General features: G+C 40.7%; 4 protein-coding genes across 6 annotated transcripts; 2 read left to right on the top strand and 2 right to left on the bottom strand.

The window, feature by feature from the left end:
• The first annotated feature begins 30,648 nt into the window (after window positions 1-30,648).
• Window positions 30,649-37,658, top strand: si:ch211-199f5.1 (protocadherin-8). The gene is made up of 3 exons (XM_067410237.1): window positions 30,649-33,045; window positions 35,021-35,216; window positions 37,315-37,658. The coding sequence occupies exons 1-3, from the start codon at window positions 30,649-30,651 to the stop codon at window positions 37,656-37,658; spliced, it is 2,937 nt and encodes a 978-aa protein (XP_067266338.1).
• Window positions 37,659-39,308: 1,650 nt separating this feature from the next.
• On the top strand, window positions 39,309-57,746 carry cnmd (chondromodulin). The gene is made up of 7 exons (XM_067410501.1): window positions 39,309-39,341; window positions 39,435-39,575; window positions 40,483-40,584; window positions 40,669-40,743; window positions 56,641-56,794; window positions 57,122-57,264; window positions 57,522-57,746. The coding sequence occupies exons 1-7, from the start codon at window positions 39,309-39,311 to the stop codon at window positions 57,744-57,746; spliced, it is 873 nt and encodes a 290-aa protein (XP_067266602.1).
• A 17,106-nt stretch (window positions 57,747-74,852) lies between these two features.
• Window positions 74,853-97,536, bottom strand: ednrbb (endothelin receptor type Bb). Of its 3 annotated transcripts, none has more exons than XM_067408753.1 (8): window positions 93,827-94,112; window positions 93,381-93,746; window positions 93,193-93,305; window positions 92,684-92,888; window positions 92,020-92,166; window positions 91,290-91,423; window positions 90,854-90,962; window positions 74,853-75,284 (listed from the first exon to the last, which is right to left on the bottom strand). In XM_067408753.1, exons 1-8 carry the CDS (start codon window positions 93,980-93,982, stop codon window positions 75,222-75,224), a joined length of 1,293 nt encoding a protein of 430 aa, XP_067264854.1. In that variant the 5' UTR covers window positions 93,983-94,112; the 3' UTR covers window positions 74,853-75,221. The 3 variants fall into 3 exon arrangements, with proteins under 3 accessions (XP_067264854.1, XP_067264855.1, XP_067264853.1); XM_067408754.1 differs by lacking the exons at window positions 74,853-75,284; window positions 93,827-94,112 and adding exons at window positions 88,669-88,953; window positions 97,418-97,536; XM_067408752.1 differs by lacking the exon at window positions 74,853-75,284 and adding an exon at window positions 88,669-88,953.
• Window positions 97,537-108,448: 10,912 nt separating this feature from the next.
• Window positions 108,449-119,902, bottom strand: LOC137036203 (uncharacterized). Its single transcript, XM_067410236.1, has 9 exons — window positions 119,806-119,902; window positions 118,908-118,946; window positions 117,219-117,471; window positions 116,993-117,138; window positions 116,459-116,738; window positions 116,223-116,362; window positions 116,020-116,111; window positions 108,578-108,674; window positions 108,449-108,471 (listed from the first exon to the last, which is right to left on the bottom strand). Exons 1-9 carry the CDS (start codon window positions 119,900-119,902, stop codon window positions 108,449-108,451), a joined length of 1,167 nt encoding a protein of 388 aa, XP_067266337.1.
• Window positions 119,903-144,179: the final 24,277 nt, after the last annotated feature.

Below are 144,179 nucleotides of genomic sequence, written 5' to 3'. Positions count from 1 at the left end.
GCTCAAATGTCTCAGCCGTGCTAACTGGATTTTCTCAGGCTGAAACAAATGCAGACCATTTGACACCGGTTCTGTCTGGCATCACTTGATCACAGCAATAGCGCTGTCTGAGAATATAATCTGGCTGTTTGCTCAGGCTAATATGTCTGAAGCATATGGAGTCTGAAGTGTTGATATCAGATGAGTGTGACACAGAAGGAAGAGTGTAATCTGAGTTAAGCAGTGTCTGATCTCTGCAGTAAACAGCAGCATGACTCTGTGACATCATCAGGTAATCTTAGCTTACTTTTCATTTTGTACATTTATGATAACATATACATGGTGTAAATTGTGCAACTTACACTCTTAAAAATGCTGGGTTAAAAACAACCCAAGCTGGGTTAAAAGTGGACAAACCCAGTGATTGGGTTAAATGTTTGCCACACCTTTTATTTAACTCAATTATTGTTTAAAAATTATTGTATTGTTTCTTAAAACAAATGTTTATTAATAAGTTTAAAGAATAATAATTAAACAATAAACATGTATTGAATTGCTTATTAATAAATGTTCACCTTTTGATTATTATTGTTTCCTCTAGTAATCATGTGTCTGATTTTTAATTTCCAACATATTTTGGGTTCATTTTAAGCCAGACATTTAGTCATTTTTAACCCAATTGCTTGTCCATATTTAACCCAAGTTGGGTTGTTTTTAAACAAGTATTTTTTAAGAGTGTATTTATAATCATCCATCCCTTCATTTATCCATCCATCCATTTTGTCCATCCATCCATGCATCATGCCGTCCTATCCATCCATCCATCATGCCGTCCTATCTATCTATCTATCTATCTATCTATCTATCTATCTATCTATCTATCTATCTATCTATCTATCTATCTATCTATCTATCTATCCATCCATCCATCCATCATGCCGTCCTATCTATCTATCTATCTATCTATCTATCTATCTATCTATCTATCTATCTATCTATCTATCTATCTATCTATCTATCTATCTATCTATCTATCTATCCATCCATCCATCCATCATGCCGTCCTATCTATCTATCTATCTATCTATCTATCTATCTATCTATCTATCTATCTATCTATCTATCTATCTATCTATCTATCTATCTATCTATCCATCCATCCATCCATCATGCCGTCCTATCTATCTATCTATCTATCTATCTATCTATCTATCTATCTATCTATCTATCTATCTATCTATCTATCTATCTATCTATCTATCTATCTATCTATCTATCCATCCATCCATCCATCATGCCGTCCTATCTATCTATCTATCCATCCATCCATCCATCCATCCATCCATCCATCCATCCATCCATCCATCCATCATGCTGTCCTATCTATCGATCCATCCATCTATTGTTTTGTACATCCATCCATCCATCCATCCATCCATCCATCCATCCATCCATCCATCGTTTTGTCCATCCATCCATCATGCCGTCCTATCTATCTATCTATCTATCTATCTATCTATCTATCTATCTATCTATCTATCTATCTATCATTTTGTCTGCGTTGTTTCAACCCAAATTTGGGTCAAATATTGACAAACCCAACCGGGTTAAAATTAATTAAAAAATGTAACCCAACAGCTGGGTCCATATTTGACCCAAATTTGGGTTGAAATAACCCAGTATTTGTCTGTCTATACATTCAGCTTTCACTGCATCGAATGAAGGACAATTATCAGATCTTGTTTCTCATTTGTTTGCGACTGCCGTTACACACGACTTCCCCCGAGACGACTCAGAACTTAACACCTAACGGGGAAGGCCGGGTGTCTAAATCCTGGATTCGACGCCGTTTGACATTTCACGTGAGCCAATTACAGAAAATTAGTTGTTTGCTGCAAAGAGGCTTATAAAATTCCTCTGCTGCTCATCTCAGACGCATCTGTCACCTGCATGTGTGTTGGGTTCAACTAAACTAAAAAGAGGATAAAAATGTAAAGTTGAAATACACTGATGTCTGCAGTGACTGATCTCAGTTAGAGACGCTGTCTGTGTTCAAGAAAGTCATTACCGCTAATGGTTATTGTTCTTGTTTTTAATGTGTCTTATGACAGCTCCAGACAGCACTCATTCTCAGGATTAGACTGATAGTGTTTGCCAGTAAGAAGTGTGATTAAAGAAAGATCACAGCTTGATTAAGACGTGTTTGGTGAGCATAAGAGTATTACCGGGTGCTAACAAGCCAGGCCATCTGTTGTGCTATTAAGATGTTTAACTGTAATCAAGAGAAGAAACTGTTTGGCAGGAGATGCTTCGGCTCCACTTGCTTTTGCAATATGCCTTATAGTTTCAAGGTCTTGCCTGATATATTTGCATACGTACAGAGTGCATACTAAAATAAGACTGCATGCTGGGCCTTGAACAAAGAAAAGAGGAAAAGACATTCAATGTGCCGTCAACAATTCAGCTTTTGTGGAAAGTCAGAAGTTCTGCATAGTCCCATCATGCTTGATTATAATTTGATTCACAGCCTGTGGATATTCAGTGTCCAAACGCTGCATTTCTTGCTGTGGTTTCAGTGTTTTCACCATGTGCTGCTCTTGAAAGCATTTGTACACACACCAGCAAATGGAAACATGCTTTCAGACACAAAATGCATTCAGAGGCCATGTTTGGTTTGTTGTGATAAGGCTTATGCCAGTCTATGATCCAAACTGTAGAGAGCAAATGGGTGTGTGTGAGGTGTGTGAGGTGTGGAGCAGCTGTAGGGGTGTGAGAGACGATCGGTGTTTGTATTGACACCTTCAGCACTGCAGACACACACACACACACACACACACACACACACACACACACACACACACACACACACACACACACACACACACACACACACACACACACACACACACACACCAGACTGCTTTAACAAGCTTTAGGAGTTTAGTACCATGTGAAGCAATACTTAAAAAAGAAAACTCTTGTATTATTTTCTTAATTTAAATCAAGACCCCTCATGTGTTCATGGCTCAGTGACCAATCAGTTTTCTGGCATTTAAAAGTGGTTTGAATTGGTCATTCCATGTCAAATCAACTTCATAAACGTCCCCAGCTCAAATTTTTGATTTTGTTACTATTTTTTCTGTAGAAAGACAAACATAAATAGTGATGAAAGCCAAAATATTAAATGTCACAGATGTATATTTACTGACTAATCCACTGTTTTGTAGAGGAGGGTCTCATTTTCACCTGAGATTTGGAGCCAGTTTTGAGGAGTGTAAAAATGACCTTAGAGAGATGGAAGCATCATTATTTTATTTTTACACAGAGATTGGTAGATCTATTAGTAAAAGCTGTTGACTTAAGCAATCTTTGTTTCATTATATGCCAACGGTAACCATTCAAAAATGACAGAAAAGCACTTCTTGTGTTTTTTTCCTCAAGTTTGCATGTCTGTAATTCAAGAAGTATTAAAGATATCTTAATATCCTTTTAGATTCTGGTTCTTAACAAACTTTCCTTTTGGCGTCTTCAATTTAAAGGCCCTCAATGGTTCAATCCCAGAGATATGGAGATCTTAATGTGGCTTCATGAGTAAATTATACACATTTTCAGGGGTCAAAAACCAAATGTGGGTCACTTTGCACACAGATGATACTTCTTTTTTCAAAGAGGAATATCTGAAGAACAAATAATGTTGAAACTAGCAACACAATCGCATTCCTGTCTGAGTGCCATAAATATTCCTTTTCCAAAGTTTACATGCCTGTAAATCTAAAAGAATTAAAGATATCTTAATATTCTTCTAGATTCTCATTATTAATAAACTTTCCTTTTGAAATCTTAATTTTTAAGGCCCTTTATAGTTCAGTCCCATATATATGGGGATCTCAAAGCGGCTCCATGATCAAATTGTTGAATTTTACCCATTTTCAGTGACTGAAAACCAAAGTGGGTCACTTTGCACACAGCTGATACTTACTGCATTTAAAAAGGATTGTCTGAAGAATAAATCATGTTTAATAACAACTAATAATGGTTCTGTTGAGGCACATTAACTTGCTCTCAAACATGTATTTATAAAAATCTATATTTCAATCAGTTTGTGATATTTGGAGGATGGGATTTTGTTTATTTTAACAGCTTCTGAAGCTACAAAGTGTTCAAATACGCAGTCTCATAACTACAAGTTGCTGCACTGACATCCCTATATCCATGAGATTGAACCATCGAGGGTCTTAAAAATGAAGATACCAAAAGGAAAGTTTGTTAAGAACCAGAATCTAAAAGGATATTAAGATATCTTTAACACTTCTTGAGTTACAGGCATGCAAAATTGAGGCAAAAATAAATAAATAAAAAACACAAAGTGCTTTTTGCCATTTTTGAACGGTCACTGTTGTCATATAATGACAAATAAAGTCAACAGATTTCACTAACAAACCTACCAATCTCTGTGTAAAAATAAAATAACTATGCTGCCATCTTTCTAAAGTCATTTTTACACCCTTGAAATTTGACTCCAGATCTCAGGGGAAAAAGGTCATTTTGACCCCTCTACAAAATAGTGTATTACTCAGTAAATATAAACTGATTAAAACCCCTTAAGTTGAATTTCATTTTTTATAACTTGATGTTCATTTCTTACAGTATAATTTTTCTAGTAATATTCTCATTTCATAAAAATATTTCATATCAATGTTGAAAACAGTTGTGCTGCTTATTTAAATTAATACTTTTATTCATCAAGGATGCATTAAATTGATCAAAAGTGACAGTAAAGACATTTATAATGTTACAAAAGATTCTATTTCAAATAAATGCTGAACTTTCTATTCATCAGAGAATCCTGAAAAATTAAATGTATGACGGTTTCCACAAAAATCTGAAGCAGTGAGATATAATTATAGGAGTGCCATTTCATTAACTCTCAAACTCTAATTTCACTTTGACAACAAGTAAACAAGTGTTAGACTCGCCAATTGATCTGTGAAACAGGCTAATTGAGCTTGTCTTTAGAATTCAGACAATTATTGAACAATGTTAAAGTCACAATTGCGAGATATAAAGTCAGAATTACGAGATATAAAGTCAGAATTGAGAGTTATAAAGTCAGAATTACGAGATATAAAGTCAGAATTACGAGATATAAAGTCAGAATTACGAGATATAAAGTCAGAATTGCGAGATATAAAGTCAGAATTGAGAGTTATAAAGTCAGAATTACGAGATATAAAGTCAGAATTGCGAGATATAAAGTCAGAATTGAGAGTTATAAAGTCAGAATTACGAGATATAAAGTCAGAATTGAGAGTTATAAAGTCAGAATTACGAGATATAAAGTCAGAATTGAGAGTTATAAAGTCAGAATTACGAGATATAAAGTCAGAATTACGAGATATAAAGTCAGAATTGCGAGATATAAAGTCAGAATTGAGAGTTATAAAGTCAGAATTACGAGATATAAAGTCAGAATTACGAGATATAAAGTCAGAATTGCGAGATATAAAGTCAGAATTACGAGATATAAAGTCAGAATTACGAGATATAAAGTCAGAATTGCGAGATATAAAGTCAGAATTACGAGATATAAAGTCAGAATTACGAGATATAAAGTCAGAATTGCGAGATATAAAGTCAGAATTGAGAGTTATAAAGTCAGAATTACGAGATATAAAGTCAGAATTGCGAGATATAAAGTCAGAATTGAGAGTTATAAAGTCAGAATTACGAGATATAAAGTCAGAATTGAGAGTTATAAAGTCAGAATTACGAGATATAAAGTCAGAATTACGAGATATAAAGTCAGAATTGCGAGATATAAAGTCAGAATTGCGAGATATAAAGTCAGAATTGCGAGATATAAAGTCAGAATTGCGAGATATAAAGTCAGAATTGCGAGATATAAAGTCAGAATTGAGAGTTATAAAGTCAGAATTGCGAGATATAAAGTCAGAATTGAGAGTTATAAAGTCAGAATTGCGAGATATAAAGTCAGAATTGCGAGATATAAAGTCAGAATTGCGAGATATAAAGTCAGAATTGCGAGATATAAAGTCAGAATTGCGAGATATAAAGTCAGAATTGCGAGATATAAAGTCAGAATTGCGAGATATAAAGTCAGAATTGCGAGATATAAAGTCAGAATTGTGAGATATAAAGTCAGAATTGCGAGATATAAAGTCAGAATTGAGAGTTATAAAGTCAGAATTGCGAGATATAAAGTCAGAATTGCGAGATATAAAGTCAGAATTGCGAGATATAAAGTCAGAATTGCGAGATATAAAGTCAGAATTGCGAGATATAAAGTCAGAATTGCGAGATATAAAGTCAGAATTACGAGATATAAAGTCAGAATTGCGAGATATAAAGTCAGAATTGCGAGATATAAAGTCAGAATTGCGAGATATAAAGTCAGAATTGCGAGATATAAAGTCAGAATTGAGAGTTATAAAGTCAGAATTGTGAGATATAAAGTCAGAATTGCGAGATATAAAGTCAGAATTGAGAGTTATAAAGTCAGAATTACGAGATATAAAGTCAGAATTGAGAGTTATAAAGTCAGAACTGTGAGATAAAAAGTTATTACCTTTTTTATTTTTTATTTCATAGTGGAAAATAGCTTCCATAGTTTTGATTTCTGAAGGATCATGTGACACTGAAGACTGGAGTAATGATGCTGAAAATTCAGCTTTGATCACAGGAATAAATTACACTTTACTGTATATTCACATAGAAAACAGCTGATTTACACTGGAATAATATTTCACATTTTTTACAGTTTCTGTAAAATGAATCCTGCTTGTGCTTCTGTCAGTAAAGTGTCTCAAAGTAGAACTGATCTTAATTATAAGCTTGTTTACAACATCGAGAATGTAGCAGATATTTAATGGCTTTCTATAATGATGTGTCTGAGATGTTCTTTAGAAACATTGTTCAATAATTGTCTGAATTCTAAAGACAAGCTCATTTAGCCTGTTTCACAGATCAATTGGCGAGTCTAACACTTGTTTACTTGTTGTCAAAGTGAAATTAGAGTTTGAGAGTTAATGAAATGGCACTCCTTCAATTATTATAGGGCTGAATTCTTCCTGTGGGACGTGGGGATGTTTTTCTTCTCTTTTTGGCTCTCTCTTCTTCAAACCAACGGCAAGAACAGAATATCAGGACGTCGCATATGCTGAGGAATTTGGAATATCAGATCTCTGGCTTGTCACACACTGTCAGCAAGAGAAAGTAGGAAAAGATTTGCTAAGCAAAGACCAATTACAGTAATGAAATGCATGACATATTTTTTTCATCATTTAATGCAAAATTAATTAGTCTATTAGGATACACTTGAATTATACACACATTCTCTGTAATTGGCTCTCGATGGAATTATAACCGCAAAAGCAGATGTAGGCCAGCTGAATACAGATGTATAATGCGATATCGCTCAAAGCCCTGATTGCATTATGGAACTGAGACTGCCATCAATTTTGTATTGAATATTTAGAGCGCAGGAACAAATTAAAAGAGACTTTTTCATATGGGGGATTTTTGAGTTTGCTCTACACCCCTCCACACGCTCTGTCCCATTTTCTGTCACGTATCTCCTGTTGTGTACTGTATAACCACATCGACATCAGCTCTCGTCAGCTCAGACCGACTGAACGGGCCGCAGAGAATGCACAAATGAGAGAGAATAAAAGATACAAAAGAGACATGATAAATTCATGTTTGTCCTTCAAGGATCATGCATATATTAACATATAAATTCATCAAGTCTTTCAAAAGACCTCCTCATAGTGCATTGGGTGAGTCTAATGAAAACTGTCAAGAACAGTTTCATATTTCACCCTAAAAGTGCTAATAAGAAATTTTATTTTGCATAAAGAAAGCCTATTTTGGGAGCATCAATTTTTTAATGACAATTAAGTATAGTTGCTATAAAATTCTCATTACTATAATGCAATGCAAACGAAAAACAAAATTAAGAATTTTCAACTCACTTTTCAGTCATTTTTCATAAACAAGACTTAGGCCCAATCCCAATTCTATTTTATTTTGATGTACATTGTCTGTACAAGGTCATTTATATAATATATATATATATATATATATATATATATATATATATATATATATATCATATTATACAAAAAAGGGGGAGCAGAGCAAAGAGAAACACGGCCACGAAATGTCCGATGGTTTCTCTAGATGAGACTCTTATTCCTCGTCTGGGATCATGTAGAGCTCTTTGAAGCTGCACTGAAACTGACATTTGGACCCGTTGAACCCCAGTGAAGTCCACTATATGGAGAAAAATCCTGCAATGTTTTTATCAAAAACCTTCAATTCGTCCTCTTGGATGACATGGGGGTGAGTAAATTTTCAAATTTTAATTTTGAAGTGAACTAATCTTTTAATTTTAATTTATCTTCAGTCATTTCTCTTCTCCAGTAAATGTATCTTGATTTAACAATGTTTAGATATTTGTGCTGGAAAACAAGACTGGATTTTGTTGCAGTGTATGATGATTTTCATTACTGTATTGCTGTAAGTTGTCAACACAATGCAGAACATCTTAGTGGTCTTAATTATTTTTTATTTCTTGTTTTTGTTTTGATTTTGGGATACATTGCTCATTTTCTCTTTGACAGTTGCCTTATTCTGCATGATTGTGAATGTACACCGCACAAGAGAAGAGCGCCATCTATATGTCAGTTCCGCTGTCACTTCCGTACGCACTGCTGAGATTTCCATCATTTCATTATTTCTGAAAGCGCAGAGGAAACCGTTTCCCGGAACATGTGAATTCAGCTCTCAGTGAACGTTCAACATGACCAATATGCTGGCAACCGGTCTTAATAAAAGTGTAAGTCAAATTGTCATGTCACAAATTACTTCCGACTTACTGAAGAAATTTGAATAATCCAATGTTCCTTATGAATATGTAAATGCAGGCTGCTTTGAAACCCGAAACCCAGTCGCAAAACATCTGACTGAACGCTTTAATCCTATTATGCAGGCTAGATTTCATGCCTTAAAATTGCCTTTCACCACCTAAAGGTAAAGAAACAGAATCTTTCACAAACACTTGCAATTGACAAAAATGCGTCTATTGCTACTGAACTGCTACAGGCCACAGTTATATATACATCCAGAAGTTTGAGAGCACAATGAAAATCTGGGATAATAGTTTTATGATTTTGGGAAAATATGCATGTCGCTGGCAAACCTTAAAGCGAAAGCTTTTAATTTCTTGGAATACATTGATTTTACAGCCGTGTTTACTAACCCAGCCCATACGAGACGGCTGCACGCACGCGTAAATGCCTTTTCCAAATAACAGACTGCTATCAGACCATCTGAGTGTTTACAGAAGGAAGGCGATCACAATGTGAGGAAATGGTTGTGGCATTTAGCAGTATGTGCTCTGCATTACAACAGCTCCTGTCTGAATGATGTCATTACAGGAAGACTCCAGGGAGCTCCAGTAGATGGCAATAGAAACAGAGGGAAACGTCTCCTCTTTTGTCTGGAGTCTGAGATGAGACAGTGTTGAAGGACAAGTGAGATTTCTTGCTTTGTTTCCATTTCATGTGCAATACATACTGTTTCAGTTGTCATATGATCTTTATGTACATTGTGTATCTTGTTTATACTAATGTTCTGTATATACTGTAATATGTGTGGCACATTATGTGTCATCTATCTATCTATGTATATCTAATGTACTTTACATAGAGTTGTATAATTAAACCTGGTGTGTTTATAATTAAGATGATCTATTATGATCTAAGGTATTAAAGGGGTCAAGAACTGTATTCTTTTATTGTTTTATAATGTTTGCTGGGGTGCACTTATAACGTTAGTATGTTTTTTACGTCAAAAATTGTCATCATTTAGAAATAAAATGCATTTTTCCTGCCCTGATTTTAGCCTCTGATTTGAACGCTCTGTTTTAAGGGGCGTGTCTCTGTGAGACTTCAGTGTAAACGCCCACTGCTGTGATTAAAAGCAATGATACATAGATATATATGATAGATAGATAATTTTAATCTGCATAATTGCTTGAATATCAAACTGTTAATAGTAACACGCTTTCATCCATCTAGAAATGTGTTCAGATTTCTAATGAAAGCGTCTGAGCGAGTGGACAGAGGTTAATAACATGCGCTGTAATCAAAAGCAGGTGTTCAAAGGGATCCGTCAAAGAACTGATCTCCGTTCCTGTATAGAACGGCTCTATCGGCAATGGGAACACATATACTTACCAGAATACATAAAAGACTGAATACTGGAAAGCACTGTAAATGTCCATGTAAAGATCATTCCTACTATACAGTTCATTCTCATGTCGTAATATACTGTATAAAGTTACACACTGCAAAAAAACAATGTTCTTCCTCAGTGTTTCTGTCTTGTTTTCCAGCACAAATATCTAAACATTCCTAAATCAAGATCATTTACTGGAGAAGAGAAATTACTGAAGATATTGTTTACTGAAAAAATGCTCAAAATGAAGTGAGTTTGTGCTAAAAATGAGAACAAATATCTGCCAATGGAGTCAGAAAAATAGACTTAATTCAAAGGAAAAACAAGATTATTTTTCAGACTCCGCTGGCAGATATTTGTTCTCGTTTTAAGCAAACTTCATTCTCACTTCATTTTTCACACTTCATTTAGTAATTTTGCTTCTCTTCTTGAATTGAATCATTTTTGTAGTTCAGAGCTATGGCGTAAAAAGAATTATACATAAAAATATGATGCTTTCCGGTCGGGAGGATCCGTCTATACGCAACGGCTGCCGCTGAACAGCTTTACATGTCAAATGAACGCTATCAGATTGAATGTTCTTCAAACTCCCTTGTGCTCATTTTGGCACTTGTTTTTCAGTGACTTGATTTGGAAAGAATAGACATATTTTCACATCACTCGGGACAGTTTTGGTGGAACGCAGTAGAGTAGAAAGAGAGAAGTGACACGGCAAATATTTCATTTCCACATCAGATCGGGAACAACAGTTGGACTAAAGACGCTCCACCATAATCAGAGCCGTCATGACAGCGTTTCGCCCCACAGCGCTCGTCCCAGCTGTCGCCCACATTTCGCCACAGGAACCCAGCTCATAACTCATCATCAAAAGACCGTATTCATCCCCCCTCCGTTGTTTTGCAGGAAATAAGGTTGAACTGCTGCTCTCCAGAAACTGTTATGTGATATTTGGAGTTGGCCTGAATGCTTATTCACAGAACCTCGGCAAGCCAAGGCAGAAATTCACTTTCAAAAGCAACCAAATGCTGAGCTGCAGGACTGTGGGTTTAACGGGAGCCATCTGTGAATGAATCGCAGCGATCGCTGGCCATTTGTGAGGCTCGTTTGGGCCGGAGACAGACCTCTTCCAAAGGAAACTCTTTACTTTTCTGCATTTGTTCTAATCTAGTCCATACTTGTAACTTGGCATTGTGTACTGCACATTTTGTTGGCTTTTATGATAAATTGGTTGCAATGTTTGCTCATTTTTGAGTTGCTTTGAATCGAAGCTCCTGCTAAATTACATTATTTTATTTATTTTTGTTAAACTGTCCACATGATGCACAGAAAATACAAAACTATTACAACTTTCCTGGCTCAAAATCTATAATACAGTTATAATAATAATAATAATAATAATAATGTGTACAAAAATGAAAATGCATAAGTAAGAAATAAATAATTAAACTGTAGTTTAATTAATTTTCTTATCAGTACAGTATCTGTTCTTGTTTATAATATAAACATATATATATATATATATATATATATATGATAATTGTATAAAGGTCCATATCTTATTAAATACATCTACTATTCCTCTAATTCTATTTGTCAGAAACACCTTTTCACTCTTAGTCACTGCATTATGAATCTTATTATTACACTTTATATTTACACATTACATGTACACTTATTATATATGCAAAACAGATCTAAATTCTATATACAATTTATTTTTTCCAGCACTATATGCAAATATAACAATGTTCAATGTTATTTTAGTATCACTGATATACCTACTTTTATATTTTTGTTATTATTCGGAATTCTATTTTCTATTTTCATTTTCATTTTAGTTAAAGTTTTAGTAATTTTGTTGTGTGTTTTTTTCATAATTTTTATTAGAGCTGCACGATTAATCATTAAAACATTGCGATCTCGATTGTGTTGTCATGTATAGGTAAGTACGGACATGACATGCAGGAAAAAAATAGTAGGCTAAGTCGTGCGCACAATTTACTAAAACGTACAGATTTTTTTCTTGCATGTCCTGTGTGGGGCTCCATAGGTAAGAAACAGCTTCACAAACAATCTTTTCAACCACACAGTTTCATTATTTCTGCCTTATAATAATTCAGATTGTCACAGAAGTACTGGATAAACGTTTATAGTTCAGATATAAACACTGATGTCTACAGTAGTGATCAAAATAGAGCAAATCACCTTTTGAAAGTAATGTGATGCTTCAAATAACGATTGGATCAATTACAGCATTACACCAGTAGGTGGCGACAAGTGACTGTTAAAAACATGAATTTGCCATTGAATCATTGAATCAAGAGATTCAAAAACACTGATTCATCCAGTAATGAAACAAGTGAAGTCTTTATGAGCGAGTCATTGAATCATTCATTCAACACGATTTTTAATAAATAATTCATTCAAATTAATTAAACATTTTTAAATAGACTGCAGCAATTAACATTTTGTCAGAACCCTAGTAAATTACATGTTGTTTTGTTTAACTGTCTGTTCAGAGTTATGGGAGAATCGTGATATCTGTTTGAAACAAAAACTCTAGTTTTTAAGTTTTAGTTTATGTACTACTTCAACTTGAACTAAATAAAAATGAGAAAAGTTGCCTCAGCAACTAGCAGCAATAAAAAAAAGTTTAACCCTCTGGTGGTCTTCGATAATTTTTGACCGAAACATTTTAATATTTAAAAAAAAATTTAGTTCATCGGAATGGTATGAAACTTGGTAAAGGTTTTGGCACTTGCTATGTGAACATACAAAAAAATCATGGACATGAATAGTCACACTTGTGCGCCTCATGGTCAAAAATGAGTGCATTGCAAATGAATGGGAGATGAATTTCATCTAGTGGAAGTGTTTGGTACTGCACCCAAACAAAATTTGACTGAAAGCTCACTTTTTGAGATATCAATCTCAAATTTCGAACACAACTTGTTTAGATTTATAGCTTTGATTTTTAGTTTTTTTTACAGATTTAAAGTAAAATGTGTTTTGTAAAATATATATTTCATATAAAAATTGTAAATAGTATTTTTGTGCATTTTTCATAACAATAAATGTAAAATTCTGTAACTTTTTTTAAGTTAACTTTTTAAGACTTTTTCACTTCAGCAATAATTTGCCAAGTGTCGTCTTTGAAAAGAGAGCAAAAATTAAGTCTAAAGCATTTAAAATGTATGACAGTTTAAATTGGAAATTTCATTTTCAGGTCTATGAAAATTAATAAATGGATTATAACTAAAGCGTACATATAATTTAGTACCATAAAATCCCCTGAAAATACAAAATATTAAATAAAAAACATTATCAAACTAAAATATAGTACATTGATTTCATTGAAATAAAAAAAAATTGGTAATTTTTGGTCCGACACGTGAAGAGCACCAGAGTGTTAAGTAAGTTTTCTGCATTTTATTTTATTTCAATTAATGTTTATTTCAAGTAAAATGTTTACGGTTTAATTTTAGTTTGAAGGACATTTACAACTGGTCTTTTCATGACTGGATAAAAAGTAAAAACACATGAAGTGATCAAAACTCTACAGAAACATAAACGCAAAAGACTGGCGAACGAGGATAAGCCCAGTTCAGTCTGTCCCTGACTGTAAAATGTGCGATGACGCCGCAGGTGACTCTATTCGTCTCAGCTGAAGGCTATAGAGGCCACCAACACTCATTTCTTTCTTCACTCTATCATTTATAAATGGAGGGACTTTTTATACACCTGCTTATCAGAACAGCGCCATCATCTGAGGAAGTTATGAATATATTGAACAGCAGAGTGTGGGGACTCCAGTGCTTCCCACACATAGACTTTACTTGGGCGGGCCGCCCCTGTATAATAACGGCCGCCCAAGTATATTTGGAGACACATTTTTGCTTTTATTATTTTTATCCTCTTTTATACTTTTATATCAGCGCAAGATAATGAAACCATCCGTGATCAATAAACTAGTCGTTTCGTACCTGCTCGTTATGTGTGCGCCAGAACTGTTTACTCCCGCTAACATTTTGCAAATTCACTTTTCTTTTTCTTTTGGGCATTATTGGTATTTTGGTTACACAATAAATTGTATTTAATTTGATTTCCATTTAATTCATAGTAAATTATTGTAGTCTCCCCCACAGGAAGAAAAGACTAAGAACATTATTTGACACATATATTATTCATTTTATAAATTTTACTGAGAGAGACGCTATATGACAGCAAGGAGAACACAGGAAAAGGTGAACCATTTAAATGCTGTAATTTTGCATAATTTACAATGCATAATAATGCATAATATTAGTATGTAATTAAATGCGTTATTTAATTAAAACTAATTTCAATAAATAAAAATACTGTTAAAAATCACACATTATTTGTTTGTCACATGTAGTAGGCCATTTTTGTGCCGTGGGTAATAGGAGGATTTTTCGCCCGGCTACCACCGCAAGTATTTCAAACCTGTGGGAAGCACTGGACTCTGATATTTATGTTTGGAGTGCTGCAGAAACTGTTTTTTAATGTTTTAACCGGCTTGCTGTGCCAGTGTCCTCTGTAAAAGACCACATCTTTTCAATTCACACTTAAACAGCTAGTGACCCATCACAATTCACAACCCACTGTGGAGATCTCGGTCTGGCTGCTTCAGGAGTTCACAGAGTTCGTCGCCCCCTAGCGGCGAACCATTGAAATGTCAAAACAGTTATGACGTAATCAAACCTCGTTTCCTGAAACCACGTGACTTTGGCAGTTTGATTCACTGATTCGAAACAAACGATTCGCGAGAATTTCGAAGTCCAGAGTGAACATGAGTAAAATGTATTCATTATAAAATGTATATAAACATTATATAAAATAAATATAAAATTATAAAATGTATTTAGCCCAATCACTATATACTGTTGCAGATTACAATACTCAAACTATAACAAAGCTTATAAGAACACAAAATACACAGACGTGGACATTTTCAATTGTCAATAAAATCATAAAACATCTACAAACAACAACACCTGGGATATCTACACTCGTCCGCCCTCCACATACAAAATAACACACACACAAAGAGATATGATTTGCAAAAGAAAACGACTAACCTGTTACAGAACGAGCCGGATTGGAAAAGTACCTCAGAGATGATTGACAGGTTCTTTCCCGATAGTTTTTTAATATATATATTATATTATAATAAATATATATTAAACATAATTTTGCTTAATCATCGTTGTTTTTGTAATATTTTCTAACACAAAACTGCAAATTACGGACTCACAGGCGCGAAATGCATGAGACGCAGCTAATTGGATAACACAGATGTCAATCAAACTAATCAAGCATTATCCGAAAGCACGTTTTATTTATTTTGAGATTTGATGTGTTGTAATCATGTTTGTAATTGTATTAGAATCAATGAAACAAAAATAATTTAATAAATAATATATTTGTATAATAACTGGATGGGCCTATTCATCATAGTGGGCGGGGCCTATTCCCATCATGCCCGTCCATTGGCTGCGCGCTGGTTTCAAATCTTCACAAATCAGTCACTTTTCACAGACTGTGATGACGCGTTTTAACGGTCATCGATATCGTAAATCCTGCAAAGTTTTTTATATTTTCATTTTTTTAAAAACGTATGTATATTTATAACACTATACTTAGTATTATATTTATTACTCCTGTGAGGGTGTTTCTCGATCTCTTCTTGACGGCCGTTATCAATCACTCTTCATTTTTTTCCTCTTTTTGAAAGTTGTGAAAACACTATTGTGGAGTTTTTCTTTTGCTGTTTGAGCAAATGGAAACACAAAAAATATATTTAATGTATAGAATTTTACCCAACTATGACGACTTCCGCTTCTGAGAAACCCGGAAATGTGAAAAGGGTCTATTCGGAACCGTGTACCAACATTGTACTCTTAATATTTTTGCCATTTTTTCCAAACAAAGCTTTGGGAACAGAGCTAATATGTTTCCAGAGAGTTATGTAGCCTAATTCACTCTCTTTCCATCATCGCTGTGACCTCTAGTGTCGGAGAGGTCGTTCTGAGAGAGATGTTGTTGTGTCAAGCTTCATCACTCCCTGCGTTCACTCACAATCTCTCTCTCTCGGTCCCATTCTGTCTGTGGCTCTCGTTTTCTCTCCATTTTCACCTTTTTGTTCATTCAGCACTTGCTCTGTCTGTAGACATCCACTAGACACGTTTCTGAGAGTGATTATATTTTCAATCTGCCCAAAGTGAGCTCAACTCTCCGCATGAGCGCTCTGGTCATTCCCAGCAGAACAAAGCTTTCTTTCTGATATTCATGCTTCCCATGTGTGATCTTAGCCACTCTCCAAGAAATACAGTAACATGAGAGAGACTTCTGTGTTCAGATTGGAATTCTTGCCAACTGCACTGCATACTAACTACTATTTTCTTAAAATTGGCAATCAAAACAGTACATTATTCTGTTTCAACAGTACAAGATCTCACAACATCTCGTCATATCACATTTAATTCAATGCATGACAGAGTGGAAAATACAACTTTTGCAAGTCTTAAAAATGCATTAACATTTGGTAATTGGTTCAAATGAAGTTCAAGAAATGCTAAACATTGTGGCTGATGTTTCTTCCCTTTATTTATCACAATGGACAATGATTGTCATGTGATTGTCACACACACACACACACACAGATATATTTATAAATATAGCTGCGAGCAGCAATTATTGGGGTTCAAGCGCTATAAGGCCTTTAAGCACATGCGTAAAAAGGTATAATGTTTTAATCAGCAAGCCTTTATCCATCTTGATCATAGATGGTAAAGGAAATATGAGTCAAACAGGCCCAGCGAGTTTCGTTCCGATCGACCTCCGTTGACCTTGTCTGATAGCCGCTCAAACTTGATTGGCTGATGGCGGACATGTTTTTCGAAATACATCAATGTCCTCACAGACAATCATGGCACCTCGGACGAAGACACTACATGCCAATTTTTAAGTTATTCAGAGTAACGTTGAAGCAGTTATGGCCATTTTCATGTTTTTTTCATGTTATAGCGCCACCAAGTGGCCAGTCGAGGAATCCTTTTTCATGTGACCACACAATGAGTTCTTACATAGGTGTGCTGAGTTTGATGAAAATATCTCATTCTGTTCACGAGTTACAGACATTTTAGTAAAAGTGGCTCCGCCCACTTTGAATGTTTTGTCGTCCCTTAGCATTCGTGAATCAAAATTTCAACTTTTTTTTGATAATTATTGACAATCAGACTCTGGAGAATCTCACTGCACTGGTTTGGTTCCGACAGGCCAAAGACAAAGGACTAGTTTGCAAAAGTAGGTTTTTCAAAATATCGAAAATTTCACCAAAGCGAATCCGAGGCGTGTATCTGTCCATCTTGAGCCAACGATTCCAATGATATAAGACAGTTTATTAACAGTCTAGGAGTTATGAGCCCTTTCTATCTTTTGACCGCTGTAGCGCCCCCGTCAGGCCGATCAGGGTGAGTCTTGCTGACGTTGTAGACGGTGTGAGCACTACCAGCCCTCAAAGATTCAAGCCTCTACGACTTACGGATTCGTCTGTCTGATCACTTTTAGAGGAGAATGACGATCTTTGGAAAATTGAACAATTATAGTAGGGTTTCAGCACTTGAACCTCTAAATAATGAATGAAATTAAAGCCATTTCCTTGACCAATTTCATTCACTAGCATCAGAAGTCATTTGAAGCCTGTCTCTGCCGCTCTAATAGACTCTGTTCAGCAAGCTTCTCGGCTCCTGGTGAGATCTCAAATAAATTCTTCATCGGCCTGTCATTTTGCTTCTGATCTTCTATCAGGATTGAGAAAGGGGCCATGGTGATCCCCCTAAAACTGCTGCATCGCATGAAGCACACTCCCAGTGCTGTTTTCCGCACGGATGCTGTGAATTCTTCATGTGGATCGTCAGATGAAGCCCAGCAGCATCTGAATAGCGTCTGAAGAGGCGTGACCTGCACAGGTTTGACATTCGAGAGATGAACAAATCGACCGACTCACGGCCTATAGTGAAACATAGACATCTTCACTCTTTATTCAAATACTATTATTAGAGATTTTGTAGTCATATTGTGTAGTTGTGCTTGGAGTCGATTGCTTTATTTGTGATAATAACGCAGGAAAATATGACAAATTTTGCTGACATCATTTTTGTCAAAGAAATTAAAGAGAGAACCAACTGAATATTAATAAGTGTTTATGTTGTAGTCAATGTTTGCTTTTTCCTCTCAGCTTTTTGTTTTATATGCATTTTTTTGCATAGTAAAATAAAATTTGTAGTTTTTGCCAAATAATTTTGTCAGATAATACCTTAAACCTTAAGTTTAGAGTTTTGTTCTTCCCTCATATTTAAAAAATATAACATTTTCCTTATATTTTGATGGTTTATGGTCATTAAAAGCACTTTACGCTATGCCGTTTTCCTTGATAGTCTGTTACTGATTACAAATTACATAAAATAACATATCATATTACACATTGTCTTACTTTTTGGTTACTAACTCGTCTATCGTATAGATTTGATTATTTTGTTTGAAATTCATATGAGAAAATATATTCTATATAAAACTATACATAAAAAATACAGTAGACAAATACATTTACATATTATGTACTTAATAAAAATACCTTCCAATTGACCCTTCGCAGGGAGTTTGATTGACAGGCGATCTAACCAATCATAACACAGAATCCGCCACAAAGGAGTCAGAGGAGTTAGCAGATTGACGTAGGTGGACTTGAACTTGAAAAATACTGACATCTTTCCGCGATTAAAACAACATTCCTTCTGATGTTCATTCACGTTTATGTGATGCTATAAATGAACTAGTAGGAAGAGATGATCGGTTCACGAGCTGCTTGAGCTGAGGCGCTACAGCAATCTGTCACGACACATTAAAGAGCCAAAAAACGCTTTTTATTGTTTAAATTTCTTTAAAGATGACAAAATTTGAACTTTGTTTCATATCAAAAGTAACCTGCTGTGTTTTGTCTGTCGACGCATTGTCAGCGTCCTCTTTGCTCCGCGATGTATTTTTCACCGTGTGAGAACATGATGTGCGGCGTGAGATCAGCATGGCTTGTCGGACGTAGCAATAAAGGGGGCGGGTCTTTACGAATGGTCAATTGTCTAAACTGGAAGCACTTCAGGAAGCATCGGAGCATAATGAATCAGTGTGTCGAATCATGATTCGGATCACGTGTCAAAGCGCCAAACTCCTGAAATCACGTGACTTTGGCACTCCGAACCGCTGATTCGACACACTGATTCATAACGCTCCGAAGCTTCCTGAAGCAGTGTTTTGAAATCGGCCATCACTATATAAGTTGTTATTTTGTTTTTTTGGCGCACCGAAAATATTCTCGTGGCTTTATAATATTAATATTGAACCACTGTACTCACATGAACTGATTTAAATATGTTTTTAGTACATTTATGGATCTTGAGAGAGGAAATGTCATTGCTGGCTATGAAATCCAAGCCATCGGATTTCATCAAAAATATCTTAATTTGTGTTCCAAAGATGAACGAAGGTCTTACGGGTGTAGAACAGCATGAGGGTGAGTAATTAATGACATTATTTTTATTTTTGGGTGAACTAACCCTTTAAGACTGCTAAACTGGAACAACTAATTTTGTACTTAATGCACTTTAATTGTGCAGAAGTAGTCCTGAGGTCCAACTGAAGATATACTGAAGTAGATTTAGGTACACTTTAAATATCTTGCATTTATTCAAAGATCATACAATCCTTATCAATAGTGACATTAAAACACATTTTAGGCTATCAATAATGTCAGTAAGTCTCAAGCGATATGTCAGTAAAAATTTAAACTATACTTAGTATGAAATATAAATATATTACTTTATTAGGTCCATCTTTCTATATATAAAGTCTGAATTTGTTGATCTGGCATCGGCCCACTAACTAACAACACAATATTAAACAAAATAATTAAACTGAACTTTTGGGAATTGAATGAAGTATATTTGACATTTCATTTGCTTTGTTCATCATTATAAGGTTGATTTCTCTATGCTTTTAGAACAAATAACGTATCACTTCTTTGAACAGCATCTATTTGCACTTAATGTTATTTGAAACAGAATCTCCCACTATTTATACTCCACATCAACCTTTATTACACTGAAAATAAATGTGACCTTTTTAAACGTCCTTCGTAGATGTTCATGCTATGACAATAATAAATAATAAAGAAAGGAAAAAATCTGAATTCTGAAACTATACCAAACCCATTTGTATGGCAGAGTCGTCACGTAGCAGATGATTTGAGCACAAGCGGAGGCCCGTGCCGGATTTAATTGACCTGGCGCAAGATGGAAGGAAATGGGCTCAATCCTGCTCAAGAAGAAAATAGGCACATTTGCTGCATGTCAGAAATGACAGACACAAGATTGCTGGCATTATTCTGAGGCACATCCTGATTGGCTGTTTCTGAGCCCAATTCAGGCATTAGGAACAAGGATTCTGAAAAGAAATCTCAAGGGTCCAAATTACAGGGCATGAACACAAACCAGCGCCGGAGTCTCTCTCACACACACACACACACTCTCGCACAATACCGCTGATGAACTGGGGAGAGAGATGTAGTTTTGCCAAGCAGATTTCCTTCATATTCTTGAGTGAGCGGCTGCTTCTTAATTTCCTCTCCCTCAGTAAGAGTCACATCTGCTCTGGCGTACAGGATCTCCGGACCACCGGCGGCTTCTGAATGAGAAATGACCTGCTGACGCTTCCTGGTTTCAGGAGCTGAACTGCGACGTTTGGCCCTGTGACGTGACGATCGAGTGTTCTACATATAATGGTGCAGGAATACTGAGAACTGCTGCAAAAATTATGTTCTTCCTCAGTGTTTCTGTCAAACATCGAAACTTTGTTTTTCGAATACTATGAATTCAGACATTGTGCTGTTATTTGCGCAGTATTCGATCTCATGAGGCCACGGGAGAGGATTTGTGAATGGAGTTGAAGATGCTAGAAACAGGCAACCAGCGTGCGTGTGCTAAAACTTGCTAGCTTCATGATAAAACATGCTAGCTTCATGTTAAAGCTTGCTAGCTTCACGTTAAAACATGTTAGCTTCATGCTAAAACATGTTAGCTTAATGGTAAAACTTCCTAGCTTCATGATAAAAAATGTTAAAACATTAGCTTAATGTTAAAACATGTTACCTTAATGTTAAAACTTGTTAGCTTTGTGCTAAAACTTGCTAGCTTCATGATAAAATATGCTAGCTCCATGTTAAAGCTTGCTAGCTTCATGCTACAACATGTTAAAAATGCTAAAATGCTAGCTTCGTGTTAAAGCTTGTTAGCCTCATGCTAAAACATGTCAGCTTCATGCTAAAACATGTTAGCTTAATGGTAAAACTTCTTAGCTTCATGATAAAAAATGTTAAAACATTAGCTTAATGTTAAAACATGTTACCTTAATGTTAAAACATGTTACCTTAATGTTAAAACTTGTTAGCGTTGTGTTAAAACTTGCTAGCTTCATGATAAAATATGCTAGCTCCATGTTAAAGTTTGCTAGCTTCATGCTACAACATGTTAAAAATGCCAAAATGCTAGCTTCATGTTAAAGCTTGTTAGCTTCATGTTAGCTTCATGTTAAAACATGTTAGCGTAATGCTAAAACATGTTAGCTTAATGGTAAAACTTCCTAGCTTCATGATAAAAAATGGTAAAACATTAGCTTAATGCTAAAACATGTTACCCTAATGTTAGAACTTGTTAGCTTTGTGCTAAAACTTGCTAGCTTCATGATAAAATATGCAAGCTCCATGTTAAAGCTTGCTAGCTTCATGCTACAACATGGTAAACATGCTAAAATGCTAGCGTCATGTTAAAGCTTGCTAGCTTAATGCTAAAACATATTAGCTTCATGATAAAACATGTTAGCTTAATGGTAAAACTTCCTAGCTTCATGATAAAAAAAAAATGCTAAAACGTTAGCTTAATGTTAAAACATGTTACCTTAATGTTAAAACTTGTTATCTTTGTGCTAAAACATGCTAGCTTCATGTTAAAGCTTGTTAGCTTAATGCTTAAACTTGTTAAAAAATGCTAAAATGATAGCTTTGTGTTAAAACATTAGCTTAATGTTAAAACTTGTTAGCTTTGTGTTAAAACTTGCTAGCTTCATGATAAAACATGTTAAAAAACGCTAAAACATGCTAGCTTCAAACTAAAACATGCTAACTTCGTGTTAAAACTTGTTAGTTCCTTGTTAAAATATGTTAAAACATGTTAGCTTCATGATAAAACATGTTAGCTTAATGGTAAAACTTCCTAGCTTCATGATAAAAAAATGCTAAAACGTTAGCTTAATGTTAAAACATGTTACCTTAATGTTAAAACTTGTTAGCTTTGTGCTAAAACTTGCTAGCTTCATGATAAAATATGCTAGCCCCATGTTAAAGCTTGCTAGCTTCATGTTACAACATGTTAAAAATGCTAAAATGCTACCTTCATGTTAAAACATTTTTAAAAAAGCTAAAACGTTAACATAATGATTAAACATGCTAGCTTCATGATAAAACATGTAAAAAAATGCTAAAACATGCTAGCTTCAAACTAAAACATGCTAGCTTCGTGTTAAAACTTGTTAGTTCCTTGTTAAAATATGCTAAAACATGCTAGCTTCATGTTAAAACATTGTAAAACATACTAGCTTAATGTTAAAACCTGCTAGCTTCATGTTAAAACATGCTAGCTATGTGATAATATGTGCTAGCAATCTGATAATACGTACTAGCAAACACACCTTAGCAACAACATAACACCCTAGCAACCACATAGCAACATCCTAACAACCACCCAGAATGCTCTAACAACTGCATAGCAACACCTTAGCAACCACCCTGAGTACCCTAGCAACCAAACCAAGTACTACTACGTATCGATCACTGGCAAAGCCAACTTAAAGGGTTCACCCAAAAATGAAAATTCTATCAGCATTTGCTCACCCTCATGTTGTTCCAAACCTGTATAGATTTCTTTGTTCTGCACACATTTGGAGGAATGTTTGTAACCAATCATAGTATTTTCCCCCCTATATGGCAGTCAATGGGGGTCGAGATCTGATTGGTTACAAACATTCTTCCAAATGTCTTCCTTTGTGTACAACAGAACAAAGAAATCTGACAAGTGATGACAAAATATAAATTTTTGTGTGAACTCTCCCTTTACAGAGAGTCGTGGCGTGTTCTGTGTAGGGATTGGAACACAGCCGGGTTTTCAAACAAGCACAGAATCTCTAAAATCTCAGAGCCTTTGGAATATAAATAGTGTCTTTCTAATATCAGTCTTTCTAAGAGCCAAATGTTTACATGTAAAAAATAACCGCAGACTAATATATGTCTCCAGCGATGTGACGTCCTGCATAAACCACTGTACGTTTTATCTGACCAGCCTTTAAAGAGAAAATGTCAGGTTGACTTAATGTTTGGCTGAATTTTATTGGATTTCACTGTTTACCACTTTGAATGTTAAAAAACCCAAAGCAACTCATTTATATTCTGTGTATGTTGTGCCGAATGATAAAGAGGGCTGTTTTCTTCCGCCATGCAAAAATTATTAAATGGGAAAATATAGTATTTGTCTCTGTGTTTGATTTATTGTGGGGGTTTTTTGTCAAGTTTCCAGAGAGCCAAAGGCTTGTCTTTCATTAATATTCACTAACGCAGCTCCTTTGATGCATATTTAGAGTCATATTCATCCTCTGTCTGTGTGCTTTCTGATTATTAATCCATATTTAATCATTTCGTCTCAGATTTGGATTCATGCTTCATGACTGATGTCTAGCGGTTTGAAACAGCAGTCTGTACTTTCCAATATGTTCTGTGAATCTTGACAGATAACACTGGGACTCGGTTTGATTTCCATATCCCCCTTTCGTTTTTGCTCTCAGATCTGTCAGGAACAGTGAATGAATACCATGAAATGTTTAATAGTGTAAGTGCGAGTCTGTCGGTGCGCTAGTGAAGCACAGAGAGAATGTCTAAAACAGAGCGAGAGCGCGGCACAGGAATTGTTTCCCACAGTTCAAAGGTTTTGGGAGGATGGGAAGGATTTCTGTTCCAGCCGAAGCGAATCGTGCGCTTCAACCTGCTCGGTCCTGATGAATGAAGTTTGGAAAAGCATCTTTCTCCAGTGAAAAAGACACAAATTAAATTGAAGTTGGACGTGCCACATAAATCAACTGGTTTGTCCGTGGGAGCCACATTTTCCCATGGTCATTAAGCAGCGACCCCAATTTTTAGGAATTTGAACCAAGTATTTGTTAATTACACTAGTAGTAGTCAGTGAGTTTCAGTGAGTTTCCTGTGTGAGGAAATAATTAACAGAATTAACAGTTCTAATGATCGTTATAATATCTTGATGATTCTATAAAATTCCCACTGAGACCAATATACACACTGTTATTCAAAAGATTATAAGAATCTTTTAATGTCTACTGCTCACCAACACTGCATTTAATTCATCAAAAATACAGTAAAACAGTGAAATATTATTCCAGTGTAAATCAGCTGTTTTCTATGTGAATATATAGTAAAGTGTAATTTATTCCTGTGATCAAAGCTGAATTTTCAGCATCATTACTCCAGTCTTCAGTGTCACATGATCCTTCAGAAATCAAAACTATGGAAGCTATTTTCCGCTATGAAATAAAAAATAAAAAAGGTAATAACTTTTTATCTCGCAATTCCGACTTTATATCTCACAATTCCGACTTTATATCTCACAATTCCGACTTTATATCTCGCAATTGACTTTATATCTCACAATTGACTTTATATCTCGCAATTATGACTTTATATCTCGCAATTATGACTTTATATCTCGCAATTATGACTTTATATCTCGCAATTATGACTTTATATCTCGCAATTATGACTTTATAACTCGCAATTATGACTTTATATCTCGCAATTCTGACTTTATATCTCGCAATTGACTTTATATCTCGCAATTCCGACTTTATATCTCACAATTCTGACTTTATATCTCACAATTCCGACTTTATATCTCGCAATTCTGACTTTATATCTCGCAATTGACTTTATATCTCGCAATTCTGACTTTATATCTCGCAATTCTGACTTTATATCTCGCAATTCTGACTTTATATCTCGCAATTGACTTTATTTCTCGCAATTGACTTTATATCTCGCAATACAGACTATATTTCGCAATTGACTTTATATCTCGCAATTCTGACTTTATATCTCGCAATTCTGACTTTATATCTCGCAATTCTGACTTTATATCTCGCAATTGACTTTATATCTCGCAATTGACTTTATATCTCGCAATTCAGACTTTATATCTCGCAATTCTGACTTTATATCTCGCAATTCTGACTTTATATCTCGCAATTGACTTTATTTCTCGCAATTGACTTTATATCTCGCAATACAGACTTTATATTTCGCAATTGACTTTATATCTCGCAATTCTGACTTTATATCTTGCAATTCAGACTTTATATCTCGCAATTTTGACTTTATATCTCGCAATTCTGACTTTAAATCTCGCAATTCAGACTTTATATCTCGCAATTCAGACTTTATATCTCAAAATTTTGACTTTATATCTCACAATTTTGACTTTATATCTCGCAATTCTGACTTTATATCTCGCAATTCAGACCTTATATCTCACAATTCAGACTTTATATCTCGCAGTTCAGACTTTATATCTTGCAATTCAGACTTTATATCTCGCAATACAGACTTTATATCTCACAATTCAGACTTTATATCTCACAATTCAGACTTTATATCTCAAAATTTTGACTTTATATCTCACAATTCAGACTTTATATCTCGCAATTCTGACTTTATATCTCGCAATTCAGACTTTATATCTCGCAATTCAGACTTTATATCTCGCAATTCAGACTTTATATCTCAAAATTTTGACTTTATATCTCACAATTCAGACTTTATATCTCGCAATTCAGACTTTATATCTCACAATTCAGACTTTATATCTCGCAATTCAGACTTTATATCTCACAATTTTGAGAAAAACGTCACTTTACTATATATTCACATTGAAAACAACTGTTTTACATTGGAATAATGTTTTACTATTTTTACTGTATTTTTGATCAAATAAATGAGCCTTTAAAATGGTAGTGTATGGCAACGCCTCCAAGTATCCTGTATAATATGCCATGGCGTGATTAATCTGTGTCAGAATCCATAGTGACGGGCAAATCCATGTGAATCTCCTCAGATCGTTCATCTTTCCTGACAACAGAAGAGCCCTTCACTAGGACACCTTGGGCTCTATCAAATAACCGTAGGGTTGGAGAACAAGAGGTTCAAGTGAAATATTCAGCGTCTTTATTGTCTCCAATAAATTATCATGCTGGTTCCTCGTGAGATTTAACCTGTGCAGCAGCCTTTGAAACTTCTACACACCGATTTTTTTTCTCTTCACACACAACAGAGGATTGATTCACTTTGATCTTTCTTTTAATAAGCAGAGACTTCCAGCTCAGCGTACGAGAGGAAGGCTTGACGCCGCACCTGAGACTGACGCACACCTGGGATCGAGCGAATGTTTTCTGAGAGACGTCTCCAGTCGAGGTTCAAGAATTCCTCAAGTCTGAGAGAAAAGCCCCTGCTGAGCTCGAAAAGCCTGAACATCTATGATCATCTCTAAATCAAACCTACAGTCTAGTTAGTATCCTGCAGATTTCATCTGTATAAATATTTATTCAGTGCTACAAAAAGGATAAATCTAAACTGGAAGAGTCAGAAACCATAATAAAACTGTGATACGCTGCCTTTAAAAAGTTTGGGGCAATTCATTTTTTAATCAAAAGTGACATGAAAAACATTTATAATGTTAAAAAAAGTTTCTATTACCAAGGAATCCTAAAAAAATAAAACATATGACAGTTTCCACAAAAATATGAAATGTTTTCAACATCAAATCATCATATCAGAATGATTTCTGAAGGATCATGTGACACTGAAGACTGGAGTAATGATGCTGAAAATCACAGGAATAAATTACACTTTACTATATATTCACATAGAAAACAGCTGATTTACACTGGAATAATATTTCACAATTTTTACTGTATTTTTGATCAAATAAATGCAGCTTTAGTGAGCAGAAGAGACTTATCGGAAAACATTCAATTTGTAATTATTCCAAACCTTTGACTGCTAGTGTATATCAGGTTGTTTGGTCAGATTTAGTTTAATTTCATTTTTTTCTTGAGGTTTTGTGTCTGTTTTTCCAGTTCTTTGTACAGCCTGTATTGGATGACAGCGAGTGCTAATGAAAGACGGCCAAACAAAGAAAGAGTGCCTGCAGGAAAATAATCAGAAATGAAGCATTGTGGGAAGCCGGTGACTGCTTGAAGTATGAACGATCAACAGAATATGTCAGCATGACACAAAATAGTCTAATAAATCCTAAATAGACTGTAAAATTTGAGAGATAACTGTTCCATCAGGAGAAAAGGCAGCGTGCGTCCGGATCCGCACACGGGTTATTATGAGAAAATGCATGAATTTAAGTATGGAATGTCATTAAACAAAATGGGATGTTTCATAAAGCGAAGGTCTGGTGTACACAATTCCCCCAAATGTTGCAAATCTTAACGCAGCTCAGGAAAAGTCCAGAAGGAATCTTAAAATCACTAACTGCGGGCATCTGTGCCGTATAATTTGATTTCGATTTCAAACCTTTATGAAGCCCATCACCAGCTTTATGTGTCGACTTGTGTGCCATTTCTTGAAGCATGTCATAGACGGATGTGATTAGCAAACTTGAAAATGCAAAAAGATATCCCCTGAAACCAAATGCATTTAGAATCCTATTAAAAATGGAATGATGTCTGTGAGCGGACTGTAAATTTGGAATCCCTATCTTCTCCCAAACAGTTGCACTGCATCCCCCCCCCCCTACAAAAACCTCTTTTCAGCTCCTCGGGTTCACAATAGATCGCCCCGAAATTTCCAAGGAAATGCTTTCTGTGAAATATAATCTGGAATGTTTGGAATAAATTTGATAGGTAAACTGTAAATTCATGAAATATTTAAAGCACTTCACAGATCTGAGTGCAGTGGGCTAAAATGAGACTGTCTGGAGCGTTTTACCCAGTGGCCGAGATTTGGATTAGATTAAAGATGAGCGCATTAGAGTCGTGATTTGAGAGATCCGCGATGATGAGGCAGGCAGATAAGAACGTTCAAAATCGTATTTAGATTGATATTTTGATCACTTCTAAACAACTTTTCACTTTCAGTGGCCCTGCAGTGTGATGAATTCATTTTATAAAGCACATATTCCCTGTAGTCTCTCAAATAATGAGGCCATGAAAACTGAATACACATAAATAATAATAAGACAATCTGAAAATGCTGTTGAGTAGTTTTTGATGCCGTTTTGAGGGATTCGGGAATTGAGTAGGCAGAACTTTCCCTCTTCTTAACTTATGAAATCTGTCCTGATGAGCCATATTTAGAAAGTTAAAGGATTAGTTCACTTCTGAATGAAAATGTCCTGATAATTTACTCTCCTCCATGTCATCCAAGATGTTTGTCTTTCTTCAGAAATGAAGGTTTTTGATGAAAACATTCCAGGATTTTTCTCCATATTGTGGACTTCACTGGGGTTCAACGGGTTGAAGGTCCAAATGTCAGTTTCAGTGCAGCTTCAAAGAGCTCTACATGATCCCAGACGAGGAATAAGAGTCTGATCTAGAGAAACCATCAGACATTTTCTAAAATAAATAAACATTATATACGTTTTAACCACAAATGCTCGTCTTGCACTGCTCTGTGATGCTCCACGCATGACGTAATCATGTTGGAAAGGTCACTTGTGACGCAGGTGGAAGTCAAAGACGAAGTCAAACAACCTTTACAAAAATAGGTAAAACAACGATGTCGGACGATTTTGAAGTTTTTCCACTCTTCCGCCTGCGTCACGCGTGACCTTTCCAACATGATTACGTCATGCGTGGAGCGTCACAGAGCAGTGCAAGACGAGCATTTGTGGTTAAAACGTATATAATGTTTATTTTTTTAGAAAATGTCAGATGGTTTCTCTAGATAAGACTCTTATTCCTCGTCTGGGATCATGTAGAGCTCTTTGAAGCTGCACTGAAACTGACATTTGGACCTTCAACCCGTTGAACCCCAGTGAAGTCCACTATATGGAGAAAAATCCTGGAATGTTTTCCTAAAAAAACCTTCATTTCTGAAGAAAGAAAGACATGAATATCTTGGATGACATGGAGGAGAGTAAATTATCAGGATATTGTAATTCTGAACTAAACTAAACCTTTAATCCACAAGACTCAGTAAATGCTGACAATATTGTACATTACAGCCTTTTTTTACTATAAAATGCATTAATTTTAATGCATTGTATGATATCATAACTAGTTTTAACACATTATAATGCTTTTCTATTCATTGAACACACCTTTAGAAAGTATAATGCATTAAAACTCATGACAAATAACCAATTTCAGACGAGTCTGCAAATATTATAATGCATTTTAACAAACAATGTGAATACCTTTATAATGCATTAGACATAAACGCTTTAAGTAAAGAGTGTTAATGTATATTAATGTGAAATGTAAGACCAACATATTAAAATAGCATTTCTATCCGCATACTCCAAATGAAGAGTTCTGAGTATGCACAGCGCATGACAAAACTGATAAAAATCAACACTCTTCTTCTTTGAGGATAGAAAAGTCACGCCACCCTTCTTATTCTCACACAATTCAGCGCACATTTGGAGGTCAAATTATATGCGCTCTCAAAAATAAAGGCATCGATGGTTCTATGAAGACCACAAAAGCTTCTTTATGGTTCTTTGAAGAACTGATCACTGAAAGATTCTTTAGGGAAACAAAAAAAGGTTCTTCTACGGCATCACTGACGAAAAAACCTTATTTTTAAGGTTACATGCAAGTCATTTAAAAATAAACTCGTTGACATCATGCATTTGCATTTATATATAATGTTTAAGTAGCATCTCCGTGCACAATAATGACAGTCACACAGAAAGTCCAGCCAAATGATGAAAATGCAGGAGAAAGAAAGCGAAAGGTCTTTGTCCTGACACCCTCCCCGTGCGCGCGCAACGCCAGAGTCCTGCTGAATATTCTCTTCAGTTCCATTATAACGCACTGGACACTGCGCTCGTTCCCACGCGGATCAGAGCCGTGAGAAGGTGTATTGGTCATTCTCGCGAACTGTAAATGTCATTGGTGTGTGCGTCTGTCGCGGGAGGGGTCAGAGAAGAAGCTGCACGCAGAACAAGTGACTCGCGCTTCAGAACCTGATGAACAGCGGGACGCGCGGCGAAGATGGAGCTCGCGCGGATACTTGGAGTTACGCAGCTGCTCATCTGCATCCCGGTGGCTGTGTGTGAGGAGCGGACGGTGAGGTATAAGATACACGAGGAGGTTCGGCCGCCGATGGTCATCGGAACTCTAGCCAGCAATGTGACCTGGACCCCGGACAAAACGCGCAGGACTTTCCCCGGAATCAGGTTCAAGCTCATGAGTCCGTCCACCGGCTCCTTCATCCGATTCAGGGAAAGCGACGGGAGGCTGACGGTCGAGGAGCGCGTCGACCGCGAGCGTATCTGCAAGCGCAACCCGCGGTGCGTAATCACTTTCGACGTCGCCTTCGTGTCCGCCGAGCAGTTCGAGCTTTTCCACGTCGAGGTGGAAGTGCTGGATGTCAACGACAACTCACCGGAGTTCCCGCGCGCCGAGTGCACCGTAGAGATCTCCGAGAGCGCGGCGCTGGGGACGCGCATCGCGCTGGACGCCGCGGAGGACGCGGATGTGGGCTCGAACTCTATCCAAAGCTACCACTTGAGTGAAAACACTCACTTCAGCATCGATATCATAACGCGAGTGGATGGGGTTAAATATGCGGAGCTGGTGCTCGTCAAAGAGCTGGACCGAGAATCCCGCGCTTTTTTCGCGCTCAAACTTGTGGCGGCAGACGGCGGGAATCCGCCGAAAAGCGGCGCGACTAATGTCACCGTCAAAGTGAAGGACTCTAATGACAACAGCCCGCTGTTCGAGCACAGCCATTACTCTGTGGATGTGCCGGAGGACACCCCTGCCGAATCCCTCCTGCTGGATCTCAACGCCGTCGATCCGGATGAGGGTCCGAACGGGCAGGTTGTGTACGAATTCAGCAAACAAGTAACTACAAAGATTAGACAACTGTTTAAACTGGATTATAAGGCTGGATATTTGACATTGCAAAGCCCTGTGGACTACGAAGACGAGACTGCGTATGAAATCGACGTGCAAGCTAGTGATTTGGGGCACAATCCGGTTCCCTCGGTGTGCAAGATTATCATCAACATCAGAGACGTGAACGACAACCCTCCTGAGATCATCATCACGTCCATCGCGTCGGTGACCGACGGTGTCGCGCATGTTAGCGAAGCTACGGGTCCGGACATCCTGGTGGCTCTGATCAGCATTAAAGACAAGGACACCGGGGCCAACGGACAGGTGAGCTGCACTCTGAACGGCGGACACGGCAACTTCAGGCTGAAGAGAGCGTACGAGGGCAGCTACACCATCGTCACCATGGCACCTCTGGATCGAGAGAAGATTGCGGAGTATAATTTGACCGTGGTGGCGGAGGATTTCGGCGTTCCGCCGTTACGCACGGTGACTCATTACATCGTACGGCTCACCGACGTCAACGATAACGCCCCGGCGTTCAGCGCCAAGATCTACGAAGGGTTCATTGAGGAGAATCAGTTACCAGGTACATACATCACCACGATCTTAGCCAGCGATCAAGACTCGGGATTGAACGGGGAAATAACCTACGAGCTTTTTGATTCGGACACGAACAGCGTCTCCAGGTTTGCCATCATGAACCAAGCGGGAAACGTTTACGCGCTGCAAAGCTTCAATTACGAAGTGACGAAGAGGCTGGATCTGCGCGTCCAGGCCAGCGACAGAGGATGGCCGCAGCTTCACAACAACGCCGTTCTCGTCGTCAATGTAGTCGATCAGAACGACAACGCCCCCTTTATAACTCACCCGCCGCTCAACAACGGATCCGCCGAAATCCAGCTTCCCAGAGACGCCCCGCCCGGGTACATCGTGACCCGGATAACGGCTAAAGATCCGGACGCCGGTCTGAACGCCGAGCTCACTTACAAGCTTTACGACGACTCCGGCTTCGCCATCGATCCGAATACGGGAGAAATATACATCAATCGGAAAATCGCGTACGACGAGAACGACATGTGGAAAGTCTTAGTGACGGTCAACGACAACGGACACCCGTCGCAGACCTCCACGGCCACCATTCATTTCACTCTAACCGAGTCGGCGCCCTCAAACGGAAACTTCTACGACGAAAGAGAGGAGGATGAACCTAAACAATGGACGCTCATCTTAATCTTGGCCCTGACCAGTTCCTCGCTGATGTTTTTGGCTATTTTATCATACATACTATGCAAAAGTCGCAAAAGCGGTCCGAAGAGATGCGCTGACCTCCCTGACCCGGTGGATATTCCGTACTCGAACGAGAAGAACGTCGTCTCCGTGATCTCCAACCAGAGCGCCAATGTGTTCGACACGCACGCCTTTCACTCCAGCAGCGTCATCGGCGCTCCTGAGGAGCTGCACAGCAGCGTTCAAGCGACCGCTGAAGTCTTCAACGAAACGCCTCACACCTTCAAGAGCAAATACAGGAGTGTGGCGGGGGAGATAGATGTAAGTGTGTGTGTGTGTGTGTGTGTGTGTGTGTGTGAGGGGCCGTTCACACTGGACACATACATTAGACGGAGCACAGATGAACCGAACACAGGGCTCAAAATGCAATGATGATGACACAAGACGTGACGTCCATCTGATGCACAGGCCAAAACAAAAGAGTGAAGATGGAATGCAAAAGCATGGGACAAAACCCTTTTTTTTTTAAATTTGACTTTAAATTTAAGAAAATTATAACAATAAAACTAAAGATGCAATGCAGTGATCGAAAACCTGCATCTCACATGCACTATCAGTCAAAAGTTTGGGGTTGGTAAGATTTTCTAAAGAAGTCTCTTCTGCTCACCAAAGCTGCATTAATTTGATCAAAAATACAGTAAAATAGTGAAATATTATTCCAGTGTAAATCAGCTGTTTTCTATGTGAATATATAGTAAAGTGTAATTTATTCCTGTGATCAAAGCTGAATTTTCAGCATCAATGTTGAAAACAGTGTGACATTATCAATGATCAATTTAATGCATCCTTGCTGAATAGAAGTATTAATTTACATTTTTTTTTCAAAATCTCACTGACCTCAAACTTTTGAACATAGTGTATGTGTACGAACAAAAATAATTTTATAAGATATGTATAGACAGAATGGATCAAAAGAGAAGAATTGTTAAAATTTGACACACCGTCTTAAAAACAGAGTTCTCGGCAGAAAAACAGCGAGATGCAATGCAATTCGTTTGCAAAAACAAGTAGAATGGAGCAAAAACCAGTGCAGACAGAGCAAACATTTTTTTAAACTGAACTGCTTATCTTGACACACTGTTAAAAATGCAATGCTCACACTGTAAAATGCAAAAAACAACAACAAAAACAGCAAAAACGTGATGCAACAGTCAAAAACGTCTGTCTGATGCAGACCAAGAATTTAAAAAATGATGCAGACAGAATGCACAGAACAGAACGTGGATCAAACTGTTTTGAACTTGACACGTTGTCATAAAAACGTAACACTCATGGTGCGAAACACTGAAACACAGCGAGATGTGATGCAGTGACCAAAGGGGGGGCGCACACACACACACACACACACACACACACTGCAAAAAATGCTTTTCTTATTTAGTATTTTTGTCTTGTTTCTAGTCTAAATATCTACATTTTTTTACATCCACATACTTTTACAAGTAAAGTAAAATGACATTTTTTCTTGTTTTCTGGGAAAATAAATAAATAAAATGAAGTGAATAAAAACAAGGAAAATTATCTGTCAACGAGGTAAGAAAAATAATCTAATTTCTGTTCAAAATCTTGTTTCTTGTTACTGTCCCAAACACACCATTAGCAGATCATTTAGTTTGTTGTAAGCAAAAACTTTTTTATAGAATTTTTTGATATTTGGACTGGAAACGGGACAAAAATACTAAGTAAGAGAAGCATTTTTTGCAGTGTAGAGGTAGTGCAATGGAATGGAACCGAATGCACACGTTTGTTTTTTAAAACATAGAAAAAATGTTTACATGACATGTTTTTAAAAATGCAACACGAGGCTCTGAAAGTGCAGTGAGATGTGACTAAATGGCCAAGAACTATTTGTAAACAGACCAACAATAAAAAACAGCACACAGCAATGGGACGGATCACAGGGGTCACGAGATGCAAAAAAATGCAATGTCACTGACAAAAAAAGAGAGATCCAGTGCAGTGGCCAGAAGGGGGCGTATGCATGTGTGTGCTACAAAACAGCTGCAAGGGTGCAGTGGGACGAGTATCTAAAGGTGTAACTGTTTTAATTTGTCTTAAGCTGTCTTTAAAAGAAAAAGGTTCACGGCATGGGACGCAAAATTAAAACGAGTGCAACAGTCTTCTGTGTGATGCATGTGTATATACAAACACAGTGCAGACATACACAGAAGCGTGTGAACGGAAGAACAGTTCATCAAGAAAATGAAAAGTCTCGCTTGTTCTCGTGTCTTCACAGGGATATTCTACTTTGCCTGGTTATGGCAAAGACAACGCTCGACCCATCACAGTGTGGAAAGGAAACTCCATGATGACCATCGCGGTCAGAGACCCACAGATCAGCGGAAAAGACAGTGGAAAAGGAGACAGTGATGTTAATGACAGCGACTCTGACATCAGTGAAGGCCTCAAGAAGGACTACACCTCATATAAAGGTCAGAATCAACTCATCCGATGCACTCACATGCATGGAACCATAACATATATATATGATGATTTGTCAGGCAAACTTTGAGTTGTTTTGCAGTTACGGTACAGAGATGCTCAGATTAATGAGCTGTTGATTGGATTGGTTCACGTCAAGGTCAGTGTTGATTCATTTCTACTGCAACCTTGTTAAACGCTAATCCTGAGCAAATCACACTGCACTAACACAGCTGGATCGTGTGCATGTGCGGCGTCACGCAAACCTGAGAACAGTCGTTTGTTACAGGATTTGATGTCCCAGATGTGTGGAAGCTTGTTTCTGCCACTAAAAAAAATAAATAAATAGGTAATTGCAACTTTTTATCTCACAATTCTGACCTTTTTTCCTGGGAAATCTGAGTTTATTTGTCACAATTTTGACTTTTTTTTATTGGAATTCTGAGTTTATGTCTTGCAATTTAGAAATTTTTATCGAAATTCTGAGTTTACTTCTCACAATTTTGACATTTTGAAATTCTTATCACAATTTTGCCATTTTTTATTGGAATTCTAAGTTTACTTCTTGCAATTTTTTAAGTTTTATTGAAATTCTGAGTTTACTTCTCACAATTTTGGCATTTTTCTTGGAATTCTGAGTTTATGTCTCGCAATTTTTACATTTTTCTTGGAATTCTAAGTTTACGTCTGACAAATTTTACTATTTTTTATTGGAATTCTGAGTTTACTTCTCACAATTTCGACATTTTGAAATTTTTATCGTAATTTTGGCATTTTTTTATTGGAATTCTTAGTTTACTTCTCGCAATTTTTTATTTTTTATCGGAATTCTGAGTTTATTTCTATCAATTTTGAGTTTTTTTATTGTAATTCTGAGTTTATTTCTGGCAATTTTGACATTTTTATCGGAATTCTGAGGTTATTTCTCGCAATTTTGCCTTTTATTATTGGAATTCTGAGTTTACTTCCCACAATTTCGACATTTTGAAATTTTTATCGCAATTTTGGCATTTTTTTATTGGAATTCTTAGTTTACTTCTCGCAATTTTTAAATTTTTATTGAAATTCTGAGTTTATTTCTATCAATTTTGAGTTTTTTTATTGGAATTCTGAGTTTATTTCTATCAATTTTGAGTTTTTTTATTGTAATTCTGAGTTTATTTCTGGCAATTTTGACATTTTTATCGGAATTCTGAGGTTATTTCTCGCAATTTTGACTTTTTTTATTGGAATTCTGAGTTTATTTCTCACAATTTCGAATTTTTGACATTTTTATCGCAATTTTGGCATTTTTTTATTGGAATTCTTAGTTTACTTCTCGCAATTTTTAAATTTTTATCGAAATTCTGAGTTTATTTCTCGCAATTTTTTATTTTTTATCGGAATTCTGAGTTTACTTCTCTCAATTTTGGCACTTTTCTCGGAATTCTGAGTTCACGTCTCACAGTTTAGACAGTTTTCTTGTGATGTAGAGTTAGCACGATGTGTAAATTTAATGTGTCTGTGTTTTTAGAACTGAATGAATGATTTGGGAAATTGTGCCAGCTGAATCAGTTATAGTGTGTTAGCAAACGAGAAAAACTGTAATCATGCAGCGTGGATTTTGGATCAATGTGGACGAATGCCAAGCTGAAAGATACAGATTTTATTCCAGGAAAAAGTTACAATTGTGAGATATAAACTCAGAATTGCAGGAAAAAAGTCAGAATCGTGAGATATATACCAGAATTCTGGGGAAAAAACTCCAAATTGTGAGATGTTAACAATTCTTTTCTCGCAATTGCAATATTTAAAAGTGCAATTCTGAGAAGAGTTGTGAGAAAAAGGTCGCAATTACCTTTTTTATTCTGTGGCACAAACGAGCTTCCGTACAGACGGCGGTTCATCCTGAGCTGAATAATGACTCTATGTCTTCTGTAGAGCTGCTTCACAGCTGAATCTGAATTCATCTCATATCTGATGAAGTTTGCTTCATTGATTCTGTTATTTTCCAGTTTATCCCTGTGAAGCTGCTTTGAAACAATCTGTATTGAATAAAGCACTATAGAAATAAAGCTGACTTGACTTGACTAGATGTGTACTAATCCGTACCGAATGGTGTTTTCCCAGGTCTGTGGGCTTGTACCAGTGAATGCAGGATCCTGGGCCACTCAGACAGATGTTGGAGCCCATCTGTAAGCAGAACCAGCGGGAGCATTAACACCAGACATCTCTCGACCTTCTCAAGGACGAGGCCGTCCTCACAGGCCGCAGGGCTTCAGAGGAGCAGCTACGACACACAGACGCCCAGAAGCGTGGCCTTGCACAGCCTCTCAGAAGATCAGCAGAGTCAATACGATTACATTCACGTCTGCTCTCCACAGTCACAGAGGAGACGAGACACTGAGGACAGAGACGGCACAGTGTTCACGCACTCCACAGACAGTCCCGGGAGGTTCACAGACACAGCCTGAGACAGTTCCTCATCGTGATGTTGCTGTACATACTTTTATCTTTGACTGCATTGATGTTTTGTATATGCAAAATATATTTTTTAACAATATTACCTGTTTTCTCATAGCATGTTTCGGATGATTATAATGTGATTGTGTTTGTCACTTTGGTCACACTGTTACACACACAAAATGTCTTTTTTAAAGCTACAAATGTTGCCACTTTTATAACATTTACTTACACGAGTTGTTTCTTTCTAAGAAATAAAAACGTGAGAAATAAAATAAGTTATTGATCAAATCTGCAGTGTTTTGTATCCTTGATGAAACCAGTGAAAAGTATAAACACAATTTATGATCAAATTTCATTTGCACAATTGCTTAAATGACGTTCTTCCTCAGTGTTTCTGTCTTGTTTTTTCACTACAAATATCAAAACATTCTTAAATCAAGATAGAAAATGACTGAAGATATTAACCCTCTGGTGCTCTTCACATGTCTGCAAAGTCAGGATTGTGAGATATAAACTCAGAAATCTGGACATTTTTCTAGGAATTCTGGAGTTTAGAATTCTGGGAAAAAGTCAAAATTGCACTCTGGTGACTGCATTTTTTTATTGAATGAAATGAATGTACTATATTTTAATTTGATAAGGTTTTTTATTTATTATTTTGTATTTTTAGGGGATTTTATGGTACTAAATTATATGTACGCTGTAGTTATAATCTATTTATTCACTTTTCGAGCATAGACCTGAAAATGAAATTTCCAATTTAAACTGTCATAAATTTTGAATGCTTTAGAGACTTAATTTTGGTCTCTTTTCAAAGATAACACTTGGGAAATTATTGCTGATGTGAAAAAAGTTTAAAAAGAAGTTAACTTAAAAAAGTTACAGAATTTTACGTTTATTATGAAAAAATGCACAAAAATACTATTTTCAATTTTTATATGAAATACGTATTTTCAAAAACACATTTTACTCTAAAACTACAAGAAAATCAAAGCCTACATCTAAACAAGTTGTGTTCCAAATTTGAGGTTGATATCTCAAAAAAACGAGCTTTCAGTCAGATTTTGTCTGGCCGCAGTACCAAACGCTTCCACTAGATGAAATTCATCTCCCATTCATTTAACCTTTTCGAATCATGTCCATTTTTTGTTTGTTCACATAGCAAGTGCCAAAACCTTTACCAAGTTTCATACCATTCAGATGAAGTCAAAAATTCTAAAAAAACAAGAGCACAAGAGGGTTAAGTCTTGTTTACAGAAAAAAAATGTGAGTTTGTGCTTAAAACGAGAACAAATATCTGCCAGTGGGGTCAGAAAAATAAACTTCATTCAAAAGGAAAATAAGATTATTTTTCCAAGCCCACTGGCAGAAAAATTGCCCTTTCAAAAGCTTCCCATGGATTTACAGCAGGACCAATAGAGCGAATTCAGGCCTCTTTTTGGAACATGAATTCATTTAAAATGTGCGAGAATCGTCTGTCTCAGCCGTATGTTTTCTCAGGCCACAGAAAATCCCTGGAGAGGAATTCCAGTCTTGAGTTTCTCCGGGATCTTGTTTATTTTCCCTGAATTTTTTCTTCTCTCTCACCTACATGACAGAAACTTGAGAGAAGCTGCACAAAGTCACAAAGCTTTGCTTTCAGTAGACGCAAGAACACCATGGAGGAAACATCAGAAAAAGCTCCTGTTGAGGTAGATGACGTTCACTTTTATCTCTAAACATGACATTGCTTCACATTATAACTCTATCATACTTGATCTATGTCTATATATGTTCTGAATAAGGCTTACAGTAGCGTGAGCTTGAAGCCCAGAGGGTTTATGCGTCTCAGGAGGACGGCGGTCGTCGCCTTCATCGCCGGAGCCGTACTGCTGCTGTTTGGAGGCATTGGAGCTTTTTACTTGTGGAAAGTCACTGAAAAAGAAGTAGGTAGTGTCTCTTACACCGGGACAGCATTCTGGATCAAAATTAGTGCAACAGTGGTTCAGCTTTTCAGCACTTTTGGGAGAGTCTATCAAATTCTGCACCAGGTCCAATCAATCAAAGCAGTGAAATCAAGGTGGAAATACAGAATTTACTGTGGAAACAAAGATGCCGCTGTGTAATGATGAAAACCTTTTTACACTGGACTATTTGTTCTTCTCAATGTGCAGCAAATTGTTCTGTGTTTTGGGTGTAATTTGCATTCACGCAGTCATGGGGGGAATCCTGTAACGCTGCTGTATTTTTAATATTCTGCGTTGCATAATCACCCAGCGCACCGTTTTTGCCCATTGCGCTCTAGAACTGCATCCTGATGCAATAGTGCAGACGTGTCGATATTTAAAGCACACATGCAATGAGTTTGAGCCTGAATATTTAAATTGCAGTTTGTCTCAGCAAAGTGTCAGGAATGATCAATAAAGCAGGCTGCGTTGTGTTTGCATTTGCAGCCATTGATTTCAGGCACCTCTGGAATTTCAAAAAATCCGGCAGGTTAAAGACGGCAAACAAAGAGGTCTGTGTGCTGGGTTATAATCACGCAGTGTGAACAGAGCAAACAGATCAGCAGGCATCGCTTCCTGACAGAAACATAAATGGCCAGTCAGCAGTCGAGCTGGACCCTTGAGCAAACGACCTGTACAAGAATATTACGTTTCATATGGATTAAAGCAGTGGTTCTTAACTATGTTAAAAACTGTGCAAAACAAAGCATGTATTATTATAGCAATTATTATTTACTTAGCTGTTTATTTTCATTCATTTAGCCAATAATTCGCACACTTGGAAGCGTTTTCTCCTCCCTTTGACAACTTGGTTTTCTGTCTAAGTTTTGTATGTTGGTGTCGACAGGCGATCAGTGCTCACTACAGTAGGAACATAGATATAAAGATGATAGAGGAAGATTCCGGTGCTGGAGAAGGGAAAATTGTGGAAGTTCAAGACTTTAAAGCTGTGAGTAGCACATAATAAACCTGTTCATCATATTTCAGGGCTATTCATGAAATAACAGCATCATTTTTCTGGACTCTTTCACAGGGCATCACAGCTGTCAAGTTTCCTGGAAAAGAGAAGTGTTACATCAAATCACAAGTCAGAACTGAACTTTCTGAGGTGAGAACTGCCATCATCACCATTATGTGTCATTCTACATATTAGTATCATTGAAGTATAATCAATTATCATTCATTAACTATAAAAGCCGTCAGTTTTTCTGCACATTTAGAGGCTGTTTTGGCCACAGCAGAAGTATTTCACTTTGATAAAATATAATTGAAATTGACATCTAAAAATAGCCCTGCAGAAATTAATCTACATGTTCATCATGTTTCATAAATCGACATCTACATGAGGTAAATGAGATATTTGATTAAATGAGGATAAAAACCTTAATCGAGCTAAATGAAAGGTAATTAGCTGTAATTGTGCCTACAGATAAACCTTCTCATAGAACTTCACATATTTTATCATCTTAAAATGTTTACTTGCAGCTGAAGTGTGTAATTTCGACACCTTTAGCATCACTAAACAGAATTTCATACAGGTTTCCTAACCACACCCCATCTGCTGTCTTTCAAACAGGTAGTCCAGCCCCAAACTCATTGGTTGAGCCAATGCTTTTATGCAAGGAGCACACAACAATAACTATAACAATAACTATAACTACTAGCATCCACACCAACGCACAGTATCGTTGGAGTAATTGGCGTGCCAACTGTAAAAACTTTCCGACATGCCCCCTACCTTTCAGACACGCCCAGTACCTTTTAGCACGCCCAGTACTTTTCAGACACACCCATTACCTTTCAGACACACCCACTACATTTCAGACACGCCCACTACATTTCAGCACGCCCCCTACCTTTCAGACACGCCCAGTACCTTTTAGCATGCCCACTACTTTTCACACACCCATTACCTTTCAGTCACGCCCACTACCTTTCAGACACGCCCATTATCTTTCAGCATGCCCACTACCTTTCGGCACATCCCCTACCTTTCAGCACCCCCCCTAACTTTTGACACGCCCACTATCTTTCAGCACCCCCCCTAACTTTTGACACGCCCACTATCTTTCAGCACCCCCCTACCTTTTGACACGCCCACTATCTTTCAGCACCCCCCCTAACTTTTGACACGCCCACTATCTTTCAGCACCCCCCCCAACTTTTGACACCCCCAACTATCTTTCAGCACCCCCTAACTTTTGACACGCCCACTATCTTTCAGCACCCCCCTAACTTTTGACACGCCCACTATCTTTCAGCACCCCCCCTAACTTTTTACACGCCCACTATCTTTCAGCACCCCCCCTAACTTTTGACACCCCCAACTATCTTTCAGCACCCCCCCTAACTTTTGACACCCCAACTATCTTTCAGCACCCCCCCTAACTTTTGACACGCCCACTATCTTTCAGCACCCCTAACTTTTGACACGCCCACTATCTTTCAGCACCCCCCCTAACTTTTGACACGCCCACTATCTTTCAGCACCCCCCCTAACTTTTGACACCCCCAACTATCTTTCAGCACCCCCTAACTTTTGACACGCCCACTATCTTTCAGCACCCCCCCTAACTTTTGACACGCCCACTATCTTTCAGCACCCCCCCCAACTTTTGACACCCCCAACTATCTTTCAGCACCCCCTAACTTTTGACACGCCCACTATCTTTCAGCACCCCCCCTAATTTTTGACACCCCCAACTATCTTTCAGCACCCCCTAACTTTTGACACGCCCACTATCTTTCAGCACCCCTAACTTTTGACACGCCCACTATCTTTCAGCACCCCCCCTAACTTCTGACACCCCCAACTATCTTTCATCACCCCCCCTAACTTTTGACACCCCAACTATCTTTCAGCACCCCCCCTAACTTTTGACACGCCCACTATCTTTCAGCACCCCCCCTAACTTTTGACACCCCCAACTATCTTTCAGCCCCCCCTAACTTTTGACACGCCCACTATCTTTCAGCACCCCCCTAACTTTTGACACCCCCAACTATCTTTCAGCACCCCCTACCTTTTGACACGCCCACTATCTTTCAGCACCCCTAACTTTTGACACGCCCACTATCTTTCAGCACCCCTAACTTTTGACACGCCCACTATCTTTCAGCACCCCCTACTTTTTGAAACGCCCAATTTCTTTCCGCACCCCCCTAACTTTTGACACGCCCACTATCTTTCAGCACCCCCTAACTTTTGACACGCCCACTATCTTTCAGCACCCCTAACTTTTGACACCCCAACTATCTTTCAGCACCCCTAACTTTTGACACGCCCACTATCTTTCAGCACCCCCTTAACTTTTGACACCCCCAACTATCTTTCAGCACCCCCTAACTTTTGACACGCCCACTATCTTTCAGCACCCCCCTAACTTTTGACACCCCCAACTATCTTTCAGCACCCCCTACCTTTTGACACGCCCACTATCTTTCAGCACCCCCCCTAACTTTTGACACGCCCACTATCTTTCAGCACCCCTAACTTTTGACACGCCCACTATCTTTCAGCACCCCCTACCTTTGGACACGCCCACTATCTTTCAGCACCCCTAACTTTTGACACGCCCACTATCTTTCAGCACCCCCTAACTTTTGACACGCCCACTATCTTTCAGCACCCCTAACTTTTGACACGCCCACTATCTTTCAGCACCCCTAACTTTTGACACCCCCAACTATCTTTCAGCACCCCCTAACTTTTGACACGCCCACTATCTTTCAGCACCACGCATAACTTTTGACTAGCACAGTATTTTTCACCACCCAACTAACTTTTGACACGCCCACTATCTTTCAGCACCCCCCCTAACTTTTGACACGCCCACTATCTTTCAGCACCCCCCCTAACTTTTGACACGCCCACTATCTTTCAGCACCCCCCTAACTTTTGACACGCCCACTATCTTTCAGCACCCCCCCTAACTTTTGACACGCCCACTATCTTTCAACACCCCCTTAATTTTTGACACGCCCACTATCTTAATTTTTGACACGCCCACTATCTTTCAGCACCCCCCCTAACTTTTGACACGCCCACTATCTTTCAGCACCCCCCCTAACTTTTGACACCCCCAACTATCTTTCAGCACCCCCTAACTTTTGACACGCCCACTATCTTTCAGCACCCCCCTAACTTTTGACACGCCCACTATCTTTCAGCACCCCCCCTAACTTTTGACACGCCCACTATCTTTCAGCACCCCTAACTTTTGACACGCCCACTATCTTTCAGCACCCCTAACTTTTGACACCCCCAACTATCTTTCAGCACCCCTAACTTTTGACACGCCCACTATCTTTCAGCACCCCTAACTTTTGACACGCCCACTATCTTTCAGCACCCCCCCTAACTTTTGACACGCCCACTATCTTTCAGCACCCCTAACTTTTGACACGCCCACTATCTTTCAGCACCCCCTAACTTTTGACACGCCCACTATCTTTCAGCACCCCCCCTAACTTTTGACACGCCCACTATCTTTCAGCACCCCCCTAACTTTTGACACGCCCAACTATCTTTCAGCACCCCTAACTTTTGACACGCCCACTATCTTTCAGCACCCCCCCCTAACTTTTGACACGCCCACTATCTTTCAGCACCCCCCTAACTTTTGACACCCCCAACTATCTTTCAGCACCCCCTAACTTTTGACACGCCCAACTATCTTTCAGCACCCCTAACTTTTGACACGCCCACTATCTTTCAGCACCCCCTAACTTTTGACACGCCCACTATCTTTCAGCACCCCTAACTTTTGACACGCCCACTATCTTTCAGCACCCCCCTAACTTTTGACACGCCCACTATCTTTCAGCACCCCCTAACTTTTGACACGCCCACTATCTTTCAGCACCCCCCCTAACTTTTGACACGCCCACTATCTTTCAGCTATCCCCTAACTTTTGACACGCCCACTATCTTTCAGCACCCCCCCTAACTTTTGACACGCCCACTATCTTTCAGCACCCCCCTAACTTTTGACACGCCCACTATCTTTCAGCACCCCCTAACTTTTGACACGCCCACTATCTTTCAGCACCCCTAACTTTTGACACGCCCACTATCTTTCAGCACCCCCCCTAACTTTTGACACGCCCACTATCTTTCAGCACCCCCTAACTTTTGACACGCCCACTATCTTTCAGCACCCCTAACTTTTGACACGCCCACTATCTTTCAGCACCCCTAACTTTTGACACGCCCACTATCTTTCAGCACCCCCTAACTTTTGACACGCCCACTATCTTTCAGCACCCCCTAACTTTTGACACGCCCACTATCTTTCAGCACCCCCTAACTTTTGACACGCCCACTATCTTTCAGCACCCCCTAACTTTTGACACCCCCAACTATCTTTCAGCACCCCTAACTTTTGACACGCCCACTATCTTTCAGCACCCCCTAACTTTTGACACGCCCACTATCTTTCAGCACCCCCCCTAACTTTTGACACGCCCACTATCTTTCAGCACCCCCTAACTTTTGACACGCCCACTATCTTTCAGCACCCCCCTAACTTTTGACACGCCCACTATCTTTCAGCACCCCCACTAACTTTTGACACGCCCACTATCTTTCAGCACCCCCTAACTTTTGACACGCCCACTATCTTTCAGCACCCCCTAACTTTTGACACGCCCACTATCTTTCAGCACCCCTAACTTTTGACACGCCCACTATCTTTCAGCACCCCCTAACTTTTGACACGCCCACTATCTTTCAGCACCCCCCTAACTTTTGACACGCCCACTATCTTTCAGCACCCCCACTAACTTTTGACACGCCCACTATCTTTCAGCACCCCCCCTAACTTTTGACACGCCCACTATCTTTCAGCACCCCCTTTAACTTTTGACACGCCCACTATCTTTCAGCACCCCCCTAACTTTTGACACGCCCACTATCTTTCAGCACCCCCTAACTTTTGACACGCCCACTATCTTTCAGCACCCCCCTAACTTTTGACACGCCCACTATCTTTCAGCACCCCCTAACTTTTGACACGCCCACTATCTTTCAGCACCCCTAACTTTTGACACGCCCACTATCTTTCAGCCCCCCCCTAACTTTTGGCACGCCCACTATCTTTCAGCACCCCTAACTTTTGACACGCCCACTATCTTTCAGCACCCCCCTAACTTTTGACACGCCCACTATCTTTCAGCACCCCCCCCTAACTTTTGACACGCCCACTATCTTTCAGCACCCCCTTTAACTTTTGACACGCCCACTATCTTTCAGCACCCCTAACTTTTGACACGCCCACTATCTTTCAGCACCCCCCTAACTTTTGACACGCCCACTATCTTTCAGCACCCCCCCTAACTTTTGACACGCCCACTATCTTTCAGCACCCCCACTAACTTTTGACACGCCCACTATCTTTCAGCACCCCCTTAATTTTGACACGCCCACTATCTTTCAGCACCCCCTAACTTTTGACACGCCCACTATCTTTCAGCACCCCTAATTTGTGACACGCCCACTATCTTTCAGCACCCCCCCCCTAACTTTTGACACGCCCACTATCTTTCAGCACCCCCTAACTTTTGACAGGCCCACTTTGTTTCGGCACACCACTAACTTTTGACACTCCCACTATCTTTCAGCACCCCCCCTAACTTTTGACACGCCCACTATCTTTCAGCACCCCCCTAACTTTTGACACGCCCAATATCTTTCAGCAACCCCCCTAACTTTTGACACGCCCACTATCTTTCAGCACCCCCTAACTTTTGACACGCCCACTATCTTTCAGCACCCCCCTAACTTTTGACACGCCCACTATCTTTCAGCACCCCCTAACTTTTGACACGCCCACTATCTTTCAGCACCCCTAACTTTTGACACGCCCACTATCTTTCATCACCCCCTAACTTTTGACACGCCCACTATCTTTCAGCACCCCCCTAACTTTTGACACGCCCACTATCTTTCAGCACCCCCTATAACTTTTGACACGCCCACTATCTTTCAGCACCCCTAACTTTTGACACGCCCACTATCTTTCAGCACCCCCCCCTAACTTTTGACACGCCCACTATCTTTCAGCACCCCTAACTTTTGACACGCCCACTATCTTTCAGCACCCCCCTAACTTTTGACACGCCCACTATCTTTCAGCACCCCTAACTTTTGACACGCCCACTATCTTTCAGCACCCCTAACTTTTGACACGCCCACTATCTTTCAGCACCCCCTAACTTTTGACACGCCCACTATCTTTCAGCACCCCCCTAATTTTTGACACGCCCACTATCTTTCAGCACCCCCCTAACTTTTGACACGCCCGCAATCTTTCAGCACCCCTAACTTTTGACACGCCCACTATCTTTCAGCACCCCCTAACTTTTGACACGCCCACTATCTTTCAGCACCCCCCCTAACTTTTGACACGCCCACTATCTTTCAGCACCCCCCTAACTTTTGACACGCCCACTATCTTTCAGCACCCCTAACTTTTGACACGCCCACTATCTTTCAGCACCCCTAACTTTTGACACGCCCACTATCTTTCAGCACCCCCCTAACTTTTGACACGCCCACTATCTTTCAGCACCCCTAACTTTTGACACGCCCACTATCTTTCAGCACCCCCTAACTTTTGACACGCCCACTATCTTTCAGCACCCCCCTAACTTTTGACACGCCCACTATCTTTCAGCACCCCCTAACTTTTGACACGCCCACTATCTTTCAGCACCCCTAACTTTTGACACGCCCACTATCTTTCAGCACCCCCTAACTTTTGACACGCCCACTATCTTTCAGCACTCCCCTAACTTTTGACACGCCCACTATCTTTCAGCACCCCTAACTTTTGACACGCCCACTATCTTTCAGCACCCCCTAACTTTTGACACGCCCACTATCTTTCAGCACCCCCTAACTTTTGACACGCCCACTATCTTTCAGCACCCCCCTAAATTTTGACACGCCCACTATCTTTCAGCACCCCTAACTTTTGACACGCCCACTATCTTTCAGCACCCCCTAACTTTTGACACGCCCACTATCTTTCAGCACCCCCCTAACTTTTGACACGCCCACTATCTTTCAGCACCCCCCAAACGTTTGAAACGCCCACTATCATTAAGCACCCCTAACTTTTGACACGCCCACTATCTTTCAGCACCCCTAACTTTTGACACGCCCACTATCTTTCAGCACCCCCCTAACTTTTGACACGCCCACTATCTTTCAGCACCCCCTAACTTTTGACACGCCCACTATCTTTCAGCACCCCTAACTTTTGACACGCCCACTATCTTTCAGCACCCCCCTAACTTTTGACACGCCCACTATCTTTCAGCACCCCCTAACTTTTGACACGCCCACTATCTTTCAGCACCCCCCTAACTTTTGACACGCCCACTATCTTTCAGCACCCCCCTAACTTTTGACACGCCCACTATCTTTCAGCACCCCTAACTTTTGACACGCCCACTATCTTTCAGCACCCCCTAACTTTTGACACGCCCACTATCTTTCAGCACCCCTAACTTTTGACACGCCCACTATCTTTCAGCACCCCCTAACTTTTGACACGCCCACTATCTTTCAGCACCCCCTAACTTTTGACACGCCCACTATCTTTCAGCACCCCTAACTTTTGACACGCCCACTATCTTTCAGCACCCCCTAACTTTTGACACGCCCCACTATCTTTCAGCACCCCTAACTTTTGACACGCCCACTATCTTTCAGCACCCCCTAACTTTTGACACGCCCACTATCTTTCAGCACCCCCTAACTTTTGACACGCCCACTATCTTTCAGCACCCCCTAACTTTTGACACGCCCACTATCTTTCAGCACCCCCTAACTTTTGACACGCCCACTATCTTTCAGCACCCCCTAACTTTTGACACGCCCACTATCTTTCAGCACCCCTAACTTTTGACACGCCCACTATCTTTCAGCACCCCCCTAACTTTTGACACGCCCACTATCTTTCAGCACCCCCTAACTTTTGACACGCCCACTATCTTTCAGCACCCCTAACTTTTGACACGCCCACTATCTTTCAGCACCCCCCCTAACTTTTGACACGCCCACTATCTTTCAGCACCCCTAACTTTTGACACGCCCACTATCTTTCAGCACCCCTAACTTTTGTCACGCCCTCTATCTTTGAGCACCCCAACTTAATTTTGACATGCCCACTATCTTTCAGCACACCGCGTTACTTTTGACACGCCCACTATCTTTCAGCTTCCCACCTAACTTTTGACACGCCCACTATCTTTCAGCACCCCCCCTAACTTTTGACACGCCCACTATCTTTCAGCACCCCTAACTTTTGACACGCCCACTATCTTTCAGCACCCCTAACTTTTGACACGCCCACTATCTTTCAGCACCCCTAACTTTTGACACGCCCACTATCTTTCAGCACCCCCTAACTTTTGACACGCCCACTATCTTTCAGCACCCCTAACTTTTGACACGCCCACTATCTTTCAGCACCCCCCCTAACTTTTGACACGCCCACTATCTTTCAGCACCCCTAACTTTTGACACGCCCACTATCTTTCAGCACCCCTAACTTTTGACACGCCCACTATCTTTCAGCACCCCCCTAACTTTTGACACGCCCACTATCTTTCAGCACCCCCCTAACTTTTGACACGCCCACTATCTTTCAGCACCCCTAACTTTTGACACGCCCACTATCTTTCAGCACCCCCTAACTTTTGACACGCCCACTATCTTTCAGCACCCCTAACTTTTGACACGCCCACTATCTTTCAGCACCCCTAACTTTTGACACGCCCACTATCTTTCAGCACCCCTAACTTTTGACACGCCCACTATCTTTCAGCACCCCTAACTTTTGACACGCCCACTATCTTTCAGCACCCCCTAACTTTTGACACGCCCACTATCTTTCAGCACCCCTAACTTTTGACACGCCCACTATCTTTCAGCACCCCTAACTTTTGACACGCCCACTATCTTTCAGCACCCCCTAACTTTTGACACGCCCACTATCTTTCAGCACCCCTAACTTTTGACACGCCCACTATCTTTCAGCACCCCTAACTTTTGACACGCCCACTATCTTTCAGCACCCCTAACTTTTGACACCCCCAACTATCTTTCAGCACCCCCTAACTTTTGACACGCCCACTATCTTTCAGCACCCCTAACTTTTGACACGCCCAACTATCTTTCAGCACCCCCTAACTTTTGACACGCCCACTATCTTTCAGCACCCCCTAACTTTTGACACGCCCACTATCTTTCAGCACCCCTAACTTTTGACACGCCCACTATCTTTCAGCACCCCCTAACTTTTGACACGCCCACTATCTTTCAGCACCCCCTAAATTTTGACACGCCCACTATCTTTCAGCACCCCTAACTTTTGACACGCCCACTATCTTTCAGCACCCCTAACTTTTGACACGCCCACTATCTTTCAGCACCCCCCTAACTTTTGACACGCCCACTATCTTTCAGCACCCCCTAACTTTTGACACGCCCAACTATCTTTCAGCACCCCCTAACTTTTGACACGCCCACTATCTTTCAGCACCCCCTAACTTTTGACACGCCCACTATCTTTCAGCACCCCCCCCAACTTTTGACAGCCCACTCTCTGTTTGATCACCCCCTAACTTTTGACACGCCCACTATCTTTCAGCACCCCTAACTTTTGACACGCCCACTATCTTTCAGCACCCCCTAACTTTTGACACGCCCACTATCTTTCAGCACCCCTAACTTTTGACACACCCACTATCTTTCAGCACCCCTAACTTTTGACACGCCCACTATCTTTCAGCACCCCTAACTTTTGACACGCCCACTATCTTTCAGCACCCCTAACTTTTGACACGCCCACTATCTTTCAGCACCCCTAACTTTTGACACGCCCACTATCTTTCAGCACCCCTAACTTTTGACACGCCCACTATCTTTCAGCACCCCCTTTAACTTTTGACACGCCCACTATCTTTCAGCACCCCCTAACTTTTGACACGCCCACTATCTTTCAGCACCCCCCTAACTTTTGACACGCCCACTATCTTTCAGCACCCCCCTAACTTTTGACACGCCCACTATCTTTCAGCACCCCCCCTAACTTTTGACACGCCCACTATCTTTCAGCACCCCCCCCCTAACTTTTGACACGCCCACTATCTTTCAGCACCCCCCCTAACTTTTGACACGCCCACTATCTTTCAGCACCCCCTAACTTTTGACACGCCCACTATCTTTCAGCACCCCCCCTAACTTTTGACACGCCCACTATCTTTCAGCACCCCCCCTAACTTTTGACACGCCCACTATCTTTCAGCAACCCTGATATGTTTTGACACGCCCACTATCTTTCAGCACCCCCCCTAACTTTTGACACGCCCACTATCTTTCAGCACCCCCCCTAACTTTTGACACGCCCACTATCTTTCAGCACCCCCTTTAACTTTTGACACGCCCACTATCTTTCAGCACCCCCCTAACTTTTGACACGCCCACTATCTTTCAGCACCCCTAACTTTTGACACGCCCACTATCTTTCAGCACCCCCTAACTTTTGACACGCCCACTATCTTTCAGCACCCCTAACTTTTGACACGCCCACTATCTTTCAGCACCCCTAACTTTTGACACGCCCACTATCTTTCAGCACCCCTAACTTTTGACACGCCCACTATCTTTCAGCACCCCCTAACTTTTGACACGCCCACTATCTTTCAGCACCCCTAACTATTGACACGCCCACTATCTTTCAGAACCCCCCTAACTTTTGACACGCCCACTATATTTCAGCACCCCTAACTTTTGACACGCCCACTATCTTTCAGCACCCCCTTTAACTTTTGACACGCCCACTATCTTTCAGCACCCCCCCTAACTTTTGACAGGCCCACTATCTTTCAGCACCCCTAACTTTTGACACGCCCACTATCTTTCAGCACCCCCTAACTTTTGACACGCCCACTATCTTTCAGCACCCCCCTAACTTTTGACACGCCCACTATCTTTCAGCACCCCTAACTTTTGACAAGCCCACTTTCTTTCAGCACCCCCCTAACTTTTGACACGCCCACTATCTTTCAGCACCCCCTTTAACTTTTGACACGCCCACTATCTTTCAGCACCCCCCTAACTTTTGACACTCCCACTATCTTTCAGAGCCCCCTAACTTTTGACACGCCCACTATCTTTCAGCACCCCTAACTTTTGACACGCCCACTATCTTTCAGCACCCCCCTAACTTTTGACACGCCCACTATCTTTCAGCACCCCCCTAACTTTTGACACGCCCACTATCTTTCAGCACTCCCCAAACATTTGACACCCCCACAATATTTCAGCACCCCCCTAACTTTTGACACGCCCACTATCTTTCAGCACCCCCTAACTTTTGACACGCCCACTATCTTTCAGCACCCCTATCTTTTGACACGCCCACTATCTTTCAGCACCCCCCCTAACTTTTGACACGCCCACTATCTTTCAGGACCCCCTAACTTTTGACACGCCCACTATCTTTCAGCACCCCTAACTTTTGACACGCCCACTATCTTTCAGCACCCCCTAACTTTTGACACGCCCACTATCTTTCAGCACCCCCTAACTTTTGACACGCCCACTATCTTTCAGCACCCCCCTAACTTTTGACACGCCCACTATCTTTCAGCACCCCCCCTAACTTTTGACACGCCCACTATCTTTCATCACCCCTAACTTTTGACACGCCCACTATCTTTCAGCACCCCTAACTTTTGACACGCCCACTATCTTTCAGCACCCCTAACTTTTGACACGCCCACTATCTTTCAGCACCCCTAACTTTTGACACGCCCACTATCTTTCAGCACCCCTAACTTTTGACACGCCCACTATCTTTCAGCACCCCCCAAAATTTTGACACGCCCACTATCTTTCAGCACCCCCTAACTTTTGACACGCCCACTATCTTTCAGCACCCCCCCTAACTTTTGACACGCCCACTATCTTTCAGCACCCCCCTAACTTTTGACACGCCCACTATCTTTCAGCACCCCCCCTAACTTTTGACACGCCCACTATCTTTCAGCACCCCCCCTAACTTTTGACACCGCTATCACGCACCCCTAACTATATCTTTCAGCACCCCCACTATCTTTCAGCACCCCTAACTTTGACACGCCCCCTATCTTTCAGCACCCCTAACTTTTGACACGCCCACTATCTTTCAGCACCCCCCTAACTTTTGACACGCCCACTATCTTTCAGCACCCCTAACTTTTGACACGCCCACTATCTTTCAGCACCCCTAACTTTTGACACGCCCACTATCTTTCAGCACCCCCTAACTTTTGACACGCCCACTATCTTTAAACTACCCCTTAACTTTTGACACGCCCACTATCTTTCAGCACCCCCCTAACTTTTGACACGCCCACTATCTTTCAGCACCCCCCTAACTTTTGACACGCCCACTATCTTTCAGCACCCCCCCTAACTTTTGACACGCCCACTATCTTTCAGCACCCCCTAACTTTTGACACGCCCACTATCTTTCAGCACCCCCCTAACTTTTGACACGCCCACTATCTTTCAGCACCCCTAACTTTTGACACGCCCACTATCTTTCAGCACCCCCCTAACTTTTGACACGCCCACTATCTTTCAGCACCCCCCTACCTTTTGTCACGCCCACTATCTTTCAGCACCCCCTTTAACTTTTGACACGCCCACTATCTTTCAGCACCCCCTTAACTTTTGACACGCCCACTATCTTTCAGCACCCCCCTAACTTTTGACACGCCCACTATCTTTCAGCACCCCCTAACTTTTGACACGCCCACTATCTTTCAGCACCCCTAACTTTTGACACGCCCACTATCTTTCAGCACCCCTAACTTTTGACACGCCCACTATCTTTCAGCACCCCCCTAACTTTTGACACGCCCACTATCTTTCAGCACCCCCTAACTTTTGACACGCCCACTATCTTTCAGCACCCCCTTTAACTTTTGACACGCCCACTATCTTTCAGCACCCCCCTAACTTTTGACACGCCCACTATCTTTCAGCACCCCCACTAACTTTTGACACGCCCACTATCTTTCAGCACCCCCCCTAACTTTTGACACGCCCACTATCTTTCAGCACCCCCCTAACTTTTGACACGCCCACTATCTTTCAGCACCCCCACTAACTTTTGACACGCCCACTATCTTTCAGCACCCCCTAACTTTTGACACGCCCACTATCTTTCAGCACCCCCCGAACTTTTGACACGCCCACTATCTTTCAGCACCCCCAATAACTTATTACACCCCCACTATCTTTCAGCACCCCCCTAACTTTTGACACGCCCACTATCTTTCAGCACCCCCCTAACTTTTGACACGCCCACTATCTTTCAGCACTCCCCTAACTTTTGACACGCCCACTATCTTTCAGCACCCCCTAACTTTTGACACGCCCACTATCTTTCAGCACCCCTCTAACTTTTGACACGCCCACTATCTTTCAGCACCCCCCTAACTTTTGACACGCCCACTATCTTTCAGCACCCCCTAACTTTTGACACGCCCACTATCTTTCAGCTCCCCCCTAACTTTTGACACGCCCACTATCTTTCAGCACCCCCTAACTTTTGACACGCCCACTATCTTTCAGCACCCCTAACTTTTGACACGCCCACTATCTTTCAGCACCCCTAACTTTTGACACGCCCACTATCTTTCAGCACCCCCCTTAACTTTTGACACGCCCACTATCTTTCAGCACCCCCTAACTTTTGACACGCCCACTATCTTTCAGCACCCCTAACTTTTGACACGCGCTCTATCTTTCAGCACCCCCTTTAACTTTTGACACGCCCACTATCTTTCAGCACCCCCCTAACTTTTGACACGCCCACTATCTTTCAGCACCCCTAACTTTTGACACGCCCACTATCTTTCAGCACCCCTAACTTTTGACACGCCCCCTATCTTTCAGCACCCCCCCTAACTTTTGACACGCCCAACATTTTTCACCACCCCCTAACTTTTGACACGCCCACTATCTTTCAGCACCCCCCCTAACTTTTGACACGCCCACTATCTTTCTGCACCCCCTAACTTTGGACACGCCCACTATCTTTCAGCACCCCCCTAACTTTTGACACGCCCACTATCTTTCAGCACCCCCCCTAACTTTTGACACGCCCACTATCTTTCAGCACCCCCCCTAACTTTTGACACCCCCAACTATCTTTCAGAACCCAGACTAACTTTTGACACGCCCACTATCTTTAAGCACCCCTAACTTTTGACACGCCCACTATCTTTCAGCACCCCTAACTTTTGACACGCCCACTATCTTTCAGCACCCCCTAACTTTTGACACGCCCACTATCTTTCAGCACCCCTAACTTTTGACACGCCCACTATCTTTCAGCACCCCTAACTTTTGACACGCCCACTATCTTTCAGCACCCCTAACTTTTGACACGCCCACTATCTTTCAGCACCCCCCTAACTTTTGACCCCCCACTATCTTTCAGCACCCCTAACTTTTGACACGCCCAACTTTCTTTCAGCACCCCCCTAACTTTTGACACGCCCACTATCTTTCAGCACCCCCCTAACTTTTGACACGCCCACTATCTTTCAGCACCCCCCCTAACTTTTGACACCCCCAACTATCTTTCAGCACCCCCCTAACTTTTGACACGCCCACTATCTTTCAGCACCCCCCTAACTTTTGACACCCCCAACTATCTTTCAGCACCCCCCCTAACTTTTGACACGCCCCCTATCTTTCAGCACCCCCCCTAACTTTTGACACGCCCACTATCTTTCAACACCCCCTTAATTTTTGACACGCCCACTATCTTTCAGCACCCCTAACTTTTGACACGCCCACTATCTTTCAGCACCCCCCCTAACTTTTGACACGCCCACTATCTTTCAGCACCCCCCCTAACTTTTGACACCCCCAACTATCTTTCAGCACCCCCTAACTTTTGACACGCCCACTATCTTTCAGCACCCCCCTAACTTTTGACACCCCCAACTATCTTTCAGCACCCCCTAACTTTTGACACGCCCACTATCTTTCAGCACCCCCCCTAACTTTTGACACCCCCAACTATCTTTCAGCACCCCCCCTAACTTTTGACACGCCCCCTATCTTTCAGCACCCCCCCTAACTTTTGACACGCCCACTATCTTTCAGCACCCCCCCTAACTTTTGACACGCCCCCTATCTTTCAGCACCCCCCCTAACTTTTGACACGCCCACTATCTTTCAACACCCCCTTAATTTTTGACAAGCCCACTATCTTTCAGCACCCCCCCTAACTTTTGACACCCCCAACTATCTTTCAGCACCCCCCTAACTTTTGACACGCCCAACTATCTTTCAGCACCCCCTAACTTTTGACACCCCCAACTATCTTTCAGCACCCCCCTAACTTTTGACACCCCCAACTATCTTTCAGCACCCCCCTAACTTTTGACACCCCCAACTATCTTTCAGCACCCCCCCTAACTTTTGACACGCCCACTATCTTTCAGCACCCCCCTAACTTTTGTCACGCCCACTATCTTTCAGCACCCCCCCTAACTTTTGACACGCCCCCTATCTTTCAGCACCCCCCCTAACTTTTGACACGCCCACTATCTTTCAGCACCCCCCCTAACTTTTGACACGCCCACTATCTTTCAGCACCCCCCTAACTTTTCAGACACTTCCACTACCTTTCGAGCTGTTTAAAGCATTTAATGTTAGTGTTTAAAAGGTAGGGGGCATATATATACATTATACATTATATATATATATATATATCTATATATATATCCACCCACATATATATACTCTGTATATATATATATATATATATATATATATATATATATATATATATATATATATATAAATATAAAATTTATACATAACTATATTACATTTATAAAACAAATCCATGCCTTTAAGCCTGGAAGAGGTAGAAGTTTTAGTTTTCAGTGTTCAATCATAAGTTGTTTTAATTTCCAATAGGAGGAAGACACTGTGGCAGTAAAATCTGAAGTGGCGTCTCTGGTTTGGATTGCATCTGAAGAACCACTGAAGGACAACAGTTTTCTGAGCCCTGAGATACTGAGATTCTGTGGAGATCTTCCCATTTACTGGCATCATCCTGCAAACGCCAGAGGTACTTCATATTTCCATTAAATAAACCAGCAAAACATGAAAAGCAATGATAAAGATCAAAGTAATGATAAAGTATTAATTTCTATACTGTACAATTGATAGTTTTGTATAAGCCATGTAATGTCATTCATCAAGCCACTCAAAGCACATAAACATGTTTTCAGATACAAATACGTTGAGCCCAGTGGGGATATTTAATGCAAATCAGAAGCACTAAATGCAGTTACACGGTGACCATGAAATTTGTGCATGAGGTCATTACCATCTAAAACTTAGCAATATCTCGCTCTTTAATGCTGCTTATCTTCATTCTCGGCTGTTTCTGAAGCACTGAGGAAGAGGAGAAGTGTGCCGCGGGTGAGACGGCAGAGTACAGGTGGATTAAACCGACAACAGGCGAGACGTCGAAACTCAACAAGTTCAGTCAGAGAGGAGGAACGGCCAGAGTACAACCCTGAGAATCCTTATCATGTGAGAAATGCCTTGATAATAATCATAAATGTTTCTTGAGCAGCAAATCATCATATCACAATGATTTCTGAAGGATCATGTGACCCTGAAGACTGGAGTAACGATGCTGAAAATTCAGCTTTGCTCTAGCAACTGATGCTTTCTTTAGCTTCCTAGTTAGAGTACCCGCCACCTATGCCAGCGTACCCGGGTTCAAACAGGAGGGGTTACACCTTCTTAACTCCATGCTCACCATCTCTTTCATCTCCTCTCTCCAGCAGAATCAGGAGGGTTCGGAGGGACACATGGTATTCGATCCCATGTTGGACCATCGTGGGATCTGCTGTGCCGAATGTCATCGCAGTTACACCCATTGCGAGCGAGTCTGCGAGCCACATGGGGGCTACTGGCCGTGGCCCTACAACTACCAAGGCTGTCGGCAGGTCTGCAGGGTCATCATGCCGTGCCGCTGGTGGGCGGCTCGTATGCTGGGTATCGTGTAAGGCCTGCGGTTTCTGGCTAAAGTCACAGCAGATCTGCCCTTAAAGTCTATATGAGCTATGATGAGGTATCAAAGCGACTCAAAGCTCCAGTGTAACCAACAAATGTCAGACATGGATGTGTTTTGATATACAAATAAACATAACTAGCACTAGTTGAGAATATGTAGAGTGTTTTTAGGACTATCAAAAGATGTTTTTTGAATGATATACACTTAAAGGTAACACTTTACTTAACTGCATTAGTTATAATGCTTCTACAGTATTTATTAATCTTAACGAATGTTAATTTCTACATTTACTAATACATTTTTAGATGTGTTAACATTAGTTAATGCATTGTGAGCTAACATGAATATATGCATTAACTTGCATTAAGAAAGATTAATAAATGCAGTGCAGTTAGTAGTTGGTTAATGCATTAATCAATGTTAACAAATTGTAAAGTGTAAAGCTTGTCCAACCAGTGTGTATGAAAACAGTCATTCATTTTGCAATTCTGTTTGGTACTGCAAGTGGCACAGAAATTAAATCTACAGTTTTACATGAACTTTATAAAAGTGAAATACATGAAATTTATAAAATGCAAACTGGAAAATACTCTTCTACAGCTTCCAGTTCATTAACAAGTTCTGAGTGGGATGAAACTAATATCATCTGGTGTCTCAGAGTTGCAACCTAATTTTTCGAAATCCTCTGCGTAGGCATTAATAACTCATTAAGCTTAGGCTTGGTTTGCTATGAAATAAATAAGATAACACGACAGTAATGGTTTGGCTAATCCATGAATTAACCCACTGCGATCTGCAAGGTTTAAAACACCTTCTGAGCTTTTCCTAAATGGTTTTAGTGTATGTCAACTTTTTGAAATGAAAAGCACATCACTTTGTATAGAAACATGTGAGAAATTGCCGATATTATATTTGTAGTGCACATGTACAGTATTAAAACACAGGCATTTTCACTCTTATGGACCCATAAATCTCTCTCATCATCTTAAACTAACATGAGTTCTGTGCTACTGTTGCTGAAAGAGTCACCTAAATAAAATATGATATTTCAAATATAAAAACAACCTTATCCACTTCAATAATTTGAAGGCTGTCTAGTCTCTGTCTTCATTCATTTATTTATTTATTATTCATTATTTATTGTTTTTCCGCAGTTCCACAGGCAGCATGAATGATTTAGATTTAATGATGTGTAAAGCACATTTCAAAGCTTTTTGCGGCCGTGACGCTGTTTTCACGCAATCACACTAACGAGGAGGAGCCGTCATCACTGTGAAAGCGGTTCATGTTTCAGTCACACCAGCGTCGTCTCAGTGGGGAAACATGAGCAGCTCTACAGGAAACCAAATTGACTTTGGCATGTAGTGTCTAAGAATGTCGATGTCAGAAGTGAACAAACTCACACTGCCTTCAGCAAATGTTCAGACATTTTAGCATTATGCTTAGACAGGAGATTTTTTTCTCAAAGGGGTTGAGGTTTATGCATAGCTATATTTTTATGCACTAAAAGATATTTTGAGAAGTGCATTGATTTTCTCCTTTTGACAAGTTCATGACCTCTTATTCAAAGTCAGAGTTGTTGACAAATATGGGTTTTGCGATGCTGACGCCCACACTGATAGCCTAACTAGTGCATGGAAGCAATAATATAATATAATACATAGGCCTACAGTATATGTGATATACGCTAATAGAATTTAATTAAGTGTAGTATAAGTGATGTTTAATGTTCTATTATTAAACTGCTTTCAAGAATACTTGATTCTGATTGCTCAATAATGCATTCTATGGTCAGATAAACAGGAAAACAGGCCTCATCACATACACTTGTGATAGAAAATGTTAACAGCATGACCTGACATGGATATCTACGGGCCTTTGAGGTTATTTTTATTTTTGGCATTTTATTTCATTATAATGTTAGTGAAAAGAAGAAAAATAAAAGCCTTTAGATATCAGTTTGCATATGCGATGGGTTATGCTCATCTTTTCTCGCTCCTTTGAAGATATATTGAGTGAAACAACTCTATATTTAACAGAGCACATACAAAAGACCTGAACCTGAAGTAATGTTTTACAGAATACAGAAGTTTGTTGTATTCTTTTTTAAATAGAACCTCTGTGACAGAGAATTTCACACGAGGGTGAAAGTTTTCCTCATGTAGACTTTGCAACAGTCATGCAGAATTTGCAGGTTCTCTGCACTGACCGTCAGAAAGCTGTTTGGTAGTGGCCATGTCGAAAGATAGGGGGCGTGTCAAAAGGTAGGGGGCGTGTAAATAGGTAGGGGGCGTGTCAGAAAGGTAGTGGGTGTGTCTAAAGATAGGGGCATGTCAGAAAGGTAGTGGGCCTGTCAAAAGGTAGGGAGTGTGCCTGATAGTGGGTGTGTTGAAAAGTGGGGGACATGCCTGAGAGGTAGTGGGCGTGTCAAAAGGTAGGGGGTGTACCATAAAGGTAGTGGGTGTGTCAAAGTTATGGAAAGCCCGATAAAGGGTGTGTTGAAAGGTAGTGGGTGTGTCGAAAAGTGGGAGGCATGCCTGAAAGGTAGTGGGTGTGCTGAAAGATAGTGGACGTGTCGAAAGGTAGGGGGCATGTCAAAGTTATGGAGAGCGCCTGATAATGGGTGTGTTAAAAGATAGTGGACGTCTCTGAAAGGTAGTGGGTGTGCCAGAAAGGTAGTGGGCGTTCTGAAACGTAGGGAGTGTGCCTGATAATGGGTGTGTTGAAATGTAGGGGCCGTGCGGGAAAGGTAGTAGGTGTGTCGAAAGGTAGGGGGCATGTCAAAAGTTGGGGGGCATGCCAGAAATGTAGCGGGTGTGTTGAAATGTAGGGAGTGTGCCTGATAATAGGTTTATTGAAAAGTAGGGGCCGTGCCGGAAAGGTAGTAGGTGTGTCGAAAGGCAGGGGGCATGTCGAAAGTTGGGGGGCATGCCAGAAATGTAGTGGGTGTGTCAAAAGTTAAGGGGTGTGCCAGAAAGGTAGCGGGTGTGTTGAAATGTAGGGGGTGTGTCAAAAGTTGAGGGGTTTGCCAGAAAGGTAGTGGGCGTGCCTGATAATGGGTGTGTTGAAAGGTAGGGGCCATGGCAGAAAGGCAGTGGCATTTTTCGCTTGATATTTGCATAATATTGAGAACTGCCCAAACTATCAATGCTTTCTCTACTCCACACCAGTGTTCTGGTCCAACAGCGAAACGTTCTGTCGATACATAATTGAATCATTAATTCAAATGATTCATTCACTGATTCATTCAGGAACTGAGCAAATCAGTTATGTGAATGATTTGATAAATTATTTATAGAGACATGCAGTCCCTGAATGAATTAGTGTTTTACATGAATCAGTTGAATTAACAGATGAGCAATGACATGAAGCGGCGCTGCACAGACCGATCGGTGTATGACATCAAAGTACCGCAAGAGTGATTTGAAAGCATCTGCTCTCTAATCGCTCTCGCGCCACTGATGTCATTCACCGATCGGTCTGCACAGCGTCGCTTCAAGTCGAACACACCTAATGATTCAATGACTCATTCACTCCTTGCTTCATTCAGGAACAAAACACCACTACTCTAAAGTTGCTCGGACTGGAGATGTGAAACCGTCACATGGCTGTCATTCAACACTATTACTCGCTCAAATCAATGTTCATGTACATTTATTTATCAGCAAAATCAATGCGACATCTCAAGGCTCTTTATTTACTGAATATAATTAGGTGACTATAAATGATCCCTTATATATTATATGTCTAGCGTTTGTAGTTTCTCTCTGAATGTAGACAACAAGGGTGTTATCTGCTTGGGATGGAATGAGAAATCTGCCCTGCTTTTCACTGGCCAGCAATGATTACCACGCTTTCAGAGCTGATACGACAGTCTTTCCGTAGGCTATATAATATTAATCCAGCACCCACGCTTGCCAGACGCACTTAAAGGAAGGTGACAAGCGTGACACATCCAGGACCTCCTGATGATTCGTGGACATTAAAGGAGCCCTGCGGAGCACCTTTGAGTGCCCTCAAAAGTGGCTCAGATTTGCTGGGAGGGGGTTTGGTAGGGAGGACACACACCTCCAGCTCTGCACTTCCACTTCTTTATGACCATTAAAAGAAAATGAGAGAATGTAGGACAGGTTTTCTTACCTGATGGTGCTGAGGGAGACACTCATTCATGCCTGCATAGAAGAAGAAAAGAAGAAGAGCACTAATGGCTGATTTGCTTCTGCTTTCACAATGTTCATCCACAAGCAAGTGTTAGATTATATAAGAAGGTCTATTTTATTTTGCACTGCACTGAAACAATGGTGTTCACTCAGAAATTGCACAAATAATCACAAAGGTAAGAAATTGAATTAAATGTGACATTTTTATTTTCTTATATAATGTACTGCATGAATCTTTGCTTTATTTACATCTTTCATTCTAAAAGCACTAGGTTAAAAACAACCCAATTTGGAAAATGCTGTGACTGACTCCATAACCTGTTCATAAATAATCAATGTACAATTCTGAGAACATATTTTAACATCCTAAGTATTTGTATTCTGTATCTTTTTTAATAAAATCATAAAATTTTATGCAAGGCATCAGGTGTTTCCATCACACGAAAAGAGCGTTGCGACACTCGTTTAGGGACTCACATTACGCCCCTGTATGTTGCTTTGCATAAAATTAAATGATATACAGAACAAGAACAAATTTTTAGATCAAATAAAATATACAAAAACTTGTATTTTACTGAAGAGATGCACCAATTTGACGGAGCTGCACTGCTCTCTCCTGAAGAGGGCACAAAAAGCCTGTGATAAATAATTCAACCCCTGGGTTGTTACGTCTGACCCAGGATCTGGGTAACACAAAAACTACCCAAACACTGGGTTGTTACGTCTGACCCAGGATCTGGGTAACACAAAGTCCCTTTCCCCTTCCCCTTTCACCTTCCCCTTTCCCTATCCCCTTTCCCTTTCCCCTTTCCCTTTCCCTTTCCCTTTCCCTTTCCCCTTCCCCTTCCCCTTTCCCTTTCCCCTTCCCCCTTCCCATTCCCCTTTCCCCTTCCCTTTCCCCTTCCCCTTTCCCCTTCCCTTTCCCCTTTCCCCTTTCCCCTTTCCCCTTTCCCTTTCCCCTTTCCCCTTTCCCTTTCCCTTTCCCCTTCCCCTTCCCCCTTCCCCTTCCCCTTCCCCCTTCCCCTTCCCCTTCCCCTTCCCCTTCCCCTTCCCCTTTCCCCTTCCCCTTCCCCTTTCCCCTTCCCCTTTCCCCTTCCCCTTTCCCCCTTTCCCTTTCCCTTTCGTTTTGCGCGTTCACGTGAAGGGGTAGGGGGAAGGGCCAGGTAGCCCTTCAAACGAAGATTCTTCGGGACCACACTTCAGACGAAGGGGTATGATAAATTTCCAACATGGCCGACCAAGCGAGCAGAGAGACCCATAAATGTAAGTATTTATTTATGGTAAACAGTATTTTAGTAATAAATAATCACTTGTTTTATGTTGCCTTTAATCTTGTGTTCATGTATACGGTTATGTTCTCCGAAAAAAGATTTGTTAAAATTGCTATGAAAACAGTTCGCTAATGTTTTTACTTTATGATAGTTCCATAACAATTTTTTTTTTTTTATATTTTATTGAAACCCGCGTTGATTTGACAACATAAATTCAAATCCGGTGGCAGCTAACTTGTCTTTTTGCCGCATACCTCATTAATGTATTGTTCTGTTGTGGTTACGTCCATAAATATGTGTACATTACATGATATAAACAAAAAGTGCATTCAGTTTGCGTGCTTATTCATCAGTATTGTATGTTCTGTATCAACCAGGGACTCCTGAGGAACACGCAGGCTCGTCTCCTTTGTGTTATGCGAAGAACTGAAGACAAATGCAAAAAAATAGCTGTCGCCCAAGCAACAGAGATCACTACAGCTATCGATGGCATCTTAAAAGGCCAATTCACACCGCACCAACAAACAATTTTTTTAGCGCGACCCTTTTTATTAACGAGACCCATAAGCATATACAACCATGTAGCTAAACAAGCCAAAACGAATTATTAAAAACGAAACTGAAGGTAAACCTGCATTGCTCTCATAGTGGTTAATGTTACCACTCTCTTTCGGTGAAGTGGAGCAGCTGCTCTTGCTGAATGGCACGGATTGCACTATGGACTATTGTACCTTTTGTATATTTTATTTTTTTTAACAGTATTTTATTTTTATAATGAACAAGCTGCGATGTCACGTTTCCACTGCTTTGTTGTGTGTGTGTGAGGCGCGGGCGCGATCAAACAGCTGTCTTTGCAGGGGACTTGCCTCATCGTCATGGCAACGGTTCGTGGACAGGTCAGATTACGTCAGAGTTTGTTGCCGTCTGTTGGAAAACTGTTCACACCGCGCAGTTCACACCGCGCAGGGTGAAAACCGACTCCAACAGACGCCAACAGGGGTATCACACCGATCCAACAGACGAGTGTTGTCGGTGCGGTGTGAATTGGCCTTTAGAAGTGTGTGATAAACATCGGCGCATCTATGACGTAGGAGCTAGCGATGACTTATGATGACGTGTAACGGTCTAGTAGTGGTGTCCCAATTCTTAGGGGAATATTTTCAGCCCTACCCCTTGACACTCTGTTTCAATGGGCAAGGGGAAGGGGTAGGCGTAGGGGGAAGGGGTATAAAATAGAATTGGGATTGGGCCAAAAACTACCCATACACTGGGTTGTTACGTCTGACCCAGGATCTGGGTAACACCAAAACCACCCAAACGCTGGGTTGTTACATCTGACCCAGGATCTGGGTAACACCGAAACCACCCAAACACTGGGTTGTTACATCTGACCCAGGATCTGGGTAACACCGAAACCACCCAAACACTGGGTTGTTACGTCTGACCCAGGATCTGGGTAACACCGAAACCACCCAAACGCTGGGTTGTTACGTCTGACCCAGGATCTGGGTAACACAAAAACTACCCAAACACTGGGTTGTTACGTCTGACCCAGGATCTGGGTAACACAAAAACTACCCAAACACTGGGTTGTTACGTCTGACCCAGGATCTGGGTAACACAAAAACTACCCAAACACTGGGTTGTTACGTCTGACCCAGGATCTGGGTAACACAAAAACTACCCAAACACTGGGTTGTTACGTCTGACCCAGGATCTGGGTAACACCGAAACCACCCAAACACTGGGTTGTTACGTCTGACCCAGGATCTGGGTAACACCGAAACCACCCAAACGCTGGGTTGTTACGTCTGACCCAGGATCTGGGTAACACCAAAACCACCCAAACACTGGGTTGTTACGTCTGACCCAGGATCTGGGTAACACCAAAACCACCCAAACACTGGGTTGTTACGTCTGACCCAGGAGCTGGGTAAAACCAAAACTACCCAAACGCTGGGTTGTTACGTCTGACCCAGGAGCTGGGTAACACCAAAACCACCCAAACGCTGGGTTGTTATGTCTGACCCAGGATCTGGGTAACACCGAAACCACCCAAACGCTGGGTTGTTACGTCTGACCCAGGAGCTGGGTAAAACCAAAACTACCCAAACGCTGGGTTGTTACGTCTGACCCAGGAGCTGGGTAACACCAAAACCACCCAAACGCTGGGTTGTTACGTCTGACCCAGGAGCTGGGTAAAACCAAAACTACCCAAACGCTGGGTTGTTACGTCTGACCCAGGAGCTGGGTAACACCAAAACCACCCAAACGCTGGGTTGTTACGTCTGACCCAGGATCTGGGTAACACAAAATCCCACAATTTTTTTTGTGTGTGTTGGAAAACACTATTTGTTTATTTACAACTATTTTTATCAATGCTTTTCAGTACTAAATGAATATGTATGTTTATGCAGCATTTTTCTCCACTCTTTATATTTTACATTTGTTCATTAGTAGGCACTTCTATCCAAATGTGGAACATCGCAAATGATTTATCACCATGTTGGATGGATTTTTACCCAGTGCATTTTGGGACTGCATCTCCTCAAAGCATGCATGTGATAGTGTAACATTTGACCAAGGGAAGGCAATAATCCGGCCTATATGTTTTGGAACAGCCTTTATGTTGGGAGGTTGTTATTCCTACTTGTGCACATTCAAATTTGGAATAATACAACACAGAACTAATGCTTTTTTTAATCAAATGCAAAACAATTTAGAAAGTGCACAAGAGCAAATAAGACAATCTTTAGTGCTTTTTCATTGAATGTAAAAGAGCATTCTTTGAAACAGTACGTCTGTAGTAGCTCTGCTTTGGCTCTTTGTCTTTTGTGTATGATCCTGATTTCTTGAGCAAGTGGGTGCATGAGCTCCAGCCGCTGGTCCAGGCTTTCGGCCAGCATCTCTTTTTGCTTCTTTCTGAGCCACGGGCTTCTTATCATGGGTGTCCAGCCTTACTTTCAGCGCCTACATCCATCTTGTTGATTCTGGTGGTGTGCTCCAAGAACAGATTTGTAGAGGCAAAGACCAATGCAGAAAAAAATCAGTCATGTGTGTCTCTGCACCAAAGCAGAAAACAGCCAGCCATTGTTGGAGCAGTTTCCACAGTCCTGACTTTTCCCTATGAAAGGTTTTATTATTATTTATTCCCAGTGTCTGGAGATAATGCTCTAAACCAATTGCCAATCTCACTGCATTCATTGATTTCCAAGTGCATTAGAGGTAATTTAAGAACTTGTAGCAAAGCTGGGAAAACCAGTACACTTGTGTTTAGTACACAATTCTTCATTTATATCTGTATTAATGTAAGTGTTCGTTTGAAAGCACTGTTAGATTAAATAAATGATTGAAGGTGCATTACATTTTTTGCTTTGCTCTTTGTCTTAATCATTTTAACAGCGTCAGTGGTTGTGAACTTTATATTGACACCAGTTTGCATTTTTCTAGAAGACTGATGTGCCTGGAGACTTTAAATAATTTTAATCCTATAGGTTTCTTAGTGTAAAACGTTAATTGGCAGAAATACAGGCGCTTGATTCACAGTGATACGAACAGTAACGATGGCGTCGGTTTTACCGTATCAATCTCATCAAAGTGGAGAAAACGGCGTCTTATGAACAACACAAACCAAACTTTTCCAGTCTCAGACACAACTACAGTGTTTGAGGGTGGGGCAAAGAGATCCTGATCAGCCAATGAACACCAGAGGCTGGCATTATGCAAATTAGTTACAAACCTATGCATGTTCAACAGGAAGTGAGACTGAATTACTGAGGATTTGTTTCAGTTCAGAATTGTTTTGATCTTCGAAACTTCGCAGACATTTACAATCACAAACAGCCCAAACCCAGCGATTGGTTGTTTTAACCCAGCCACTGGTTGTTTTAACACAGTGAACGTTATTTTAAACCAGCGATTGGGATGTTTTAACCCAGTGATTGGGTCATTTTTAACACAGCTAATGGTTGTTTTAACCCAGCGATTGGGTTGTTTTAACACAGCTAATGGTTGTTTTAACCCAGCAATTGGGTCGTTTTAACACAGCGAACGGTTATTTTAACCCAGCGATTTTTTTTTTAACCCAGCAAATGGTTGTTTTAACCCAGCGATTGGGTCATTTTAACCCAGCGAATGGGTCATTTTAACCCAGCGAATGGGTCGTTTTAACCCAGCGATTGGTTGTTTTAACCCAGCGATTGGTTATTTTAACCCAGCGATCGGTTGTTTTAACACAGCGAACAGTTATTTTAACCCAGCGATTGGGTCATTTTAACACAGCGAAAGGTTATTTTTACCCAGCGATTGGCTTGTTTTGACCCAGCGATTGTTTTTTTTTTTACCCAACAAATGGATGTTTTAACACAGCTAATGGTTGTTTTAACCCAGCAATTGGGTCGCTTTAACCCAGCGAATGGATCGTTTTAACCCAGTGATTGGTCGTTTTAACACAGCGAACGTTATTTTAAACCAGCGATTGGGATGTTTTAACCCAGTGATTGGGTCATTTTTAACACAGCTAATGGTTGTTTTAACCCAGCGATTGGGTTGTTTTAACACAGAGAATGGTTGTTTTAACCCAGCAATTGGGTCGTTTTAACCCAGCGAATGGGTCGTTTTAACCCAGCAAATGGTTGTTTTAACCCAGCGATTGGGTTGTTTTAACCCAGCGATTGGGTTGTTTTAACCCAGCGATTGGTTGTTTTAACCCAGCGATTGGGTCGTTTTTAACACAGCGAACGGTTATTTTAACCCAGCGATTTTTTTTTTTAACCCAGCAAATGGTTGTTTTAACCCAGCGATTGGGTTGTTTTAACCCAGCGATTGGGTTGTTTTAACCCAGCGATCGGTTGTTTTAACACAGCGAACGGTTATTTTAACCCAGCGATTGGGTCGTTTTAACACAGCGAACAGTTATTTTAACCCAGCGATTGACTTGTTTTGACCCAGCAATTGTTTTTTTTTTTTACCCAGCAAATGGTTGTTTTAACCCAGCGATTGGTTGTTTTAACCCAGCGATTGGGTCGTTTTTAACACAGCGAACGGTTATTTTAACCCAGCGATTTTTTTTTTTAACCCAGAAAATGGTTGTTTTAACCCAGCGATTGGGTTGTTTTAACCCAGCGATTGGTTGTTTTAACCCAGCGATTGGGTCGTTTTTAACACAGCGAACGGTTATTTTAACCCAGCGATTTTCTTTTTTAACCCAGCAAATGGTTGTTTTAACCCAGCGATTGGGTTGTTTTAACCCAGCGATCGGTTGTTTTAACACAGCGAACGGTTATTTTAACCCAGCGATTGGGTCGTTTTAACACAGCGAACAGTTATTTTAACCCAGCGATTGACTTGTTTTGACCCAGCGATTGTTTTTTTTTTTACCCAGCAAATGGTTGTTTTAACCCAGTGGTTGGGTTAAATGTTTTGCCCAACCTGCTGGGTAGTTTTTATTTAACTCAACTATTGTTTAAAAATATTTGTGTTTTTATAAGATGAACCCAAAATGAATCCAAAATATTTGGGTTTTTAAAATGAACCTGAATATTTTGGGTTCATTTTAACAACTTGGGTTTTTGTAACTCAAGATTTTTTAGTTTCATGTTATTTAGTGGATTATTAGAGCAACAAAACATATGTTTGGTGTGTCTGTATATATATAGGCCTATATGATTACTGTTTGGTCTCTGATGATAACTTTTTGATGGTTCTGCAATCATTCCACTCGCACTCACACACCATGTGCAGCAAACATCCCACAAGGAAAGCCCAGTGAACACCAAAAGATCTTTATAAGCAACAAAACAACCTGTTACTGCTGAGGGGAGAAAAATCCCTGTCTCACAGCCTTGAAGTCTTCAGATTCCTGCGGCTCTGGAGAAAGCAGCTGCAGAAGTGTTTGCGAAATACAAAAAGGCTCCCTGTAGCGAAGAAAAGACAAAATGTTATAGGTGCAGCAGCGGTGTGGAGAGAGACAGACCTGCTTTCTTGTTTGTGTGGCTCCAGGGAGCCGGTCAGACCCAGAGAGCCCGTCAGGCTCGGGGAACAGACAGTGTTCTGTGCATCATGATGACCCGCTGGCTCTGCCGATCAGACAGCAAACCTGCGCTGCCGTGCTAATGGGCAAACACAGACTCGGATTCCTGCGGTTTTCCCCCGCACTCTCTCTCTGCTCCGCTACACCTGGGCTTTCATCAGAAGCGGCGAAGGCCGAGAGCCGCAGCTGCACTCGAAGAGGCACAATTTGTTTGTGCCTTGAAACCATGTATGAGGAAAAATAATACTTCCAAGAAGTTCGAAACACAACCGAATCTTCTCATCTTTGTCCATGTGCTGTGACCTGCTGCTGCTTTATGCCATCAGTTATTACACTGTGCTTTATTTCTGACGGCACACTGTTTTATTTAATAATCACGGTAATGACACAGATCTTATGAAGGACACATCTTATGAGGAATGGACGCAAAACTATTGGCTTAAAATACACGAAAAAATGCTGGGTTAAAAACAACCCAAGTTGGGTTGAAAATGGACAAACCCAACGATTGGGATGTTATAACCCAGCGATTGGGATGTTTTGACCCAGCGATTGGGTTGTTTTGACCCAGCGATTGGGTTGTTTTAACCCAGCGATGATTGGGTTGTTTTAACCCGACAATGATTGGGTTGTTTTAACCTGGCAATGATTGGGTTGTTTTGACCCAGCGATGATTGGGATGTTTTGACCCAGTCTTGATTGGGCTGTTTTGACCTAGTGATTGGGTTAAATGTTTGCCCAACCTGCTGGGTAGTTTTATTTAACTCAACTACTGTTTAAAAATTTCTTGCTTAAAATGAACCCAAAGTATGTTGGAAATTTACTTTTTTTAATGTGTTTAATAAATGAACAGATATTAATAAGTTTAATGCCTAATTATACAGTAAACATGTATTAAATTGCTTATTAATAAATGTTCACCTTTTGATTATTATTGTTGCTTCTAGTAATTATGTGTCTGATTTTAATTTCCAACATATTTTATGTTCATTTTAAGCAAGAAATACAGTAATTTTTAATCAATAGTTGAGTTAAATAAAACTGCCCAGAATGTTGGGCAAACATATAACCCAACTTGGGTTGTTTTTAACCCAGCATTTTATACTTGGTATATTTCTATTTACTTCTTTTTTCATGCCAATCTTTTATTATTATTATTATTATGATGATGTGAAATAAAGATAAACACATATAAACTAGCTAGCTGTGATTGGTAACGTTGCATGTTGAAGTTTGCAGTTCAGAATAAGCTGTAATGTGGAACAGATCTTTTTACCATTCAGTCAAAGGGATGGTTATGCATCGGTGTCTCCTCACAGACCTGCTCCACACAAACAGAATGAAATCTTACACCATATGTGGTGGGAAAAATAATCTCAGAGTAATCTCAGATTCTCACATGAGCCGCAAGATGATGGATATCCCGGGGAAAGAGCTGTGAGATGCTTTTATGTATTTCTTCTCCAGTTTGGTAAACAAAAACAGCAGGTCAATGGTAGACGTAACAGTGAAGCATGCAAGCGAATTAAAGACAGTAAGTACCCCGTAAGATAAGAGGGATAATCAAATCTAATCATTCAAGTAAACCCTAAAAACCGCACTGATGTCTAGTGTTTTTCATAATTCCCATCAGTTAGCAATTACTTATTGCCTAGGTAACAGTAAAGCGAAGAGATATTTCAATGATTACAGTCTTTCTCACACACTTTTGCATTGAGTTGCATTATAGTAGAGCTGAGCAATGCCAAACATTCATGCTTTCCATTTGCTGACATTTTAAAAATGTGTCAGAGTTACACTTTGTGACTGCAGCAGCTTTAGTGCTCTTCGGCCAAGAGAAACACTTCAAAACGGCTTCTTCTCAAAGTCAAACCTCCCCTGTGCCGGATTAACAACATGCGGTATAAATACGCGAGGAGCCAATAAAAAACAAGCATCCAACCAGCTTCTCCGTTGGCAAATTTGTCACTGGTCATGTGTGTCACGCCAGTAAACGACCCCTGCTATTTGACATGCAGGAGTAAACAGCAGCGATTCTCTTTTTTTTTACTCTGAACATCAAGTAAATATTATATAGTACAAACACAACCAGAAATGTGCTTAAAGGATTAGTTCACTTTCAAATTAAAATTTCCTGATCATTTACTCACCCCCATGTCATCCAAGATGTCTTTCTTTCTTTAGTCGTAAAGAAATTAAGGTTTTTGATGAAAACATTCCAGGATTTTTCTCCTTATAGTGGATTTCAATGGACCCCAAACGGTTGAAGGTCAAAATTACAGTTTCAGTGCAGCTTCAAAACGTTCTACGCAACCCCAGACGAGGAATAAGGGTCTTATCTAAAATTATATACGTTTTAACCATAAATGCTCATCTTGAACTAGCTCTCTTCTTCTCCTTCTTCTTCTTCTTCTTCTTCTTCTTCTTCTCTATTACAATTCCAGCAGTGTAGACTCTGCGAAGTGTATTACTGCCCTCCTCAGGTCAAAGTTTGAACTAAATTGTTATATACTTGCACTAGCATATTGAATATGACAATTTAGTTCAAACTTTGACCTGAGGAGGGCAGCAATACACTTCACAGAGTCTACACTGCTGGAATTCAAATAGAGAAGAAGAAGAAGAAGAAGAAGAAGGAGAAGAAGAGAGCTAGTTCAAGATGAGCATTTATGGTTAAAATGTATAATTATTATTATTTTTTTAATAAAATGGCTGATGGTTTCTCTAGATAAGACTCTTATTCCTCGTCTGGGGTCATGTAGAGCTCTTTGAAGCTGAACATTTGGACCTTCAGCCGTTTGGAGGCCATTGAAGTCCACTATATGGAGAAAAATCCTGGGTTGTTTTTATCAAAAACCTTCATTTCTTTTCCACTGAAGAAAGAAAGACATGAACATCTTGGATGACATGGAGGAGAGTGAATTATCAGGAAATTTTCATTTGAAAGTGAACTAATCCTTTAACCCTCCAAACCCTGACATTCAACTAATGACATTCACAAAGCTGCATTTTTTTTGTTTTATAAAAAACAGTGAAATATTATTCCAGTGTAAATCAGCTGTTTTCTATGTGAATATATGGTAAAGTGTAATTTATTCCTGTGATCAAAGCTGAATTTTCAGCATCATTACTCCAGTCTTCAGTGTCACATGATGCTTACGGTGTTCCACAGGGCTCAGTGTTGGGTCCGCTTTTATTTATTATTTAGGCTATATTCTACTTCTTGGTCTCATTATTTGTACTTAAGTAGTGTTAAAAGTCAAACAAACACTGAAAGTATCATGAGCCAACAGAAAGATGGAATAGTAGTCAACAAACGATATGGGACGTGTCGATTGCCTGCGTTTTATTTGTATGCATCTAGCGCCCGACAGAAGCAGTGTAAGACTTGGACCAGATGAGAGAAACAGTCTCCCAACAGTTGGCGATACAGTACTTTTGCAGTGGCAGCGTCAGCCCGCCTATTTTTTGCTTTGCTAATTTATGAAAGCTATGATGTGGTACTCAGGTTTAATGCTTTTTAATCTCATGGTTGGCTGACCGCTGCCATCTTTGCATGCTGGTGCGATTTGTCCTGCTGTTTCAAGGTTTATCCGGAGTTCTTCCCGCCCTACGGCGAGAGCTGCGACCGCCAGTCCATTAACCTAAAGCATCGTGAATCCTGCTGAATGGATGTTCATTTTAATCACTTTTTTTGGGGAAAGCTGGCTACCTCCCGCTTAATAACATTACGCTCTAGATACTCGCTCAAGCATATTTATGATGTGCATTTGCAGCATGTTTAGATGTTATGGCAACTCACTTATTATGACAAACTCTGCTTCAGTAAAAGCCCACGTAAAATCAGAAATAGAGTTCAGTCCATTTCTATCAGCGCTGAGATCATCTGTATGCTGGTGTTTACGTTCAGCAGATACACACATTTCATCTTTTGAAAATTGATTACAAACATTTTCAGCAATTTTTTGGTTTTTTCTACATTTGATCGTGGATCAGCACTGCAGTGCACTTATTGCTGGAATGGGGGGGATGATTCTGACAGCAAACGTAAGTGTGACTTTAATCCAGCAGCTTCACACACATGAAGAACAGCACTTCAGCTGCACTTGAAGAACTGATGAAGTTTGTAAAGAAGAAGTAAATGGGTTTTTAAATGCAAACAACAGCAGAGACGGCCGCGCCTGTAACGTTCAAACCCCGCGGCAGCTTCTGTACTTCGGGCTTACAACAATCTCATTATCTCTGGCTCCACACACATCAGATCCGAGCAGATCGTGTGCCAGCCGGCGTCAGACCAGCGCTGCTGCAGAACGGCCGTATGGACGCGTTCAGAGCCAGACTCGAGCCTGTGGGCAGATTCCCCAGATACTTCAATGAATATTTTAGCTCATTTCCATCTAATTTGCAGCAAATCATTATACAGAACATTTCTAATTAATTTATAGGACAGATTTGATTGTGATAACTTGTGAGAGACGCACACACACACATTATGTAAAATACACTGGTAAACGACTCCTGTCACTTTGTATCAAACGGCCATTTACCGAATCAAAGCATGGTGCTGACGCTCACAACCTGATGCTTAATTAACTTTACACTGTGTAATTAACCCCAGAACCACCGAGACACAGAGGATGTAATTAAAGTGTTGCATACGACTATATGAATGTCGTTCCTTTTCAAATCTACATTCAGAATATCTTGCAATTTCTATGAATATGGAACAAAAGTCATTCAATTTGTCAGTACAAACAAGCTTAACCTTCAGAAAATGTTGCTTGTCAGCCTAAAAGCAGTGTTATGTAAGCATTACTATTAAAGTTTAATTAAATTAACTTTTATTTAAAAAAAAAAAAAAAGTTTCAGTTTTCAATCAGTTGTGCTTTTGCAATTTTTTTACTTAAAAAAAATGTGTAATTTGATTTTATTTCAGTTTTTTGTATAATTTTAGTACTTCAGTTAGTTGCCAAGGCAGTTTCTAAATGTCATTTAGTTTCATATCTATTTTATTTCAACATTATTTTAATAATATTTAAAAAAAAGTTTTAAACAGCCTTAAAGTGGATTTCTTTACAATTAAAAAAAGTATGTTTTGTCACTAAAACCAAAACTTTTTACATTTGACTGTTTTTTTTAATTATTTTGATAAGTGCATTAAAGCTGACATATATGTTACAGAAGATTCTATTTCAAATAAATGCTGTTCTCTTGAAGTTTCTATTCATCAAGGAATCATGAAAAGTAAAATGTATGACTTCATCATACATTTTCCACAAAAATATGAACCGTTTTCAACATTGATAATAATCATAAATGTTTCTATAATAATCATCATATCAGAATGATTTCTGAAGGATCATGTGACACTGAAGACTGGAGTAATGATGCTGAAAATTCAGCTTTGATCACAGGAATAAATTACACTTTACTATATATTCACATAGAAAACAGCTGATTTACATTGGAATAATATTTCACTATTTTACTGTTTTTACTGTATTTATATTCATATAATCATAGTGAGCAGAAGAGACTCTTTCAAAAACATTAACAAATTTTACCAACCTCAAAGTGTAGTGTATGTGTGTATTTATTTATTTATCAACTCAAATTAGGTAATATTTGTCCTTTTTTGCAGAAGATGCAGGGCAGTTATTAGGACTGATTCCACATCACGATAATACTCCATTAGCATTCCTTTAGGAACATTTCAGCCTTTGAAACAAAGAACTAAATTAGCTCTAAATTAGAAATACAATTGATTCTTAACATTCTGACTAAACGGACACATTGCAATTTGAAAGCTCACTTCCAGCTCTTGGAAACGAGCCACCAGAAGGAAGTCTCCTCCGTGACCGCAGAAGCCGATGTGACATCATGTCCTCAACATCGGAGTAAGTGGCTCACTGGCAGGAGCTCAGAGCCATTAACGGCAAGATTCAGCATCAATTCCCACCTGGAGAAATTATCTGACCGCTGCTGCTGTGCCCTTCAGCAAGAACTTAACCCTTCAGCGGCTCCGGGCGGCCCTGGACTCCTGTCCCTGCGTCAGATAGAACTAGATACTGAGAAGAAGAAGAAAATAATGAGACATGAAAACAATATGCATAAAACTGTAGCTACATACTGTACATGCAGATATTTGAAAAACAATTATTTAAAAGCTTCTCACATATATCTTTCTATATATTTAAATGCATATGGTGACAAATTGGTTGCACTTTATTTCAATGGTCCACTTTAAACATTCTACTAACTACAAGTAACTTTGCAACTACATGTCAACGAACTCTCAGAGTATAGAGTACATCATTAGAGTGTAGTTACTTGTAGTTAGTAGAATGTCTGTTGAGGAGCATCAAAAAGTGTTAATAGATATTAATACTCTAATGACTGCTAGTTGACATGTAGTTACTTGTAGTTAGTGTAATTTCTGTTGAGGAGCATCAAAATAAAGTGTTAATAGATATTAATACTCTAATGACTGCTAGTTGACATGTAGTTACTTGTAGTTAGTAGAATGTCTGTTGAGGAGCATCAAAATAAAGTGTTAATAGATATTCATAAAGTATATTAAAAATTTTACTGTTTTTATTGTATTTTTGATCAATCTTACGGACCTCAAACAATATATATATTTAGTGTTGGGGAAAGTTACATTTAAAAGTAATGTGTTACAATATTGCGTGACTCCCTAAAAAAGTAACTAATTCAGTTAGTTACTTTTTATGTAAAGTAATTTGTTACGTTACTTTTGCATTACTTTTCTCATCTGCGCTTGCTTATTTATCAACAACAACAACAACAGTTCTATTTTTTGGCAAAATGTATTTTGTCGTAAATTTACGTAATGTGCTACTTTACTAGTTACTTAATAAAAGTAATCTGATTACGTAACTCAAGTTAATTGTTATGCGTTACCCCAACACTATATATGTATATATATATGTATAAAAATTTCCTCCCCAAGCCTTTTCTAAATAGAGGACAAACCCCAGTGGATATGCACATAGTAAAATATGTTGGGATTCCTCATGCACTTCAAGCATCTGGACCAATAGCAAGCCAATCATAAGCTTCACAAGCTTCTCTCTGGATGTCTACTCACGTTTCATCATCCACTTGTTCAGAACAGAGCCAGATTTAGCTGACAGTATTTGCCAAAATGATCCTAATATTTGAGAGACATGTGGGTCAAAGGCAGGCAGCGGTTGGAAATATTCCAATCTCAGCTTGTCTTGCGCTTTTGACAGGCCTATCAGGTGTTTTCACCATTCTACCCTTTCCTTCCTGGCCTCATTCTGTCATAGCCGCTCTGTCTCCTGCTTAAGTCTTCCGTAAAGTGTCCCAATGCACAACACATGTAAAAATGCATTATAAATAGGCGAGTCATCAGTCAGTCACTCAGCGGTGTGAAGGCAAATCCACTGGTGTCGCCAATTTAGTGCATTTCCATTGTTGAGTGACGGATGGAGCACAGGCATGAAAGCGGGAGTTCCAGCAGCCGCGCTTTCATCATTTCCGTCACGCGTTTGACATATAGCGGCTAATCAACAGCAGGCCTATGCTTGTGAACGGAGACTTCATTATTCGGATTTTGCTTATATCTATATTTATCCGTCGGAGTCGGGCCAATTACGCGGTTTTATCCACGAAACCTGCGGCTAACACCTGGATCGTTTGAGTGATGATTCATGACCTGTGTCACCCGATATAAATTTGCACGGGGAAAAAAACACCACTTTATGTAATGGCTGGGATTGAGTCAACAAACCCTGAGGGAGTGTGTGAGCGCGAGTGGATCGTGTGTAGCTCACCTGCCAACAGCACAGGTGTCTTCTACACAATAATAAGCTTAGTTTGTATGGCTTGTCTCGTGAAATGACTGTACTTCAGAATACAACCTTCTATCCTGACCCGGAAATGAGTCTAGGGTCTGCAGGGTCACAATCAGCTGAGAAAGATGCATATAATTATATGCAGCTGAACATATTGTGCCTACAGTAGGTTGAATATAAAAATAGAAAGCACTTCATATGCACTACAACTCAACAGTTTGGGGTCAGGTTTTGCAAGAAGGAAATTAATTCTTCTATTCCTTTGTAGCGTATGCACACGTATCAGGATAATCAATAAACTTTGGAATGTCCAGAACGCTTTTAGCATGCTGGACTGGGTTGTAAAACCCCCCCAGAGACTGACCAGATCCACATTCCAACACCCCACACACACAGGGACACACAAAAACACACACACAGACAGACACAGAAACACACAATCATACATTTTCAACTGTATTTGTAAACTACCACTATGCTGAAATATATATTTCATATATTTTTAGGGCCTATGCATGTTTCCTAGTGTTTAAATGAGTGTATTTGTGCTAGTGTGCATTTTAACGATATAATTTTGTCTGTAAACCATAACTTCTCTCCTATGCCTTTCTGACCTATCGAGTTTGGTCTCGCCGTAAAGCTCCGGACACGAGCTATTTACTGAGATATGTCACACCGCTGACAAATGCATTTTTCTATGTGTTTAATGATACTGTGAAGAACACACTCCATTTGGAGATCTGAATTGATAGTCATAACTCATGCAGATTAAGTCGTGAGGCCAAGCAAAGGAAAAGCTTTCCCGCCAACTTTGCACCCATGTTATTGGCTACCCCACCTCAAGGAGGTGTGTCGGCTTATCTGTCATAAAAGCAAAGACGCACAATTCCAGACTCTCTCTCTCCCGTGTTCTCTCCCGATTGTCTCACGAGCATCTCGTGCACGTTTTTCCCGGACCCCTCCGGTGACCACGCGCTGCCACCGCGCTCAGCTTCGGGATCGCCATCTTCCAGCGAAACTCACTCTCGTCCTCAGTTCAAACCTTCCCGCTGAACGGAGGAAGCCAACGAACTGCACCAGCGCTAACCTGAAATTCGACACACGCAACCAATGCAAGTATACTGCCGTTTCTCAATCTTAGATGATGAAACTGATTTCCGTGCTGGCTTAGGACTGGTTGTGAGTTTGCTACTTGCCTTCTCTCTCTTTCCTTCTCTACTTCTATTCTTGTACATAGGTGTGTATTTTCTTGTATATATATTTAGAACCTCTGTATTCGTAGTTTGCATATATTAAAACGTTATTCATGCTCGATTGTTCTGTTTGTTCTTTCAGCGGAAAACCCAAGTCACTTTAACGTTTTTCGATCGCTTTATGCTTTAGTTATTTTCATGGCCAGAGAATAACTCCGTTTATAATATTCTGTGAGGGACTTAGTTTGCTGGACAAACGAGCAGTTTCTCTAAATAATTATTAAACCAGAACTAATCATATATGTAATTGATTATAATTCGTTGTAATTGATTCACAATATATGTTTAATTCCCCATTGGGTCGATATATGAATATAATTATTCATAACCTTATGAATTGTTATATTCATATTTCATCCATAAATTGATTAATAACCGCTACATTTCGTTACATATATTATTTGGTGGAGGATTCGCGAGCAACGTTTTAAACTTGGTTTTCGGTAAAAGAGCAATGTAGAATAATTTTGTATGATTTAACTTACATGCGCGTTTTATTCAGTGAGAAGACGCACGGGTCCTCACTACGCACCGTTAACAAGCTGCTGTTTGTGTCTAGAAACACTGCAGGCATAGCCTTGGTTGACCGTGAAATACACTGCAGTCCATTGATATCTCAAGCTCGTATCTGTGAAGGACGACAATCTTTGCAGTAAGTTACAGTTTTGAATATTAATTTCCGCTTGAATAAACGAATTGAATCGTGTTCAGCGAGTTTAGAGGGTCGTGGCGAGATTCCTGCGACCACTCTTTCGAGGCCTCATTATATTTACCCGCTACTGAATCTGAATTTCTTGTGTCGTCAAAAATTCACAATAGCCGGTTTGCTCCTGGGTTACGTCGTTTGGACTAGCTACCCAAAACCACGTGATCCCCGTTACAGAACTAATCGGAAAACAAGTACGTCTGGTTTATCGATTGATGTGTAATAATATGGAGACTCGTATCAGCATTCTGATCCAATGTTGATTAGTAACAGCGGCGAAGCAATCCCGCATAAAAGTTACATATTCGCGTGCATTAAAGTTTGCACCAAAGGGACTGATTCCCAGAGTTGTGTACCCGTGATTAAAACGGTACACATATATTTATGAAAGAATCCGCTGAGGTTCTATAGTTGTAATCGTGACCGTGCAGTTAAAACAGCGTAAGGGTCAGAAACCCACAAGCGCGCTCGTTTTTGTATCACGAATTAAAGAAAGGGGATGCAGTAACTCTGACCAGACGCCAGAGGGCAGTCTGCTCAGGTGTGCCACCCCTCCTACTTATTGGTTGTGTGGACTCAGTGACGCCACCGCGTGGACGTTCTGAGTTAAAGCCGCTCCATACTTTGAACTGAAATTATCTCCAAGTTATCTTTTGCTTCTCTATACTGCGGGGAGTTGTAAAAGTAATTTGCTTTTGGTGGTTATGCTTTCCAATCATTGTTGGAATGTGGTTTACTGATTTAAATTTAATTTAAACACGTTTAAATTTTTAATTTAAATTGTTTCCCCTTCCAACAAGGGAATTCACTTTCTGAGAGTGCGCCCCCTGGTGGACACTGTCAGATAAGTCAATTCTCTTTTCCCTTGTATTCTTTTTCCTGTATTCACAGATCTACTTTATTTTATTTTATTTCAGTTTATTTATTTTATTTTTATTCCACTTTGTGTTATTTCATCCATTCCCTTTTTGTCTTTTCTCTCTCTCAAGTTATTTCTTTAGTTTACTTTGGAAATTCATTCCCTTTATTACTTAATGTTTTATTTTATTCACTCTTAGTTCTGGGTCCTGTGTGTTATTGGCTGGCAATAATATTCACGCACACCCAAGCCTCCCTTATTTCATACACTTATTTTTGAATTTAATTAAATAACATTTAATTCAATTTTAAAATTAAGTAGTGTCAATCAGTTGGCATTTTGCTATCAACAAGCAATTCTCTTTAGGGAAAAATCTGCAAATAGGGAAGGCTTTCTCTTTTCTTTCTCCCATTCTGTTATTCTATGCACTCATTTAAATTTAATTGAACAAGTTTAATTCAAATTTGAATCAAGTGCCTCTGAATTATCCTCTTCTCGCTTTTTCCCATCCTGTTATTCTATGCACTCATTTAAATTTAATTGAACAGAGTTTAATTCAAATTTGAATCAAGTGCATCTGATTTGTTTTTGTTTTATGTTATTTTTACTTTTGTTCTGCTTCTAGCTAGTTCCTTTTATACCCCTACTCTTTTATCCTACACACTTAATTTAGTTAAATTCTATTTAAACAAGATTTAAATTGAGTTTAAATTTACAATTAAGTCGTGTTTACCTGACTGTTTGTGCACTTGCAGATAAGGCCCTTTAGCGCCCTGGGGTGAGCTGACGGTTGCTCCAGTGAGTTCCAGTGAGTGGAGCTACCTGGCCTGGCGCTTCTTACACTAACCGTGTGTGAATCGTGGACATTCTGACCTCGTATCACGGGCAACACGCAAGGACATCAGCGAGTTGTGTATCAGGTACAGGGAGGCAACGAGACCCGGGGTGACAACAAGCGGCAATTTTGTTTAATTTCCCTGCTCAGGCTTCTGCATGACAGAACCGCCCGTTTGGAGTAACTGCCCGTAAAGGGGACAGACTCTGAGTTCAGGGAAAACTCAATCTTGACTGGTCACTCGGGCCGTTGGCGCAAATACCTTGCCAAAGTGCGCAATTGTGCTGGTGTTCCCTGTTTGAGAGGTTGCACCGTGGTACAAAGGGGACAGGTGGCCACGGACACCGCAGTAGAGTGTTTGATCGTCGAGGAAAGGTGGCCTGCCATTGAGTTCTTATCTGAGCACCCACGATTCACCCAGGCCTACGACATACAGTCACTTCACCTAATTGAAAGCCACAGAATATTACATATTCTTCAATTACTCAGGTGCGGGCCAACCCTTAGGCTCTCGATCCATACCATCCCTCTAGGTTTTATGATGCAACCGTGCACTCGCCTGACACCGTCATAAACCCAGCTGGAATAGGAAGTTTAAGTTTCACTTCTCCCCTCTAGCCCTTCTGTTTTAGTTTATTGCGATTCTATTTTGATTCCTTTCTATTTGTTTACTGCTCTATTTCTCATTTAATTGCATCCTCCCTGTTCTGTTTTGCTTCTCTACTGTGTTTGTTTCTTTCAGTTCATGTAAAAGCAGAGCCTGTGAGAGCCATCACGGAAAACTGAGTAATAGATAGACGACCGAGCAGCGAGAGTCATCAAAGGACTCTTAGGGCTACCGCCTGTCAAAATCTTTATTCAAATCCGGCACTCACCCACACAAATTGACCCGCGTGGTCCTTTTGGCTATCGACAATTAAGTGTCTAGCCTCACATTCCACTAACTGTCTGCACCAGTTAACTGGAACCAAACCAAAGAATTATATAATCATGCATTATTATAAGTCGTTAGCCCTGCGCGTGCTTGCATTGGTTCTGTTTGTGCTGTCTTTCTCTCGCCAACAGCAAGCTAACGTGTTCAGAGCAGCCAGCCCCAGCACCCATGGGGACGGACTCAAGACCGGGTTGGGCTCCCTGACCAGCACAATCCTGCCCAACGACGCTGTGGATCCCCAGCACCTAAGCAACGAGCAGCTGGACGACAACCTGAATCGACTAATGGCCCACGATCCAATGCCGAGCTACAAAGAGTGGGCGAGAGTCATCCGAGCCATCGCCCACAACCTCAAGCTCCAGGCGGAGGACGCCCGGAGGAATCAGGCCCAGATTCATCGTCACCACGATCAGCGACTCGTCGAGACCCAGGACCAGCGTTGGACAGCGGACGAATCCAAACCCGAGCTGCAGGAGGAGCTGCAAAGACTTCAAAAAGCCCTTGCAGAGCTCCACCTGGAGGTGGAGCGTAGAAAACTGACTGGAAAACTCCAACACAGCGAAGCTCCCCTAGCCAAAGCAGAGACTACACTGAAAGACAGACACACTAAAGCCCTGACCTGTGAAAATCATCTCAAACAGGCCCAGAAAGGAGTTATGGCTCCGAAACAACAAAGAGACTATGTGAATGAACTTGACACTGGTTACAGAGTAATGAAAAGTGGCATGGGAGGGGAAACACACATCACCGAGTTTCCCCTAACCAGTCAAGAAGCCCTAATTCCAAATGGGGTTAAAAGTCCACTGCCCAAAACGTCCAACGGCCAAGAACCTTCGCCAGCAGCTGTCACATCCAACTGCCAGCACCTGCGACAGGTTCTGATCCAAAAGCTTTCTGACCCTGCATCAGATCAAGGGCTCCCTGCTGCCATGGACCTAAAACGGGGCAGACTGAATAACCCATACACTTTCTACAGCCGAATGCAAAGAGGGTACTACGGAGCACGTAACCAGCCAGCAACGGAGGAAGATTTCATCTTCAACCCTCTGCTTCTCCGAGAGCTGCACCCTGCGGTGAGTGATCATCTGGCAGCCTTGGCCCGCTCAAGCAGCATGTCTATTCAGCAGCCGCGAGACTTGGTCGACGAAGCTCAAGCCAAGCAGAGAACTGCGTCTAAAAAGACTGTAGAAATTCCAACCAGTTACCCAGACTCCGATCACTGTCTCAGAAACCTGTCCTTACCTTTTTGAAAGACTGAGAAATGAAGCTGAAAGACAAACTCAGACTCTCAAGTCACAAAGATGTGAGCTGAATGTGCAGTCGCACAGTCCAAATGAGGTCCACCTTGAACACACAGCTCCCACACACCACACCATTGGTCGAGTGAGCCTGGTACCTCCTGTGTGCGTAGCGCAAATGGACACGTTTCTCTGTTCCACTCACAAAGACCTGCTAGACTGTTTTGAGCCCTTATTGAACGCCAGACCACTGAAAATCTGGGCTCAAGTGTGTGAACTTCTGCCTTCCCAGTCACCCAGGCCACCTGAGCCAGACGGTCAGGTCACAGAGGTCGCGGGAAATCTCCCAGCTAACCGCGGGAACCCGGTCTTAGAGCACAGTTCAAGTTCGCTACCCGGCACACTTCAACCCACCATAGACTGTAGCTCCCTCTGCTCCAAGGTCATGACAGACTCACAGCTGAATGATGTAACTACAACAGACATTATTCTCACACTGTGGGCAGACAACTCAGCCTTCAGCCACACGCTGTTAAGTGCCCTCATTGAAGGAACACCGGACCTCCCATTTGTCAACATGCAAATACGCTTCCCATTGGACTTTCGTCTGTCAACCATGATGACCGTCAAGGACATCTGCGTTGTGAACTTCAAATGGAACAACCGGCATTTAACCCATCACTTCCTGGTCCTTCCAGACATCCTGATGCACTCTAGTGCTCATACGGACAGTGCAAATGAGTTGTTGTGGGCCCCAATGACTGTACAGCTTCCTGTTGTTCCTGTCAACACTGCCAACTTCCTGTCAGGCCAGACTATCCAACAGGTCTGCATCCTGATCAACATACAGGAACCTGTAGTACCACCTTACACCAAAGGGGGTGCTGTTTGGATCAACATACAGGAAATTGTAGTACCACCTTACACCAAAGGGGGTGCTGTTTGGCTCAACAGGCAATGTGGTCAAACCCTAAGCCACATGCTGGGCTCCTTCACACTGTCACCTGAAGGCGTGGAACTTGGACTTGCTCTAAAAGCCACACCGCTAACTGAAGTGTCACCCTACGTAGTTCACAGCTGGCTCAACGAATGCATGGTCACAGACATCAGCATTCCCAAAGCCCACCATCTAGAATGGATAATGGACCACGGCCCCTATGACTTTGAACGCAAGTTAACAGTCATTAACTTAATACCAGCTGCCATGGTCCCAGAAGGAAGCTTAAGCAACACAAGTTTCACAGCATCCTTCAAGAGCATCTCCATCACTTCCATCAAACTGGTACCCACAGAACAGGTGCACAGAACGGAGCTGATGGAGGACAAACACCTTGCAGTACCCACAGTCGCTAACCAGCCTGCCTGTGAAACTCAGGGAAAGCGCTGCACCTCGGACAGCCAACCTGACAGCTTACACTACAACAGAGGAGCCCTTCCCAAGGTTTGAGCCTAAAGGCCAACAGATCCAGAAAGATGCAAGTGCGCTAAAGAATGATGCAGACTGTCGAAGACTCAGAAACGTCTTGCACAAATTCAAAGTGACATTTGACAAAGACCTTTTATGCTGTGGTCTCACTAAACTTCACACAGTGCATAGTGCAACACACCCAAATGCTCCTCCCACCTTAATCAGGCAGTACGAAGGTCACATCGCCCCACATGAACCAGTACAGGAGGTTGTTCATTCAACAGAAGGAAAAGGTGTTATCTGCCCATGCAACAGCACCTATTCAGTCCCTACCTGGTCCATTGTCAAACCAGACAGCAAGTGGCGACCCACCAGCGACTTCAGGAGGCTGAACCAGCAGGTGCCACTGCCACAACGTGCCAGAAAGCACAAGTCTGCACGGAGCGGAGATTCAGCTGCCTATCAAAACTGCTATAACAGCACACCAGCGTTGACACTTGAGATACTGGTACCCCAACAACAGCGACCAGCCTGTCACAGATACCTCAAAGAGAATGCGTGCCAAGGAATGCCCACGGCCTATGTCGATGGACGTTCCTACAACCATGAGGGCATCCCACAGGCAAATGCAGGGGTACGATGGTTAAGAAACCAACCCTGCCAACCACAGAACAGCAGGTGGGGTCCCCAGTCATGTCAATATGGTGAAGCAGCAGCTACCCTCAAAACCCTTCACGTCTCCCCTCAGCTCATAACATCAGGGAACTCATGTGCACAGACTCACACGTTGCCAGACCTTGTTTCACATGCCATCTTCTGGGCTGGAAACAAACTGGTTTCAAGACTGAATGCAACAAGCAGGTGAAACATCAACACATGTTCCAGACACGTGATCACCTCACCCAAGCACACGACATGATCGTTTACTGGGAAAAGGTGAAAAGATGCTTGAAGCAACCAGGGCGTGACAAAGGTGTGAACGACCAAACTAATGCCCTTGCCAAGACTGGCACACTGCATAACAAGCTATGGTCACACCCACCCCATTCACCCACCCTTAGTGTGGCAACAACAACCCGCAGCCAGCGGACTGTTCCTGCAACATTTCCCACCTTACTGCCACTGCCACTGACAACCAAACTTTCCAACATTTCCATTCGACATGTTTTGTACCACCACTCAGACCCTCCAACCTCCCGTTCCCGGCATCTGGTCCCACGGCGGCCCCTAGCAACAAACGACTGCACGAGACCGACCACATGCTGCGTGTGGGAATAAACTTTCTAAAAGTATGTCCCTGATGTCCTCACAGCGCCAAAGCTTGTACTGCCACAGGGCCAAAAGGGGGTGAACTGATATACACCCACGACACACCATGTGCCAAACACCATGGCACCAGAACTACGGACGAGACATTAAAACAAGTGGCGCACTGGCCCAGCATGCAGCAAGATGTGGCAGAGCACGCCAGAGGATGTCAAGTTTACCGTCATGTCCAGACTGCAAACGCAAAGCACCGAGCTTCACTGCAAAACCGAGGAATCACATTTCCACGGTCAGTCGACCAGAAAGACTGGACGGTAAAACCTCCTCTGATGCTCATGGCCATCACAGACACCGTACAGGAGTCAACTCAGGTGTTCCCCACAGAACTACTGATGGCACGGCAGGTGCCACTGCCGTTGCATCTGTACCAACCAGGAGACTTGAGTCTCATCACAGCCTGCTCCCCTCATCAGCAGCACAACAAGCTCCGCCTACAACTGAGAAAGCAACTCGCAACACAGAGCCAAACCCTGCAAACCACCTGCAAATCCTGGAAAGGTATTGCGGTGGTTCTCCGCACTCACAGTTTCCTGCTGATCCAAACTGCGAACTCAAGGAAGCAACTGTTTACAGTCCTCCAGAATGACTTTGCCCAAAATCAGCTGGTTATAGCTCTGTTGATAGACCTGCTGCGAGAAATTAGCTTCTCTATGGACAGAGTGGCTATGAATAGGAGTCCTCAGTATCCTACACAAACTGTGCTGGACTTTGCTACTGGCAGACCCAAAGACATGGTCAATGTCAGGTGGCGGCAACGTAACACCCATGCCAAGAAACACACCTCAGTTGCGGTAGCCTACCACAACAGCAACCCACGGCTGTGCCCGGCTCCCCACTTTCGCAGGTGTAGTTTCACCAAAGACTTTCAGTACTTCTGCCCAAACCAGCTCTTCCTCAGAAACCACACTGAAGGAATGGGCCGGTTGCAGCCCATGACCAGCGACACACGCTGCCCGGCCAAGCCTCGCACCCCAGTTATCGGAACACAAGCCGAGACTGTGGGTGATCGACTGCTCATCCACACCCCCACTCATGCTGCCATCGTAATCTACAATCAGCACAACACCGCCACTCATGTCAGGCTGCCCAATCCAAGTAAGAGGATCCATTTACCCCTGAGTTCCATCCTTTATCACAGCCACCTGGCAGTGCACTGTCTCTCAAGCAAAGAGGACCAGTCAGAACTGGAAATCCCATCTTCCCCCAGGGATCACAATCACACCTTAGATCCAGGAATGGAACTGAGGATTGACAAAGGGGGGTCCCAGCTAAGTGACAGTACTCCCACTGATGCAGCCCTCCAAGCACTCTCACGACTGCCTGTCCTGACCAGCTCACCTAGAGCCCGAGCTTGGACTGCTGCCAACACAATCCGTTGCCTCTCCATGGCAATCAAGTACGCACTCGCCCGGGGCCTGGCCTTCATCCTATCCCAAGGGATCAAAGGGATGCAAGAATCCACGGACAGGTGCTTATCTGCTCTCCCTCAAGGACCAGTAGGAACCACCTGCTGCGTGACCATCCGGATCCATGTGCCATCGAACTTGGTTACCGTCCAACGAAGTCCGCACAGGAACTTCGTTGGCCGAAAGGGGGAATCTGTAGCGTATGCACACGTATCAGGATAATCAATAAACTTTGGAATGTCCAGAACGCTTTTAGCATGCTGGACTGGGTTGTAAAACCCCCCAGAGACTGACCAGATCCACATTCCAACACCCCACACACACAGGGACACACAAAAACACACACACAGACAGACACAGAAACACACAATCATACATTTTCAACTGTATTTGTAAACTACCACTATGCTGAAATATATATTTCATATATTTTTAGGGCCTATGCATGTTTCCTAGTGTTTAAATGAGTGTATTTGTGCTAGTGTGCATTTTAACGATATAATTTTGTCTGTAAACCATAACTTCTCTCCTATGCCTTTCTGACCTATCGAGTTTGGTCTCGCCGTAAAGCTCCGGACACGAGCTATTTACTGAGATATGTCACACCGCTGACAAATGCATTTTTCTATGTGTTTAATGATACTGTGAAGAACACACTCCATTTGGAGATCTGAATTGATAGTCATAACTCATGCAGATTAAGTCGTGAGGCCAAGCAAAGGAAAAGCTTTCCCGCCAACTTTGCACCCATGTTATTGGCTACCCCACCTCAAGGAGGTGTGTCGGCTTATCTGTCATAAAAGCAAAGACGCACAATTCCAGACTCTCTCTCTCCCGTGTTCTCTCCCGATTGTCTCACGAGCATCTCGTGCACGTTTTCTCCCGGACCCCTCCGGTGACCACGCGCTGCCACCGCGCTCAGCTTCGGGATCGCCATCTTCCAGCGAAACTCACTCTCGTCCTCAGTTCAAACCTTCCCGCTGAACGGAGGAAGCCAACGAACTGCACCAGCGCTAACCTGAAATTCGACACACGCAACCAATGCAAGTATACTGCCGTTTCTCAATCTTAGATGATGAAACTGATTTCCGTGCTGGCTTAGGACTGGTTGTGAGTTTGCTACTTGCCTTCTCTCTCTTTCCTTCTCTACTTCTATTCTTGTACATAGGTGTGTATTTTCTTGTATATATATTTAGAACCTCTGTATTCGTAGTTTGCATATATTAAAACGTTATTCATGCTCGATTGTTCTGTTTGTTCTTTCAGCGGAAAACCCAAGTCACTTTAACGTTTTTCGATCGCTTTATGCTTTAGTTATTTTCATGGCCAGAGAATAACTCCGTTTATAATATTCTGTGAGGGACTTAGTTTGCTGGACAAACGAGCAGTTTCTCTAAATAATTATTAAACCAGAACTAATCATATATGTAATTGATTATAATTCGTTGTAATTGATTCACAATATATGTTTAATTCCCCATTGGGTCGATATATGAATATAATTATTCATAACCTTATGAATTGTTATATTCATATTTCATCCATAAATTGATTAATAACCGCTACATTTCGTTACACCTTCAAGATGCATTAAATTTATGCCACAACCACAAAACAACAACAATCATGAATAATGATATCTTCCATTTTATTTTCTTATTTAATGCAACAGAGGAAAGTGCTTTTCGTTCATCTTGTATTTACAAAAACAATGTGACAAAAAAAATAATCAGAAGCTAATTTAAACTTCTAAAACATGCAAAGTTCATTAGAAAGTTGTTTCTATCGCTGTCAGCAGACGACAACTCCCGTTTGCCGGAGGTACTGTTGTCAGACGGCGGCTCTGTGACCTTTGACCTCATGAAACTTCCCTTCTCTTCCTGAAGGGGAACAGGGCCGGACGAACAGAAGCACGGAGCGCCGAGAGCCGCCTGACGTGGAAGCACAGAGCAGCTGTTAACTCACTGGATTACAGTACAAACACTGTTAACATGAGCTGTGATAGAAACCAATCACTGCAGACAAACACCTTCACTTCTCATTAAACATATGCAAATGAGGTGCCTGAGCCGATTAACATGAGGCATTGTACATGATTTATGGAAATGTTGTGCACAAGGTCACTTTTATGTAAAGTCAAACTCAAACTTTTCACTCTGTCAGGGAGAATAAAATGAAAAGAATCCGCAGTTCACCTGCTGTCACATCCAATTTCCTGCCATACATAATACTTATTCATAATTCATCTGTAAACAAAGTGTGTGCGAAAATCTGCCTCAACTAATCTAAAGATCTGATTCTTGTTTAATCGCTTTCAGTGCCGCGTTTACAGACGACACCAATAAAAATGCTAATTAAATCTGCTTTTCTTTTCCCTTTTTTGCATCATGTTGTCAGTGACTAGAAATACAGTTTATTTATCTGCACAAACTAACAGATGTTTTCCAATGTAATCTCATTGACAAAGCAACATATTGAAAACGATCATACTCGTTTCTAAAAGTATTTCATTTAGCTAACTAAATGGGAGCTACTTAAGAGAAATATATAATAGGTCAATGACGTGACGGATCATTTTTTTTTTTTGTCCAAAGGCCTTAATAATAATAAAAAAACAAAAATATGACATCCAAAGTATGTAAGATAGTACAACTAGATCTCTTTTATTGAATCCAAAAGGTTTTAATTATATTTTTCTACATATAAAGATATTTTAAAGATTTTGAAGTGTCAAAAGGTCATTCGGTACAGCCATTTAATTTGTGATTAAAATATCTTAAAATGTAATAAATGTATATATTTTTTATTCTGGCATGATTTTATAACATCATATATCAACATAGTGCAAAATTATATTAGAAGTGGTTGCTTTGTTATGAGAAAGAATGTCTGGAAAAATGAATTTCATTGATGTCATTCGGAGTAACCAATATAAAGAGACCATTTTGAATCAAGTCATGTGATCAATATCATGTGACAAGATGTGACATCATTTAGACACCTGCAAAGGACCACATGATCATGAAGCAAACTAACTAACTCTCATTTAACTATTTGATAAATTCATGTTTCAGACATCAGGTCATTCGGTGCAACCGCTATAAAACATGGAAAATGTTGAAATATTTAAAAAACTTAAATATAAAATGTTTTATTGTCCTTTTGTTAGCTTTTGTTAGCAAGATAGCTGTTAGCATTTTTTTTATATAAATATCGTCATTCATTTGCCCATCTCGTAAATGATGACAAAAGCAGTGTTAATTGATTATGAAAAACACAATCTCATTGATTTCTCATTGATCTCCATTATGTTTTTTTTACACTTTTAAAAAACGTATTCATCAATAACCCATATTATATATTATATTATATTATATTATATTATATTATATTATATTATATTATATTATATTACACTTTTATTCTGCACTTTAAAAAGAGGAATAATCACAGTTTCCACAAAAATTATGAACTGTTAGTTATTGATAATAATCATAAATGTTTCTTGAGCAGCAAATCATCATATCAGAATGATTTCTGAAGGATCATGTGACACTGAAGACTGGAGTAATGATGCTGTAAATTCAGCTTTGATCACAGGAATAAATTACACTTTACTATATATTCACATAGAAAACAGCTGATTTACATTGGAATAATATTTCACTATTTTTACTGTATTTTTGATCAAATAAATGCAGCTTTGGTGAGATTTCCTTTAAATCAAACTTTTGAACAGTAGTGTATGTCCTTTAAAAACAAATATTGACAAATAACTTAAGAGTATCAGAATTACTGTAGGAAATCAAAGAAGTGAGGAGCCCATCTTACTCTGAAGTAGTTTCTGAATCTTTTGCTGACCGCATACAGAGCCATGGGGTTGATGCAGGAGTTCACAGACGCCATGTTGAGGCCGATGTAGTCAAGAACAAGAAAAGTGCTGAAACAACACAAACATGTGGTCACCACCATCACTACAAACACAAGGTCCCAATCACCTACATAGGCAGTATTTTAAGACAAGATGCCCACATCAAGGCTGTTTTACAAAATAGGCAGCATAATAATGATCACATGCTTACTTTACACACATAATGCACTACAACAAACTCAGTGGCAAATAATAATAATAACAGTAATAAAAATAACTCAAGGTGAGAGAATTACGGATTATAAACTCAATTCAGAGTCAAGTCTCCGTGTGCTGTTTGTATGGTGCTGGTTTTATATGAGTATATGTACATGTGTTTGTTGTGGTAAATCTTACCTCAGTAAGCTGCATCTGTTGGGGTCGTGTTCGTCGTAGATGGTTAACTTGAGGATCCGGCTGAGGTGAAGAGGAAACCAGCAGACTGCGAACACCAGCACCAGACAGAAGACGGTCCGGGCCGCCTCGCGTCTCTGCCGGGCCCAACACAGAGCATTCATTACAGGGACATTGTCAGTGCTGCTACTGTCAGCTATTAAAATAAAGCCGTTCAACTTCAATAGTATCAGACCAAAACTATGGAACAGCAGAAATATAGCGGTTACCCTGGTGCGCTTATTAATAAACGCTTTATAAATAGGAAAATTAAGAGGTAACCACTTGTGAATTAATCTTCCGGGTTTTAACATCATCCCTGCATCAAAAAGAAGCCGGACCTACTACTAGATCGGGCGAGATTCTGACAAAAGCACAAAAAAATTGACTTAAAGTAAATTAAAATGAAAAAACTATATAAAAACAAAATCAGATTCAAAATATTAAATACTGCTTTAGTTTATAACTGATACTAAAATAACACAGTACAGTAAATGACTCATTAAGACCAGTTCACACCAATAGTTTTAAAAATCATTCTCAATGTAAAAGAACAGCTCTGGACTCTGAAAAGAAAAAAGCTTTTTGCCTCTGCATGAACATTTAATGATAGAGACGGGCGAAGAACGACCTCACCGATCTTTCTGATGTCTGTGTTTTATCTCAGATATTCAGATGAACTCTTTAAATATACCTGCTTCATGTGTTTGTCCAGGACCGACTGCTTCACGCTCCCGCTTAAGATCCTCCGAGTCATCAGAGAGTAAAAGACGGCGGTGCACACCAGCGGCACCATGAAATAAAACCCAAAGAGCCACCAGTCTTTGGCCATTTTATAAAACTAGAACAAGAAAAAAGAGAGTTCCTGATGAGCTTGACATTATTTCAAAGGAAGCACATCATCATTAGACACTCCAGATCTGAAACCACGAGCTGTTTGAGGAGGACACAAGACTCTCTATCAAATGTTCCTCACATCATACTGAAGTATTACTTTTAATGATTATTTTGTATTGATCATTTAAAGTGCCCCTATTATGACTTTTTTAAGGTTCTTAATATTGTTTCCTACAACAGGTGCATGCAAGGTCAAAAAAACACTTTCGTTTTCTCATAATATACATTTAATTTCACCTCAATTCTGATAAAGTTGCAATTACTGTTTTTATTTTTTATTTAGTGGCGGAAACGGGCTTCCATACTTTTTTGCCATAACTATTAACAAAGTAAAAAATGGGTATATCATTGTTTGACATTACAAGTACATGGTTATTTTTTTCTGAAAAAACATTTTCAACGGAAAATTCTTCCTGTTGGGTTTATAAAGTGAATTCGCCCCACAGTACGTCTCAGTTTACCTGCATAAACGCAGTGGATTGCACAGGATGAAGGAGGCAGATCCGCAGACGCTCGCCTCTGTAATCCATCGCAATCAGATCAAACGCAACGGCCTCTGGAACCGCCAGTAATGTTGATATGGTCCATATTAAAGACAGTTTGATGACAGTCCACTTGGGAAAACCGAGAGCTTTCGTGCGACTCGTTGACGAAACAACTCGGTACCTTCAGAACCACAAATGTTTCTGTTTTAGTAGTCAGTGGTGGATAATATATGATTACATGTGATCTGGATTATGTACAAATTACACCAAAATTGACACTGAAGACTGGAGTAATGATGCTGAAAATTCAGCTTTGATCACAGGAATAAATTACACTTTACTATATATTCACATAGAAAACAGCTGATTTACACTGGAATAATATTTCACTGTTTTACTGTATTTCTGATCAGATAAATGCAGCTTTGATGTTTAGAAGAGACTATCCCAAACAGTAACTTGTAATAATTAACAGAGGCTCTCACCGGTCTACACTCAGAGCGCACAGGCTCAGCACTGTGATCCCAACAGAGCTTTTCTGAATAAACGGCACCAGTTTACAGAGCAGGACACCAAACGGCCAGTCGACCGCCAGGAGCTGCAAAAACAGAACAAATGCATTAGTTCATCTTGTTTTTGAACTTTTTTAATGCACAATTCTAAGAAAAGATACCTTATAAACATTGATGGGAATCCCGATCATGATGTGTAAGACATCGCCCAGTGCCAGACTGCCGATGAGGATGTTGGTTCCGTTTCTCATGCATTTGTGTTCTTTGATTATTCTCAGAAGAGTCACATTTCCAACCATCCCGAGCAGCAGCACCAGACACGAGACGATGCTGTTGATGTACTTGAAGGCATCTCTGATCCGAACGGGTCCAGAGCACATCGGGGTTTTGTTTGCTGTGGCGTCCGGTGATTTCCATGAGATATTCTGTGCCGACCATCCCGGCTCTGCTGTCTGAGCAGTAATGAACCCGAGTGAAGTATGGAAGCACAGCAGTAACAGGACGATGGCGGACGCCTCCATGTGTACCTGAGGACAATCAGGTTTGAATTAGGCCACATGCTGGAGAATAATGGTTCTGCTGGAGAGGTTTGTCTGTTCGCTCTTACCTGCGGCTCTCTGTACTGAAGGTGAAGGTGAAGGTGTGTTTTTATATACACTAGTGTTTTACAAGCAGCTGCTGCAGCGCAATAAATCACGAGTTCTGGCTCGATCTCAGACGCCTGCGGGCGTGACACTGAGTGATCTCGAGTCTGTGATGTCATATATGCAGCGCTTCATTCACACTCATCATCATCATCTTCATCATCATCATCACTGCTCTTTATTCCTGACTTATCAATGTTTGAACAGATGTTCACTGGAACCACCCATCCGTCGTTCTATCTGTCCATCTATCCATCCATCTATCTATCCATCTATCGTTCTATCTGTCGTTATATCTATCCATCTATCCATCTTTCTATCCATCGTTCTATCTCTCCATCCATCCATCTGTCGTTCTATCTGTCAATCTATCCATCCATCTATCGTTCTATCTGTCGTTATATCTATCCATCTATCCATCTTTCTATCCATCGTTCTATCTCTCCATCCATCCATCTATCGTTCTATCTGTCGTTCTATCTATCCATCCATCCATCTGTCGTTATATCTATCCATCTATCCATCTTTCTATCCATCTATCCATCTTTCTATCCATCCATCCATCCATCTATCTATCCATCTATCGTTCTATCTGTCGTTATATCTATCCATCTATCCATCTTTCTATCCATCGTTCTATCTCTCCATCCATCCATCTATCGTTCTATCTGTCGTTCTATCTATCCATCCATCCATCTGTCGTTATATCTATCCATCTTTCTATCCATCTATCCATCTTTCTATCCATCCATCCATCCATCTATCGTTCTATCTGTCGTTATATCTATCCATCTATCCATCTTTCTATCCATCCATCCTTCCATCCATCTTCTGTTCTATCTATCCATCTATCCATTGTTCTATCTATCTATCCATCTATTTATCTATCGTTCTATCTATCCATCCATCCATCCATCTATCTATCCATCTATCCATCTTTCTATCCATCTATGCATCCATCTATCCATCCATCTTCTGTTCTATCTATCCATCTATCCATCCATCTATCGTTCTATCTGTCGTTCTATCCATCCATCCATCCATCCATCTATCTATCCATCTATCGTTCTATCTGTCGTTATATCTATCCATCTATCCATCTTTCTATCCATCGTTCTATCTCTCCATCCATCCATCTATCGTTCTATCTGTCGTTCTATCTATCCATCCATCCATCTGTCGTTATATCTATCCATCTATCCATCTTTCTATCCATCTATCCATCTTTCTATCCATCCATCCATCCATCTATCGTTCTATCTGTCGTTATATCTATCCATCTATCCATCTTTCTATCCATCCATCTATCCATCCATCCTTCCATCCATCTTCTGTTCTATCTATCCATCTATCCATTGTTCTATCTATCTATCCATCTATTTATCTATCGTTCTATCTATCCATCCATCCATCAATCCATCTATCTATCCATCTAACTATCTATCCATCTATCTATCTATCCATCCATCTATCCATCCATCCTTCCATCCATCCATCTATCCATTGTTCTATCTATCTATCCATCTATTTATCTATCGTTCTATCTATCTATCCATCCATCCACTATCTATCTATCTATCTATCTATCTATCTATCTATCTATCTATCTATCTATCTATCTATCTATCTATCTATCTATCTATCTATCATTCTATCTATCCATCCATCCATCTATTTTATCCATCCATACATCCATCTATCCATTCTATCTATCTATCCATTCTATCCATCTATCTATCTATCCATCCATTCTATCCATCTATCTATCTATCTATCTATCTATCTATCTATCTATCCATCTATTCTATCCATCTATCCATTCTATCTATCTATCCATCCATTCTATCCATCTATCTATCCATCCATTCTATCCATCTATCTATCCATCCATCCATCCATCCATCCATCCATCCATCCATCTATCTATGTATCTATCTATCTATCTATCTATGTATCTATCTATCTATCTATCTATCTATCTATCTATCTATTCTATCCATCTATCTATCTATCCATCCATTCTATCTATCTATCTATCTATTTATCTATCCATCCATCCAATCTATCATCCAATCTATCTATCTATCTATCTATCTATCTATCTATCTATCTATCTATCTATCCATTCTATCCATTCTATCTATCTATCTATCTATTTATCTATCCATCCATCCATCCATCCAATCTATCTATCTATCTATCCATCCATCTATTCTATCCATCTATCTATTCTATCCATCTATCTATCTATCCATCCATTCTATCCATCTATCCATCCATTCTATCCATCTATCTATCTATCCATCTATCCATCCATCCATCCATCTATTCTATCCATCTATCTATTCTATCCATCTATCTATCTATCCATCCATTCTATCCATCTATCCATCCATTCTATCCATCCATTCTATCCATCTATCCATCCATTCTATCCATCTATCTATCTATCTATCCATCCATTCTATCCATCTATCCATCCATTCTATCCATTCTATCCATCTATCCATCCATCCATCTAATCCATCTAATCTATCTATCTATCTATCTATCTATCTATCTATCTATCTATCTATCTATCTATCTATCCATCCATCCATCTAATCTATCTATCTATCTATCTATCTATCTATCTATCTATCTATCTATCTATCTATCTATCTATCTATCCATCCATCCATCTAATCTATCTATCTATCTGCACAGTGTTTTTCTCGCTCCTGCAGACGTGAACACAGTGTTGTTGTTGCTCAGGAACAGTACAGCTGCTCCATATGCTGTCTTTTGTCTCGAGCTCCTGACTCACTAGTTTACCCAGGTGAAGGGACTTGATGACAGGGTCATCGCCATGGCAACCAGCACAACTCAGACAGAGCGGGAATGGATGAAGCGCAGCAGGCAGGCGGACAGCTGTGCGGGTGAACTGACTACAGCATCAGTCATCATCCGCTCAAAACACCGCTGCTGCTGTTTTCCGTCTCATCGTTATTCCTCGCCCCAAACCTACGGTTCACCAGCCATAAATATGTCTTACCTGCCAGTAAAACGTGTATAGTGTATTATTTATTATGGAAACATACACAGTTTAAGATACATTACTTTGAGCCAATCACCTGAGATGTAAACGTCATGTGACTGATCAGTTATATCAGAACTCTCTCAGCAAACAGAGAAAACATGTTATTTCATGCCTTTTTTTAGATCCCTCACACACACAAAGTCCCTGGAAAAACATTATCTACTGTAAATGTGATTTTTTTTTTTTGGTGCACTTATAGCAGTGTTGCTGTTGTTAACTAAAATGATTAAAGATAGTTTGTTAATTGAAACATAATGTTGGACGCATTCTTGTGTTTCTCACAGAAGAAAGAAGACATGTTTGCAAGGACGTGTGGGCCAGTAAATGATTTTCATTTTCATGTTTGAGTGAATTACTCCTCTCACCCGTCAGAAGTGCTCAGGAACAGGCTGAACTCTGTGAATCAGGCACATGATTGTACTTCTAAACACACACTCTCTCGAGCAGCAATAAAAACATCATCTCCGGCAGTTACCTTGACCGCTGCTGTGAGATACAGGAGGACGAGACGCTCGGCCTGCGGAACAGCAGCGCCTCATTAAGAGCCGAAGGGAGACGCTCACTTCATGGAAGAACTTTCCTCCTTGACCGCGACATGAGAAGTGGGCGTTACATACCGGAATAGAGTCAGATGATTGGAGGAGGGACTGATGACATCAGCGCTGCGTTCAGCCCCGACAAAACGTTGCAAAACGTTTTTTAAACAGAAACGGTGGCGCGTTGAACACCCTGTTGTGATGACGCAAGCGTTGCAACTATGGCAGCTGAGAAGGCCATTCTTTGTGTTCTTTTTGAAGAATTTTCGGAGCCTGATGATATCGATATAAATATGTTTAATACTGCAAAGAACCCTCGATGTTACAGTCACTGCCCTTGCCGTCCAGAATAAAAGAGAACATCCCAGTCGAGTGAAGGGATTTGTGAAAACTTCTAATTATTTTGATACAACACTTGCCTTGCATCTCAGGATGAAAAGACAAACATTTCAGGTGAAGGATAATCCACTTCTTCCCTCCAAGACTGTGTTATGATCTATATTATTTTATTGTTTAATAGGCTTATCATTATTGCTGATCACTGTTATTGTGCTTTGACATTGTAATATTTACCATTATATAACCAGAGGAGTATAGAAAACTTTATTGAAGTGTAACACCAAAATATATAAGTAAAGTATTTTTTATGTTACATTAATACCCAGTGTGCGAGCTGTCTCTTTAATACCGCGTGGTTTATATACAGGTTGCCGCTGATTGGGCTGACATTTCTGACACACCCACCAAACAAGAGAAAACGCATCTCAAACCCGTTGCACACCGTTTCCAGGAAACGTGTCGTTCAACCCGGAAACCGTAGCAAAACGTTGCGCACCGGTGTGAGCTTGAACGTGCCCCAGGTGAAGAGATGTTTCACAGGTGAAGAAAGTTATTATAGTACATTACATTCTGATTAAAAACAATGAAGATTAACAATATGTATTTATGTATTCATCTTTTTTTTTTTTTATTTTTTTTTTTAGAAAAATTCCATTTTGATTCATGATTTATAAAAATGTGTTTATTCCAATTATTTAAAGTACATATGAAATCAAAATTGACCTTATCTACTTTGTTAGTGCATATTACTAGTCTTGTGGTGAACAATTAATCCGTGCAAGTTAAAACAGAAAAAAATGTTTGTCGCGGTAATCTTTATTCAAAATCTGAAAAGTTTCTTCCGGTCTGGAATGGCGTTGCTTCTCTGATGACGTCAGTATGACGGCTTGGGTTGAAAACGCGTAAACCCCTCCCACCGTTAGTCTGCTATGAGCGAGAGATGGGCGAGGAGGAGCGCTAAAGTTAAACCCGGCCCTGCGACACTTCGATACTTTTTTGCTAACAGCCACTAGATGGCGCTCCGGTAGCGCGACCGCCATTATGGGGTGAAAATACAGTTCTAGAACAGTTTTTTAAATTAAGTCACACACACCAAAAAAATATATACTATATAAATTAGAGCTGTCTTGTAAGAGATGCAAGTAAAAAAATGCATGTAATTTTTTAATTTTTTTTTAAATGCTTGTATAATTTTAATTGAAGTTTCAGGTTTTTGGGGGAATAATGGCTAAAATGGCTTCATCCAATCTCTTGTGCCTTACATTTCAAAATTTCCCAATGAAATAAATAATAAATACAATTAAAATCAATAAATATCAAATACAATTAAAATTAATAAATTAATAAAATTAAAGTAAAGATTAAAATAAATAATTATAATTAAAATAAATAAAAAGTAAATAATTAAAATAAATAAGATTAAAATAAATAAAAAGTAAAAAATAAATAAAATTTTAATATATAAGATTAAAATAAATAAATATAATTAAAATAAATAAATTACAAATAAATAATTAAAATAAAATTCTAATAAATATATCAAATTGAAAAATAAATAATTAATAAAAGTATATATATATATATATATATATATATATATATATATATATATATAAACTAATGAATTTAAAATAAAAATTTAAATATATAAATACGATTAAAATAAAAAGTAAATAAAAGTAAATAAAATTCTAATAAATAAATAAAATAAAAAATAAATAATTGATAAAATTAAACAAAAGGAAAAATACATAAATATAATTAAATGAATCAACTTAAAATAAAAATAAAGGAAATTCTGATAAATAAAATAAAATAAAATACAATTAAAATAAAAATACATAAATAAAACTTAAAATTACAAATAAAATAATAAATTAAATTAAAATAAATAAATATAATTAAAACAAAAGTAAATAAAAAAATAAAATTCTAATAAATAAGATTAAAATAAATAAATAATAAAAAGTAAATATTAAAAATAAATAAAATTCTAATATATACAATTTAAAAATAAATAATTAATAAATTATATATATATGTGAACAAATCAACTTCAAATAAAATTCGAATAAATGCATAAAATTGAAAAATAAATAATTAAAAAAAAAAAAAAAAAAAAAAATATATATATATATATATATATATATATATATATATAAACAAATCAACTTCAAATAAAAATTAAAATATATAAATACGATTAAAATAAATAATAAATAAGTTAAGTAAATACAATTCTAATAAATAAATAAAATAAAATATAAATAATTGATAAAATTAAACAAAAGGAAAAATAAATAAATATAATTAAATGAATCAACTTAAAATAAAATTAAAGGAAATTCTGATAAATACAATAAAATTAAATACAATTAAAATAAAAATACTTAAATAAAACTTAAAATTACAAATAAAATAATACATTAAAATAAATACAATTAAAATAAATAAACCAAATTTAAAATACATCATTAAAATAAATAAATACAATTTAAATGGACAAATATGAATAAATGAATGCATGAGCAGCTAGTGAACATGAGCTGAAATACTAAAAGTTTAGTTGTAATTCTGTATAATTAGATGCCTTTTATCTTGAAGGAGAATCCAGATAATGAAAATGAAATTTCCATCCAACACCAGATCACATATTCTCATCTATACACAAACTCAAACTCCTTCTACAAATTTCCCTCTTCCTCTCAGAGAAAAGATGTGCAAACGAGATTTGATCCAAATCGCTCACCTTTTGTCACAATTCCGCCGGCTCTAGGAACATTATGTGTCTTTTCACAATACGTTCAATCACGCAGTGAGCAAATTCACGTTTGTGAGTGGAATATTGATGTGCGAGTGCTGGACGCCGGAGCCTCTAAATCATCCTCCTACTGTAATACCGCGGCCTTTGACACAGGAGCGCACAGACGGCCCACGCAACAGCACAAACGCTCAAGAACATCCTAATTAAATAATTATAATCAAAAGGTTGCATATTCAAATCACAGAATTATCATCAAAGTTGAGAATTACAATCTGACATGCTCAGAAATGCTATTCAATGGCTTTAATGGTTTGTGTATTTCATCTGAAGTGTCTCTGCAGCACAAGGTAGGCGAGTTTGAGTCTGTCCCTTAACATAATTAGCTTCCCTTCTGGAAATGTCGCTGTCATAATCTGCTTAGTGGGAGCTGGTGAATTCATCTCCATTGTAATGAAGGACAAGCACAGGCAGCCAAATGTGCGAGCCATCGTTACCTCCAGGGGCCAATCAGCATGCTATCATCCTAATGGATTCATCCCGTCCGTCCGGTACATCCGCGCGTCTCAGCTCACGGGTCACCAGAGCGCCGGTCTGTTCTGCTAACAAAACAATGACAAATGCAGCCAACCATTAACCATGTGCATATAGTTATAGAAGAACTCCACTTCTGGAGTTTGAGCAGTAGGAGGAGGAAACACTTCCCGTTTCTTTTGTTGTTGATGTCAAAGGTCACGCTTCCGATGAAACTATTCTGTATTTTGGTGTAAATGGGTCAATGACGTGACGGGTCATTTTTGTTTGTCCAAAAGCCTTAATTATAATAAAAAACAAAGATATGACATTGAAAGTATGTAAGATAGTACAACTAGATCTCTTTTATTGAATCCAAAAGATTTTAATTATATTTTTCTACATATAAAGATATTTTAAAGATTCTGAAGTGTCAAAAGGTCATTCGGTACAGCCATTTCATTTGTGATTAAAATATCTTAAAATGTAATAAATGTATATATTTTTTATTCTGGCATGATTTTATAACATCATAAATCAACATAGTGCAAAATGATATTAAAATTACAGTATGTGTAGAAGTCGTTGCTTTGTTATGAGAAAGAATGTGCGGAAAAATGAATTTCATTGATGTCATTCGGAGTAACCGAAATAGAGGGACCAATTTTGGATCAAGTCATGTGATCAATATCATGTGACATCATTCAGACACCTGCACAGGACCACATGGTCATGAATCAAAGTAACTAACTCTCTTTTAACTATTTGATAAATTCATGTTTTCTCTTGATCATACGCATGTCCCGAAACATCCGGTCATTCGGTGCAACCGCTATAAAACATGGAAAATGTTGAAATATTCTAAAAACTTGAACTAAATATAAAATGTTTGATTGTTCTTTTGATAGATACCAGCCTGTTAACATTGTTTGAAAACATCGTCATTCAATAAAACTGTAATTTTGGTTAAACCAAATGACTTTTTTGGTGACAAATTTTGTCCATCTTGTAAAAAAAATGACAAGCAGTGATCTAATTGTAATCTAATTGATTATAAAAACCACATAATCTCATTGTTAACACTTAATAAAACTTTTGTTTACACTTATTTCGTCAATGACCCAAATTCATTCGTCACTAGAGAGATTCTAGTTAAATTAGTCAGATGCTCTTGTCCAAAAGTACCATTAACAAAATTAAAACCTAGGCCTCATTTATAAAGATGTTTGCAGTAGAATGAGCCTAAATGTAAATATATGACCATTTTATTTAAGTAAATAAATATAAAATAAATATAAAAAAATGGCCAGATGTTGCCTGAAATTTCCACCCCTGCAAGTAAAGATCAGCCAATAGCATTAATCTGCATCAAGTAGAAAAAAAAAACGCACAATAATTTGGTAAAGTTGCATCTTTATGTAGACCTTATTTAAAATCAATACAAGTTTCCTGAAAGGAGTCAATAACTGCATTTATACTAACCTTGATCATTTCTGTAGTGATCCTCCAAATAATCATAGGGAAAGGAAAATGGTGCCACCTGCTGGAACACATGTGTAATCTCTGCAGGATGAGCGAGTGTCAGGAACTCAACACTGATTGGCATCACTTCCTGTGATTGACTCATACTTCAGTGGTAGGTTCAGCCTTGCGATGTTATTTTTGTCATCAGGTTAACCTCAAATATATATCTGAATTTACCCAAAGTAGGTGACAGTTTTAGTAACATACTCCTTGAGATGATTCAAATGTTGAAAACTTTCACAATGTGTTCATTTATACCCAATTTAAAACATATATTTCTTCATATTTTTAGATTTTAAGATAAATTTAATTATTTTGAACTCGAGACCAACAACAACTCTTCAAAAACTGACATTGCAAAATCTAATTTAAGCAAACTGAAACATTGCGGTGCACAAACTGTGTTTTCTTTAATGGATAAATTGTGATTTTTGTGAAGACAATTGTTAAAAATATATATAATTATCTTCAATGCACATTAAACGTATACTAAACTGTAGAATGAATCATATACACATGCAAGTGAGAGTAAAAACTGAATCAGACAGAAAGAGAAAGAGCTGATGAAGGCAGACCTAAACACTGTGTGTATTTATCCTCACCTGGACTTCACATTTCTGCGGCATTCCTTCATATAACTAAACAGAAAGGTAAACGGCGCCACCTGCTGGAAAACTTACAGTATGAGAGAGCTAGAATGTAATGTGATCAGAGATAGTTCCTCCTGATCGATGATTGGTAACACTTCTAATGCTATCAGTCTGATCACATAAAAAGCGTCAGTGTTTCAAAAGTGTCGAGAAATCGTCCATGACAACTAGCCTGATTTTCGACTCACGAGAGGTCTGAAGAAGCACAGTTGCAAGAAGAAGTATGTGAAGCACTTGCAGAATCTGTGAAAATGTGAGTAATTTTAACAAAATAAGACGGATCTTGCAAAATGCATGTTATTTTTTATTTAGTACTAGATATTTTACATAAAAGATGTTTACATATAAATAGCTGAATTTATTAAAATAACCCATTCATAAGTCTGTGAAGCATTGATTCTCAATACTGTGTGTGGTCACCTGATGATCCACTACTTTTTTGTGTGTTTTGTGATGGTTGTTCATGAGTCTCTTGTTTGTCCTGAGCAGTTAAACTGAGCTCTGTTCTTCAGAGTTACGTCTTGAAGCACTCGTGAAATCGAACCAATATTATGACAGGACGTCAGAGCGGGTGACATCACGGACCAGGAAACTATAAAGCACCCTTGAGAACAAAGAACGCCAGCTTCTGAAGTCTTCAGCAGCGCTCTGTGTTATCGTGTGTCTTATTTGGTGTTGTCTGTCCCTTTATATTTACACAGCAAACAAAATATCTCTTCGTCCGAGGACAAGAGTATTTTAGTTCACCAAAGCACATATATACATACATATATATATATTAAGACACAAATGGCGAGTTCAAGCAAGCAACAGTTTGTTAAGTGTGTTCATCCCTGCCCTCGCTTCATCTCGGGCGGGGATACACACGAGATGTGCGTTGCTTGTTTGGGAGTGGAGCATGCACAGGCAGCTCTCGAGGGAGCTGTCTGTGTACATTGTGAAAAGCTAACGCTCCGTGTACTCCGATCACGCCGCGCGTTCTTTGATAAAAAAAGAGGACGCCGCGGCGAGTGTTCCCCAGGGCTCGGGTCCCGCTGCTGCCGAGGCACAGCGGCGGCTTCAGTCCTGGGGTTCACAGATGGATCTGGCGGAGGGGCTAGAGACGGGTCCTGCCCTATCTCAGCCTTCACCCGCCAGACCCAGTGTCTCTCCCCTGGCTGCGGAAGCACGCGCTGCGGTTTCTTCCCCCAGGGTAGAGGCTCCTGCACCGGCGCTTCTCTTATCCAGCTCCGAGGAGATGGATGTAGCGAGCGTCGGGGCTGGAGATGAGGACCCGCCATCCTCATCTCCAGCTCATGAGGAGCTTTTAGATGTTGTGACTCGGGCGGTGGCAAAGTTAAAAATAGAATGGCCAGAAGAAAGATCAGAAGCGCAAACAAAAAGTGAACTGGATGAGCGCTTTCTCCCCGCCCGATCACAGCCTCAGCCCCGGGGATTGCCGTTTTTCCACGATCTCCACACTGAGGTGTCGAGATCGTGGCATAAGCCAGCACAATTTCGTGTTTACAATCCACAAACCACTCTATATAGTAATATAGTAGGAGGTAAAGAGCACGGTTATGGGGCGATGCCTCAGGTCGAGGAGACGCTCGCGAGCTATCTCTCGCCTGAGACAGCATCGTCCCTAAAATCCCCGACTTTGCCCACCAGACCCCTGCGTACAACATCAGCGCTGGTGGGCAGGGCTTATGCCTCAGCAGGTCAGGCGGCCGCATGTCTCCACACTATGGCCATCCTCCAGGCATATCAAGCCGACCTGCTGGGGGAGATAGACGAGAGTGGCGAGGCGACTTTTGATGCGATCCAAGAGCTCAGGAAGGCTACCGACTTATCTCTCCGGGCCACCAAGGAGACGGCAAAATCAATAGGCCGCTCTATGGCAGCCCTGGTGGCCACGGAGAGACATTTATGGCTCAATCTGTCAGACATAAAAGAGCGAGATAAGTCTGTGCTTCTAGATGCACCTGTGTCTCCCCTGGGCCTCTTCGGTGACTCGGTTACATCTGTCGTCGAGAGGTTCCAGGAGGCAAAAAGACAGTCGGCGTTCCTCCCTCGCCGCTCTGCCGAGGTTGCTGAGCGGGAGCAGCCTCGGCCGTCTACAAGCTCCTCGACTGCGCATCGAGCGCAACAGAAACAAAGTGTTGCCACCCGTGCTCCCCCGCAAAGATCTTGGGGACCGGGGAGGGCAACGCAAGCGAAGCCTTCCAGGGGTAAGACAGATCTGCGGACTGTCATTATCACTAGGAAGGCTTCGAAGAAGTCCTGACGCCAGGGGTTCAGGACTTCTGAGGGCAGCCCCCTCCGGAGAGGGTCTTGTAAAATTAAAATCTATAATACTAACCCCTCTTCGGCGCCCTCAGGGGGCCGTTCTGCCAACCCCGCCGTCTCGTGCGTTACGGGGCGCAGCGGTCCCCACCGACCCTCTGAGGAGGGCCGGTCAGCGCTTGATTCGACTTCTTCCTGCCGGTGCGCCGCTCCAGGGCGTCGAGCCAAGTGCTCAAAAAACACCAGAGACCAGCCTCGAGAGGTTGGTTCCCCTTAGTAGAATTTTTGGAAGAATGGAAACGTCTTCCCAATATTTCTCAGTGGGTACTGCAGATGATAGAAAAGGGTTACAAAATACAATTCGGGTCTCGCCCGCCCCAGTTCAACGGGGTCCTCCCTACAGTGGTGGGCCCCCAGCAGTCTCTGGTCATGGAACAAGAAGTTATGACACTTTTGCAAAAAGGAGCTATAGAGAGGGTTCCTCCTCCCGGCAAACAGTCAGGGTTTTACAGCCGCTACTTCATAGTTCCGAAGAAGGATGGAGGGTTGCGTCCTATTCTAGATTTACGCATGTTAAATCGCTCAGTACAAAAGCTCAAGTTCAAGATGCTTACACTCAGACAGATCACTACACAGATCAGGTCCGAGGACTGGTTCGTGACAATAGATCTGAAAGACGCGTACTTTCATGTGTCAATCCATCCTTCACATTGGAAGTTCCTCAGGTTCGCTTTCGGGGGCGAAGCTTACCAATACAAGGTTCTTCCGTTTGGCCTATCTCTTTTACCCCGCACCTTCACAAAGTGCGTGGATGCGGCTCTGGCTCTGCTGAGACTCCAGGGCATCCGCGTGCTGAATTATATCGACGATTGGTTGATTCTGGCTCAATCAGAGCAACAGGCAGCTCAACATCGAGATGTAGTTCTGTCACACATGAGAAGGTTAGGGTTGAGACTCAATACCAAGAAGAGTGTGCTTCTTCCAGCTCAAACTACCAGCTATCTAGGGGTGGTTTGGAATTCCACGACGATGCAGGCACATCTGTCTCCTGCCCGGGTGAATTCTATTCTCTCAACCATGAAAGGGGTGAAGTTAGGCCAGTCACTCACTGTAAAACAGTTTCAGAAACTGTTAGGTCTGATGGCAGCCGCTTCCAACGTGATACCTTTTGGTCTGCTGCACATGAGACCGTTACAGTGGTGGCTCAGAACCAGGGGGTTTTCTCCGAGGGGAAATCCTTTTCGCACAATCAAGGTCACGCGGCGATGCCTTCGTGTCTTGGCAGTGTGGAAGAAACCCTGGTTTCTGTCCCAAGGTCCTGTGCTGGGGGCTCCTTGTCGTCGCAAAATGCTAACGACGGATGCGTCTCTCACAGGCTGGGGAGCGATCATGAGTGGTCGCTCAGCTCAGGGTCTTTGGGGGGACCATCATCGTTCCTGGCAAATAAATCGGCTGGAGATGATGGCGGTATTTCGAGCACTCAAATACTTCCTCCCAGACCTAAGGGGCCATCATGTGTTAGTTCGTATGGACAACATGTCAGTGGTCTCCTATATCAACCATCAGGGGGGTCTGAGGTCTCGCCAGCTGTGCAAATTATCACATCAGATCCTCCTATGGTCCCAGGAAAAATTTCTCTCTCTGAGAGCAGCTCATATCCCGGGACATCAAAATGTGGGGGCAGACATCCTGTCGAGGCAGGGGCCGAGGCCCGGGGAATGGAGGCTGATATGGAAGAATTTCGGTCGCGCAGAAGTCGACTTGTTTGCCTCGAAAGAGACGTCTCGCTGCCCATTGTGGTATTCTTTGACTCATCCAGCCCCTCTCAAACACAACTATTAAAAAAGGTTCAAATTCACTGATGCTCCAGAAGGAAACACGATGCATTAAGAGTCGGGGGGTGAAAACTTTTGAACAGGATGAAGATGTCACAATTTTTCTTTTTTTTTCATTTAGTACTGCCCTTCGGAAGCAACAGAAGATACTTGCATGTTTCCTGGAAGACAAATTAAGTACAATTTACCTTGATATTTGAATGCAAAAGTTTTCACCCCCCGATTCTTAATGCATCATGTTTCCTTCTGGAGCATCAGTGAATGTTTGAACCTTTTTTAATAGTTGAGTTTGAGTCCCTCAGTTGTCCTCAGTGTGAAAACACGGATCTCAAAATCATTCATTCACTGCTGGAAAGGGTTCAAATATGCAAAAGATGCTTGAAAACTGAAGAATCTGCAGGAGCTGGAGGATTTTTCTGAAGAACAGAGCTCAGTTTAACTGCTCAGGACAAACAAGAGACTCATGAAAAACCATCACAAAACACACAAACAGTCGTGGATCATCAGGTGACCACACACAGTATTGAAAATCAATGCGTCACATACTTATGAATGGGTTATTTTAATATTTAATATATTCAGTTTTTTTTTTTTTTTTGTCTTATGGATTATATGTAAAATATCTTAAAATGCAAATATCGCGCCAAGAGCAAACGGGTTCACATTAATGCATGCGCTGTTCTGATCCGGTTCACCTCATTAAAGCTCCAATAAAACATGAAATTGCAGGTACATTTATTTAATTTAAATAATAAAACAATGCAATGTAACTTACAATAAAAGTGTAATATTGACAGTGAATTTACAGAAAATTTACATTAAAATTAATTACACTAGTGTAAAGATACATTTGACATTAATTTATTTTTCATTATATTTATTACTATATTTATCTCTGTTGACAATACACAAGATGTTTATAATTCCTTATATGTGAATAAACACTAAAGGGGAAAGTAAGCAGAAGTGCGTTAAAAGTCTTTTCATAGTAAACATATATAATAGACTAATTATAAAGAAATTTTAGGCAATATATATAGAATCAGAATTATTGTCTTTAATAAATGTGCATTTAAAGACTTGTTATTTTCCTTTCCCACAACGACCTGTAAACAAAAAAATATATTTGCTTATTAGTCTGCTTCTCATAATAATTTTATAATCATTCCTGTTTGTTCATAAGTTATTGTACGGTTGTGAGAACAGACTCACTTTTAGCCGCCTTCACCTTCTGGATCACCTGTTTAGGGGTTTGAGACCAACTCAGTGTCACATTTGTGAATCCTCTGTGAGCCAGAGCAGATCCCCCCTGAAAATAGCATCAAAATACGACAATACGCTCAAAACTCTCAAACTTTGTGACATCACTGTAAACCACTAATTAATGACATTATTTTCATTTTTGGGTGAACTAACCCTTTAAGGCTTTAATGGACTATACGCACGGTTACTTCCTGGTTGTGGTTAAGCCAGCTCGAGCACTTCCGTTGAACTGTTAGCTGTTCATTCTGTACATCGACACAAAACCATCTATGGTTGACTTTTTAATGTATTTATATTTTAATGCAGTTATCACATTTACCCAATTTGCCAATAAACCAGTTTTATTGATTGCAATAAAGACGAAGCTATTGGGACTGTTTAAAAACGCCATATCTGTAATTAGACACGCACATGCATTATTCCCCTAGCACGTCAAATTTTATTTTTAATGTGGTGACCACAAACATTATTTGTTCATCCTTCTGAGATTGTCCTCATTGTAAAACCGAATGTTTAAAAATGTAGGAAATTTAACATTTGATAGAAAACACTTATTTAAAAATAAAAAATAAAGTAATTAGCACTTTAACTAGCAGGTGGCTGTCATGACTTCAGTCTGATTTGCCCAGTTTTGTTGTCTTGTCCTGTGTCTGCGTGCCCTATTGTCTTCATGGTGATCTGTTGTTTTGACAGCTCTCATGTGCTCTGCTGTTAGTGTGGCGTTTTTCCCCTCCCACTCGTTAGCCTTATCTTCAATTGTGTTCTCTGTCACACCTGTTGCCACTTATCCCTCATTAGCTTTCCCCTATATTAGATCCTCTTGTGCTCAGTCTTTTGTCAGGAACGAGTGGTACGGCGTGTTAGATTAAACGTAAACAACAAGCGAGGAAAACCCGAAAGTTCTGTAAGGCAGAACAGAGAACAAAAGTTTGCTGTTGTGCAGTCATGGACGAAGATTCTGAAGAATCGATAATGGAGGACAGGGCAGAATTCACGGAGGTATATTCAAGGAAGAAAAATTCAAAACGCAAGAAATCTTCTAAGGACCAGGAAGATAGTGGGGACATGGTGGTAACTATACAGGACACGACTAAAAGAAAGACCAAAGCAAGTCAGGAAAATTCAAGAGAACAAATTGTGCAAAAAACTGAGGAGAATGGTTTCAAAGTAATGTTGACATTTGAAAAGAGCTCAGGAAAGCACTTGCATCCAATAGGATTATCTAAAGCGATTGATAAAATCATTGGATCAGTTGTTTTGGCTAAATGTTTAGAACAAGGGAGAGTTCTGATTATAGTGAAAGATGTTGGGCAGAAAAACAAACTACTCAAAATGAAAGAAATGAATGGGGAAAAGATCACAACCAAAGAGATTGGAGTAGCTAAGGCTGAAAAGGGGGTAATATATGGAATCCCAACATATATAACCACTGATGAAATTCATGAAAATATGAAAGGAGGTAAAGTGATTAATGTGAGAAGACTGTATAAGACCAAGGAAGGACAACGACAGGAAAGTGAGAGTATCTTGTTAACATTTGAAGGGAAAATGCCTGAAAAGGTAAAATTGGGATATATTAGCTATCCAGTACGAGTGTATGTCCCAATGCCATTAAGATGTTTTAAGTGTCAACGAATTGGGCATGTGGCTGCAGTGTGTAGGGGAAAAATAAGATGTGTAAAATGTGGAGGAGAACACGAATTTGACAAATGTACGGAGGTAAATGGACTAAAATGCTGTAACTGTGGTGGTCCTCATAGTGCTGCATATGGAGGATGTGAGGTACAAATTAAAGCAAGAGAAGTCCAAAAATATAAGGCTGAGCACAAAGTCACTTATGCTGAAGCAGTGAAGAGTTGTGGAAGTAAAGACAGAAGAGAAGAGGTAAGAGAAAAAAACAAACAAGATTCAAGGAATATAGAAATAGGAAAAACAAAGGAGATGGAATGTAAACATCAGTGTGATACTAAAGAGAATGCACTAATTATGACAAAAGAGAACTTTCTAGCCTTTATTGTAAAGGTAATTAATGTCACTGCTATGTTGCCAAGTAGATCAGCTAAGATCAAAACAATTCTAGAAGCTGCTTCAGAATTTCTAGGGATCTCTGGGATCTCAGCAAATATGATACATGAGATTCTTACTCGATCAATAACCGTAGAAGCTTCCCAGGTATCGGAGTAGATTAATGGTGATAAATATAATTCAGTGGAATGCAAGGAGCCTTGTAGCAAACGGTCAAGAATTCAAAAAATGTGTATTTGATTTAGAATGTAAGCCAAATATTATTTGTGTACAAGAGTCATGGCTCCAAGCCAAATTTGCAGTTTATATTACCAGGGTATTCATCTATTCGAAAGGACAGAGTGGGGAAACAAGGAGGAGGGGTAGTAACATTTATAAAAGAAGGAACTATATATAGAGAATTAAATGAGATCAAGGATATTGAATGTGTCATGGTTGAAGTGTATTTAAGAGAAGAATCCATTGTAATTTATAATTTTTATAATCCATGTAAGAAGATTTCAATTAATTTGTTTGAAAAAATTGGAAAAAGAAGTAAGGAATTATGGTGTGGTGATTTTAATGCTCATAATTGGTTGTGGGGGAGTAAAAATATAGATCACAATGGGGAAATAATAGAACAATTTATGGATGATAGAGGTTTAGTATGTTTAAACACAGGAGAAGGCACTAGGTTTAATATAAAAGAGAATACAGTATCAAGTATTGATTTAACACTAATATCAAATGGAATGGCTGAAATATGTGAATGGAAAGTAAGTAGTGAGAGCACAGTTGGAAGTGATCATTTCCCAATTGTTTGTAGAATAAATGTAAATAGTTGTAATACAGAGTGTTTTCTGCAAAGAAAATGGATTTATGAGAAAGCAGATTGGAATTCATTTTCCAAGTATTGTGAAACATACAAGGATACAGTGGTAGAAGATTCAGTAGAAATATTCTGCAACTCAATTACTAATTTAATAATGGAAGCGGCAACTATATATATACCACAAAGAATTGCAGGGAAAAAAATAAAAATATTCCATGGTGGAAGGAAGGGTGTAGTATAGCAATAAAAGAAAGAAATAAGGCATTTAAACAACTTAGGAAAAATATGAGTATGGGTAATTTGATAGAGTATAAGAAAGCAAGAGCTAATGTAAGAAGAATAATTAAAAATGCTAAGAGAGAAGGATGGAGAGATTTTTGTTCTACTATAGGAAAAGATACTCCTATGGATAAAATATGGAATATGTTAAGAAATATGAGTGGGAGAGGGAGAAAGACAACTCAAATTCCAGTTTTAATTGAAGAGGATACAGTGGCAGTAACAGATATAAGTAAAGCAAACATTTTAGGTAAGGTTTTAGAAAAAGCACATAAAATAGAATTGGGAAAAGAATATGAGTTAAGAAGAAGGGATATTTTAGACAAAAATCCAGAGATAATGAAGAAGAAAAATAGTAACAATAGTTGTATGGATTCAGAGTTTACAATTACAGAATTGAAAATTGCATTACAAAAATGTGCAAATACAGCTCCTGGATGTGATAGAGTAAGTTATATAATGATAAAGCACCTGTCGGATAATGTATTATTAACGATACTCAAGTTATATAATAAAATATGGTTAGAAGGAATACTTCCAAAGATATGGAAGCAAGCTGTAGTTATTCCTATTTTAAAACCAGGTAAAAATCCAACAAACCCAGGAAGTTATCGACCAATTGCTTTAACTTCAAATTTATGTAAAATAATGGAAAAAATTATAGTTCATAGACTGTCTTATGAACTAGAAAAGAAGGGTAAATTATGTAAATATCAGTGTGGATTCAGAAATAAAAGATCAACAATGGATGCATTAATTAAAGTTAGTAATGAAATAGAGAAGGCAATTAAAATGAAAGAAATTATGGCAGCAGTATATTTTGATATAGAAAAAGCGTATGATACAGTATGGAGAGAAGGGTTGTTAATTAAAGCATCAAGGATAGGAATAAATGGTAAAATGTATAATTGGTTATCTCAGTTTTTATTTGAACGATCATTTATTGTACAAGTAGGAGCATGTCAGTCATCAGTTTTTAAAGCAGAAAATGGTATTCCACAAGGTAGTGTTATAAGTCCAATTCTTTTTAACATTATGATTAATGATATTTTTGATAATTTAGGATATGGTGTGGGTTGTGCTTTATATGCTGATGATGGGGCTATTTGGAAGAGAGGTCGAAATATATCTCAAGTGATATCAAATATGCAAACAGCTATTAAAAAGGTGGAAAAATGGAGTATAGAATGGAGTTTTAAAATGTCAACAAGTAAGTCATGTTTTATGCTATTTAGTAAGAAAAAAGTTGCTAAAAATATTGATCTTTTATTGTATGGTAAGTCATTAGAACAAGTAAAGGTTTTTAAGTATCTTGGAATGTGGTTAGATGGGAGATGTACCTGGAATAAACATGTTGAGGAAATGGATAAAAAATGCAGGAGGATTTTAAATGTAATGAGGGCAGTAGCGGGAAAAGAATGGGGAGCTGAAAGAGATTCAATGTTAACAATATATCAAGCCTTGATAAGATCTGTAATTGATTATGGATGCATGATCTATGGTTCAGCAGCAGAAACAGTATTAAGAAGATTAGATAGGATCCAATATAGAGCTCTTCGAATATGCTTAGGAGCATCTAAAACAACATCAGTCAATGCCCTATTAGTAGAGACTAATGAAATGCCATTGAGTTTAAGGAGAGCTAAATTGTCTTTGGTATATATGTCAGCTTTAAAGAGTTATACTGGAAAACATATAGCTAAAGATGTTTTAAATAATTGCTGGGAATACAACAACAAAGGGAGAGGATATGGATGGAATATACATCAGTTAGCAGAGAAATATCAGATTTCAAATATAGAATGTAGTGTATCACCTGTGTGGGGAGAGGTCCCAACATGGATAATTCCTGATATTAAAATTGATTTAGAGATCCTAGAGAAGAAAAGGGAATGGGAGGAAATAGGTAAGATTAAATATAATGTAAATAAGTATATTCAGGAAAGATTTTATGCAAGTATGCACATTTATACGGATGGATCCAAAGACCCCAAAACAGGTACTACAGGAGTAGGAGTGTATATTCCAGATTTTAAAATATCCATAACTAAAAGATTAACATCTAATTTGTCAATATATTCTGTTGAAATGATTGCTATTATAATAGGATTAACATGGGTAGAGGAAGTAAATCCAGACAGAGTAGTGATATGCTCTGACTCTGCTTCAGTTTTAACATCGCTATCAACTCATCATTCTTCTAGAGAAGATCTTTTGTGTGAAATATTTACATTATTGTGGCGGATTCAAAGTAAAGGAGTGATAGTTGGATTTTGTTGGGTGCCAGCACATGTAGGAATAGCTGGTAATGAATCTGCTGATGAATTAGCAAAAAATGCTTTAAAAGGGAAGTCATAGATTTTAATGTTCCTTTAAGTAAAGCTGAAGTTAAAACTATTATTAAGGAAAATATTAATAAAGAATGGCAGGAAAAATGGAATACTGATAATAAGGGAAGGCATTTATATAATATTAAAAAAATGGTAAATACTAAAAGAAATATAAGTGGTAGAAATAGGAAAGAAGAGGTAATAATTACTAGGATGAGACTTGGACATACAGGATTGAATGCTTCATTGTTTATAACTGGAATACATGAGACTGGTCTGTGTGAGAATTGTGGGAAGAAAGAAACAGTGGAGCATGTAATATATGATTGTAAAAGGTATGATGAAGAAAGGAAGGAATTAATATCATTTTTAAACAAAAAAGGAAAGGTAAATAAGGATTTAGAATATTTATTAGGATATGATTTTAATAGAGATAGAGTTGGATACAGGATATTAATAAAATATATATATACTACTGGGCTAAGTGAAAGGATTTAAATATAGAACGTGGATGCTCTAGTCTATACTGGATCTTAGGAGAACACGGATTTAGACTGGAGGAGCTGAACACGCAGCGTCAGGTGGTTCCTGGGAAGAAGGAATAGGATAGAGCATCAATAAATATTTAATTAGATATGCAAGTATATGTGAAAAATTAGATGAGAGCAAAAACAAGGAAGGAATTTAATATAATAAATCATGACTGCATAACAGCAAAAGTAGGTGGCGATATGCACACAGGATGCAACGCGCCAAAAAACTAACGAAGAAGAAGTCTTTTGTCAGACCGTTTTTGTATGTTTGAGCCTATGCTTCGCTCTTGACCTTCTCTTGTTTGTCTAGTCTTGCTGTATCGTGTATCTAGACTCCAAGTGCTGCTTTGTTTTATTTCTTTTGTTTTGATCAGTTGTTTCTCATTCTGCCAGACATTGTAGTTCTTCTCCCTGCCCTGACTATCTTTGTGTCAGTTGAGACTTGGATGTATCGCTCCAGCCCCTCTCTGCAATCTCAACGCTCTCTCCTGGAGAACTGGTGAGATTTCGACGCTGCGTCACTGTCAACGCTCTGGGCAGAGTGACTTCCACGCTGCGTCACAAGCGACGCTAGGACCTTGTTTTTGGACATTCTATCTCTTTTGTTTGTTTTCTTTTTCTTGTGTGAGCAAAAATAAACTTTTCTGTTACCTGCAACTGAATCCGTGTTATTGCCTGACAGTGGCGGCAAAGTAGCATTTATTTGCGCACATATCAGCCATTTCCTCTAAACGTTTTTCACTTAGTTTTTGACTAAATATTAAACATTAAAAAATAACTAGGTTTAAAATACATTTTGTCAATGTGAAGTATGAAATACTGAAAAAAAATCTCATGAAAAACAATAACTTTTCTTGTGAATGACATAGAAAGCGAGCGCCGCTCTCTCTTTATAATCACAGCAGCTGTCAGTCAGTGCAGTGCAAGATCAATGATTTCAGCACACTTGTGAAAACACACATTTTATTCAATTAATCTAACTAAAGTGCACAAATATTTAATTTTTGAAGCTTTTTTCACATAAAAGTGTGAAAACTGATGGTCGAATTGAATTTAGCCGAGGAGGAACACTGAGGTACGTCTTTATTTATTTATTTTTTATGCCGTCTTACGTTTGAATAACTAAATTAATACTATGCCACACTATTTAAGAGGCTTTATTCTGATTATAAACTAAGTATTACACCACTGATGCTCAACACACCAGCACATGACTCTCACCGGAAGTTTTCGAGCTGGATTATATTAATGTGGAAGTTCTAAAGAACGCTCTGTGCATATAGTCGATTGAATTTCAAGTGTTTCTCAACTTCAAGACTAAGAGATCTGTTTTTAAAGAGCAGGAAAACAGACGACAGCTGCTGGTATTTTACAGTAATAATCACGAGGCTTAAATCTGTTTCTTTCTCTCACCTGTTTCAGAACGTTTTCTCTCATTGAAGGGTCAGTCAAATCAACTCCGGAGTTAAACTGCATCTTTACAAATGATCTTTTTATAACGGGCCCTAAACCAAAACACATTGATACATGTGAAATGAAATAGTAGAGGTTGCATTCGTTAAAAGTTTTAGTTTTATTAGTGTATTTGTTGACAAAAATATGTGACAATGTTTTACCGTCGCCATAGACCTCCACCTCACAGAGAGCGAGTATCTTCATGTCTCCAGGAATGATCAGATTCACATAACGTCCATCCATCCCATTACATGAGTAGCTGTAGGACTCGCCTGCTGGAATAGCAGGAATAACAGCACATCTACAGACAGAGAAACAGATGGAGATAAAAAATACTGCATTATTCTTCCACATTTATGCTCAATGCCTCGTATTTCTTCAACCTCAAGAGTCTCACATGGGATTGTTGCTGCCGTTGTTCTCCAAAGAGTTTCCGATGTGAATCTCCGCTCCGTTTAGTTGCTCTGCACAGCAGTCCTTTCTGTTAGTGATGACCACTCTACTAACTCTGTAAACATGACGCAGATCCAGCCTCCACCACGGGTTAGTCTCATTAAGGGTTGACGAGCATCCCGTGTACAGCTGCTGGAGACCTCGATTACCATCAATGGCCTTTTCAGCAGACCAGTCCGCAGACATTGACGACTGTGTAGCGGCTTCACCTGCTGCCAGATTTCCTAGGAATTTTTTTTTGTAATTGCATGACATCTTAATGCACAAAGTTTGTAGCAGTTGGGATTAAAATATTATTAGTTGTGAAGGGAGTAATTTCTAAATGAACAACTGTCAAAAAAACGACACCCTCACAGCTATATTCAAAAATATTTCATGATTAGTACCTCAACAGCCTCACATGAGAATGAACCTCATTGGTTCTTGTGGAAGCAATGAGGTTCATTCTCAGATTTTCATGAATTCAAGAGTGAATTACCTGCCAAATACCCGTAGACTCCAACTTCACAAAGGCTAAGAGTCTTCAGATTTCCAGGAATATGAACAACCATATAACGTCCCTCCATCCCGCCACATGAGAAATTGACCGCGGCACTCGCGGCAAGAGTCGAAATCACACCACATCTACAGACAGAGAGATCATCTGTGATCGGTTTCTGTTCATCTGCAGCCACATTCATCAAAACAGTCAGAGAAAGCCTTACATGGGGTTGCTGTAAATGTCAAGGAAGTTCCCAATACGAATCACTGCTCCGTTTATCCTCGCAGCATTGCTGTGTCTATTAGTGATGCTCACTCTGTTCACTCTGTATACTTTCAGAAGATCCACTCTCCACCACGGGTCGGTCTCTTCGTTAGTGTGGGTCCAGGAACTGAGCAAACCATCAATGGCAAATTCAGGCACAGAGCCGGCGTAAGTTGACGACTGACTAGTTGTCCCCCATACTGCTGCGTTCTCTGGAAAATGTTTCAGGGATAAAAGCCAGTGAGAACTTTTTATTATCATCAAGCATTAGATTTTGCAGAAGACCTTGCAGAAGAAGCATTTCACCATCAGCAAAATGCAAACCAGAGTCTGAAATTAAGTGTTAAAAGGGAAGTTGTTTGTTATTTGACTTTTTTACCTTTAGTTAGTGTGTAATGTTGCTGTTTGATCATAAACAACATCTGCAAAGTTACGACGCTCAAAGTTCAATGCAAAGGAGATATTTTCTTTTACAGAAATCGCAACAAATGGCTGGTAGGGACTACAACGAGCTTCTTCCTGGGTTTGTGACATCACCAACCCTAAAATGTACATAAACCCCGCCCCCGAGAACACGCAACAAAGGGGGTGTGGCCATGTTGGGCTGCTTTAGAGAAGAGGAAGAGTTGTTTTTGTAAATGCCGTCATTTTACGCCAGACTGCTTCACAAACGAGGGTCAATTCAACACAAAAGATGAACATGACGGCACATGCTAGTGGATGAGTTGAATCAACTCCACAGCAACTACATCAATTTATCCACTAACCATTCAGAAACGTCTAAAAGTTGTAACTTCTTCCTGAGTCTCTCCATCAGTGTCGACTCCGGTTTGAACAATGTAAGGCTGAACACTTTCCTCATTTTGGCTGCGTGAGATTCTCCAGCTTTGTTGTTGTTGAGCTGTTAAAGCTCCGCCCTCTTCTGGAAAGGGGGCGGGATCAGCAGCTCATTTGCATTTAAAGGGACACACACAAAAACGGCGTGTTTTTGCTCACACCCAAATAGTAGCAAATTTGACAAGCTATAATAAATGATCTGTGGGGGATTTTGAGCTGAAACTAAAAGAAGAAACATTCTGGAGACACCAGAGACTGATATTACATCTTGTGAAAGAGAGGCATTATAGGTCCATTTTAAGGGTGCAAAAATGCCACAGATATTTAAAATGAAGGAATGATTCTGTAATGAGCGTCATTTGTTTTACCAGAAATCCAACATTTGTTATATCATACAATTAAAAATCTACGCCTATATCGTGATTTGTTTGGTGTTTTATATTGCACAGAAAGCATTCAAATCTAAGAACTGGATAAGAAATGAAAGTTGCGATGAAATGGAAGTAGCAGCTCTTTTCTTACATATTGTGACGTACATCCGATTGAAACAGATTACTAAAAAAAAGAATAAATTAGGACGGGACTTGGTTCAATAAAGGCAAAATTATTCCTGATAATTTGGGGGGAAATATTGCCAGTTAATAAGATTTTCTGACTAACTGGTCTCAGGAACTGGAACCGGCTGAAGTGGAAGAAATGGACATTAGAGCTTCATTACAGGGCTACATTTTCAACTACTTTTATATTTTCCAGTTGCAACAGAACAAAAACAGAACAAAACAGAACAATCAATAAACTGAATGATTCTTACCTTCCTGTCCATTCGCTGTTTCCTCAGTCAGTAAAAACCCTGTGGAATCAGGATTTGATGAATCACACCGAAATATGTTTTTGATTTAATTAATTTTGATATCATTGCTAATAAATAAAACATCATGTGAATGATAATGATGATAATGATGATAACTGCATAACATCCAGTAATTATAGTGTACCTATAACATAAGTATGTAAGTATTTTATAACTAAGGTGTACTTATACTAGGGGAAATGCTCTTCTTACAGGGTAAGTATGACATCTGCGGGCTGTAAATTATGTAGTTACAGGGTAAGTCCAATAAAAAAACACAATCTGATATCTCTGAAACATTTATTTGAAAAACAACTTAATTCAAAACTGGTTTACAACACTTCTTAATTCATTTAATATTATTTTTTTAAATCAGCTTTTCATTTCAAATTCCAAAATCTTGACAGAAAGTAGCATGTTCCCTTTCGTGGGAACTATCGACGCTGCGTGAAATCGTCATTGAAGCACTCCTGTATCCAACCAATCGTGTAACGAGACGTCAGAGGCGGGTGACGTCACGGACCAGGAAACTATAAAGCATGCCCGGATGCAGAGAACGCTAGCTTTTGTTATCTTCAGCAAGCACTCTATGTTATCCCGTGTGTCTTATTTATTGTTGTCTGTCCATATATATATTATTGGTCTCACTCTTCGTCTGAGGACAAGAGCTGCAGCAACAAGTGTGTGTGTGTGTCTGAGATCGCTGTTGTGCGTCTTATTGTTTGTGATTTATCTCTTTTTGTCTGAGGACAAGAGTTTCAACATACATACATACATACACCTCATAAGACACAAAAATATATAAAGAAATGGCGGATGAAAGCAGCAAGCGGTTCAGGAAATGTGTCCATCCCTGCACTCGCTTCATCCCTGACGGGGATACGCACGATATGTGTGTTGTTTGCCTGGGGGTTGAGCACGCGCAGGCAGCTCTCAAGGGAGCTGTCTGCATTCATTGCGAAAGGCTCGCCCTCAGAGTGCTGCGATCTCGCCGGGCACTCTTTGATAGAGCGGAGGGTGCCTCGGTAGATGTTCCCCGCGGATCGGGTCCCGCTGCTGCCGAGGCAGAGCGAAGGCTCCATTCGTGGGGTTCACAAATGGATCTGGCAGCGGGGGTTGAGACGGGCCCCGCCGTATCTCTCCCTTTAGCTGCCAGACCCACTGTCTCTCCTGCCGTGGTGGAAGCACGCCCAGCGGTTTCTTCCCCTCGGGGAGAGACATCGGCACTTCATCTGTCTTCATCTGAGGATGTTGATGTGATGAGTGTCGACGCAGCGGAAGAGGAACCGCCATCTTCTTCCTCTGCAGATGAGGAGCTCATGGAGGTAGTGGCCAGAGCTGTTGCCAAATTAAATATTAGCTGGCCAGAAGCAGAGCGGGGAGATGTAAGACCTAAAAGCAAACTCGATGAGCGCTTTCTCCCCGCGCGGTCATTACGTCCACGTCGGTGCTTACCGTTCTTTCCAGATCTACACACTGAGGTGTCTAGATCATGGAATAGACCAGTCCAACACAGAGTGTTCAGCCCCCAGACATAGCAACATCGTGGGGCTGAAACAGTATGGTTATGCGGCGATGCCCCGGGTTGAAGAGACGCTTACGGGCTATCTCTCACCTGAGTCGGCATCATCCTTAAAAGCACCGACGTTGCCCACCAAGCCCCTTAAGACTACATCTTCCTTGGTGGGCAAAGCTTATGCGGCAGCAGGGCAGGCAGCAGCGTGTCTTCACACCATGGCGCTGCTGCAAGCTTATCAAGCTGAAGTGCTGGGGGAAATTGATACCAGCGGGGAGGCCACATTTGGGTGCATCCAGGAACTGCACATGGCGACAGACCTGGCTCTCCGTGCCACCAAGGAGACGGCTAAAGAAGTGGGCCGTTCTATGGCAGCCCTGGTGGCCACGGAGAGGCACTTGTGGCTGAACAAGTCTGAGACTGCCCTTATGGACGCGCCGCTGTCTCCTGCGGGCCTCTTCGGTGACGCAGTCACAACTGTCGTTGAGAGGTTCCAGGAGACCAAGAAACAATCTGCGGCGTTTCAGAGGTTCCTCCCCCGCCGGTCTAAAATCCCCGCCGAGACTGTTGAGCGGGAGCAGTCTTGGCCCGCAACGAGCTCCTCAGCGCAGCGCAACAAAAAATTAGTGTGGCCGCCCGTGCTCCCCCACGTAGATTCTGGGGACAGGGGCGAGCTGCACAGAAGCCTTCTCAGCCCAAGACAGACCCTTCGGGCTGTTATTGTGGCGCGGAAGGCTTCTAAAAAGCGGTCCTGATATCTGTGGATCAGGACCCAGGAGGGCGGCCCCCGTCTGGAGGAAGCGTGGTGTTGAAACACCTGGCCCCCGCTTCCATCCATTTTTACCATCCAGTGTGCGTCGGGTCCCCACCAATCCTCTGAGGAGGGTTGGTCTGCACTTGATTCGGCTGACTTCTGCCGGCACGCAGTTTCAGAGCGCCGAGCCAAGTGCTCAAAAAACACCAGAGGCATTAGAGGCAATAGAGGCAATAGAGTCTCGAGAGACTGGTTCCCTTAGTAGATTTTCTGGAAGAATGGTAAACTCTACCGAATATATCAAATTGGGTGCTGCTCATGATAGAAAAGGGGTACAGAATTCAGTTCGGGTCTCGCCCGCCCAGATTCAATGGGGTCCTTCCCACAGTGGTGACCCCCGAGCAGTCTCTGGTTATGGAACAGGAAGTTATGACACTTTTGCAAAAAGGAGCTATAGAACGGGTTCCTCCTCCCAGCAAGCTGTCAGGGTTCTACAGCCGTTACTTCATAGTTCCGAAGAAGGATGGAGGACTTCGTCCTATCATAGACTTACGGGTGTTGAATCGGTCGGTGCAAAGACTAACATTCAAAATGCTTACACTCAAACAGATCATTCCCAAATCAGGTCAACAATGCGGGCATGTCTGACTCCTTTCCGTGTGAGCTCTGTTCTGTCAGCCGTAAAAGGGGTGAAGTTAGGCCAGTCTCTCACTGTGAAACAGTTTCAGAAACTGTTGGGTCTAATGGCAGATGCGTCCAACATAATTCCTTTTGGCCTCCTGCATTTGAGACCCCTACAGTGGTGGCTCAGGACCAGGGGGTTTTCCCCGAGGGGGAACCCTTTTCGAATGATCAAAGTCACACGGCGATGCCTTTGTGCTCTAGCCGTGTGGAAAGACCCCTGGTTCCTGTCCCAGGGTCCCGCGTTGGGAGCCTCTGGTCGTCGCACAATGCTTATGACAGATGCTTCCCTCACGGGCTGGGGAGCGATCATATGCGGTCGCTCAGCTCAGGGTCTTTGGGAGGACCATCAACTCTCCTGGCATATAAATCGGCTGGAGATGATGGCGGTGTTTCTAGCACTAAAACACTTTCTCCCAGACCTGAGAGACCATCATGTGCTGGTCCGCACAGACAATATGTCAGTGGTCTCTTATATAAACCATCAGGGGGGTCTACGGTCTCGCCAACTAAATTACTTGGCCCGTCGGATCCTCCTGTGGTCTCAGGGGAAGCTGCTTTCGTTGAAGGCAGCCTATATCCCCGGGAGTCAGAATGTGGGGGCAGACGCCCTGTCAAGGCAGGGGCCGAGGCCCGGGGAGTGGAGAATCCATCCAGAAGTGGTGGATCTCATTTGGAAAAACTTTGGTCAGGCACAAGTAGACCTGTTTGCTTCGGGAGAGTCAACCCAGTGTCCGCTCTGGTACTCCCTCACGCATCCAGCACCCCTGGGTCTGGATGCCATGGTACAGACGTGGCCGAGGCTACGTCTGTACGCATTTCCCCCGTTCGCTCTGCTCCCACGAGTCCTGGAGAAAGTACGCCAGGAAGGGGTCAGCCTGATACTGGTGGCCCCATACTGGCCGACCCGAATATGGTTTTCGGACTTGGTGTCCATGATAGACGGCGCTCCGATGGAGCTCCCCTTGAGATGGGATCTTCTATCTCAGGCGGGAGGCGCGATAATACATCCCCGCCCAGAACTATGGAAACTATGGGCCTGGCCTCTGAGGGGGACAGGTTCATAGAGGCCCTTCTCTCATCTGAGGTTGTTGACACCATACTTAGCTCCAGGGCTCCCTCCACGAGGAAGCTTTACTCTTATAAGTGGAATTTATTCTCTACCTGGTGTAGACAACATGAAACAGACCCTGTTCATGCTCCTATCAGCTTTGTGCTATCTTTTCTCCAAGAAAAATTCTCGGAGGGCTTATCTTATTCAACCTTGAAGGTTTATGTTGCGGCTATATCAGCCTATCATGTTGGGGGGGATTCCTCGGTTGGTCGAGACCCCCTCGTGTCATGCTTCCTCCGTGGTACACTGAGGCTGAGGCCTCCAGTGTGCACAAGGACCCCGGCTTGGGACTTATCAGTGGTTCTACGTGGGTTAGCTGAGGCTCCCTTTGAACCACTGGAGGAGGTGTCTGTAAAGTTTCTGACTTTAAAGATGATATTTTTACTTGCTATTACTTCTCTAAAAAGAATTGGAGATCTTCAGGCCCTTTCAGTGGCCCCCTCATATTTGGAGTTCGCTCCTGGAATGGTGAGAGCATTTCTTCATTGCTAGACCTGGCTATTTGCCGAAGGTCCCCACCAATGTCCCGGGTCCTATTGTGCTTCAAGCCTTTCATCCTCCTCCATTTATATCTTCGGATCAGGAAAAACTAAATCTGCTTTGCCCAGTGAGGGCTTTGGACGCTTATGTCCACAGAGCTGCCCTGTGGCGTAAAACAGAGCAATTGTTCGTCTGTTACGGTTCTCCTAATAAAGGTGGACCGGCGTCCAAGCAGAGGATGTGCAAGTGGGTGGTTGAGGCCATCTCACTTTCATATAAAGCAGTCGGACAGTCCTCTCCCTTTGACGTCCGTGCTCATTCCACAAGGGGTATGGCGGCATCGAAAGCTTTGATGTCTGGCGTCTCTATGAGTGACGTTTGTGATGCAGCTGGATGGTAAAACCAGCACAATATGAATGACAAACAGCTGTGAAGGCAATCAGTGTCCGTGGTGAGTGATGAGTGGCGGGAACAAAGAAGCACATGACAAACAAAACAAACAGGACAAGGCGGTGACTGTGACACCTACCCTGTAAGTTTTAAAAAAGACTTTATATATTTGTACACTATTATTACAAAAAGGTGTGTAGTGTATGTTCTCGCTAAATTGCTCCCAAATGTAAGACTGTTCTCTATCATAACAGTATAAGTACACCTTAGTTCTAAAATACTTACAGTTTAAATAATTTGTTATTTTCCTGGTTGTTACCCCTTTATTCCCTAGACTTACACATACTTACTTGATGTGTAAGTAATGAGATAGAATGAGATAATGGGAAAGAACCAAATTGCATATCACAGCTATGCAGATGACACCCAGATTTATCTAGCCCTCTCACCTAACGACTACAGCCCCATTGACTCCATGTGCCAATGCATTGATGAAATTAAAAACTGTATGTGCCTAAACTTGCTTTAGTTAAATAAAGACAAAACTGAAGTCATTGCGTTTGGAAACAAAGATAGTGAACGCATACCTTCACTCTAGGGGTCAAATAACTAAAAATTAAGTCAGGAATCTTGGTGTGATTTTGGAGTCAGACCTGAGTTTCAATAGCCATGTAAAGACAATAACTAAATCAGCATATTATCATCTCAAAAATATTACAAGAATTAGATGCTTTGTCTCCAGTCAAGACTTAGCCGTTACGCCAGCCGCAGCTGGAACCAGCTTCCAGAAGAGATCAGGTGTGCTCCAACAGTAGCCACATTCAAATCCAAACTCAAAACACACCTTTTTATCTATGCATTTGCTGATTGAACACTGTGCTATGTCCGAACTGTTTGCACTTTATTTTATACGTATTATCTTTTTATTCTTTCAACTCTTTTTTTTTTTCATTTTTAATGCATTTTATATCTTTTATGTATAATCTTTTTATTTTCTGACTTTTAATGCATTTTAAATCTTGTTGTCTGGTTGAAAGAGCTGGGAGAATTAGGAAGTAAGCATTTGTTATCCCTGGATGGAGCTCTGACAGAGTTAGTCCAGGAAGATTTGTCTGTAAGGGTAATGCTTAAACGCACAGCTACCTGACAAATATAAACCGTTATCCCTCTGCACGAGGAAGATCCATTTAGATCCACTCTGAGGGACAACAAAATATTCCCTGAAACAAGATTTTACTGTTATTTGCATTTCTTATGTGTTCCATTATTATGTACTTCTTTATGTAAAACACTTTGAATCACCATTGTGTATGAAATGTGCTATACAAATAAAATGTATAGCCTTATAGACACACTATAATTCCTGGAAGTTACGCTGTAAATATGTTGTAATCACGCAGTACTTTCCGGGCTGTAATCTAAAGCGTTAACAAATAATAAAACATTGATCTGTGCAATAACCATGTTGGAGGAAACTACTGACGAATTAATAATAATAATCTGTAAAGAGCAGAATATTTGTTTAAAATCAGACAAAAACATGTTTGTGCAGAGCCACAAGACAAATACAGACATAAAGAACACCATCAAACCATTTACATACACAAATGAGCATCTATTTAACATAAGATTTGATTTGTAAAGTAGATCTAAAAATAATAAACCTAGAAAAACTAGGCCAGAGACAAGGAACTCCATGACCTGTTGAAAAGACTGGGGTCAGAAATATGTTTTTAAGAACTTGACAGATTTATCAATCAAGAATGCATTAAATAGCCTACGCTCAAAAACAAAATTAAGCCTTTTTAAGAATAATTGAATTGAATAATTGATTTAGTGATTATTCAATTAAAATCCTTAAGGATTATTCAGTTCAATTTGATGGAATTTTACTATTAATTATTAATTGCATGAATCATAAAAAAAGATTGTGGATCTTTCTATTCATCAAAGAATCCTGAAAAATAAAATGTATTACAGTTTCCACAAAAATATGACTGTTTTCAACATTGATAACAATCCTTAAATGTTTCTTGAGCAGCAAATCATCATATTAGAATGATTTCTGAAGGATCATGTGACACTGAAGACTGGAGTAATGATGGAGTAATTCAGCTTTGATCACAGGAATAAATTACACCTTAATATATATTTACATAGAAAACAGCTGATTTACATTCTAATAATATTTCACTGTTTGTACTGTATTTGTGATCAAAAATGCAGCTTTGGTGAGCATAAAAATAATTTTAAAAGCTTGACAAATAAATAAAAAAACTTCTGAACGGAGGTAAAAATGTTACATAATGCAAATCATGATTTAAAAAAAATTTGTGGTTCATGATACATTAGCAAGAATGCATGAAACAGAAACTTATCTAGAATATGTTGATTTGTTTGGCAAGAAATTTCAACACTTTACAATGTAGAATCCACAGTAGAAAGTGAGATGAGTGTAAACTGATCTACAAACAGAGCAAAATTCAGGGAAAGACTACAGAAATCTCAGTTGATATTAGTGTAAAACAGCAGATTCATGCATGTCGTACTTTACCTAGTAAGATCCACAGGCTCTTGAAGAGGTTCATCATGTTGATTAAAGATGTCGGTCTTTCTTTAGGGAGTGAGTTATATACGTTTTATGGAGGAAGACACATCACATGACATGCATCGTCTCTCCTCCCTTCTATCGATATCACACCCACCTGTCTCTCTCTTCACTCTCTCTGAATTTAATTGAAACATTGTTTTCAGAGATTGTATTTCATTTAACAGTCAAATCTGTATCAAACAGTTATAACTTAATGTTAATATTTGCTTGTAATTGTCATGCTATGATATTATGTACTATTATTTGTATACTTGCAATGGATAATTCAGTTTTAAAAAAAATCTGCTTATTTCAGAAACCCAGCAGTATTAATGCTTTTGTGCGTTCCTAAAAAAAAAAAAAAATTCTCCCTGCAATATTTAACTTATTGAAATTATATTCAATATTGAGTCAGTCTTACTGGATATGAATGTTTTTGTCTTTATAAAATAAATGCCGGGTGTGTGTGAACTCTCATGTGTTTTTCTTTGTGTCTGAGAACATGAGCTGGACAGATGTATAGACAGCATTGTGACTCCAAACACAGATGGCCCCGCCCCAAACACTCTGATTGGTTCAGTCTGACATACAGCTCAACCAACCAGAATGATTGTAACAGTGAAAGTGTAAAAGTGAAAGTAACAGCCAGCATTTACTCACAATCAAGTTGTTCTGCACCCTGCTGCTGTTTCGTGTAAGACAGAAGGATACATTTTGAAACATGGTCTTCATGCTGATGTTTTCCATATGATAAACAGTGAGAGTGGCTGTGAAATCAAGTCTAAAAGGATTATCCTTGAGTGAAGAAAGAGATTTAAGAAAAGGTGAGATCATACCCAAATAATTACCCAAAGGGAATTAATATACATTCAATAAATTTTGCAAGGAAAAGAAATTAAAGTCAGTTCTTGTTACGGTATACAGGAGACAGACACAGATGTAACAGGTAATGGTTGTTTATTTGACCACAGTGGAGCAGATGAACACACACAGGTGAGTGAACTGGTTGTAGAGAGGTTTGAGCAGGTAATATGAGGTATAGTTACTGTCCTTTCTTTTGCAGATGGATACACGCTGGAGCTTGGAGATCGCTGGAGAACTTGGGAGCTGACTGGAACACACTCACACAGCAGACGAGGCACACAGAGGGAAGGAGACACGCTGGAGACAGGTGAGTGTTACGAAGAGGAGTCCTTGAGGTAAGCAGAACACTGAGTATATGCGAACGAGACCGGACATGGAGTGCTGTGTGCGTGTGTGCTTTATAGTGCTGTTGATGAGTGGAGTGATGAGGTGCAGGTGGCGGTGATCAGTACTCTGGAGACAGCGTGCGTTGTGATTGGATGACGTTGGAACCTGATGTGTCTGTGACAGTTCTGTTCTGAAGAGGATTCGGAAGATGCAAAACTTTCAAGGAAAACCCAGTCTAATGGAAATGTCTCCAAAAGAACCAGAAGAGGTGACATGACTGCCCTTATAAAAATAAATATACTTCAAGTTCATTTTTTAAAGTATACTTGTGTAAAGTTCAATTATATTTTTATGTTGTGAGTATACTAATATAAATGTACTAGTATACTTGTAATTGTACTATTTCAGTATTACATGGACAACTTGTTAGTGTATTAAACTATACTTTTAATTATACTTTAAGTGTCACAGCAGTAAACTTTGAGTACACATCTACGTTTTTCCTTTGCCAGTCAAGTTCCTCCAGACCTCGCTCATCCATGTCTCTATGAATCTTGCTTTGTGCATTGGTGCGCAGTCATGTTGGAACAGGAAGGGGCCATCCCTAAACTGTTCCCACAAAGTTGGGAGCATGAAATTGTCCAAAATGTCTTGGTGTGCTGAAGCATTAGTTCCTTTCACTGGAATTAAGGGTTCAAGTCCAACCCCTGAAAAATAACCCCACACCATAATCCCCCTCCACCAAACTTTACACTTGACACAATACAGTCAGGCAAGTACCGTTCTCCTGGAACCGCCAAACCCAGACTCGTCCATCGATTTGCCAGACAGAGAAGTGTGATTGGTTACTCCAGAAAACACGTTGCTCTGCTGCTCGGCCATGGAAACCCATTCCATGAAGCTCTCTACGCTCTGTTCTTGAGCTAATCTGAAGGCCACACGAAATCTGGAGGTCTGTAGCTATTGACCACGCTATCACGGTACCAGGTTTGAATTCACTGAGCTCCTGAGAGCGACCCATTCTTTCACAAATGTTTGTAGAAGCAGTCTGCATGCCTAGGTGCTTGATTTTATACACCTGTGGCCATGGAAGTGATTGAAACACCTGAATTCAATGACTTGGAGGGGTGTTCCAATAGTTTTGGCAATCTATAGTGTATATAGTGGACAAATTTAAATTGGTTTGAGTAAAAAAGACAGTTAATGAGACTCTTAAATCTTAATCCATCATTTCAATCCTTTTGTTTCAAGAATCCAGAATCGGAAAGCCATCTACAGGAGAGATGCAAGAAGAACAGTATAAATGGATTAGAAGTAGTGGTGGGCATAGATACATTTTTTTAATCTTGATTAATCTCACTTGGAATTAATCCTCGTTGGAGTTAAATTGTGTATATTGACATCTTTCTGCGTTTGAAACAACATTGATTCTGATGTTCATTCATGTTTATTTGATGCTATAAATGGACTCGTAGTAAGAGATGATCGGTTCACGAGCCTCTTGAGCTGAAGCATTACAGCAATCTGTCACAACCATGGTCACGACACAATGAAGAGCAACAAAATGTATTTGCAATTTATTGTCTGAATTTCTTAAAAACAACACAGTTTTAAAGCTGGGACTTTGTTTAATATCATAAGTAACCTGCTCTGTCTTGTCAGTGTCCTCTTTGCTCCGTGATGCATTTATCACTGTGTGTGGTGTGACAGCTGGGGCTTGTCGGACAAAGCAACAGTACCGTAACTAAGGGGGGCGGGTCTTTGCGAAGGGTCAATTCGGCTAGGTATACACCCGCGCTAAAATATCAAGGTGAAAGTCATCATAGCTTGCGTAGTATAGACCCAGCTCCCAACCCCAATTTGAGAATAGATTAACGGCTATATTTTTTTTTTTATCGCCCGATAAGAGTCTCACATTAATGCAGCACGTTAACGCCGATAACGGCCCACCACTAATTAGAAGATAACACAAATCTGAGCACTACTATTTTAAAGATGCACTACAGACAGTCTTCCCCAACACTGGAATAAAGCATCTTTGTTGTAAATGGTGTTTTTTTATTTCTTTCTTTATAAACATTATAATCATCCCTAGGCAGGCAACAGCTTCAACTCAAAATTATCATTCTGAACACACAACGTTCCAGAAGTGATCCTCTTCCAAATGTACAAAAGCAATGAATGTACTTATTTTGTATGCTTCATATAAGATCTATAATGTGTCAAGACATGTTTGCATTAGGCTTCAGTGTCAAAACAACGCATGTGAAACACCTGATGAAGATCCAAAGAATCATGTCAGTCATCAAAATGAATTCTAGAGTAGTACGTTTCCATGTAAGGAAATGAGGAAGTGATAATGATCATGGAAGGGGAGAGCAGTATTTTTTATTCATTCATGTTTTTATTGTCAAATATAGTTTTGTATAAACAAATTATAATAATAATTGTAAACAAAAACTCACTAAAAACATTGTTTTTCTTGCTACTTGTGAGCTCCCTCTACAGGGCAACAGGAGTTTTGTTGACTGACAGGAGTCATCTTACTTTCCAGTTTACCTTTATTTTCTACTTCTTTTTTTTTTTTAACTTAAAACTAGAATCAACTAACAATGCAAAATTACAAAAACAATCAGTGTAAGATGTGAGGAAAATTAAGTTAATCTTCTTCTTATTATTATTATTATTATTATAATACAAAACTTACAAATCCTTTTTTTTTTTTTTTTTTTTTGCATTAAATACAAAAACAGCCTAATAATGCAGAAGTGCATATTTTATGTACTGATGCCTCAATGACCTTCTAAAAAAAAATATGTCCTAACATTTTGCATTCACTTTTTTCTGTCACATTTGCATTCACATTTCATTTGACCGTTTTGCAAACATTATTGGAATGTTACTTTTGAAAGTTCTGAATGTTCTGAAACACACAGTAATATTTAAGAAATATTAGATTAACATCCAACTAAACATTCTAGGAAAAACATTCCATGAATGATGTATACAAATAGTGAGTTTTACTAACATTAATAAAGATAATTTTGAACAAAGGTTTTATTAAAACTACTGGAAGAACGCTTTTCATAACTTTGAGAGAACCTTGCCACAATGTTCCCTGTTAGCTGGGTATACAACTAAAATTACACAAGAAACATTACTGAGACATTCAGAGAAACATCATTCTTTTGATACCACATTCTCTGAAAGATATTCAGAAGTTGCCAACAGAATTGTTCGGCTGTCCTCTAATCCACAAATCTGAACGCAAAATGGCTCTGATCAGACCAAATCCAGGGAGAAGTCCCTGTAATCCGATAGAGTCCAATCCACATGTATTCATTAAAACCCTTGGGTACGTTTTCTAACAGTGAAATCAGGTCCTCCTGGTCATCCATGGTGGTGAGATCAATGTGATTCTGTCTGCAATATGTCTGCGCATCGGACCAGTTAATTTTCTCAGAAATAAAGTAAAACAGATGGGAGTTCACACTGGAGCTCAGAGCTGAGGAGAGAGACATTAACCCTGACTGATCAGTTGCATGAGACATGATTCATTTCAGTAAGCTGTACTATATCTTTCAACATTCCTTCATGTTCATGCATGTTTATTTTGTGCAACAACTTTTGCCACTTGAACTGAGATGCTACAACGATCTGTCACAACACAGTAACTTTATGTTCATACATAAGTTTCAACACACTCATGTTGTTTTAACCAATTAAAAATAACAGTTTGCAACTGTTGCAACTGTTGCAACAGAAACTATTGCCTCTGTCTTTTCCAGCACATTAAACTCAGTTGCTCCTTTGTGTTTAAAAAAGATTAAGGAAATGAATCCAACACTGTGGTACAATGAGCACACTCGGGCCCTAAAGGTAGCAGCCAGAAAAATGGAGCGCAGCTGGAAGAAAACAAAACTAGAAGTTTTTCACATTTTGTGGAGCGAGAGAAGGATTGTGTACAGAAAGGCCTTAAAAACTGCTATCTGTCTATTTTTCAAAATGTTTAGAAGTGTCACGGCTACACAACCTGCACCTTCAGACACGGACACTTACGCCACGCCCACTCGTTCACAATTCCGAGATTACCTGAACAAGTTCGTCATTGTATACATCGACGACATCCTCATCTACTCTCATCGTAATGAAGACCATGTGAACCATGTCAAACTCGTCCTCCAGAAGCTCCGTAAACACAAACTCTACCTTAAACTGGAAAAATGCGAATTCCACACCTCCTCAGTCCAGTTCCTAGGTTATGTCATCGATTCCAATGGTGTGAAGATGGACCAGGGGAAGGTGGAAGCCATCACTCACTGGAAACAACCCAACACCATTAACACTCTGAGGTCTGACGGTATCGCCGGCGATACCACCGTGGTTTTTTTCTTATCAGTGTGAAAGAGACTCAAAATACTCCGTCAATGTTGCACATACAATTAAGAGTTATACACCATTTTAATCTGTGGAATATCTTCTTTCATTTGTGTACCTCGTTCACAATCACCGGAATACTGAACACCTGTGCATCATCACCAGAGCCACATATAAGCACACCAGTCCCATTCACTCATTGTCTGGTCTTGCACCGATCCCTACACGTCACTCGACCTCGTCTATCCTGAACATTGTACCTACTGTTGTCTTCATCGTCTTCATCTCCAGTCCTGAGTCCTCCGTCATCATCTGTGTCACCATCGTCATCTGCCAAGGAAAGTTTACATTGTTATACCATTCACCAGTTCTACGTGTCAAGATTCTTTACCTGTGTCTTCACCTGTGTCTGAAACCTCTGTTAATAAACACTGTTGCACTTACTTCATCTGTGTCCTCGTCTGTGTCTGACAGAAGACCAGACCAGATGCAGAGCTCTTCAGGCACAGGCGGGGACCGCACCGCGGATCCCTTCCTGGAACTGGTCAACGCTGTACGGTCCTCACTCCTTCAAAATACCACAACCACCACACCGTCATCATCAACACCTACTCCACCGCTCACTTCTTCAGCTGCCCCTGTGAGTCCCATGGCCAAACCAGAGACATACAGCGGCGCGGCGGAGGATGGCAGCGGGTTCCTACTACAATGCTCTCTTTTCCTGGAAGCCAATGCTCATCTTTTCACCACCGCAAGAAGCCGGGTGGCGTTCATCATTAACCTATTATCAGGTAAAGCCCTGCAATGGGCCCAATCATTATGGGAAGCAAATTCTGCGATCCTTGGTTCTGTATCCTCATTCTGTTCCCAGTTAAAGGAAGTCTTCGGCCAGCAGACAGCGGATTTATCCATTCACGATCAGCTATTCAACATTCGCCAAGAAAGGAATGAAACTGTAAGTTCATATGCTGTGCGCTTCCGCACCCTCGCTTATATAAGCGGCTGGAATGAAACCGCTCTCATCACCGCTTTTCGTCATGGATTACGTGAAGAAGTTAAACAATGGATCGTGGTATATGAAGATTCCCTGGGGTTAGAGAATCTTATCCAAAAATCCATCCGGGTTTCCCAACGACTCGCTGCTTGCAGTCACACCGCTCCCGCTGTAAATCCTCCGCCCGTCTCACCATCTGTCGCGCCTCCAGCACCTGAACCCATGCAAGTTGATACATACCATCTCACCACCTCAGAACGACAACGCCGCATCAACTTAAGGTTGTGTTTGTATTGTGGGGGAGATGGACATCAACTACCCACCTGTCCAGTTCGACCTCCTCGTCCAGCGGTGAGTACCATTCAATTACCTCCTCAAACAGCACGCTTAACTAAAACCTGGGTGAACCTAAGACATGGTCAATCTTCTGTTTCAGTACAAGCCCTCCTCGACTCCGGGTCGGCGGGGAACTTCATCAGCCAACAAACTCTCAATCTCCTGAATGCCAAACGTCAACGCAGCCCCGTCGACCTGGAAATAACGACCATACAGGGAAAGCCGCTGGGCCGAGGTCATGTCCGTTACTTCTCCCCCACACTCATCCTTTGCGTCGGTCACTTGCATGTGGAGAACATCACATTTATGGTGCTGGAGGAGTCAACCGCTGACATTATCCTGGGACGCACATGGTTAAACCAACACCAACCTCACATACATTGGCCAACTGGTGAAATCCTCAAGTGGGGTAAGAACTGCCATGAACACTGCATCACCTTACCTGTAAAAGTTCTTCAATCATCATCTTCATCCAGAGAACCACCACTACTTATCCAATCTACCTCAGTTGAAAGTCCAGAAACCCAAGTCCAAGTAACCATTCCCTCAGCTTATCGGGCGTTCCAGGATGTCTTCAGTAAGCGGTTGGCAACTCAACTTCCACCTCATTGGCCATGGGACTGCGCCATCGACCTCCTGCCTGGGGCCACGTTACCAAAGGGAAGAGTATACCCCTTGTCCATCCCGGAGCAGAAGGCCATGGAGGAGTACGTCCAAGAGGCTCTTCAGCAGGAATTCATACGACCATCGACTTCCCCTGCCGCGTCGAGTTTCTTCTTCGTGGCCAAGAAGGACGGAGGCTTGCGGCCGTGTATTGACTATCGCCATCTCAATTCACAGACAGTTAAGTTCAGCTATCCCCTTCCTCTGGTCCCAGCTGCCCTGGAACAATTACGTGGAGCCACCATTTTCTCAAAACTGGACTTGAGGAGTGCATACAACCTGATTCGCATACGGAAGGGGGATGAGTGGAAGACAGCGTTCATCACCCCGTCCGGGCATTACGAATATCAGGTGATGCCGTATGGGTTGTCCAATAGTCTGTGTTCCAGAATTATATGAATGAAGTTTTCCGAGATTACCTGAACAAGTTCGTCATTGTATACATCGACGACATCCTCATCTACTCTCATCGTAATGAAGACCATGTGAACCATGTCAAACTCGTCCTCCAGAAGCTCCGTAAACACAAACTCTACCTTAAACTGGAAAAATGCGAATTCCACACCTCCTCAGTCCAGTTCCTAGGTTATGTCATCGATTCCAATGGTGTGAAGATGGACCAGGGGAAGGTGGAAGCCATCACTCACTGGAAACAACCCAACACCATTAACACTCTGAGGTCTGACGGTATCGCCGGCGATACCACCGTGGTTTTTTTCTTATCAGTGTGAAAGAGACTCAAAATACTCCGTCAATGTTGCACATACAATTAAGAGTTATACACCATTTTAATCTGTGGAATATCTTCTTTCATTTGTGTACACTCAGAGTAAAAACAGAATTTTGTGCTTTTTGTAAAATAAAGAAAACTAACATGATGCGTGATTTCTCCTCTCCCTCTGAACGAACTCCAATCTGATAGTTCTCAGAAAATGAACTGTAACTTAGTGAATACTAATGACAAAAAAATTACACTTATGTCTAAAAAAACGTTAAGATGTCAGGTTTTAAATCATGTAAGTCAAATCGAAAACAAACCTTCTTTGTTTATGTAATCTGTATGAAAAGAGAGCCATGTCAGAAATCCGTGATTCAGCTCATTATCTGCTAATGCGGCCACGCCCACGGAGCCAGCGCTATTCAGACGCTAATTCAGTCAATACATGCATTTATTATCTCAATCGTGTATTTATTGTCTTGAAAAGTGTTTATCTGGATGTAAAAGTCATGGTTAGCGATCTCTAGAAGACATGCAGTTACTTCCTGTTTACTTGTCTTCTACAGATGAAGTTTAGATGAGTTTTTGTTTCTTTAGCGCCCTCCTGCTGCTGTATGTATTGGAAACTCCATTCATGGAATAGCCTCTTCTTCTTTTAGATGAATTTGTGGACTAAAATGCACAGAGCGCCCTCCGACTTCAAGGATGAATTGAAAACACCAGCGCTCATAGTAATGACAGTGAATATTAAATAAAAATAACTCCTCTGTATAGAAAATTGACATAAGCATATGAGAATCCAATATTTCTCCAAATGTGCATGCTTTTAAACTAAAAGCCTATATTCAGACTCTTTGCATCACAGAAATACATTATATTTTAAAGTATAATATAAAACCATTACTTTATATTGTAATAATATTTTTCTGTATGTTTCATATGTCATAATGAGCTTGAGACATCACAGAAGGTTTTTTTTCACAGCCTACCTGACTGAAATGCCTCATTAATATGCAAGTCATTTCAGCTCATTACTATCCAATTCTTTTGTCTTCTCAGGTGAGAATGGCCCATTTTCAGTGGTGATTCACGCCTCCTTGCATACTGTGTTTCTTGGCAAAAAGTGTCTTACAAAAACTAAATCAATATATTGTTAAATATGAAGGAGTAGGCAGCATAATTTTTACATAATTTTGAAGCAAAAACTCTAGTCTACAACCTCCAATACCCTAAAGTCTTATGAACACAGATTTATTATACTTTTTTTGGCCTTATTTCAGTGACTTAAGTTTTTTGTTTTTTCAACAACCACGCATAAATGTTATTCCTTCAAAAACACAAACATGTACATACATGTTCCTCACATATTATTGTAGCCTAGTTTGTGCTGAATACAGTGTAATGACACTTTTTCCATTAATATGTTTATGAACAACTGAAAAAAGCACAAATGTCAGGGCATGTCAAAAGTTCTCCAGGCCCCAAATCAGCCTCAGACTCCAGAGGGTTAAGGAGCTTCAGAGATTCCTGGGCTTTGCTAACTTCTACCGCCGTTTCATCAACAACTACAGCATGCTCAGTTCACCACTCACCTCTCTTCTCCGTAACCGGCCCAAGTCTCTGTCCTGGAACCCCACGGCCACGAACGCCTTCCATCAGTTGAAACTCGCCTTCAAGTCCGCTCCGATCCTGGTCCATCCCGATCCAAACCGTCAGTTCATCGTCGAGGTAGATGCCTCTTCCACCGGGGTCGGAGCGGTACTGTCCCAGCGGCAGGGGGATCCTCCACGACTCCATCCATGCGCCTTCTATTCCAAGAAGCTATCCCCGGCGGAGCAGAATTACGACATTGGCAATCGTGAGCTCCTGGCGATCAAGCTCGCATTGGAGGAGTGGCGACATTGGCTGGAGGGAGCAAAGGAACCGTTCGAAGTTATCACTGACCACCGCAACCTTGAATATTTACGAGACGCAAAAAGACTCAACCATCGCCAAGCCCGATGGGCCTTATTCTTCACCAGATTCAACTTCAAAGTCACCTACCGTCCAGGAGATCAGAACAACCGTGCCGATGCTCTATCTCGTCTTCATCAAGCAGATCCCGATCCTGAACCTCCAGAGCCTATCCTCCCTCCAGCCATGATCGTAAGCCCAATCCAGTGGACCATCAACCAACAGATCCAACAAGAGAACCTCCTCCAACCTGCTCCGCCGGGAGGTCCAGAGGGTAGGATATACGTACCACCTCAGCACCGTATCACCCTCATGGACTTAGCTCACTCATCTCCGGGCTCTGGACACCCAGGCAGGAGAAGGACCCTCTCGCTCCTTCAACAACGTTATTGGTGGCCATCCATGCCTCAGGACATCTCCAGGTACATCAGGGGCTGCTCAGTCTGTGCCATCGCGGATACCCCTAGGAGATTGCCTGAGGGAAAGCTTGTGCCTCTGCCCATCCCAGAACGACCCTGGACCCACATTGGAATAGACTTTATGACAGATCTGCCTTCCTCTCAAGGATTCACCTGTATACTCGTTGTGGTGGATAGATTCTCGACATCCTGTAAGCTCATTCCTCTCAAGGGACTACCAACGGCCTCTGAAACGGCAGAGGCACTCTTTCACGACGTCTTCCGCCACTTCGGTTTACCTGAAGACATCGTTTCTGACCGCGGACCACAGTTCATCTCCCGGGTCTGGACCGCATTCTTCCGCCTCCTAGGGGTATCCGTCAGCCTCTCGTCAGGATACCACCCTCAGACCAACGTCCAGACTGAGCGGAAAATCCAGGAAATCGGGAGGTTCCTGAGGGTCTACTGTCACCGTAACCAGGACTGTTGGAGCCAGTATCTGCCCTGGGCCGAATACGCCCAGAATTCCCTCCAGCAGTCCACCACAGGGCTCACCCCGTTCCAGTGTGTGTTGGATACCAACCTCCCTTGTTTCCATGGTCGGGTGAGCCCTCGGAGATCCCAGCGGTAGATCACTGGTTCCGACAGAGCGAGAGGGTCTGGGACTCAGCTCACGTGCACCTCCAGCAGGCAGTCCGGAGGCACAAGGAGCAAGCTGACGCCCGCCGACGACCCACTCCTCAATATCAACCAGGACGACAAGTTTGGCTCTCCACTCGGGACATCCGCCTCCGGCTGCCTTGCCGTAAGCTGAGTCCCCGGTACATCGGACCATTCACCATCGAGAGGCAGCTGAATGAAGTGACCTACCGTCTCCAACTCCCAGCACAGTACCGCATCTCACCATCCTTCCATGTTTCTCTTCTCAAACCCTTCACTGACCCTTTGTCTCCTCCTTCCACAGAGCCTGGTGATGATGCCGCACCTCCTCCTCCTGCCATCGATGAAGACACCAACATCTACCGGGTGAGAGCTATCCTTGACTCGCGGCGACGTGGGTCCCAACTGGAATACCTAGTGGACTGGGAGAACTATGGCCCAGAGGAGCGATGCTGGGTCAACCGCCAGGATATCCTTGACCCCAGTCTACTTACCGAGTTCCACCAGGAACATCCCGACCGTCCCGCTCCTCGAAGCCGTGGTAGACCCTGTCGCCGCCGTCATTCCCAGCCGTCAGGAGCCGCCCGTTGAGGAGGGGGTACTGTCACGGCTACACAACCTGCACCTTCAGACACGGACACCTACGCCACGCCCACTCGTTCACAATCACCGGAATACTGAACACCTGTGCATCATCACCAGAGCCACATATAAGCACACCAGTCCCATTCACTCATTGTCTGGTCTTGCACCGATCCCTACACGTCACTCGACCTCGTCTATCCTGAACATTGTATCTACTGTTGTCTTCATCGTATTCATCTCCAGTCCTGAGTCCTCCGTCATCATCTGTGTCACCATCGTCATCTGCCAAGGAAAGTTTACATTGTTATACCATTCACCAGTTCTACGTGTCAAGATTCTTTACCTGTGTCTTCACCTGTGTCTGAAACCTCTGTTAATAAACACTGTTGCACTTACTTCATCTGTGTCCTCGTCTGTGTCTGACAAGAAGAAAATAAGAACAGCCCTAGGTATTTATTTGATGCAGTGGTTAAATTAACAAGAAATAAAGCTTCAAGTTCTGATGTTTCCAAAGAGCACAATAGTAATGACTTTATGAACTTCTTTACTTGCAAGATTGACAATATTAGAGAGAAAATTATAACCATGCAACGTCTACAACAGTATCGTGTCAGACAGTGCATTTTTTCCCTGAGGAAAAATTCAATTCATTTACTGCTTTAGGAGAGGAAGAATTGTCTAAACTTGTTAAATCATCAAACTCAACAACATGTATGCTAGACCCTATACCGACTAAAGCTATTGAAAAAGATGCTTCCAGAGGTCATAGATCCTCTTCTTAATATTGTTCATTCGTCTTTATCACTAGAATATTTACCAAAAACTTTTAAGCTGGCTATTATTAAACATTATTATTAAATATATTATTTAAATACCACAACTTGATCCTAGAGAATTAGGTCAATTACAGGTCGGTCTCAAATCTCACTTTTCTGTCAAAAATACTAGAAAATGCAGTTTCATTACAACTATGTTCCTTTTTAGAAAGAAATAGTATCTGTCAGGATTTAGACCGTACCATAGTACCGAGACTGAGTAACTAATGACTTGCTCTTATCATCAGATCGTGGTTGTATCTCTCTATTAGTGTTACTGGATCTTAGTGCTGCATTTGACACTATTGATCACAATATTCTTTTAAATAGACTCGAAAATTATGTAGGCATTAGTGTAATTGGATTGTCATGGTTCAAATCATATCTGACTGTTATCAGTTTGTAGTAGTAAACGAAGAGATGTCATATTGATCACAAGTTCAATATGGAGTACCGCAAGGCTCAGTACTAGGACCGTTGCTTTTCACTCTGTACATGCTACCCTCGGGAGATATCATGAGGAAGCATGGCGTTAGTTTTCATTGTTACGCTGATGATACTCAGCTCTATATTTCTTCACGCCCTGACAAAACTCACCAATTCACAAAATTAACGGAATGCATAGCTGATATAAAAAATTGGATGACCAGTAATTTCCTACTACTAAATTCAGAAAAAAAACAGAGATTCTAATTTATGGTCCAAAAACTTCTTCACATAATAACCTAGAATATTGTCTAACACTTGATGGCTGCTCTGTTAAGTCTTCGTCGTCAGTTAGGAACCTGGGTGTGCTCTTTGATACCAATCTTTCATTTGAAGGCCATGTTACTAGCATCTGTAAAAATATATCTAAACTACGACATATGCGACATATGATCTTAGAATTCAGGCCAGCTGATAATACCTAGAATATCAAAATCAACTGCAGGCGGTAGATCCTTCTCCTATTTGGCACCTAAACTCTGGAATAATCTTCCTAGCATTGTTTGGGAAGCAGACACACTCTGTCAGTTTAAATCTAGACTAAAAACTCATCTCTTTAACCTGGCATACACATAACAAATTATCAATTTATATTTTCAAATCCGTTAAAGGATTATTAGGCTGCATAAATTAGGTCAGCCGGAACCGGAAAACTTCCTATAACATCAGAAGTACTCGTTACATCAGAAGAAGAAGGGCATCTACTCTAATATTGGTCTCTCTGTTTATCCCAAGGTTTACCGTAGTCAACCAGATCCGGGCCGTATCGAGGTGAGACCAAGGACCTGCGCCTTGACACGACCACAACACAGCCCTGAAGTATCAGCAGAGATCGAATCGACTAGATCATCCATTGTGAAGGCCTCATCGACACGACAGCCAGTGGCACAGCTCCTCAACAAACCGTCCATACCAGCCTGATGAATACGATCCTCAACTGGATTGAACTGGAATAAATACTTTGAATGTTGCGATCCTATTGGACTTATGATAGCTACCTGAACTGTAACAAAGCACTGTTTGCCAGGGGAGAACTGGCCCCCCGACTAAGCCTGGTTTCTCCCAAGTTTTTTAATTTCTCTATTTTAACACCTATTTGCCACCTGTTTGCCACCTGATGTCACCTGCTGTCGCCTGTGGCTTACCTAGTTGGGGACACTTGACATTTGATATTCAACAATGCTTTGCATCTGCCTGCATTTACACCATTTTCTTTAAGAGCTGCTGTGCAGCCAAAATTATATACCAGTTATCACTGTAAAGCTGCATTGACACAATCTGCATTGTAAAAAGCGCTATATAAATAAAGGTGACTTGACTTGACTTGCAAGGCCCGACCACGTGCTGAATGTACGGTGACAACTCTGTGTGATGACCACGCGGAGTGTGCCATGGCGCCATGCCCACCTCAGGACTCGGCTGTGTAGCCAGTGCTGAAGCGGTCTCATATGAAGCAATCCGAGTGGCGTGACCATGGCTGCAGATGCCATATGCCCCAGGAGCCTCTGAAATTGTTTCAGTGAAACCGCTGTTTTCTGCGAGAACGAGTTCAGGCAGTTCAGCACTGACTGTGCACGCTTGTTGGTGAGCACGCGCCGTCATGTTGACTGAGTCCAGCTCCACACCGAGAAAAGAGATGCTCTGCACAGGGAGAGCTTGCTCTTTTCCCAGTTGACCCGAAGCCCCAACTGGCTGAGGTGACTGAGCACCAAGTCCCTGTGCTCGCACAACTGCTCTCACGACTGGGCCAGAACGAGTCAGTCGTCGAGGTAGTTGAGTATGCAAATGCCCACTTCCCTGAACGGGGCAAGAGCACCCTCCACGACTTTAGTAAAGACACGAGGTGACAGGGACAGCCTGAAGGATAGCACCTTGTACTGATATGCTCGACCCTCGAACACAAAGCGTAGAAACGGTCTGTGTTGAGGGAGGATCGAGACATGAAAGTACTCGTCCTTCAGGTCGATCGCTGCGAACCAATCCAGGGCGCGAACGCACGTGAGAATGCATTTCAGCATGAGCATCTTGAATGGAGCTCGTGAATGGCCAGATTCAAGACACGCAAATCCAAGATTGGCCTTAACTCCCCGCCTTTCTTGGGTACTATGAAGTACAGCCTATAAAATCCTGACTTCATCTCAGCTGGAGAGACAGGCTCTATTGCGTCCTTCGCAAAGAGGACCGCAACCTCGCCCGCAGGACAGGAGCGTTTGGGCCTGTCACCGAGGTGAACAGGACGCTGCTGAACCTGGGGGGACGCCTGGCGAACTGAATCGCTTAGCCGAGTCTGACTGTCCGAATGAGACAACGAGACGGTTGGTAAGGTGTAGCCACGCCCCCAAGCACCGTACAAGTGGAACTATCCGGACAGCAGAAGTACCGAAGTACCGAAGTACAGAAGTACAGAAGTACAGAAGTACAGCGTGTAGCGCTGTGGCACAACTCGGGAGGCAGTGCGTCCAGAAGTAGTGGCTGTGAGTGGGGTGCACTCACGTGGCTTCGAGTGTCCAGTGAGAGATGGGGCAAGGTGGTGAAAGAGGGTGTGGCCAAGAGTGAGGAAGAGGTGCATCGCACACTGTCAGCACAGACCCTGTATGGCCCAGAGATTTTGGAAACTGCTTTTTTATTGACGAAGTGGGCCAGCGGCGGAACAGAAATAAAACGAAACACAGGATTCTCCACCTGGCCCTCTCCCGGGGGAAGGAGCAGTGCCTTCACCGTCTCCTGGGACAGGGCAATCTCCTCCATCTCTGGGCCACCCGTCTCAGGACTGCTTCTCAGGCTTCTTTGTCGAGGGCTTAGTTTTTGCACTGCCGAGAACTGCTGACCGAAGTCCTCGACAGTGTCGCTGAAGAGGCCAGCCTGGGAAATAGGTCTGTTGAGAAAGCAAACTTTGTCGGCGTCCTTCATTTCGGCCAGGTCCAACCAGAGATGTCGTACCTGGACCACCAGGGTGGACATTGTCTGACCCAGGGCCCGGGCCGTGACTTTTTCATTGCCCAGAGGGTGAGGTCAGTCCATGCACAGTTCTTGCAGGAGCCATGGCCCATAACTACCCTCGTGCAGCTCCTTGAGAGCTTTCACCGGGCAAGCATGGCCATCAACTCTGAATCCAAATCAGCCTGAACGACCACCCCGGAGAGAGGAAGTTCAGCGTCTTCCTCCTCAGAGTCCAAAAGCCCACTCCCCGACGCAGCGATTGACATCTGATTCTCATCCGGAGTGCCAAAAGTGATGCGGGGAACCTCCGTAGATGCACATGACGCAAGAGGAGTGGGACGTTCGCGGGGGCGGGCCCGACGAAGATGACTGGGTAGCAGCAGAGGGGACTCGTGCCTCTGTGTTAAAGAAGGAGAGTCGTGATCGCAATGACAACATGGACATGCCCTTGCAGTGAGGGCATGTGCCATCCACGAGTGCTGATTCAGCATGCGGTTTACCCAGACAAGTGAGACAGTGATCGTGGCTGTCAGATGAGGTCAGGAAACGACCGCATCCAGAAATAGACGGACGAAAAGACATCTTAAAAAAAAAAAAAAAAACGCTGATCGCCTGTGCTTAGATGAAGCACACAGGGACGAGTGCCGCACCGTCCTGTGCCAGCGTGCTGTCCCACACATAGCGCTGTACGTGCCTTCCCACCAGCCAGAGAGAGATCTGTGAGCTGCAGCCACCGGAACAAAAACAATAAAAGCAATTAAAATTGCTGTTTTTGCTCTTTAGTAGAAATTTCACTCTTTGAAGGTGAGAGAACGGGGTGTGGCCCGGCATGTAAACCTCACTGGCCAATTCCCAGTGGCTTGTTTTGTACCATTTGGAGGTGATTGGGCTCCCAAGCAAGACACCGTTACGTCAGTATCGACATAATGTCGAACATGACTGACTGAATGGGAACTAAAGTGATGCTTACCATAGAGAAACGTCCTACTCCAGTCGTGAATGCGAATCAGTTTCTGGTTGATCGGCAACTTCAGACGTTTCATCGTTGGGCTCGGGCTCGAATTGATACAGTAAAATCAATGCTATTTTTTTTCTGTCCATACGCTGTCTTGCGAATTGATAGCTGTCATTCGGTTATGGCAATGGGGTGCAGTGCGCGCAGTAGACCAATCACAAAGGATTGGGCCATCTGACCAATCAGAGCACTGTTAAATAAATAAATAAATAGAATAAAATAAGTTAACATTTTTAAAAAAATGATGCATGAATAATCAAGTAAGCCCAAGTTGCTTCAGTACAGTGCATGTTTATTTACATTTACTTTATAAAAACCATTAAAGGTTTCTAAGCAAAACAGACTTCACTTAATTAAAAAGTATAAACTATGAATCAGAAGACAAAAGGCATGAAGTGGATTGTGTACAAGAAGTTTTTCAGCAAGGTTTTAGTCATATTGATAATTTCTAGGCTAGAAATGTGTGATAAATATGATACAGTACGCTAATATATTCATGAATAGACATTACACTTATTGTTCAACAGAATTTTACAAAGAATGTTTAGTTTAAGTTATAATTTTTAAAAATGTGGCT

This window comes from Chanodichthys erythropterus, chromosome 14, assembly GCF_024489055.1.
Source record: "Chanodichthys erythropterus isolate Z2021 chromosome 14, ASM2448905v1, whole genome shotgun sequence".
NCBI classification, from domain to species: domain Eukaryota; kingdom Metazoa; phylum Chordata; class Actinopteri; order Cypriniformes; family Xenocyprididae; genus Chanodichthys; species Chanodichthys erythropterus.
Note: the sequence above shows the minus strand (reverse complement) of the source record. Positions and strands in the feature narration are given on the sequence as shown.

Bases quoted from the DNA above. Each gene is read 5' to 3' on its own strand.
- LOC137036203 (XM_067410236.1), bottom strand. From the start codon at position 119,902: ATGAATGCAGACAGCTCCCTTGAGAGCTGCCTGCGCGTGCTCAACCCC. The intron at 118,947-119,805 runs GTGCAGGGATGG...CTGATTCCACAG, and splicing joins CCCCGTCAGGGATGAAGCGA to GGTTTTTACTGACTGAGGAA. The intron at 116,739-116,992 runs GTAATTCACTCT...AAAAATTCCTAG, and splicing joins AGTCTACGGGTATTTGGCAG to GAAATCTGGCAGCAGGTGAA.
- si:ch211-199f5.1 (XM_067410237.1), top strand. From the start codon at position 30,649: ATGGAGCTCGCGCGGATACTTGGAGTTACGCAGCTGCTCATCTGCATC. The intron at 33,046-35,020 runs GTAAGTGTGTGT...GTGTCTTCACAG, and splicing joins GTGTGGCGGGGGAGATAGAT to GGATATTCTACTTTGCCTGG. The intron at 35,217-37,314 runs GTCAGAATCAAC...GTGTTTTCCCAG, and splicing joins GGACTACACCTCATATAAAG to GTCTGTGGGCTTGTACCAGT.
- ednrbb (XM_067408752.1), bottom strand. From the start codon at position 93,982: ATGACATCACAGACTCGAGATCACTCAGTGTCACGCCCGCAGGCGTCT. The intron at 93,747-93,826 runs GTAAGAGCGAAC...GATTGTCCTCAG, and splicing joins TTCAGTACAGAGAGCCGCAG to GTACACATGGAGGCGTCCGC. The intron at 92,167-92,683 runs GTAAACTGAGAC...TTCTTGTTCTAG, and splicing joins AATCCACTGCGTTTATGCAG to TTTTATAAAATGGCCAAAGA.
- cnmd (XM_067410501.1), top strand. From the start codon at position 39,309: ATGGAGGAAACATCAGAAAAAGCTCCTGTTGAG. The intron at 40,585-40,668 runs GTGAGTAGCACA...ACTCTTTCACAG, and splicing joins AAGTTCAAGACTTTAAAGCT to GGCATCACAGCTGTCAAGTT. The intron at 57,265-57,521 runs GTGAGAAATGCC...TCCTCTCTCCAG, and splicing joins ACCCTGAGAATCCTTATCAT to CAGAATCAGGAGGGTTCGGA.